This window comes from Cotesia glomerata, linkage group LG9, assembly GCF_020080835.1.
Source record: "Cotesia glomerata isolate CgM1 linkage group LG9, MPM_Cglom_v2.3, whole genome shotgun sequence".
In the NCBI taxonomy this organism is placed as follows: domain Eukaryota; kingdom Metazoa; phylum Arthropoda; class Insecta; order Hymenoptera; family Braconidae; genus Cotesia; species Cotesia glomerata.
Window position 1 is genome coordinate 11,372,944 of NC_058166.1, and position 144,179 is coordinate 11,517,122.

Consider the following 144,179-nt stretch of genomic DNA (forward strand, 5'->3'; position numbering starts at 1 on the left):
ATGTAAATTCCTAGGACTAACTCAATGTAGTGCTCCAAATAAACTTTGTCCATCAAATCTTCTAAGAGTGGAAGTGAATAAAAAAGAAAGAAACTTTTCCATTCACTAGCTTTCCAATGGTTACTGTGTGCTGTTAAATCTCGAGGCATTCGTTTAATGAAGCTAGGTGGTTGTATTTTCTTCAACCGTTCATCAATAATATCTCGATGTGCGTATAGCGACCAAGGTTTATATCTATAAGCACTATCAAACCATAATTTTGCCAAAAGCTTAACTACTCCCTGGTAAACGCAATGCATGACGTCAATTGAGGTACCGCGAATCATATCTGGCATCATTTTGCTCAATATTGATGTACATTTTAAGCTGTACACTGGTTTTTTTGGAGTAGACAATGTCACAAATGTATCATAGTCGTCGATTGTCCTTGGTATAAGCTGCCCCTCAAAAGGATATATATAAGTATTTCCATCAACACCTTCTTCTCTCACTGTATATCCTTTACAAAGGCATTTTGGGCATCCATAATCACCATTGAATCTTATGTGATTAAGAAAATCAGCTCTGGCTGGAGCATCGCAAGTTCCACAAAAAAGATAAGCTTTGACTGTTTGAAGGCCGTTTGATTCAGGAAGCTTGAAGTTTACACCGGTGCTTAAAAGTACCATTTGATTATATATCGGTCTTAAAAATGTATTAACTTTGGGATCAGATGGTCCAAACCAAAGTCCTGCCAAAATTATATTTGCCCTTAAAATCCTCTTCTCATACGGTAGTTCATTTATGATAAAGTAAAATGGCCACACACTGTAAGTCCGTGATTTGAACACAGGAGCACCATCGGTGTACCACATAAAGGTCAAATTGAAGATATCATGATCAGAATTAAATTCTGCGATGTGTTCCTTGTACAATAACTCATCATAGATATCTTCGATGCAATCATCATTAATTTTTTGACGTCTGTACGGATATGATAAGTCATTAATAAAACCAGGTCGTAGAAATAATTCTTTCAGTTGATGATACAGTGGTACTTCTATAAAATATAAAATTTCAGGCCTGTTTTCAACTTTATCACTTTCACAATTATTTTGAGGTTGAAGTACGCAGCTGCAATTCGACTCTATCGTTTTTAAGTTAGCTAAACATTGACTGCAGTAGTAGTGTTTGATTAATTGTGCCTTAGAACCGTTAAAATGTTTCATAAAAGTATGCACCGTTTTTTTATGTTTACTATTTGGTGGTAAGTGTAAAGATATTAATGACAACAAATCTGCTAATGCACAACCCGTTAAATTATGTCGAATAGAATACATAAAAATACTAAGCATACTTTCAGAGCATGTTATGGGAGATGATTCGTATAGTGGTAAGTTTTCTTCGTTTTCTTCAACATTTAATTGGAGATCGTCATCATCACTAGCCTCGCCATTAATTTCATCGTTGTCATCGAACTCGTTGTTACAATTATCACTATCATGATGATCATCATTATCATCCTCATCATCGCCAATCTCATCATCAATTTCGTTATTTTCATCATCATTGTTAAGAACCTCGTCATTTTCACGATCATAATCACCAACATCATCAATTTTATCATTTTCATTGTCGCTATCATTGACATCGTGACTGTTGCCATCGTAATCTTCGTTGACAGCATCGTTGTTATGAAAATCGTTTTGATCACCTTCTACAATGTCGAAATTTTCTTCTTCAGCTCCACTAGCTGTAGAACTTTGGTCACATTCTTATTCTAGAAATATATTATTAATTTTATCAAATTGTTAGTGAAGATGGAAATTTCCATCCACTTGAAATTAGATTTATACTAGCATGAAAATTACCGAATAGGTGATAACGGGTTAGAAGAATTATAATAAAATCAGGGTTGATAAAATTAATAAAAGTTTAAAATATAAAAGCGCCTAGAAAATGGAAACAGAAGTACTACAGTTTCTATCGTAGTATGGAGTTTAAAGGGAGGAGGTAGCGTAGTATTGACAACTACTGAGAGTTAAGTGTATACTGAGAGAAAGTAAGTGGAGAATGACCCGGTAGCTTAACTGGTAAAGCATCCTGACATGTAATCGGGGAGATCCAGGTTCGATCCCTGGCTTGGTTAATTTTTCATGGATTTTTTAAAGTTGCCCTTTATTCTCAGTAGCTTTCCATCGTTAATACTTAACATATAGTCGAACAGATACTAGCATTCACCAGCTAACTAGTGTTCAAGTTCGATGGTTGCCCATCGACCTAACTATCCGAAGACGAATTGTCTCAAATTGTTAGTGAAGATGGAAATTTTCATCCACTTGAAATTAGATTTATACTAGCATGAAAATGACCGAATAGGTGATAACGGGTTAGAAGAATTTGAATTATGGTATTCAAAAGTACCAGATGTTGGTGATCTAAAGGTTTTTGGATGTGAGGTGTACAGTCATATACCTAAAGAAAAAAGGAGAAAACTAGATGAAAAGGCCAGCAAGTTGATCTTTGTGGGTTACTCTAAGGAATCAAAAGCTTTTCGTCTCTTAGATAAGAATACGGACAAGATAATAATTAGTCGGGATGTCGTATTCTTAAGTGAAAAATTTGGTGATTTCAATGGTGAAATATCTAGTTTACCGGTGACAGACGTAAAAGGAAAAAACGACGAGAGAATAAGCGTGAAAGAAAAAAGTGTAAAGAAAAAGGATGCAGGACACATCGAAGTATATTTCAATGCAGCGAAAGACAAAGTGAATAGTGAGATACGCGAGATCGGTGGCCGTTCATCACATGAAGATCAAGAAGAAGTTCTGCAAGAAGGTCAAGAAGAAGTTCTACAAGGAGGTCAAGAAGAAGTACGCAGTTTCGAAGTGACGAATGAGAGTTCGTTGAACAACGGAGATAATAAGCAGCCAGTCAGACGATCTGAAAGACGTAACAAAGGTGTGCTACCAGATATGTTTATAGCGAGAGCAAAACTAGCTGCTGAAGAACCCAGAACTAGAGAGGAAGCTCTATCTGGACCAGATAAAGTTAAATGGCAAGAAGCGATGGACGAGGAAATAGATTCTTTATTAAAAAACAACACATGGGAGATAGTGCCAGCACCACAGGACAGAGACGTTGTTAGTAACAAATGGGTGTTTAAAATCAAGAGGGATGCTCAAGGCCAAGTGGAAAGATACAAAGCCAGATTAGTAGCACGTGGCTTCTCACAAAAATACGGTACGGATTACGATCAGGTATTCGCTCCGGTAGTACGACAAACGACCTTTCAAACAGTCGTAACTATTGCTGGACAATTAAATATGGCTGTAAAGCACTATGATGCTAAAACAGCATTTCTCAATGGAGAACTAAAGGAAATTGTCTTCATGCAACAACCAGAGGGATATACGGTGCCAGGTAAAGAAGTTATGGTTTGCAGACTTATAAAAAGTTTATACGGTTTAAAGCAAGCGGCAAGAGTATGGAACGATCATTTGAACGAAGTTCTTCAATTGTATGGATTCATCTAAAGCCTTGCAGATCCTTGCCTGTATATAAAACTTAATAAAAAAGGAACAGTCTATATCGTTGTTTACATTGATGATCTTCTTATCACCGGAAAAACAGTTAACCAAGTTGAATCAATCGTCGGAGAATTGAATAAGCATTTTTTGTTGAAAGATCTTGGTAACTTAAAACATTACCTCGGGATACAAATAGAAAGAGATGGAAAGATTTTTTCAATTTGTCAAGAAAATTATATAGAACAAGTTCTACGAGATACTGGGTTACAAGATGCAAAAATATCCAAGATACCACTCGATACAGAGTACGTAAAAACAAGGACATAAAACGGACTGATGCCGGACAGCGGCAGGTATCAAAAACTTATCGGGGCTCTCTTGTATATTGCTGTTAATACTCGCCCAGACATTGCAGCCTCAGTAACAATATTGAGTCAGTTTAATAAGCAACGACACAATGGATCAGCTAATTGCATACGCTGATGCCGATTGGGCTGAAAATAGATCAGACAGAAAATCAAACAGTGGATACATATTTCAATTATATAGAGGCGCTATCAGCTGGGGGTGCAGAAAACAAACCTGCGTCTCATTGTCTTCGACCGAAGCAGAGTATGTTGCATTGGCTGAGACATGTCAAGAAGGAGTTTGGATTATTCGTTTATTGAATGATCTAAATCATAAAAATTCATTGCATATTACAATTTTTGAAGATAATCAAAGTTGTTTGAAGATGATCCAGAACAGAAAATATAGCCACAGAACAAAACATATTGACACTAAATATTATTATGTCAATGACCTATATGAAAACAAGATCATGTCTTTTAACTATTGCCCAACGGAAGATATGTTAGCTGACCTGATGACAAAGCCACTGAAAGAAGTCAAACTCAAGATTATGATGAAGAGGTGTGGATTATTAGACTAATAATAATTTTCAATGGGGTATCATTGAGGAGGGGTGTTGGAATATAACTACGATACATACAGCATCGAAGATGCGTACAGAGTTACTTGGAATCTAGTAACTCGGTCAGTTTTATGACCTTTTTGTATCCTCAGTACATGGGTCTTACCAAAAGGGAAGGAACCACAGTTAGTGTCTTTCTGACATTCGTGCTGACCACTTGTGCGGATCATTGTTAACTTACATACTTGTAATTTGTATCTTTTTATCTTAATACTTTAAATAAAGCACTCGTGCCATTCTTTGACTTAAAAAATACTCTTATAAATTAAACTAAATCATCTTCATATTGTTAAGTTTCTCCTTCTGAATATCCTGATTCTAACAGTTTTAATTTAGTTATAAAAATCCAAAAAAATGACTGACGTCTATTAATTACAGTTCCCTGATAAAAAAAAGTATTGAGACAAAGAAAAAAGTATTGAAAAGTATTGGTTTTCTAATTAGTCCAATACTTTTCAATACTTTTTTCTTTATCTCAATACTTTTTTTTATTCAGGGTTTCATATAAATAAATAAATGAATAGAAAGTCAATATTCAAAAAATATAAGTAATTACTCAAGCGGCACAAAAATATTTTTATTGACATTTTGTTCAATTTCAGTTGAAAATTATCAATTTTTAACTTCTTCGTTAATAGAATCTACTAAAAGCTCAAGTATTTTTTTTTATGCTTGCTTAGTAAAAATTTTTTTGAGGTTACACTGAAAGGTCCTAAACTTAAACTTGAATGAATTTATTTTCTACAAATAGCATTTATCGTTTTCAGCAATTGCTATTTTCAATATATTGAACTATTTGTTATATTTTACCTGTTATTGTTGAACATCTGTGAATTCTTCAATCGTTTTCGTAAAGTGTATTGTCTACTTCGACAATAATTTTCAATATTTTTCGAAGTATTAAGTTTCGGCATTTTTATTAAATTATTTTATTATTTTTATTTTGAACAAATTTTCCAAAAATTACATTCTGTATAATTAGCACCATTATTGCACTTGTTATTTGGCGCCAAGAGCGTAGCATCACGAGTAAAGCGCCATCATATACTACTAAACTTGCAACCGCTTATGTGTAAGAGTGAGACAAACCTACAAACGACGCTCGTAACCAAGGCAACGAGCAACCGGCATGTTCATTCTTGCACTGTTCAACTCTTTGTGTCGCTTATAATCGAAAACTTGATAAATATTGAAGGTATGACTGTGATTCTGTGAATAATTTTATTTTCTTTAACCTATAATTTTTAACTATGATGCATGTGAATGTAGCAAACAAAAAAAATTTTTTTCATTTAAAATCACGCAATAGTTATAAAATTATAATAAACAACAATTTGCTTATTGATTTGTTAATGTTTATAATAAGTTCTTATTAATTTTTCATATATAAATATTTTATTTCATGTTTTTACAATTATGGAAACTAATCAATGTCTCACTGTAAAAAATTTTGGGTTATTGCGTCAAAAAACGGTGTTAAAAATTTTTGTATTAAATATTTAACACTTTTATGTGTAAATTTAACATTTATTCTGTTAAATCAACACAAAAAAGTGTTAAATATTTAACATAAAAATTCTTAACACAAAATTTTTTGATGCAATGACGCAAAATTTTTTACTGTGCTGCTAGTTTCAAATTCTTTAACTATTTTTCTTAAATAATTTATTGATAATTAGAATAAAATTTTTTTATTGATATTTTCAGGTAATTTCAATTATTTAGAAGATTCATTAACTGATGTCAAGGGTAAAGTTTAAAAAAAACTTATTCTGTTAGCATTATGACAGAAAAAAAAAAGTTATCTGATAACATAAAGAAAAATGCAAAGTTACAGGAAAAGAATGTTCAATCTATGAACGAATCAACCAAAGAACTTGTCAAGATTGGCAAGCCATTAAGCAATAATTCGCCACAGATAAATCTTCCCATCATAACTACTGATAATTATTTAATACAAGTTGATGATAGTACCAAATCCACAACTTCTAGTGAAACATCACAGACACAAAAAAATACTTGTGAAAACTGCAAAGATTGTATTTATAGACCATGGAGATCAAATCGTAAGTTTTAACAGTAATTAAATAAATTTCTATTAATATTATTTTTAAGGAAGTACGAGCGCTAGGCAGGGTGGGGATAGGTATCGACTCTAGCGCGGTAACGGGAGAGCAGTAACAATATGATTTTTCTCAATATATAGATATACATTTAACATTGGCTAATGGCGGCATTTATTTTTCTTTTAATTAATACACTTTAATTAGTCGGGCAAGTGTACATTTTTTTAAATTAAATTTATCACTAATATATTTACTTTCATTCATAAGCTTTTTAAAAATATTCACCGACAGTTTTACGAGAAAAATACAGAAATGTATCAATGTTTGGGGGTTACCCCATAAGACCAATGTTAAATTGCTCAACTTTAAAGTTAATTATTTATTTAAATGATCGGGCAATCTCCTTCAAATTTTCGGAATTTGTTTAGACATATTTAAACTTCATATTAAAAAAAAAATCAAGCCTTTTATCAAAAGTTGCCTTGGTGCTCGTACTTCCTTAAATGATCGAAGAAAATTTTGAAGAGCTAGTAGACACATGACTCTGTATCATCATCTGACTACTAGATTTGATTTAGTTGCTAGTGCTTTTTTTTATGTATTTTTTGAGACAATTCTTTGATACTGTGACTAAAAACTAAATCTTCATATTGATCATTTTAATATTCCTTAAATAAAATATTTTCTGTTCATTTAGTTACGCCAGAATATACAACTTTATTCGGATTGCAAGCAAATAACTTTAATAAATATATATCAAAGAAGAATTTAACTGTAAGTCAAAAGCTAAAGGTTAGTCGATTACTATTTAATTTTTATTTATAAATTATAAAAATTTTATTTCAGCTGTAAGGAAAAAATATAATATTATGAAAATTAAGAATATAAGCTGTTGAAACAATTATAAAAATATCATCAAACATAAATTTAATTATTATAATTACTAGATCCAGTTTTTGGATGACAGAAATCGAGAATTAATTATTATTAATTCGAATATTTAATGTTATTTAAGTTTAATAATATTTATTTAATAGAATTTATTAAAATAATCTAAAAATAAACTAAATTTCAGATTGAATTACATCCTAATACTGGAATTTTTATGTCTGAAAATGAGATAAATCTTGCCTTGAGTAAATCCAATTACAAATATCGAGAGCTGATTAGGCAATTGTTATCTCTCATAATAACTAATGAAGAATTAATTGGATTTAAAACCGCTGAAAATATGAATAAAAATAATCCTAACATACACAATGCAATAATTGGTAAGGAAAATTTTTTAATTAGTAAACTAAATAATTTATAAAACAAATTAAAAAATTTTTATTATTTTTCTTAATTCACAGGCTATTTGAAAAGTAAATGTGATGTCTCTTTAACGATTGTGGAATTCAATGACATAGTAAGACGCAAAATCGATCAAGCTGTAATAAATCAAAAACCACTTGATGAAATACAAAAAATAAAAAGTAAAAATATTGAAAGGGCTTTGACCAGTCGATCTAAATGAAAGCTACTATCAAAAGAAAATTCCAGCATTGTTTCAAAAAAAGTTAAAGGCTGGTTTAAATGTAATTTTCTATAGTTATAATGTTTATCTTCGTATTTACACTACTGTTGAGTTATTTTATAAATCTTTATATTAATTGCCTTGATAATTTTTGATTTATTCAATTTTTAAATATTTTTTATCATAGATTCTGATCATACGCCAGGAATAGAATCATTTCTTCACTCAGAGAGTAAAGATAGAGATGACACAAGCCAAAACAAGACAAGTCAAATTATTCATAAAGATTTATTACTAGTAAATACAAATGATAATCACGAGCAATCGACATAGTCATTTATTGGAAATGATAATACTTCAGCAAAGGACAAAGGTACAGATGTAATTAAAGAATCAGAAATTGGAAATCAACAGGACACAAATAAGATTGAGCAGACAGTAACCATTGAAAATCTTGAAGAGGACAAAACGAATGGCTTGGAAGAAAAAACAAATCACCAACAAAACAGACCAGTAAAGGAATCAGCAACAAATTTGGAACAACCAAAAAACTTTTCTGCCAATAATAACTGTCCAAATCCACCATTTTCTCAGCTTGAAAATAATACATAGACTTCATTAACTACTTACGACAATACTAACACTGGATATCACGGAAATACACCATTCATGAACCATTTTGATTTGCAATATCCTTATAATTATGGTTAAAGCTACCAGCCACCGAACCAAACTATGCAATACTACGGAAATGAGAGATACTTACCGCCCTCGAATTACAACAATTCTGTCAACAACTGGTATTACCCACAACAAGACTTTAATTATCATCCAACGACAAATAATCAGGCCCCATCGAGTAATAGCGGATTAAATGAACAAAATGACCAACTCCAATTCCAAAACCTTTGAAAAATCTAACTATGAAATTAATCGCACTTTAATTCATTTTTCAATCAATAAATAATCATCTTTTTTATGAATGAATAATTTCTTTACATAACTCTTTTTTATATAGCGTGCAGCAGTGTTGCGGCGGTGTTGCGGCAACGGTTTGTCATAAAATTAAGCAGCGTGCAGCTGTGTTGCGGCGACGATTTTAATACAATTAAGCAGCGTGCAGCTGTGTTGCGGCTATGCGAGTCGAGAATAAAAATTTCGTGTTGTGGCGATTTTGTCTTCCAAACGGCTGTGGTGTAGCGGTGTTGCGGCAGTGGATAAAAATTTTATTTTTTAAAAATCAATTTTAATTTTTACTCGGGAGTTTATCTCAGATAGCGTAGAGGGAGAGTCTCTGGCTACCGACTAAAAGAGTTCTGGGTTTGATTCCCGGACAAAAATTCCAAATAGTATTTTGGGTTAGTGCAAAGTTACCAATGAGTTCAACCTCCTACACGGAAAAAAAATTGAAGGAATTTTTACTCTTTCACTATCGTAATTTTTATTGAATAAAATAGTAGAGGTGGACTATACTTCTTATTTTGTAATTTTTACAATCTACTATTGTAAATTTTATCCAACAAACAAGACTAGCAAGAGACTTAAAAAGTCGAATACTATAGAGCAAATTATACAATATATGTTTGTGAACTTTACAATTCAACTATTGTAAAAATTCACAGTCGGTTTTTTTAAAATAAATTTTAGGGAGGGGGAGAGATAGGAGGTTAGGCTAATTGATACCTATACAGTAACCGAAAAAATAAATCGGAATTTCCGTCCTGTCCGGGATTCGAACCCAAAACTCTTTGTCGGCAGCCAGAGACTCTCCCTCTACGCTGTCCGAGGTAAACTAGTACTCGTGTCCTTTAACATTTATAAAAACTCGGAGTCTAGCGCTGTGCACGGCCATCGCTCACACTAATTGAGAAACATTCCAATTCAACTACTGTAAAATTTGTTATATTTCTATTGGAAAGATACAGAGGCATCACTGGAAATTTTAATTCTTACTTTTTACAATAGTAATATCGTATTTTTTATAATCATAAATTGTAAAATTTTATGAATAAATAGTAAATTTTCTTCTAAAATATTTGAAAATTAATAGTAATAAAAGTATAGTCCAGCTTTACAATAGTTGTATCGTAAATTTTCCCAAAAATTTTTTTCCGTGTACCTTCTCCCTCCCTAACATTTCTTTTAAAAAACCGACTGTCAATTTTTACAATACTTGAATAGTAAAGTTCTCTAACGCATCTTGTATAATTTGCTCTACAGTATCGGACTTTTTAAGTCTCTCGCTAATCTTGCTTGTTGAATAAAATTTACAATAGATCATAAGAATTATGAAATGAGAAGTATAGTCCACCGTTACTATTTTTTTTATTTAAAATTACGATAAAGCAATAGTAAAAATTCCTTTAATTTTCTTTCCGTGCACAAAGATCTAAAAACTTTATAAAAACTGAACTAAAATAACCATAACAACTGTACTAGCCGTTCAGAAAGCATTTTGTCTGAAAACTTAAAGATGCTCGACTAGTTCTAATGCTTAATAGCTATTATCTGGATGGCACGAGGTCAAAACTTTTCAGATTATGAAATGCGATTTTTATTATGAAACGCGGATTTCGTCTATTACGTTACGCCGGTGAAAAACGATATCTACTTTGACTTTCATCACCTTCTAGGCACCGGTCGATAAACAGCCATTTAGGGATCGCACTGCAGTCGTCATAGTGCGTAAAACAGGTACGCCTTGAATAAAGAATTTTAAAGTATATCAATAACCTTCAAACGATTTATGGTGTTTTTTTATTTACCTGAAATTATTGTTAGACATCTATTTTAAAAAATCATTAAATATAAATTAGTCGTTGATTTGATGTCCATCTTTATTGTTTATTAAACGAAACATAACATAATTGCTTCGCTCGCCTTCATTCTTTCAAAAATCCCGCCACTATCGCAGTCGACCAATCAACAACCGAATAAAATAGTCACAGAAGTGACATAAAACGATATGACATCCGGCCATCAACTTTTTAGAAGAGGATTCGAGAAATCTGTCATTTCTAACAATGTAATTAGCTATATAAAGTGCTTAAGCAATATTGTTACCAGTGCGGTTAAAAATAAACAAAAATAATTCTAATTATACCGCGTAAAAATAAAAAATAATTAATTCAAATGTTCGTCAATACTATATTTATGATGCATTTATATAAATAACATATAAATCAGAAAATTTTGTCAAACATTATTTATTGTGGTATCTACTTTGATAATATAAGTATTATAATTTTAAATTCCATAAAATGTTGTTATTCTTAAAGGCTGTATGTTAAAAATTTAATTTTTAATCAGTAACAACTTTTTAATAAAGTCGATGACCAATTTTCAATTTTTGAAGAAAAATGACTACACGGAAAGAAAATTATAGGAACTATTCCTATACCATTATGGGAATGGTTCCCATAATGTATAGGAATAATTCCTATACTATTATAGAAACTATTCCTATATCATTATGGGAACTAATCCCATAATATTATAGGAACTATTCCTATAATATTATGGAAATGGTTTCCATAATGCTATAGGAATCATTCCTGTACTATTATAGGAATGGTTTTCATAATTCATGGGAACCATTCCCATAATAGTATAGGAATGGTTCCCACAACATATAGGTTTAAATCCTACATGGAAAAAAAAATTGGGGCTACCGCATGATACATTCCTGTGGAAGATACATGACTTTCATATGACAGCAACATGATTTTCATGTGGCAGGCAATAATAGTTAAAACAACAATAATAATTAAATAATAATCATAATAATAATTTATATTATTAAGAGAGAGGTTAGCAATAGCCTAATCGGCTCGGTACCTGCATTTCGAAAGAGTGGGACCAGGGTTCGATTCCGGCGCGCACCAATATTTTTCAATGATTATAAACTAAGAATATGTGCGTTTCATTGCCAGCCTCTGTACCGGTCGGGTTTTCTGTGGTTTTCCCATATAGTTATGGAGGTAAAATGTCATTATAGAAGTACCTCCATACTATTTAAGACAGTAATGCAAATGCAGGTACTGATTATAACGCGTAAGTCGGCCACAGTCGCAGCACATGTGTGTCGGGCATGAAAGAAAAAATCCCGACATGCAGGGGGGTGGGGACGAAAAAGTGGTTGAGAGTTATGATGACGGGGTTGAGAGATTATATTGCGGAGAAAAAAGTGGAGAGACAATAATTCCCCACCCTCCCTTGTAAAACACTCTACAGTGATACAAGTAAAACCATCCTCAATTATATTATTAAGAGAATAAAAACAATTTTGTATCCTGGATAGTCACATGATGAAATCGATTTTTTAGTGAAATTTAGTGTCATTGCAAAGGACTTGACATGAATTTGTGCCTTTTCAAGGTTTCATATCATTCTCGTCGATAGTCAATTTATGATGATACTCAATTTATGATAGATATTTAGGTTGCATTCGAAAATGCTCTATCTCTAAACATATAATTGAGAAATGATCTTGTATCTTGTGAACTATTGACATTTTTAAATATATAAGCTCATCCCGACATTACACTCATCGAGACCTTTCATTTGAGTACCCACATCAATTTTTCATATATTTTATATCTAATATATAAAATTCTCGTGTCACAATGTTCGTTCCCATACTCCTCCGAAACGGCTTGACCGATACTCATGAAATTTTTTATGCATATTCAGTAAGTCTGAGAATCGGCTACTATCTATTTTTCTAACCTCTAAGTGATAAGGGGTGTTCACCCAAAAAATTTGTTTTTTATTTTTTTGATAAATTTTTTTTTTTTTTTATTTTTTTTATTATGTGGCATCAAAAAATACATACAACTCTAAATTTTCACTTTTTTATCACCAACCCTTGCTTTTTAATAGTCATTTTCATAATTTTATCATTTTCTATCCCGCTCGATAACATCAATTATTATCACTTGGTAAGTTATCCCCTCCATATGTCTACCGGTGTCATTTCTCACCCTGTAAACAGCACGGAGTAGGGATGTTACCTCTATAGTTTTCGGCTATTATTAGTGTTCATGCTTCAAGCGTAGTAGTTAAACATTTTTACTATCTCAGTGTAACTCTCATACCAAATATATTCTCGAGTAACTTTATTATTTATTTATTAATAACTAATATCATTGAATATAATTAATTATTAATAACTAATAAAATTATTAATTTTGAGTGTAAATCGCTTCGATCAGTTAATTAAGTGACTTACATAACCTTTAAAATACTCAACACGTATCACGAGTTCCCGCAAACAACGGCTATTGAGTTGTAAGTATAAATTATTTTTTACGTTTATTATAAAATCAAAAATTATTCTTTCTTATTTATAACGAAAATATTGTTGGGAATGGTGAAAAACGAATTCGGTGAAAGTTAGATTTTTATTACAATTGGGAAATTTTTTTTTGTGTTTACTTATAAGAGCTCTAACTTCGACAGAATTTTTTTTTTTTCACTATTTCTAACAATATGTATTTTTGATATAATTAAGAAACATACAATTTTTCGCTTTCGTGAAACTATCTAATTTTTACATGTATATTTAATGTAATCAAAGATAAAATAAATGATTAATATAATAATTAAATAATTCAATCAGTTCTATTCATGTGTATTTTGTATTGTACAGTGAACAATACCAACAAAACGCAAAGGGGCCAATTTGAGCCGTGATACAAATAAATCTAGAAGCATTCGAAATAGAAGAGCCCAAAGAACCGAAGAACAAGTTCAGGAAGAAAATACTGGAGCGCGTATGAGAATGGCGCAATTGCGTCAAGAACAATCAGACGATACACGAGCTGAACGCAATGAAGTCATGAGATTAGAACAACGACAATTACACCGTTTTACCGTCAATAGACACAGAGCGAATAAATGTTAAGACGTTGTCGATGAGTGATCGAGAGTGATCAATGAGTGATCGATGAGTGATCAAGTTTGTTTGTATTAGCTAAAGACGGGCTAACAAAAAATATTGTTCACGCTGCAGCATTAAGAGATTAATATTATGTAATTAATCAATTATATAAATAATTATTACTTTTAATAAATTAAAACAATTAATGTTTGGTGTTTTGTTATTTTTAAACAACATTCCCTCATCGTTCACAGCGCTCCAGGCCTTTTTCACTCATATTCCACATCCTTATACACTTCCAATAAGTTAGTAATTTTTTTCTACACTAGAAATTCTCTAGAAATTATTCACATGGCAAAACAACATTTTCCGGGTCAGCTAGTATTTATATATATTATATATATGTATGTATGAAAAATATATAAAAAATATATGTGGGTACTCAAATGAAAGCTCTTGATGAGTGTAACATCGGGATGAGCTTATATTTTCAAAAATGTCAATAGTTTACCAGATACAAGGTCATTTCTTCATTATGTATCTAGACACAGAGCATTTTCGAATGCAGCCTAAATTCTTATTATAATAAATTGACTATTAGTGAGAATGATATGAAACCTTGAAAAGGCACAACTCCAAGCAAAAACCCAATTTATCACATAAATACACTGGCCTCAGAATTTTCCTTATTCTCTTAATAATATAGATTATTACTATTATGATTATGATTATTATTATTATTATTTGATTATTATTGTTGTTTTAACTATTATTGCCTACAACATGAAAATCATGTGGCTGCCCAATTTTTTTTTTTTCCGTGTATATATTATAGGAATCATTTCGAACTCACTCCGCACGAAGATTTTATCTTTATTTTATTTTGAGAATGATTCCCATAATAGTATAGGAATGATTCCTATAATGTTCTAGGAATCCTTCCTATACCATTATGGGGATAGTTCCCATAATGATATAGGAACCATTACTATATCATTATGGGAATGGTTCCTATAATTGTATAGGAATCGCCAGTCCCATGGCTAAGCGGTATAATGCTTGTCATGCTTGCTTGGGACTGGTGAGGCGTGGGTTCGAATCCCGGTGTGAGCTGAAATTTAATTTTCAGTGAACATCGGTGCTCGTAACTCACGCCGGGCTGTACAGGTTTGGGTTTTTCGATGGTTTCCCCAAGCCCTGTGCTACCGGTGGGGCACAGGCAAATGCGTGCAGTTTCCCCAAAGTCGGCCCATCGCCGCATTACTCTCCAGGCTGAAAATGTATGTAATACCGCCAAAACTTATTCTGCCAAAACTTAATGTACCGATCAGCCTGGAGTCCCCTTCCGGTCTCGGCCGGACCCCCATCGAGACAGAAGTCTGAAAAGCGGGGTTAAAAAATAAAAAAATAATTGTATAGGAATCATTCCTATAATTATAGAAACCATTCCTATAGCATTATAGGAACCATTCCCATCATTATAGGAGATTTTCCCGTAATTCTGGGAAAATTTCCTATAATTATGGGAACAGTTCCCATAAAATTATGGGAAAAGTTCCCATATTTTTCTTTCTGTGTATACGATTAAACTTATCAAAACTAAAAAATAAAAATTTATACCTACACTGAAAAAAAAGATTTTTTCTACCAAGGAAATGTTTCTTTACGGATAAAAAATTGGTATTCTTATGATTAAAATACGAAAATTTTTGAACTATAAGAATACAGTTTTCTCACTGTCAAAAAACTAGCCTTATAATAAAACGTGGTATTTTAAGGTTAAGAATACCAGTTTCTTTAAATCAAGAAAACTAGAGTAAAAAATTTAGTGTTCTAGGAGGAAAAAATTTTTTTTTTCAGTGTACTATTGTCTTTTTCAGACATCCTTAAATAGTTTGTTGATTCGGTAAGTTTGTGTCCGTGATAATTTCCATAAAATTATTAGTAATTGATGCTGTCATAGCAAAAATATTTTAAAAATTCATTTGTAACAAGGTTAAATTAAAAATTTTAAAAATTTCAATCATAAAAAAAAATTTACCTTATAAGAATAGATTTATTATAAATTGAAAATTCAAAAGATTTCAAAAAAGTGAGTCGAATAAAAATTTATTTTCCTAAAAATTATCAATTATAACTACCAAAATTTTTAAAATTTTTACTACCTTTTAGTCTAGTCGAGAAGTGAGTTTTCTGCGAAAAATCGCCGGTCCAATCTTAAAAATATGGCGATTGATGCATTGGATTCAGAATTTAATTCTGCGAAATGGGTAATTTTTAATTTTTCCGCCATTAAAAATTTCATTTGTTATAAACAAAAAACGAAGAGACAAAAAGGGAGTCTCCGTTTTTAGCTATAACTTCAAAAATATTAAAGATATCTGAAATTTGAAAAAAGATTCTAAAAGAGGAGAAAATTTTAGTGAAAGAAGTCTCGACTCCCGGAGTTGTAGCTCCATTATTTATAATTTTAATTTAACGTTGAAAGTTAGGCTCCGCGCGGTCGTCTCGGTGCTTAGGCGTCCCCGCCAAGCAAAGTATGCAACACAAAATAATTTTTTTATAACATTTAATATTAATTTAAAAATCTGAATAAATTATAGTGTCATCTAGACACTTAAAGGAGTATAGCCCCGCCAAAAAGAAATTTTTAGCTTGATTTTTGTTTAAGTTATTCAATTGTTAATTAACTAATTTTTCGTAGACTTGAGTTTTCATAAAATCTCTTATAAATGTTTAAAAAATGTGTCTATAAATTTTTTTTCTTTTGGGAGCTCTTGTTATATAAATAATGAACAAGACCGCGTAGTAAAAGTTAATAAAAGTTTTTTCATTTGTTTATAATGATTTTTCAAAGTTATCAAAAATTGAAATATCCGGCTAATGTTATAAAAAAATTTTTTTTCCTAAATTTTTAATTTTGGTTGTTTTTGTATTAATATATTGCGTTTAGTAGCTTGGCTAAAAAATTTTTAACATTAATTGTTTAAAAATTTGTTATAAACAAATAGACAAATTGAATATTTTTGAAAATTTTTTTTTTGCCATATTATTGTCTTATAATAAAATAATGATTTTTAAAAAAAAATTTTTTCTTAAAAAAATTTTTTAATTGTTTATAATTGTTTTTTTCATTTATCCACCATTTAAATTATTTATTAAGAAATCATTTTTTTTTTAAATCATCATTTACAATTTTCAATATAATTATGGAAAATTTTTTTTTTTATTTAAATTGAAATGAAAATTAGTTGTCTATTTTAAAACAATTTGTTATAAACAAATTTTCATTTTCATTATATTTTTTTTCCGTAGCGCCAAAAAATTACAAATACAGCCAGTGTCCTAGAACAGGATATATTTTCACGCACTTTTAAGTAATTGTAATTTTAAAACTAAAAACTAAAAATTTTGACATAAATTATTGGCGTTAGGTAAGAAAATAAGGACAATAAAATCCAGAAAATGTACCCTTAACCGTGTAATACTTGGAATAAATAAAAAAAACTGATTAACAAATAGAATCAAAAATATAAAAAAATTATTTTTGGGTAGCCTAATAGTTACTCTATAAAATTGTCCGGAATCATAAAAGCCGTAACTTCAATAGTTTAAATGATATAATTATTTAAAAATTCAAGTAATGCGATTTTTTTATAAATAAATGTTTATAAAAATTGAACCATAATAGATATCGAGCATATGAAAAATTTTTTTTAAAAATCAATAAATTGTTTGAAAGATCGTCTTAAATGTCAAAGACCGTATCATCAATATTTCGGAAGTTATAACAATTTAAAAGTTGATGAAATAGTTGACCACTTCAACTTTGATAAGGTATAGTATATTACACACCTGTGGCAAGAAAATGAGAAATGTCTCAGAACACATATATGTTGCCCGAGGCGAAGCCGAGGTCGACATATATGTGGTCTGAGATATTTATTATTTTCCTGCCATAGGTTTGTATACTATTTTTCTGTCCGACAGAGGCGGAAAGCGGCAATTTCGTTTAGCGCAGCGGGCCGAAAGTTGCCACTTTCCGCCTGGAGGGCAGAAAAATTATTTTTCTGCCCTCCAGGCGGAAAGTGGCAACTTTCGGCCCGCTGCGCTAAACGAAATTGCCGCTTTCCGCCTCTGTCGGACAGAAAAATAGTATACAAACCTATGGCAGGAAAATAATAAATATCTCAGACCACATATATGTCGACCTCGGCTTCGCCTCGGGCAACATATATGTGTTCTGAGACATTTCTCATTTTCTTGCCACAGGTGTGTAATATACTATTTCTTACTACGCTGGTCGAAAGTACGGAGTTTCCGCTGCGATTTCACGGTAGAAAGCCTCAGTTTTATGGCGTGATCAAGTCGCGCATGCGCCCTACGACGGGGAGCCGAAATAATGTATTCATGCACTGACAACGAGACACGAGGCGGCAGAAAGTCCGAAAGTCGGTAGTCGCGCTCACTCTATTACTTATGTTTATAAGCCTAACCTTACTTGTGATTGTTATGAATGTATCTGTTTTGTTATGTGTCAATGATTTTAGGTTAAAATTAAGTTAGTTACAGAAAATGAATATTTATTTTAATGAAATGAGACTTGTTAAATATTTAAATTACAAAAAAAAAAAAAAACAAGAATATTTTTTATTCTAATAGATATTCTCAAATAAATAAATTCATTTTTATAATAAAACAGATTTTTACGATTATTATTTCATTTTTCTGTTTTTTTTTTTTTTTTTTTTTTTTTTTTTTTTTTTTTTTTATTCTTAAAATCAGAGTTAATTTATAATATATTTATAACTGTAAATTTAATTAATTAAATTAAGATCTTTTCTCAAAAGAAAGTAGTAATATGATAGATTATATATTAATATTATTATTGACAAATTTAATATTTAGCCATAATTCATAGCAAAATTTGTCATTAAAGATAAATTTGGGAACTGGGAAAATAATGGATAAAGGGACGAGGGGAGACCTTACTCAGTAGGAATTTTTCGGTAACCGAAAAAATAATTCAGACAGCTCAGACCGGGACTCGAACCCGGATCGTTTGGTTACTCGCCAAAGGCTCTACCAGTTAAGATATCCGAGACATTGTCCGTAACTACCATTCAGTCACCTAATAATTTTTTAAGAAAAAAATTTTTTTTTAAAAATCATTATTTTATTAAGACAATAATATGGCAAAAAAAAATTTTCAAAAATATTCAATTTGTCTATTTGTTTATAACAAATTTTTAATCAATTAATGTTAGAAATTTTTTAGCCAAGCTACTAGACGCAATATATCAATACAAAAACAACCAGAATTAAAAATTTAGGAAAAACAATTTTTTTTATAACATTAGCCGGATATTTCAATTTTTGATAACTTTGAAAAATCATTATAAACAAATGAAAAAACTTTTTTTGCCCTCCGGGCGGAAAGTGGCAACTTTCGTCCCGCTGCGCTAAACTAAGTTGCCGCTTTCCGCCTTCGTCGGACAAAAAAATAGTATACACTCCTCGGGAAGTAAATAAGAAAGCCTCAGATCACATGTTTGTTGACCTCGGCTTCGCCTCGGCCAACAATTACATGTGATCTGAGACATTTCTTACTTTACTTCCCTAGGTGTGTAATATACTATTTATTAACTTTTACTACGCGGTCTTGTTCATTATTTATATAACAAGAGCTCCAAAAAAAAAAAAAATTTATAGACACATTTTTTAAACATTTATAAGAGATTTTATGAAAACTCAAGTCTACGAAAAATTAGTTAATTAACAATTGAATAACTTAAACAAAAATCAAGCTAAAAATTTTTTTTTTGGCGGGGCCATACTCCTTCAAGTGTCTAGATGACACTATAATTTATTCAGATTTTTAAATTAATATTGAATGTTATAAAAAAATTATTTTGTGTTGCATACTTTGCTTGGCGGGGACGCCTAGGCACCGAAACGGCCGCACGGAGCCTAACTTTCAACGTTAAATTAAAATTATAAATAATGGAGCTACAACTCCGGGAGTCGAGATTTCTTTCACTAAAATTTTTTCCTCTTTTAGAATCTTTTTTCAAATTTCAGATATCTTCAATATTTTTGAAGTTATAGCTAAAAAACGGAGACTCCCTTTTTGTCTCTTCGTTTTTTGTTTATAACAAATGAAATTTTTAATGTAGGAAAAATTAAAAATTACCCATTTCGCAGAATTAAATTCTGAATCCAATGCATCAATCGCCATATTTTTAAGATTGGACCGGCGATTTTTCGCAGAAAACTCACTTCTCGACTAGACTATTTGTTAAGTTAAATTAATTAATTTCCTTAAACTTATAAGTATACTTTTTTCCAAACAAAATTTAAATTTGGATGATTAAAATAAACATATCATTAATAAGTGGTAATAGTAATAATAATAATAAAAATCATCACTTATAAGAACTAAGAGAAAAAATATGCATGAAGTCTACAAAAAGACTTGATTCTAAAAAAAATTCATAACAGTAAAAAAATTTTTAAAGTCACATCTCAGTGATGCAACAGAAAGAATTCAAGAAACCAAACAATGTCATTACAACCAGCGAGTGAATGATCATAAACTCCGATATAATCAGTTCCGGACACTGGCGTGGCAGATGATATGAGTACTAAAGACCGGATAAAAGACAACTTCAATTTAAATTTAAATAAAACTTTCCCGATGTATCAATCATCGAGATAAAAGCCGCATTTTATCGGTCATAAAAAATTTACTTTATTCGTTTTTTTGGTCAAGACAAAACCGAGTTCCAAAAAATTCAAAATGTTTATCGTCCAGACCTGCTTAAATAGGACAAATAGCTGTGACAGCTTAGATACTTTTAAGATTACTTGCTCGGTTAAAATTCCGGCCTAAGACTGAATTAAAAAATTTTTTTAAACATTGTATCGATCAAGTAATATAGGTCAAGTAATCTTAAACTTTTTAATTATGCTAATCGATAAAAATCAATTACAGTCAACAATAGTGTCCCACTTCCTTTCAAAAATAAAAAGAAGTAAAAAAAAATTAGCAAACAAAAGTGCAGAGTTGTCATAAAAATTGCGCATACGATAGACATTGTCTGGATGTGTTTGACAGGACAAAATTTCTCTGTTTAACGCGTGCTACATACCTTTCATCACAATATTATCTTTCAAATAATAATAATTGTTTTGCACAATGTATTATCGTCATTCCTTTTCTCTTTTCAACACTCGCTCGGCTTGCGTGTCTACGTCATTGAAAAAGAAAAAACCCGCGGGCTGGGTAAGCAGCGGACAAACACTTTCGGGTTACTTTCCATTTTAACAATTCCAACCGCGTATTATATTATACACATATGCAAATGATTGAACGTTTGGTGAAACGGAAACGAGTATCAGAGCTCTGGTTACTCGTTTTACGCCGAGAAATGCATTCCAATACGATGATTAAATGATTTAAAACGGTACTTGACAAAGGTACGTTTATTCAATGGAATACCTTGGTCGAATTTTTTTGAAAAAAAAATTATAAAAATTTTTACCAACAAATTATTTGAGATAGAAAAGATTTTTTTCAAAATCTAATTTTTTTTTACTATACTCACTATTGATTGTGTGAAAATAATAATTAAAAAATTTTTTCAGCCTCGAAAAAATTTGCAAATGTTCCTGAATTTTTTTCAAAATTTTGATCAATCGAACCGGAAAAATCGTTCACCAGATAGATCTACAACTTCAAATGGCTATTGAGGCTACATTGAGTTATTAAAGTTCTTACAATTGATTTACTAAGAAAAAAAAAAAAAAAAAAAAAGATTAACATCTTCGATACTTTTCAAATTAATGGTAAGAGTCGAAATGAAAACTTTTTTTGAAATTGTTGAAACTATCTTGTATAAAATCTTTTCTCGTTTCTGAAACTGTCTTTAAATGTTTGTTTTTTTGTTTTGAGTTTTCATACACTGAGAGAAAAAATTTATTTTGAAAAAAAATGAGCAATGTTGTAATAAGAAATTAATTTGTTGAAAATTTTCGACAATTTTAGTTCTTAGCTGAAGGAATGAAAATTTTCCTCAACTTTACTTCTGTGTTGAATAGTATCGGTTATAGTAGTCTCGGCGATAATTATTTGCAGCAGGGATATAAAGCCTCGGCCCTATCGGGCCTCAGCCTTATACTATTCCTGCTGAAAATATTTATCACCTCGACCGTATTGGCGCATGGCTCGCCCAAGGTACATAAATAACTATTCTAGACTTGGAAAAAAAACAATTTTGGATGAAAATTCGCAAGTTGTCTAACTAAAATTGTATTTTTTTCAAAATAAACAATCTATTTTTCAACAAGAAGATTATTATGAGAAAAATTTTTATTTATTCAGCTAAGAACTAAAATTGTTAAAAATTTTCAAAAAACTAATTTCTTATTATAACATTGCTCATTTTTTTCGAAAGAAATTTTTTCTCTTAGTGTACGAAATTTTTCCGCTGTGATACAACCTATCAAAAATCATCGAAAAAATTGGAAATTTTCATTTATTAATAAATAAATATAGCAACAGATAATGATAATAATGGATAGAAATAGAAGGTGGTTTTTGATCTCTCATTACGCTATTACATAACCGAGTTGCTTGACCGCAATTTACAGATACAAGTTAAGCGTTGAGTTCACTTCTCCTATTGGATTATAACTCCTGTCTCTGGGTCAAGGAGAACGCCTGCCGAGAATTTATATTATACCGGGGTGTTAAATTATTTCTATAAAATCTAAAACACAAATTTTTATTTATACATTTTTTAAATTCTTCTTATTCCAGTTCCGTTAATTATTAATAAAAAATTAAAAAATTTATTTTGGTAATCATTTTTTTAACAGAAAATTTGATAAATAGAAATTCACTAACTTCATAAGTCGTCGGGTATAAACATTTATGTTATATTATATATACTATCCTCGGTAAAAATTAATATAAGAAACGCAGATGAATAATCAGCCGTGTAATGTGTGTCCAGTAAAGTAGTTAATGCTTTTTGTGCCGGTCCATTCATTACAATCAATCTCTGGGTTACAATACAGATAGCATACACCTATACCTCGTATCTAACCAATCGATGTACTTACTTTTTTCTAAACAATGTTGTCGGAGATTGAGGACCATGAAACACCTGAATATTTATAAATAAATAACTCATTACTTTATTTCTTTTTATTAGTTTTTTCTTTAACTTTTTTAATAAGTAAAAAAATTTATTTTTTTATTTTTCATTCATAATTGTAGAGAATTTATGAATGAATTAATTTGAATTATCCAACATGGAGAGAATTCATTTAAAGAGTATTATGACATTCGATCATCTTATTAATGTCGTCCTTAAAATTTACGAAACGAAATAAACAATACTCCGCCTACTAAAAGTTTTATAAAATTAATCTAAAAAAAATTATTTTTAGCCAAAATTGAAAAGTTATTAATAATTTAAAATCTAGAAAAGCTTTAGGACATTTTAAAAATTACTGTGCTTAATACTTTGAAAAAAAAAAAATTTTATTGAAAATTCAATATTAATTTTTGAGAAACACTTTTTGACTTATAATAATTTTTAATTTTTTTAGTAATGTAGGCAGGCAAAATCTTGATAGAGATATATTAACATCTATTGATGATAATTATTGTTAAAGGAAAAAAAAATTTCTTTTCCATGAAAATTAATGAATTTTTTTTAATTATACTGATATTTTATAGATGGATTTTCGGTTTAAATTAAATCTTATAATTTTTTGAGCTAGTTTTTCTAACAAATAAATTTATTGAAAATTTGGACGCCTAAAAACAGTAAAATATAATTTTTCTATCCAAAATACGGGATTAATAATTTAAAAAGTAATTCCTAATGCGTTAGTTGAAATTCTAAATTTCATGTTATTATAATTACAATCCCTTTTACTGAATCAACAAGATAATTTTTATTTAATTATTGAACTAAATCAAAGTAAAAAAACAGTATCTATTATTTAAGAAGATCTCATAATATATTCAAATTATTTTTTTTTGAAAATTCGTACTAAAAATTTTCATAGATAGATTATTTAATAAAAATAGGATGAAAGTAATTAAAATTTTTAATATACATAAAAAACGTTTGCCATAAAAAAAAATAAAATTTCTTATGAGGCTAAACAAAACAACCCAATTTCCCTTGCGGTCAAAAAAAAATGTACCAAAATTCCCAACAAAGCCCAAAAGAAATTCCCAGTGTGACAAAAAAAAAACAACGAAATGCCTCCTACGGTTAAAAGAAAAAATAAAATTCCTAATATGACTCAGAAAATAAAAAAAATTCCCAATGGGACCTAAATAAAAAAGTAAGTTATCCCAATAGAGACGAAAGTCATTGGAGCATAAGTATATGGTTGTTCAATGAGAGCCAATGCAGCATCTACACTAAGTTAACACCAACTATTAATATTAGTATTAGAATTAGTATTGGTGATTTGGATTTGGATTTGTTTAAGAAATTAACGTGGAAAGTAGAAAGATAACGTGCGTACTGCGTAAGTAGATTTATCTCTCTTACTCTTTCTCTCTTAATCTTTCTGTTGTCTTCCATAGTAACGGCTGGTATTGGCCTGTTTGGTACAAGCATACCTATACCGATAGGTGTATTAGTCGTATTGTCGTACACGTGTATAATATTGTACAGGTAGATTGAAATGAGATGAGCCGAGACATTGACTAGGGGCTAGGGACCCAGAAGGTGGGAGACGCCCGTGCTCAACTATAAAATCTGAAGCCGGGAGGGCCAACGCACATTCAACGTCCAAATTTTCCGGAGACAGTTTGATCAGTGATCTCAATTTTAAATCGGCTAGTCGATTTACTTCCGTGAGTGCAAGTTGACACTTTATTAATCAGAAATCAAAATGAATACATTTGTGGTTTTGAGTCTTCTTGTGGCTTCGGCCCTCGCCATTCCAGCCCCCGAGTTCCAATCCGCGAATTTGGACTGCCTTGGATTAGACGAAAATATGTTGAGTTGTTTTGCGATCAAAGCAAACAGTGCTATCTCCAGGGCTGCTAGGTCCAGTTCCTTTGAACTCTTCCCTGGAGTCACTTTCAACCGTGACACGCCACGTAAGTAATTTTTATATTCAAGTTAATTATTTTTAGTGAAAAAATTTTATTTATTGTTTTGTTTATTTAATTCAACAGTTGAACGATCGGGCAAAGCTCTCGAATCGGAAACCGATCTGATGAACGCCCTGCCAAGAGAAAACGCAGACAGAGCATTGAAACTCGCTGCCATGATCTATGACTCAGCTGTATCTTTCTTCAAGAGCCACAGTCTCAAGATCAATGTCCCTGAACAGTCCATCTCACGTGCCTTGACTGAAGGTAATTTTATTAGTAAATTATATGGATCATTTAAGCAGACAGCTAATTTTATTTTATTTTTTTTTAACGATCAAAAAATAGTTTGCTTTTTGATTTTTTTCGATAATTTGAAACATGAATTTTTTAAAAGATAAACTTGCAAATATACTAGTAAATAATTTGAAGAACTATAAGTGCAAGTTTTCAAAAAATTTTAGTTTAAAAATAATAAAAAATTTTTATATGTCTGTTAGATCTAACATTTTGAAAAATAAGCTGATTAGTTATTTTGTAATGGCATTAATCGGCTTACTTTTACTTACATTGAAAGAGTTATGGTTTGAGATCAAGTGACTCATGCAATTCGTGATCGAGTGTAATAAATCTTACTTTCACTCGCTCGTCAATTTTGTGGAGAAAGTTATGGCTCGAAATTTAATCATGAATTTTAAAGTTTTGATTAAAAATTGAGGGGTTAATTATTAAAAAATTTTACTAAAGTTTAAAGACAATTTTTTTTTATGAAAGCAAAATTGTTTTCTGAAATTTAAACTATTTTTTTTAAAATATAGAGGTCTTGTTTTTTAACAAATTTTGGTAGGAAAAAATTGTTACAAAAAATAAGGTCAAATTTTTAGAGAGTAACCATGATAGTTTTTTGGGAAGAAATTCAAATTTAGTATCTTGGAAGATTGTAACGGTTAATTTTATTGCCTCAGATAGGTCTTAAATTTTCTACAAGAAAATAGTTGAAGCTTTAAGAGAATCTATCTTTAGATCGAAAAAATACCGCTAGATTTATTTCAAAGAATTATTTTGTAAGATTAAATTAACGTATACTTCATTTCGCAGTACAACAGATTCTTTTTTTTGATTAAATTTTTCCAAACATTTTTTTAATCACTATGAATTAAACAAAAATGATTAATAATTAAATTCTGTTAAAGGTCGTGCCAAAATCAAGAAATTTGCTCTTCCATTGATCGCTGCAGCTGGATTTAAAATCTTCGCATTGATCCCAATCTTACTTGGAGGACTCGGTCTCTTGGTGCTGAAGGCCTTGGTTGTTGGCAAGGTCGCCCTGTTGATCGCCGCAACTCTGGCATTCCAGAAACTCTTTGGAAGTGGCAGCATTGGATCGGGAGTTGGTAACATTTTCAGCAAAGCTACTTACCCCGCTCAACCACCAGCACCGTACTACGACGCTCCCGGGTCATCAAACTCATGGGCTCCAAATGTAGCCACTGGTAACAGTGGATACCAATACAAAAGAAGCTTTGACGACGAAAAGATTGCCCAGAAACTCGCTTTCTCGGCCCATGTCCCTGACAATGAATAAATTAGAGAGGCTGTTAAGCTATTAAGTGTCATATTCATATCTAAACATTCTCATACTTAAATTAATTTCATAGTTTACGGTAATATTTATTTTAATTATCAAAATTTTTATTTATTTGATAGTTATAAATAAGTATTTAATTTTTTATTTATTTATGACTGCTAGATCTCTATTATTTATTTATTTCAATAAATTTTTGTAATTTGAATTTTTTATGTAAATTATTATTCCAATAAAGTTAATTAATTTAAATGATTTTTTTTCCCTTAAAAGCAATAATAATAACAACAACAACAACAACAACAACAACAACAACAACAACAACAACAACAACAACAACAACAACAACAACAACAACAACAACAACAACAACAACAACAACAACAACAACAACAACAACAACAACAACAACAACAACAACAACAACAACAACAACAACAGCAACAACAACAACAACAACAACAACAACAACAGCAACAACAACAACAACAACAACAACAACAACAACAACAACAACAACAACAACAACAACAACAACAACAACAACAACAACAACAACAACAACAACAACAACAACAACAACAACAACAACAACAACAACAACAACAACAACAACAACAACAACAACAACAACAACAACAACAGCAACAACAACAACAACAGCAACAACAACAACAACAACAGCAACAACAACAACAGCAACAACAACAACAACAGCAACAGCAACAACAACAGCAACAGCAACAACAACAACAACAGCAGTAACAGCAACAACAACAGCAACAGCAACAGCAACAACAACAACAGCAACAACAACAGCAACAGCAACAACAACAACAACAACAACAACAACAACAACAACAACAACAACAACAACAACAACAACAACAACAACAACAGCAACAACAACAACAACAACAGCAACAACAACAACAGCAACAACAACAGCAACAGCAACAACAACAACAACAACAACAACAACAACAACAACAACAACAACAACAACAACAACAACAACAACAACAACAACAACAACAACAACAACAACAACAACAACAACAACAACAACAACAACAACAACAACAACAACAACAACAACAACAACAACAATAATAATAATAATTGTTTATTTAGCATTTTTTTGCTATTTGTTAATACAAGTAATAAAAGAAACAATTAAAAAATAGACATATATATTATTTATAAAACCGCTTACAATATTCTTTTAAATCTCTTTTAAAATATGGAAGTCTATCTTCATCTTTTATACATTTTGGTAATTTATTATATAATTCATAACCTTTATAATTTAAACATTTTTCTGCAGAGCGAGTGCGAGTATGATTAATGTTCAATAAAGATTTGTTTCTCGTATTATATTTATGTTTACTTTCCGCTTTGATTATTTGATCAAACAAGTATCGTGGTGCTTTGTTTTTTATAATTTTTTGTATGAAAATACAGCAGTTGTATACCATACGTTGTCTAATGCTTAGCCAGCCTAAAGTTGATAACATGCTATCTATACTTGTATACTTATTTACACTTAATATAAGTCTCATTAGGGTGTCCGTTATTTCCCAAGTTGATTTTTTTTTCGTGATCGCCCCCTTGATTTTTAGTTCTTGGCCTAAAAAAAAATATCTTACACAAATAAGCTCTCAATTACCAAATTGAACCGTGCCGAAGTCGAGTTACATTTCCCATTTAAATAACATGGGAATTTGGAACTTTTTGCAATTATTTTTTTTTCTTCAAAAAAAATGTCACCACAATTATGATTGGTGCATATTCTGATGAGAAATTGAATGCTCTACAAAAAAGTTCTCTTATAATTTTTCGATAAAATCATTCCTTTAGAAGTTATTTGTGGTTAAAGTTGTGTTTATAGTTATTATCATAGTTTTGCAGTCTTGCTATAAAGTTTTTTGTCTTATAATCATTTATTTTATCTATAAATGTTCCAAAAATTTTATCAAAATGATTAATAGTTACAGTAACGTTAACAATACGATGTATTGAATACATTTTTAATAATATTGCCGCTTATTTGTATTTTTTCTGTCTCTATTCACATTTATTTGTTAAGCAATTTTTAGTTGCATTATTAGAGTGCCAATGAAATCAAATTTTATAAACCAGTTGCATTTCACCATGCACGCTAGATGTCAAAAGCGATCTATTCACTGAAAATATATATTTTTCGGGACATTTTCGAGTTAGATCTTGAAACGCAACAAAATCTTTTGGATATTTGTTCATTCATAGTATTTATTTATGTATCATTTTGGTTTTTGGCACCTCTTGCAGCATCAGCTCTATACCAAGATATAAATTATATAAAGACTGTATCATTACAGGACGACCGTTAAGAAAATTTCTGAGGCAGTATTGCACAAATTCAAAAACCATCTGTGGTGTTTAACTGGTGAAAAAGCTGATTTGACTTTTTCCAAGAAAATTATGAAATTTTTTTTATCGAAAGATAAATATATTAACAATTCACTACCAAAATTTCAGATCGATTCACCACACCGTTTTTGAGAAATTAACTTTCGAAATTGCATCATTTATACGCAGAGGTATAGAGAGATGGTAAAGTTAGTATGAAATCTTCCATACCACTCGAGTGATGCAAATAATTTCATACTATAGTATATAACTTCATACTATAGTATATAACTTCACATATAAAAGTTATATAACTTCACCATCTTTCTATACCTTTGCGTGTAAATGTTGCAATTTCGAAAATTCATTGCTTAAAAACAATGTGGTGAATTGATCTGAAATTTTGGTGGTGAATCATTAATATAATTATCTTTCAATAAAAAAAATTTCATAATTTTCTTGAAATATGTCTTGCAGGATCCAACTACGTTGAATTATTAAAATGTGATGAAAATTTCGATTTTGATTCCCCCTGAACGCTATATAGTTAATGCAGATAATGAAATTATCAATTCAAAAAAAAAGATATTGATTTCTTTCTTAAATATGAGCCACCAATAATAATTGTTTGGAAGGATTAGACATTGTTAATAATCTACAATTGTTAACAATGTAGCCGAAAGAGAGCTTTGATGAACTCAAAAATACATCAACAATTTAACGCATAAAAAAGAACAAAAACAATATTTAGTGCAAATTATTCATGAAAACAAAAACAAACAAATTCATGAATACTTATCATAATGCGACTAAAAATTGCTTAACAAATAAATGTGAATAGAGACAGAAAAAATACAAATAAGCGGCAATATTATTAAAAATGTATTCAATACATCGTATTGTTAACGTTACTGTAACTATTAATCATTTTGATAAAATTTTTGGAACATTTATAGATAAAATAAATGATTATAAGACAAAAAACTTTATAGCAAGACTGCAAAACTATGATAATAACTATAAACACAACTTTAACCACAAATAACTTCTAAAGGAATGATTTTATCGAAAAATTATAAGAGAACTTTTTTGTAGAGCATTCAATTTCTCATCAGAATATGCACCGATCATAATCGTGGTGACATTTTTTTTGAAGAAAAACAGATAATTGCAAAAAGTTCCAAATTCCCATGTTATTTAAATGGGAAATGTAACTCGACTTCGGCACGGTTCAATTTGGTAATTAAGAGCTTATTTGGGTAAGATATTTTTTTTTAGGTCAAGATGTAAAAATCCAGGGGGCGATCGCGAAAAAAAAGTCAACTTGGGAAATAACGGACACCCTAAAGTCTCATAGCCCGATTTTGAACTTTCTGTAGTACATCAAGCTTACTTTTACTGAAGTTTAGCATCAATGAACTACAGTAGTCAAAATGTGGTGCTATTGCTGATTTATAAATTGTGTTTTTAGCATATGAAGATACTGTATTACCTAATCTGTAGATAATATTTAATTTTCTAGCAACTTTACCTGTAACAATATCAGCATGCTCTTTAAAATTCAAGTTATTGTCAATAATAACACCAAGATACTTAGTGCTCGTCACTTCTTTAATTCTAATACCATTTACTTGAATAACGATAAGATCTTTTACATAATGCCTTCGCTGATCATGTATCAACATATAGACCGTTTTTTTAAGATTAATCTTTAACTGTTTATCTTTAAGCCAGCTTAGTAAAATTTCTAAACCACTATTTAATTCACTATTCAACAATTCTACTCATTATTTTACTCGCAAAATACAAAACCATATCATCAGCAAAAAGTTTACAATCTATACCGACATTTTTAAATATATTAATTATTTCATTCACGTATATAATAAATAATAAAGGCCCAAGCTTAGAACCCTGCGGGACACCTGTATCAACATTAATTTCATCAGATAAACTATTTCCAAATTTAACTTTTTGTTTACGATTTTCTAAATATGAAATAAACCAATCCAATACAATATCTCTTAGTCCTAATTTTTGTAACAGCTCAATTAGTACATTTCGATCAATCGTTTCGAACGCCCTTGCAAAGTCAATAAATATCACTCCAATCCAAAAACCGTCATCTAGATTTTTTCTCCATTTAGTAAGTGAATCCTGTAAAGCTGATTCGCAGGAAAAATGTTTACGAAATCCAGATTGACCAAGATCTAATATATTATTATCTTCTATATGTTTTTCTAACTGTGTTTTTACAAGTTGTTCTAAAATTTGTTCTAGAATTAGAAGTGTATTTATTGGCCTAAAGTGTTCAACATTATTGCTATTTTTTATTTTTGGAATCGGTGTTACTATAGAGGTTTTGAGACAATTTGGAACTACTCCTAGCTTCAAAGAATATTTTAATATACTTAAAATTATATTATTATCATAATCCCAAATTCTCTTAATTATAATAGCATTCAAATCATTTTTCGCTCCTTTTATTACATCCAAATTATCAATAATGTCTTTAACTTCTGAGATCGATATTTCATTAAATTTTTTCCAAGTCTTTATCCCTAAATAGTTTTTATTTTCTAGCCGTTTATAATTATTATTGCAATTGGAGGTTACGTCATCGTTTTTAACATCCTTTATAATACTTTTAATACTGTTAATAATAATAATAATAATAATAATAATAATAATAATAAGCGGTGCTTGCTACGTGGCCTCCAAGCGGCGCATCGCGGGAAACGCAGACCATAACACCAGGTCTGTAGGCGAACGACGTAGCCGATGCAGTGGGCCAACTACCCACTGCATTGAAATACTGAGTTACAACAAGACGTAATCTCAGAAGTGCTCCCCACAACCGGTCCTTTTCGGATAAGGACCATTCATCAGGTGGGAGGAGCACGCCGGACCCGATGAACGATGACGACCCTGGCGCTTTAAGGACTTTCTTTAAGTGGACGGAGGAACTACGAGTCGACCTCTTGGTGTGCTACCAACGTAGCGAGCCGGGAATGAGCGGTTATATGGCCCGGATGCACACTCTTTGGAGTGATATGCATCCGGAGCTAGAGCATTTTACGCCTAAACACCTGCGTAATTATGCCGCTTATCTTCGGCGTAATAAAAGATCGCTTGTGCCGGATAGAAGGCAGTCTAATAGACTTTCCTTTCCGGCGCAATTACACCAAGAGCGACGCCGTTCCTCCTTGGATGACAACAATCCATTTATAGGACGGCAAGTAAGTATATCTAAAAAGATAACTTACTCCCAACAACAGCTAGAAGCGGTAAATGAAGATCTCCGTGCAAACATCCTGGAGGATTCCACCCTGCTCACTGTGAGCCAGGTTGTGTATGGTGCAGCAGTTTCGGCTTTTCCGAGAGAGAGACATTGTCTCTCGATCGAGGCAAGGTTGAGACAGCGCATCTCACAACTTGGACTCAAAATTGACAGATCCCGGAAACAGGTCTCCCGCATTCAGTGTGTGATTGAGTTTGAAACAACTCAAAGAGCATGCACGCCCCGAATTCGGCGCATTGCTGCTGAACTTCGGTGGCGTCATCACACACTGAATAAGAGTACTCTTCTTGTCATCAAGGAAGAGTCTCTCAATAAATTGCGGGCTCTAGTGACTGCCAAAAAGTCACTAGAGAAAAGGCTGAAGCGGTTGGTCGACAACTCGTTGTTTCGATCCAGCCCTTCACGCTTTCTGACACCAAAGACCGATGTTACCGGGAATTATCCAACACCGGAGCGGGTGGAAGCTTTTTGGACTGAGTTGTATGGAGATCAACCAAACGTGAACGCCAATACTCCAGCTCTGGACGACTTTAAAGCATTCTGTCGGGAACACCGTAGACAGAATGCTGATGAAGAGAGCCCTGCAGTCAGTGTGAATGAAGTTCGTTCAGCTCTAAATGGCAGCAAAAATTGGGCTGCCCCAGGACCAGATGGCATAAATGTCTTTTGGTGGAAGAAGTTTACTTCTACCCACCTCCATCTGGCCCGTATATTTACATCGTACATTAGAGCTGACGAACCGATTCCAGACTGGCTCGTGGAAGGGCGAACCGTACTGATACCAAAAAAAGGTGACTTGTCTGACCCAAAGAATTACAGGCCTATCACCTGCTTGAATGCGGTTTATAAAATTTTTACAAAAATTTTAAACAACCGTATTTTGCAGGAGATAGAACCTGTTTGGCAACAGATATATGAACAGCGTGGCAGCAAAAGAGGCCTGTCAGGTTGCAAAGAGAACTTGATAGTTGATCGATGTGTCACACAAGATGCGATCTACTATCAACGCAACCTGTCAATGGCCTGGATCGACTATCGCAAGGCATTTGACTCAACTTCTCATGAGTTGATTTTATATCTTCTCAAATGCCTGGGGGTCAATCCTGAAATAGTGGAATGCATTCGGCGTACAATGCAGCTCTGGCGAACGCGTTTTCACATTGGAAGTGGAAACGCATTGCACATAACCGGAGTTGTAGAGTACAAACGAGGGGTCTTCCAAGGTGATTCCTTAAGCCCTCTGCTGTTTTGCATCTCACTGCTGCCTATATCTGTTGCTCTCCGTAAAACTCGTGGGTACTCTGTGGGGCCCCCGGGTGATCGAAAATACTCGATTACCCATATGCTTTATATGGATGACCTGAAGCTGTATAGTGCTGATGAAGATCATCTACAGGCGGCTCTTAACATCGTAGCAGAGTACACGCGGGATGTCGGAATGTCTTTTGGGTTGGACAAGTGTGCGGTCGTACATCTGGCGAGGGGTAAGTGCTCTGTTACGGGTGATGATGTCGAGTTGGTAGATGGGAGCGTTTTAAGACAATTAGACGCCGGAGAGTTGTATAGATATCTAGGAATGGAAGAGCACCGCATGCATGCGGTCTCCGAAGTCCAAGCAACTCTCCGTAGCGAGTATGTTAGGAGACTCCGGAAAATTTGGTCCTCCGAACTTTCCGGTAAAAATAAAGTCTCTGCTACTAACACGCTCGCTGTCCCAGTCTTACTATACTCTTTCGGTGTCTTAAAATGGGCCCGAAAGGATCTGCGAGATCTCGACATCAGAACCCGTAAGACTATCAACATGAACCGGAGCATGCACCCCAATTCATCAGTCGCCAGATTATACCTCTCCCGGTCGATCGGTGGGAGAGGTTTGCAGAGCTTGGAGCGGCTTCACGATCGTTTAGTCCTGGGTTTAACACACGAAGTTGTCAATTTCACTGCAGATGAGGATGACTTTCTTATGCAAATTGTTCATAAACATGAGAATGCGCATAAGGGGTCGTTCTTATATAAGGCAGCAATATATGCGGCAAGAACCCTTGGTCTTGGAGAAATAAACGCTCTTATGGAACTCCGAAAGGAGGAATTCAAGAGCGTCATCAGGAACGCCGAGGAAAAACTACTCCAGGCAAACTGATGGACAAGTCTATGCACAGCGTGTTCTTCAAACACGTGCGTGATCATGGCTTGTCCACCCAGCTGACGTTTTCCTTCTTAAAGTCAGCTGGCCTGATGTCCGAGACTGAAGGGTTCATATTTGCTTGCCAAGATGGTGTCATTAACACTCTAGAGTACCGTAGCAAGGTGCTCCAGGTGCAGCTCCCGGACACGACCTGCAGGGCGTGTAAACTACATCCGGAGACGCTTATGCACATTTTGTCAGCATGTCCTGTGCTGGCGAGAGGTGCATACATCCAGCGTCACAATGCTGCCCTGAGAGTACTGTACTACTATCTTCGTCACCGCTACGGTATTGACGTGACACCGGTGCTGCCTTATCTGCCAGGAGATATTCCCCAGGTTGTTGAGAATGACAGTTGCAAAATTTATTGGAACATGCCGTTTGCAACAACTCGGCGGATAGATCACAACAAACCTGATATTGTGCTCTTCGACAAGGCTACTCGTGACATTTATGTCATTGAGTTCTCGGCCCCGACTGAATACAACATCTCAGCCAAAGAAGAGCACAAAAGACAGATATATCAGGATCTCCTGTTTGAAATTGGCAAACTTTACCCAGGTTACCGTGTCAAGCTCGTCGTCCTGATTGTTGGCGTCCTCGGAGGGATGAAACAGTCTTTTGTATCCTCACTTGCCAGAGTTCCAGCTTGCTCATCAAAAGCTGAATTCTTGGCGGTCAGGATGCAGAAGGCTGTCATACTAGGTTCCCTCCGTCTACTTAGGAAAATGACTTTGGCCTGCTGTGATCACTAACCGCCTTGTTGTGCGGAGTGGTACAGCAGTAATGGATGGAGCTCAGGCTGGGCCCTCGGAGAATCGGACTCCGGGGACAACCCCCCTGAGCATTTAATAACATAATAATAATAATAATAATAATAATAATAATAATAATAATAATAATAAATTACTTTATTCATTAGCAATTTGCTATTCTTTTTTACAAACATTTTTGACAACTTAATCTATTCAATGATTCAATTTGTACAATCAGTAATTCCTACCCATACAATCTAAAAATTTATTTTAATATAATTTTTTAGTTCGATTTTAAATATTTTCATCCTTTTTTCATTTTTAATGCCACTTGGAAGACAATTAAACCAATTAAAACCACGGTAAATCAAACTCCGCTCCGCGGAATGTGTTCGGGTGTGCTGAATTCTTAACAGCTCTCTTCTTCTCGTATTGTACTCATGTCTATCGCTAGCCGCTGATAATTTGCTCACTAAATACGCTGGTGCAAGTCCCAATAACATTTTTTGTATCAAGATAAAGCATTTATACACCATAAGTTATTTGACACTCATCCAGCCTAGTGCTTCTAACATTTTTTTTATATTTGTGTATTTATTTACACCTAAAACTACTCTCATCGCTCTATTTTGAATTTTTTGCAACACAGCCAATTGTTGATTATTATAATTTAACATTAAACTAGCACAATAATCAAAAATTTTTCGTCATAAATATCAATACATTTATCGTCAGCAAAAAGTTTGTAGACAACTCCCTGACTTTTCATTAAAATTATTACTTCATTAATGTATATAATAAATAAAAGTGGACCGAGCTTGGAGCCCTGAGGTACTCCATGTTCAACTACCAATTCATCTGATACACTACCATTAAATTTAACTACTTGCTTCCTATTTTTCAAGTAAGATTCAAACCACTTTAATACATTGCCTCCTAATCCCAGTGTATTTAAAATAAACAGTAACTTTATTCTATTTATCATCTCAAAAGCTCTCACGAAATCAATAAATACTACACCTACGTATAAGCCCTTATCTATATCATTTCTCCAGTCAATCAAGGAGCTCTGCATGGCAGTTTCACATGAGTAATCCTTTCTAAATCCTGATGGTTCCTCATTTAAAATATTATTTTTATCTATATATTTATTTAATTGTGATTTTACTATACTTTCTAATACTTGTTCTATCACTGGCAGTGTATTAATTGGTCTGAAATCAGATATTTTTATACTGTTTTTTATTTTTTGTACTGGAACTATCGTGGATATTTTTAAGCAATTCGGTACAACACCAGATATTAAAGATTTTTTCATAATATTCATTAAAATATTCTTATCAAATTTCCATAGATATTTTAGAACTACAGAATTTATATCGTTATTATATCCCTTTTTGTCATCCAAGCCTTTTATAATTTTACTCACTTCATTTTCATTTAACTCATCAAATTCATCCCACTTTAGATTATTACCATTATCAATTTCAACATCTTCTGGGACGTATCCTATGTCTTTTACAATTTTTCTGATACTATCAAAAAAATAATGGTTAAACTCATTAGAAACAGTCAAATTATCAGTTAAAATTTTACCATCAGTTTCAATACTATCAATAATAGTTTGGCCTTTTTTATTCCCTATCAGTTCCTTTATCTGTCTTCAGAGAGTTTTTCCATCATTTTTATTAACATCTATATTATTATCATTGTGCGCTCTCTTAAGTTTTCTTAGCTCATCTACAATGTCATTTCTCAATCTTTTATATTTATAAATATCAACCTCTAATCCGGAATTTTTGATACAAAAAGCAATCGATCTCTTTCTTTTATTTTTTGTAAAAAGTCCTTTGTTATCCATTTTTTATCCTTAAGTTTAGTTATATAAGTTTTCTCAGTTTTAGGTACTACCACATCAAGAGCACTTGTCACACTATCATTAAATTTATCTAGTAATATCTCTAATTCATCAATATCTTCTATATCGACATTCGTTTTGCATAAATCATATATATTATTAGCTTTGAAATTATCAATAAGAAATTTAAAAAATAAATCCTGATCAAAATCCTTGAAATTTCTTTTTTTTATTAACTTAACATTATTTTCACGTTTTATTTCAATATTTGTATTAATCAAAATGATATTGTGGTCTGATAATCTTGGTGTAGGTAATACTTCAGTTATGACATAAAAATTGGAAAATACAAGATCAATAATGGTATCTGAAGTCAGAGTTGATCTTGTTGGTACTTTAATTAATTGCTTTAAATCTAGTAAGGCACATTCATTCACAAATTTTCGAGCATAACGGTCTTTATCACAGCCAACATCAAGATTAAAATCACCGACTATTATTGAGTACCTTTTGTAAGTATAATTTTCTAATAATTTTTTCTCGCATATTCTATAAACTCACATTAAGATGATCCTCTCCACATTCCTTTCTCAATCCTTTCCTACCAATATCCTGTTACGTGAACGTGGAACGCTTCACGTAATAATTACCGTAACTCCTATTCTTTCCCGCTTCACAGCATTATTTATATTTATAAAAATGCTTACCGTAAGATGGACGGTGTGGCTTAATGTATATAGAATAAGCGAAAGGAAATTTAGTATAGACCGGATAGCTCAAATGATAAAGTAGCCGACATGTCTTCGGAAGATTCTGGGTTCGAATCCCAGTCCGAGCTATCTAATAATTTTTTCTCGCATATTCTATAAACTCACATTAAGATGATCCTCTCCACATTCCTTTCTCAATCCTTTCCTACCAATATCCTGTTACGTGAATGTGGAACGCTTCACGTAATAATTACTGTAACTCCTATTCTTTCCCGCTTCACAGCATTATTTATATTTGTAAAAATGCTTGCCGTAAGATGGACGATGTGGCTTAATGTATATAGAATAAGCGAAAGGAAATTTAATATAGACCGGATAGCTCAAATGGTAGAGTAACCGACATGTCTTCGGAAGGTTCTGGGTTCGAATCCCAGTCCGAGCTATCTAATAATTTTTTCTCGCATATTCTATAAATTCACATTAAGATGATCCTCTCCACATTCCTTTCTCAATCCTTTCCTACCAATATCCTGTTACGTGAATGTGGAACGCTTCACGTAATAATTACCGTAACTCCTATTCTTTCCTGCTTCACAGCATTATTTAGATTTGTAAAAATATATTTGTAGAACAATATTTTTTAAATTTTCAAATCGCACTAACTTTTAAATGAATCAGCCGATTTTTACGCGGTTGGCAGTATTTGACACAATTGTTTTGTTTCATGAAGAATTTACAAGTTTAAATTGATAAATCTAGGAAATTTGGAGTAATTCCAAAAAAAAAAAACACTTTTTTTGGTTTTCTTTCGTTCATGATATTTCTTCATAAATTTTCAAATTGCACTAACTTTTAAATGAATCAGCCGATTTTCACGCGGTTAGCAGTATTTGACACAATTGTTTTGTTTCATGAAGAATTTTCAAGTTTGAATTGATAAAACTAGAAAATTTGGAGTAATTAAAAAAAAAAACACTTTTTTTGATTTTCTTTTGTTCATGATATTTCTTGAACGAATTGACCGATTCTGACCGGCTTGACGGTAATCGACGTAATTTTTTCATGCTAATAGCTGATTAGTTTTTGAAATCGATCAGTGCAGCCGTTTAAAAGTTATTCAAAAAAATGTAGGAGTTATGTTAAAAAAACACTTGTTTCCAAATATTTCATCGAGGATATCTCTCGAACCAATTAACCGATTTTCACGTTTTTGGCGGCGATCGACGCGGTTTTTTAAGTTCTGAAATTATTCTGTGTCATCAAAAACGATCCAAAAAGAAATGACGAAGTTATGTCAAAAAAACACTTTTCTCGGTTTTCTTTCGTTCACGATATCTCTCGAACGAATGAACCGATTTTGACCGGATTAGCGACGATCGGCGTGGTTTTTCAAGCTTACGGGTGGATTAGTTTTTTAAGTTGATCGATAGAGGCGTTTAAATGATATTTCAAAAAAACCACTTTCAAAAATGATTTTTTTCTTATTTTTTTTGAGATTTTTCAAAATTTCTTAAAATCTATCAGTTCGAATCGGTTCAGATTCTTAGGAAATCTAAGTTTGAGGGAACTCTGTAGAACGCCGTTTAGTACGTTCCGATCGGTTCAGTCGTTCAAAAGTTATAAGCGAGTCACATAGTCACACACACACACACGCACGCACACACACACACACACACACACACACACACACACACACACACACACATCCCCGTAGCAGATGGGAGAACGCTCGCTGTCCTTGGATGACACTAGGTCTCTTAGTTGATGAGGTACAGAGGGTAGGAGCCAAATAAAATACGCTCCCGTGGACAAAACTCCCCTCCCCCCTTTAATGGGTTGGTCACACTAACCTAGCAAGACGATCGTTCTCTGCTGTAACTCACTGGGAGTGTTCGGAACCCGTGTCGATTATTTCTGACGATGCAGGCTACGGCTGATGTGAGCTTGCTCTGCCGAGGTGTAAGTTCCAGTAGTGGATCAGGAGCCAGCCACTTCGGGCCTTGATCAGGAAGTACGCAGTGAGTGTTAGAGATCGGAATCTTCACCGCCCCGAGCGAGTCTAGTCCGTCCGTGTATTCCAGGACTGGCTAAATGTCGGCTAGGCCTTAGGGAACTGGGGTAGGAGTACTATCTCCGAGGGTACACCCGTTCCTAGTTATGACAACCCGCTCCAGTCCGTACGATGCGCTGGTAAATCAAAAAGTATGAGTAATTTACAGGAAACAAACAAGAGTGGAAACAGGCTTCATGCCCAACAAGCAGCGATTGAAGCAAGCGCTGAAATGAAGAGAACGCAAGCGCTGAAGCGCCTTGAAAAGCTGAACATTGAGCTGCAAGAGCTTGTCCAAACTAAGGTCATTATCCACAAGGAGATAAAGACCAAGACAACTGGTGTAGTTAATGCTCTTGGAAGATTCAAGAAACTGGACGAGGCAGTCATCACGAAGACGCATTCAAACTAAAGTTGAGACGGAAGAAGCAATGGACACTGGAGCCGACGGTGACGGCGAATCTGATGCTGAGGACAAGGGTGAAACTGACACAAGGCCTGGAAAGAGAAAGGACCAAAATTCGCCAGAGCCAACTGACAAAGTCACAAAGAAAAAGGACTTGAAAAAAAATCCTCCCCAACGACTAGCAGGGCAGGGCGACGAGCCTAAGAAGGCGACTGATTGGGAAAAAGTACAGTTTAAGAAGGAGAAGAGGAAGCTAGCTAGAGAGCAACTCTCAAAGCAGCCGCCGAAGGAGCCCAGGCCAGAGCCTAAGCGGAAAAAACCACGCAAATGGATCAGACCCGACACACTGATCATCCGCCCGGCCAAGAAAACAAAGTATGCCGAGATTCTGCGTCGCATAAAGCAGGACGTCCCAGATGAGCAGGTTCGTTCAACGGTAGATAAGATCAACAAGGCCAGAAGTGGTGACTTGTTGATTACGATTTCGAGGAAGAGCACTGACAAAGGCCAAGCCCTCCAAAAGACGATCGCAGACATCCTTAAGGAGGAGGCCAAAGTGATCTGCAAAGGACCACAGAAGACCATCGAGATCCGAGATGTCGATGACGACACGACAAAAGAGCATATTCAGACCGCTCTAAAGAGGGAAGCTGGAGAAAGTTGTGAAATCCCACGAGAGGCAATCAAAATCCGTAAAGCCTTTAGGGGTACGCAGACAGCCACAGTGTCACTACCAGCAGCTGCAGCACAAAAGTGACTGGAAGGAAACTGCAAAATAAGGATCGGCTGGGTCAATTGCCGAATGAGAGCAACGAAGAGACTCATACAATGCTTCAAATGCTGGCACTTTGGGCACTTCGGATCTCAGTGCAAAAGCGAAGTCGACCGGTCTAAGCACTGCATAAGGTGCGGAAAAGAAGGACACAAAATTGCTGATTGTAAAAATTCAGCTAAATGTACACTGTGCGTTGAACGGCACGGCGTAGAAAAGGCGGCTCACCATACAGGCACGAACAAATGCCCCGTCTTCCAAGAAGCGCTCCAGAAGATGACAAAGCCAAGAACATGAAGATATTGCAGGTCAACCTCAATCATTGTGAGGCTGCGCATGACCTGCTCATGCAAACTGTGCGCGAATTAGAGGCAAACGTAGCACTTATAAGTAAGCCTTATAGACACCTGAGTAACCAAACCTGGGAATCCGACAGCACTAACAAAGCCGTCATCTAGTCCTGCGGTAAATGTCCTTTTCAGTGAACAGTCAACAATAAAGAAGCCGGCTTGAAGACTTCCTTGATCGGCTAACTAAGGACGCAAGAAAACACTTTCTCGTGGCAATAGCTGGTGACTTCAATTCCTGGGCAGCAGACTGGGGCAGCAAGTTCACTAATACACGTGGAAAAGCACTTCTCGAGGCAATGGCCACACTGGACGTGATCCTTCTTAACACCGGTGACACGCCAACGTATACTAAGGGAGAGGCAAACTCAATTGTCGACCTTACATTTGTCAGCAGTTGCTTAGCTCGAAGAGGTTTTTCTTGGAAAGTATTGAACATATACACAGCCAGTGACCATAATGCGATACTATGGAAAATATCAACTGGCCAGAATCTAACAAGAGTCAACAGGAACGCCAGCGCGATTGGGTGGAAAGTTAAATCTCTCGACCTCACTGCTTTAGTAGTAGCCCTAGAGTGCGATCCGATCATCGTAGAAACTGCTGAAGAGAAGACCAAGGACCTAATGAGAAGAGTCACCCAGGCTTACGACACCAGTATGTCTCGGAAACGTAGCATAAATACAAGACCTCCGGTGCACTAGTGGAACGATCATATTAGCATTCTACGTTCAAAGTATCTCGAAAAAAGAAGAAAGTCTCAGCGTGGCTACAGACGACCTAACTCCGCAGATCTGTTGGCAGTGTATAAAAAGGCCCGTCGAGAACTAAACAGAGCCATTAAAGTAAGCAAAAGACGCTGCTGGAAGGAACTGGTCGCAGAAGTAGAGAAAGATCCATAGGGCAGACCGTATAAGGTGGTTATGACCCACCTGAAATGCCAGCCAATGCCATCACCTACGTGTCCACAGCTCCTAGAGAAGACTGTAACTGCACTGTTTCCCCAACAGCCGGTATTCACCTAGAAGTTGGAGCAGCTCAACCCTGAAGACATCCCAACTATTACGTTGGACGAGTTGATAGAGGCAGGCAATCGAGTAGGGAATAATAAGGCGCCGGGATTGGACGGAATCCCTAATATTGCTCTGAAATCAATCCTTAGGGCAGCACTGGCATTATTCCTGGACGTTTACGATACATGCCTGAAGGAAGGGACTTTTCCCCAGAAGTGGAAACAGCAACGGCTAGTGCTACTTCCGAAGGGGAAAAAGCCGCCGGAAGAACCGTCATCCTACCGACCACTCTGCATGTTAGACACGGCCGGCAAGATATTCAAGCGCATAATTCATCAGAGAATAGAGGCTGTAGTCGATCCACTCCTGGCAGAGAACCAGTTTGGTTTCCGAAAAGGACGGTCAACTCTGGATGCGATCAAATTGGTTGTTGATACAGCCAAGGATGCAATCGCCGGAACGAGATGGAAGGGTGGAAAGAAGAAATACTGCTTGGTAGCTGCTTTGGACATCAAGAATACCTTCAACTCCGCTAACTAGTTTGATATTACATTCAGACGAGTCAATTTATGGATGGACATGGTAAACTTGCAACTAACCAAGCATAAAACCGAGGCAGTGCTCATCACCAGTAGAAAAACGGTAGTAACTATCAAGTTGAGAGTCGGAGAACAAGAAATCACATCACAACCATTTATCCGTTATCTGGGAGTGATGCTGGATGCCCGACTCAATTTCAAGCAGCAGGTGGAACACGTCAGTGTCAAAACGTCAGTAGTGAGGGCTAGTCTCGCACGGCTGATGCCTAATATCGGAGGCCCAATGCAGAGCAGGAGGCTACTATTGTTATCAGTAGTCACATCAGTGCTCACTTACGGAATATCCATTTGGGCTGATGCACTGGAAACCCAAGAATCATGGAGAAAAGCTGGACCAATATATCGACTGAGTGCCCTACGAGTAGCTAGTGCCTTCCGCACTATATCAGAAGAATCAGTGTGCGTCATTGCCGGAACCCTACCTCTTAGAGTTCTAGCAGAGGAAAGACGGGCCCTTTATCAACCAAAAAGGTCAACTGCACTGAGCCCTGAAGAACTAAGAATTGAAGAACGGCAGAACAGCATAGGCCGATGGCAACTACAATGGGATGCTGCAGAGAAGGGTAGGTGGACGCACCGCCTCATACCTCGGATCGACATTTGGCTTAACCGGAATCACGGCGAGGTCAATTACTATCTTACGCAAATGTTGTCGGGATACGAGTGTTTCCGAGAGTATCTACACCGCTTTAAGCACGATGACTCTTCGGAGTGCCCGTCCTGCCTAGGAGTTGCTGAAGATGCGGAGCACGTTTTCTTTATATGTCCTCGTTTCGATCCACAGCGTGAAGAGTTGGAGAGGATCCTGAACCAGAGAATGCAACCAGATTCACTAGTTGAAGCAATGTTGTCTGTTGGAGGAACTAGCATTAGCTAATTCCTCCCCTCACGAAGTAATGCCTGACGGTGGTGCCCATGAGGGGTTAGAGGAAAGAAGAAAAGGGGTTTAGGGTTTAGTGAGTAGGGTCGTTAGCGTCGAGTTTTAGTATGACGCTGCGTCGAGTCTTCACATATCCAGGCAAAACAGCTATGCCTGGAATCCGCAAAAAGGATTCCCCCCCCCCTGAAAAAAAAAACACACACACACACACACACACACACACACAGAGGCAGGCAGATACCATCGGGGAAATATTAAAAGAGGCTTCCTAGGACAACTATATACAATCGCGTGCATTAATTCGGGTAGGTTTCTATGATTACAGTTTTTTTGCCATTTCTAAATTTGGCCGTTTCCAAACTCTAAACTTTTAAATCTGTAAATTTAGCCGTTTGTAAATTTAGCGGAACGTAAAAATAGAGCCGTTTGTAAAATCAGCGAGTTAAAAACTTGGAATTATTAAAATAACGCTAGCTTTAAAAAAGCCAAATTAAAAAAAAAAGAATTATTAAAATTCTTTCAAATTAAAATGGAAACAATTGAAAAAAAGAAATATTTAAAAAAATGAAATTAAAAAGTTGGAAAATAATAAATTCAGCCGATTGAAAACCTCGCCATTTGAATTAAGCCGGTTCTAAACTTGGAAATGAATAAAATTAGCCGTTTGTAAACCTCAGGATTAAAAAAACTAGCGGTTTCTAAACCTTGCGATCATAAAAATTATATCATTTATAAACCTCTATGCTATAAGATTGAAATTTGGCGAAATTATTACTTAAATGTTTTATAATTGGTTTCTTAGCTGACCTCTACTCGACAGAAGGAATATTAAGGAAATAATCGACAAAAGGAATACTAAGGAAATTTACAGATTTCAAAGTTTAGAGTTTAGAAACGGCCAAATTTAAAAGTGGCAAAAAAACTGTAAACATTAAAATCTACCCGAATTAATGCACGCGATTGTACATTTGGTACAAGTAAATACGTGAGTTGACTCAAATTATTTTATTATTCGTCAGAAATATATCATTTATTTGTGGTAAAGATGCTAAATTTCTCGAAAACAACGACATCTTTGGTATTAAAACTCTCAACTACTGCTCTCATAACGTCACTTGAATGTTGAAAGCAAAACTTGAAAGTTTTAATTACAATTTAAAGCTACAGCTACGTTTCAAAAAATAGTACACACACAGACACTTATACTCGACGTTTCAATTACATCGGTTAATTCGGGCCAGTAGATTTTGAGTAATCTCAAGAATAAAAAATTGTTTTTCTGAAACAACTTTTAATCTGCTGAATCAGTTGATACCAAAAACTAATCAGATCTTAAACTAAAAAAACTGCATTAATCGCCGTCAACGCAATCAAAATCGGTTAATTCGTTCGTGAGATATCGTGAACGAAAATTTTGGGAAAAAGTGTTTTTCTTACATATAACTCCGACATTTTTTCATGGATTGTTTTTGATTTCAGAAGATAATTTTTAGAGCTTAAAAATCACGTCGATCACCACCGATTCAGTCAAAATTGATTCTTTTGTTCATGAGATATCGTTGTCGAAAAAAACGGAAAAAAATGTTTTTTTTCAGAATTTCTATGAAATTTTTAGTCTGATCAGTTCGCGTTCTAAGCTTTTTTGAAGATCTCAAAAACATCTGTTAAAATTGTTAAATTTAAAAATATAAACAAATCCTTCCATCAGTGCACGTTGCACGAGATGTTAACACGATTGTTTCTACAGTTCTTGACGGATCTAGATGAAATTTGTTGCACATATTCTTTAGATAATAACCTTGAATGAGTTTGAAGATGAGCGAAATCCATCAATAAGTTTAGAAATGCCAGCTCTTCAAAATTATCAAAATAGTGAAAATCACATTTTCGGTGACTTCATTGATGTATAACTTTTGATTGAAATGAGATAGCTAAAAAAATCTGTTAATTTATTCAAAAGTTATTGCGGTTTGAAAATTCAAAAAATTGTGTTGTATGAAGCTTCTATCAGACGTTTGAGCTCGAAGAGCTCAAAAGCTTAGAACAGCTATAAGTACAATTTTAATCACTCAGGTATATAATTAGCGGAAAATTGCAGGGATTGCCTTTAGGGTCAACAGTTTCCCTAATTTTTTCTTCATAAAACATGTTATTTAACGTACACATTTCAAGGAAAAAATTAAAAATTAAAAAATTGCATCAAATTATTTTTTTGTTTTCATAAATAGCCTGATAGGATCACACATAACTAGATCTGATAATGAGAAGTCATATATGGCTACATCAGGAAATTTTTCATTGAAATCATTAAAGAGGAAAATCTTTAAAAAACTTAGAAAATTTGTTTTTTTCAATGTAGTCTCAAACATTCAAATCATGAAAAAATCTTTAATAAGTTGAAAATTATTAAATTTATGATAAAATTCTAGCAAATACTTTTTTATTTGCTCAACTGGCCATGTGTTCAATAAAATCATATCGACAGCTTACACAGTGAAAAAAAGCACGTTTATACTGGAGTTTGACGCTGTTTACTTTCATCATTTTATCAGAAATATAGGCCAATGAGAAATATAGGTCAATGTTTGATTGAGATAAAGAGGTTGATAAAATTAAAGTAAATCCAAAAACTCAAATGAAGGACCGTAATAGTATTTGAGTCAATCTTACTTCCACATCTCAGTAAGAGCATCTGCCGTGGTGAGTAACTTAGTGGTGTTGATGAAAAAAAATTGTTCTAATTGTTTGGATAAAAGGATTTGTTATACAAATTTTACCAATCAAGATGTTAACAGATGGAGCATAGATCGTTTCAGCGACCAATGAACTATCAGAGTTTTCTTTATTTTTGGGATTTTTTATTTCAGTACTTGTGTTGTGGTACATCTACATTAGAGTTTCGCATCGTCGCATGCTGAAACTTGTTGGAAATATACCTGGTCCTGCTGGGTATCCCCTGATTGGAAACGCATTGGAGTTTACTGAAAACTTTGATGGTAATTTTGAGAATCATTATTTAAACATAAATATCCAAAATAATTTACTTCTCGTAAGAATACTGTTTTCATATGGTCTGATTTGTCGATATACAATATTTAATATTTTTTCTGCGATGCTTTCATATACAACTGAATATGAAATTCAGCCATTTCAAACTATATCTGAACATATATAGTTTGATATGGCTTCATAAGTTCTGACATGACTTGAAATACCAATATCAGACTTGAAATAGTCATATATGCCAATATATGTATTGTTTTCAAATTCAGTATGAAATCTTTATACTGTTTTTAATCTACAATTTTAACTCTAAATGTTCAAAGGCCAAAAGTCGACTAAGATGGCGACTTATAATTTTTTCGAGTCTTAAGTATCTTATTCAAAATTATTATAAGTCACATTGATTTGAAAAAGTAAATTAATTTATAATATATTCATGCGCTCTTTTGTTTAAACTTATCGTTGATCATAACCTTACATCGGTCATATTTATTTGTCATCGCTTAACATTTCATGGATAATAAAAGTATAAAAGTTTTATATAGAGTATTTAATATGGTTCTACGCAATTCTGTGTACCCAATTAAAATGCAAAAAAAAATATATAGTTATAATTTTACGGCTATCACACCAGCGGTCACCAATCTAACTATTAACCCTGCTCAATGCTGCTTAACTTTGGTGATTTCTGTGCGTCTTGAAGTTTCTGTCTGCTGTGCTGCTGTCTTAGCTAATAATGATTCTATGATCTACATAATGTATCATATGAGTTTATCATGAATATAATATAAAAATTGATTTTATAATATATTTGGATAGTCATAATTCATAATTTATTTATTTTACCGAATCTCATTATAATATAACACTTATTTAAATAATAAAATAAATAATGATTTTACTATTAGGTAGCAGCAGAGTAGACAAAAACATCTCATAAGAAATGTAACAAATTTTGTATTTCAGAATTATTTAAACGTAATTATAAACATCATTTTACACTTTTTGTAATTACCAAAAAAAAATATTTTTTCAAAGAAAAAATTTTTATATATGTTAATTATATATAAACATATATAATTATATATATACACGGAGAAAAATTAATAATAGTATTTACTATACGAAAATATTAACTCCTACTATTTGAAATGGTAATAAAATTAATTAGTCACAAAATAATAGGTGTTATCATTGACAATTGTACTAGTTACTATTAATAATGGTAACGATTACTATCGAAAATGATAATTGTAATTATTAAAAATTATAACTGCTATAATCGAAAATGGTAACTGTAACCATCTCAGATTGTAAAAATTCTGAAAGAAAAAATAATATAGATTTATTCAATTTAATTCTTTATTTGCATCCATATTTTAGTGATGAGCATTTTTTCCTTTAAAATATTAAAACAAATAATAACACAATCGTTTAAATCCATATATGATAAAAATTTCCAAATATTAGAGCTGTTATTGATTATTTTGAATGATTGACTATGATTATCAAAATAGCAATCATCCAAGATTTGGGTTACTAAAAAAGTCTTATTATTATCAATTATTAATATTTTTTCACAAGATAAAATTATGAAACATCATTTGATGGTTCCATTATAATTGAATTAATTGTAATCCTATCATCTATATTATTAAGAGAATATCATTAAGAGAAAATACTCTATCTCTAGATTCATAATTAATAAATGACCTTATATCTTGTGAATTATTGACATTTTTACAGATATAAGCTCACTCCGACATTATACTCATCGAGACCTTTCATTTGAGTACCCACATCAATTTTTCATATATTTATATATTATATATATATTAGGGTGGCGCAAAAAAACCGACTATTTTTTTTTTTTTTTAAGTCTCGAGTGAAAAAATGTTAGTTTTTGATGTTTTAAGAGCTCTCTCCAAAGGACAGCTTAAAAAAAAATTTTTAACATGTCGCTCCAAATTTTTTTAAAATTCAAAAATCGTCAAAAATCGAATTTTTTTTTTTAATTTTTTTTTCTCATTACGGTATAATTTTATAGACTAAAAAAAAATAAGTTTCTGAAAATTTCAGTTCAAAATTTGAATTTTGAAAGGTCGCTCATAATTTTTTTCAATTTATTAGTGCATTAGTTTAGATTTTTTCGAGCGATCTTTTACTATTCAAATTAAAGTTCCATGCATTTTTTTTTTTTATTTAGTACAATAATCGATAAAAATACATCACGAGATGAACTAAAAATCAATCACAACATTGAAAATATAATTTTTTTTTTATTTTAATAATTTTATTTAATCAACTGCCAAGCGTGGGTTCGAGTCCCAAGCTGGTCTTAGAAACCAGCTTGGTAGAGATTTGACCAGAAACCAAAAAGACCCCAACGTACCACTCCCAACACTTAAAGTCGGCGATATGACTAATTAAAGAAAAGTCTTGGTCTTGCATATTCAGTCTTGGTCTTGGTCTTGGTCTCGGTCTTGCATATTCAGTCTTGGTCTTGGGCTTGCTCAAATAGTCTGCTATTAATTACTTACTTCGTTTTGGAAATTCGTCAAGTCTTCTTATGGGTATAAATTATAAATGATCAACAATAACTATCTATAATTAATTAAGCTTTATTTTACACTATTCAAAAGATTTTACTTTATTCTATTAGTTTTGATGCATACTTATATATTATTATAATATAATATACATTACTTATACGCATATATTTATTATTTTTTATTTGATGACCAAGAATTAATGCACAATAGCCATTGAGCTGACTCGTTATTCAATCTATTGCGATGCTTTCGTATCACAAGAGATGCTTTCGAAAACAACCTCTCCGCTGGGACTGATGTAGCCGAAATTGACAAAAAATCTCGAGCCATTTTTGCCAAAATGGGATATTGAAGCTCATGACGTTTCCACCAAATCAGTATATCTTCGTTGCTCAAAAGCTCTAGGCTGACTAAAGTACTGTTCTAACTCTTTTCTCGAGAGTTGAGAAGCTGACGAAGAAGATGGAGCTGCATATAATTTATTGAAATCTATAGCGTCTTCATCTTCCTCACACTCTTCACTTATGTCCATTGATGGTTCTCCTACTGGCTCTTGAAATCGATATTCTTCAAACAACTTTTCAAACCGTTTTTTGCTTTCACTTTTAATCTCCGATCCCCAAGGTGTTAAATCGAATGTTTCGACTTTATGTCTAGGATCTAAAATTAGCGTTGTACAATAAACCCAATTAGTTTTTTTGTAATGCTTGAGCATTTTATCTCTTGCAGCTTGAAAACCCAGGATGAGCTGCTCATCTATTGCAGTGCGTTTATGTTTAGAATCTAATTGATTTGTCAAAAATTCTATTCTATCGAGAAGTAGATTGAATGAAACTATAACAAAGGGAAGCGTTACGTACTTATCGCCACCAAGTCGAGTCGTCAAATTTTTGAAATTAATTAGAAATTTATGAATTTTCTCCAAGACTGTCCATTCTTTTTCCCAAATTTTGAAATGGTTCAATTCAAGCACACAATTACATAATGTGATAATACCTTGCTTTAATTTTAAAGCTACCCCAATCATGTCATGTGTTGAGTTCCATCTCGTTGGGCAGTCTAAAATTGGGTTCAAATTAGTCGTTAGACTAACTGTTTCACATGCGGAATGAAATGTTTTTTTAATTTTCTCGCTTCTTCTAATTTTATGAAAAATGGAGCGTATTTTCGTAATTGATGTACTCAAATCTTCATTGTCGTGATTGCCATCTCTTCTATACTCAATTTGAATGTTCATTTCTTCATCACTAGCTCTTTCTTCGTCACTATCACTTTCTTCTTCATTATAGTCGTCAGAGTTATTAAAATTTTCTTCGTCACTATTATTTCCATTTTCATTATAAGTGTTTAGTGACAGGGTTTTCATCAAGTCCTGCACACCTAAATTCAAAACATGCGCCATACAGCGAAAGTGTTGGTTTTCTGCATCGAAATTAGGAAGTAAATTTTGCAACTCTATCATAAATTTTGTATTTGCAGAAGCATTATCAACGGTTATGCCTTGGATTTTACCTTCTAATTCGAATTCTTTTATACATTTATAGAATACTTGGGCGATATCTTGACCAGTATGCTTTCCGTGGGATGCAACGAAATCGAGTACCATTGATTGGTAATTCCAGTCATTATCAATAAAATGAATTGTTATACCATAAAACGATCGGTTGGCTATCGATGTCCAACCATCAATGGTAAATGATATTTTTGATGTACATTTTTTTAATTGACTTTTTATACACGTTCGAAGCTCGTCAAACCGTTTTTGTACTTCTCGGCGAATAGTGAATCTGCTTGGAAATTGCAGGTTGGGATTTATCAATTGGAAATAGTCTTGAGTATCTTTGTCTTCAAAAAATGAAAAAGGAAGATATTTTTTTGAGATCCAATCCACTGTTGTGGTTATAAAACTTTTATTTTTATAAGAGACCTGAAATTAAAAAAAAATTCTCAATAATTAGCTTTGAAATAAGCTTATTTACATGATTTTTCGAGTAATTACTAATTCAATTAAAGCAACACAATAAATTTTAATTCGGCTCTCAAAATCTAAATTTTATGTCAAATATTCCGTCAGTTCTGCATAAAGCACTTTTTAAAAAAATGATTGCTATATAGGTATACCCGTAAATATATAAAAGAATTTTATCTGTAGTCAATTATATCGTATTTCTTCATTTTATATGTATTCATTTAATTATTTTAGTTACTTGCAAAGACCGTAGAAAAACATAGTAATAAATGTTAAGGGAGATAGCCACTGTGATAAATCGAAAAAAAAACTTTTTTCGCTTTAAATCAAAGTTTATACATTCAAAAATATTTGTATAAAATTTTAGATCAAAATTTCTAAAATCTTCGGAGTTATTGTCACTTTAGTGAGAACAAGTAGACCGACCGTTTTCCTAATGAAAATTTAGGATATTAATCTTCAATGTACATTTAATAGAACAAAAGAACCTGATCCCGAAATTTTTTTTTTCCCGGTCAAAAAAATCAGCCATTTTTTCGGCTGTTACGGTGTCTATCGCCCTTAAAATAATTTTTGAAGGGATTAAAACTTTTTAGAATTTATTTTTTAATATATAAAAAAAACATCAAACACGATAACGTTGTACACAACAAAGCCGAAACACAAGTATGTATCGATACGTAATCTTCAGGTAAACGTTTTTTCTATACAAGCGAGATCAAAAATAGTAACAAAAGACATATTTATGACAGTGTCACATATTTATCACACTGTCGGTAATTTTCATTAACTGTTTTCAGGGTTATTTAGTAACAGTCGGAAATATTTAGGGCAACTATGAATTATACATATTATGAGAGTAGTTATAGTCAAAAAAATATTTAGAAACCATATTATCTTCATTTAATAATAAGATTATTACTTTTATATACAATTGGTCAACTACTGGTGCATTTATTCTAACTTTAAATTTTGATATTTAAAAATTAAAAGTCATGCATTAAATCAATTCAATATATATTTAAAAATACTTACTATGCCTGTTTCAGTCGATTTAAAAAAGTTGGCAATATTTGCTGTTGTCTGCTCTTGAGGGAATAGTTTTAGAAATTCCTTTTTATGTACTGCAGACAAATGTTTTTTAAGACCGGAAGTATTCCTATTTTTCATTTTTATTTTTAAAATTTTTTTACTTTTTTCACAGAGTTTACATAATCCATATAAATTGTCTTTTGAGTCAATAAGATCAAAGAACCTTCTAAATTTACTCTTATTTGACTGTTCAAGTTTCTTAGATCTTACTAATTCCTGCTCAGAAGTATTAATTTTCTCTCTATTCGCACACACTACACTATTGTTATCACTTTCTTGAGATTGCTCTAATAACATTTTTTCTTGGTTACTCATTTTTTACAAAAAAAAAGTTTATTTTAAGCTTCAAAATTGGTCTCAAAATATATAGTACTAAAATGCTCAAATTTTCTGAGATGTTTACGATCTTCACGTATCGTCCTAAGAAAATGGTATGAATAGTTGTGAGAGTTACGAAAACTCGAAAACTTACCCTTCCAATTTTTGAACACATAAATTGACCTTTTACTATAGAAAATAAAAGTATCAAGTACTCGAAGAATGTTAAAATATAAAAAAAAATTAGTTTAGCTCTACATCGACCATGTGTTAACCAGACATTGGAAAAGAATAGTTACTTCAAGAATATTCTTGTAGATCCTTCTTTTCAGACAATGGCAAGGTTTACCGATGCTTTTTTTTATATTTGGTGTTTATATTTAGTAAAAAATTAGTTTAGCTCTACATCGACCATGTGTTAACCAGACATTGGAAAAGAATAGTTACTTCAAGAATATTCTTGTAGATCCTTCTTTTCAGACAATGGCAAGGTTTACCGATGCTTTTTTTTATATTTGGTGTTTATATTTAGTAAAATAAATTGAAAATCTTAAACACACAAAAAACAGAACTACAAAAGAACATTTGTAGAAGTTGTGACAAACATTCTCATATATCTTATTTACAACGGAAGTTATATTTCTTTTTTTAATTTGGTCTTGCACTTTGGTCTTGGTCTTGCATTGTCGGTCTTGGTTTCGGTCTTGTTCTTGTTTATTCGGTCTTGGTCTTGGTCTTGCTAGTGTATGAATGATCTTGGTCTTGGTCTTGGTCTTGCAAAATCGCAAGACCAAGACCAAGACTGCAAGACCAAGACAGATTTTGCTCATCACTATCAAAAACCGACTGAAAATTATGGAACGTTTTAGTCTGTTTTTGATCTTGATGCAATCAAAACCAGCTAAATGATTGTGACAAAAAAATCTGATTTTGGTCTAGAAACAATCGGAAACAATTCATTTATAATGATAAAAATGGTCTTAAATTGGTTTGAATTGGGAATAGTACGGGCTAAAACAGATTGAATTCTTATATAAAACAGATAATCCCTTAAAAGAAATCAGTGGAATTTCACTGGTTGACCAGTGGAATTCTATCAATTTCAACTAGTGAATGCAGTTTCACTGGTGAGTGGATTTCACTGATTCAACAAGTGGCCTTATCAGCGCGCATGCGCTTAAATATTTTGTTCACTAATTCAATCAGTGGATTTCACTGATTTACCAGTGAAATTGCATTCACTGGTTGAGATCAGTGGAATTCCACTGATTTCTTTTAAAAGAGTACACATAATTAAGTTAAATTGAATGAAAAATATTGAAAATTTTAATTTAGGTATCCTAAAAACAGATCAAATTTTTTGACGCGGGACATATTTCGAGTAAAAGTATAAAACAAAAAAATATTTTTTACAAGTTCACTAACCACTAAGGTATCTTTTGATGTTTTAGGAATACTTCGCAATATTATGAATCGCTCGAATGAATTCAATCAAATAATGAAATTTTGGATCGGTCCAAAACTATTGATTTTTATCCTAGATCCTCGGGATGTTGAAATTATTCTTTCCAGCTATGCTTATATAAATAAATCAAATGAATACTGCTTTTTCAAACCATGGCTGGGAAATGGTATTTTAATTTCAGAAGGTTAGTGAATTTATTTTTTCATGCCCAAATGATGATTTATTATATATTGGAAAATAAAAACCTAATTTAAGGTCGAAAATGGAAGTTGCATCGAAAATTGATAGCTCCAACATTCCACTTGAATGTACTTAAAAGTTTTATTGATAAGTTCAATGCTAATTCTCAGGCAGTTGTGAAAAAAATGCGTAGTGAAGGTGACAAAGAATTTAATTGCCACGACTATTTGGGTGAAACAGTTTTTCACTCCCTTTTAGAGACTGTTATGGGTGTCTCGAAATCTAGTCAAGGTCCCAGCGGATACGACTATGTACTGGCTGTATTAAGGTAATTACAAAATTTTTCAACACGTTACTTGTATCTTTAGATCATTAAACAATAAATTTTCTTAGAATGTGCGATATTCTCCACTTGCGTCACACCCGCTTTTGGTTAAGATCTGACTTGATCTTCAACTTCACCAAGCACGGAAAAAATCAAGCTAAAATGTTAAATCTCATTCACAGTCTCTCTAAAAATGTTATCCATCGTAAAAAAATGGACTATGATGCTGGAAAACGGAACTTTATCGAGACCACAGACAACAAAGACGCTAAAGTGAGCCCGAGTAAAAATAAAAATTGATTTTTAAAAAATAAAATTTTTATCCACTGCCGCAACACCGCTGCACTACAGCCGTTTAGAAGACAAAATCTCCGCAACACGAAATCTTTATTCTCGATTCGCATAACCGCAACACCGCCGCAATTCAGCTGCACGCTGCTTAATTTTAATCTAAACCATCGCTGCAATACCGCCGCAACACAGCTGCACGCTGCTCGATATTATTCAAATCGTCGCCGCAACATCGCCGCAATACCGCTGCAACACTGCTGTACCCCAATGCTAAAGCATAGCTACAATTTCACAAAAAATGGCATCATAATTAATTTACTACGCAATAATTAATTAATAAATAACTTGAACATAAATTTTAATTTAAGACCTATTGTTTAATCTCCTTTTATTCAAATGCCTAATATTCAAACGAAAAAAAATTTTTAAATCAGGCCAAAGTACCGCGAAATTATTGATTCTTTTTAGTCGTATTATTGAAGTATATTTTTAATTCTGTCTCCTGCGTTGAACAGAAGCGGTACGCCTATCGAAATACCCTGGAAAAATTTTATATAATGATTAAACTGCGATGGGATTCGAACCTGGGTCGTCTGCATGAAAGTCTCGAACATTACCAACTGCGCTGCAAGTCGTAGTTAACTAAAAGAATTTAGTTTAGCTATTTGAATAATGAACAAATATTTTATTTCAATGTATACCACCAAACGAAGGTAGTGCAGCGGTGTTACGGCGGTGTTACGGCGGTGTTGCGGCGGTGGTGCAGCGGTGTTGCGGCGGTCGATCGAAATTTATTATTTTTTAGTAGAAAATAATAATTTAATTTTTACTCGGGACAGTGCAGCCGGGTTGCGGTGATGTTGCGGGTGTGTTGCGGCAATCACAATTTTATTATTTCTTCACAGATTTGTTGCAGCTGTGTTTCGGTGGTGTTGCGGGATTTAAGAAGTATTTTAGAAATATTTATTACAGTGCAGCTGTGTTGCGGTAGTGTTGCGGGAATTATAATTTTTTTATTTTATCACAGATTTGTTGCGGCTGTGATGCGGCGCTGTTGCGGGCACTTAGACTCCGTACGGCGCTGTTGCGGCTATTTTATGTTTTTACTCGGGAGATTTTAAATGCATGATCATTTCGCTAAGTTGTTGTTGTTTACATCAATTGCATAAACTATTTACAGGTGACTAGTGTAAATGGCTTGTCATTCGGACAATCTGCTGGATTGAGAGATGATCTGGATGTCGATGATAATGATATTGCCGAAAAAAAGAGATTACCGTTTCTGGATCGGCTGATGGAAGCAAGTCAAAAAGAAAATATTCTAACTGAACAAGAAATCAGTGATCAAGTGAATACTATCATGTTTGAGGTGTGTTAAAAATAGATTCACATTTCGTATCAATGATTTTAAATTCATAACTCTCATTTTCTAGGGGCACGATACAATTGTTGTTGCATCTAGTTTCTTCTTGTCAATGATGGGCTGCCATCCGGACGTTCAAGAAAATGTCATTCGAGAATTGGACGAAATCTTTGGTGATAATGATAGGCCTTGTTCCTTCCAAGACACTTTGGAGATGAAATATCTCGAGCAATGCTTGATGGAGACGTTGCGTCTATACCCACCAGTTCCATTTATTGGGCGTAATGTTAACACTGACTTGAAATTAGCATCTGGAGACTACACTGTTCCTGCTGGTAGTTCAATTATTGTGGACACAATTATGATTCACCGCTCACCTAAACTTTACCCGAATCCAACTACATTCGACCCGGATAATTTCTTGCCGGAAAAGACAAGAAATCGTCATTATTATGCTTTTATACCATTTTCAGCCGGACCGCGATCGTGTGTTGGTCGAAAGTATGCAATATTGAAGCTGAAAATTCTTTTGTCAACGATTATGAGAAACTTTCGGGTAAGATCGAATATTAAAGAGTGTGACTTTAAGCTCCAAGGTGATATAATTCTCAAGAGAACTGAAGGTTTCAAAGTGATCCTTGAGTCAAGAAAATGAATGAAATTTTCTTTCTCAAATTACATTTTTTCAAAGATCAATTCAAAAAATGCAGATATGAAAAGTCATATTTGTTCAATTTTTTTTTTCTCATTGTTAATATTCAAATGCTCTATAAATATGTGGGTGTTTTATCTGAAAACAATAAAATTTTATCATTATTTATGGATTTAAGACAGCTGAAAGTTTTAACCCAAAATCTGAATTTGTGAATAAAAATTTCAAGTGTTTTATAAAAATATATTGGTATTCTATAATAAAAATCATTCAATCACGATCAAAATAAAAAAATAAAATTTTTTTCGAAAATCGTCAATGAAATAAACTAAATTCTCGTTTACATAAATTGACTCTCCTTCTCTTTAACATAATCACTCAATTTACCATATCACTTGTTCCAAATATACATTCTCGAGACTCGCCCATATATTGTCCATTTATTGAAGCCTAAAGATTTAGGACATCGTTTTGCATAGTATACTGTGTCACGACAGACATGGAAAACTAATCCGTTCCTGAAAGTTACCTCCTTATATTTATACACACACACGCATACATATACAAAATAATTATTTTAATGTAACAAAATTAGCTCAATTAAAAATAATAATTTTCATCTTTGACATCAAACATAAAACATTCCTTCATTCATTGTATACTTGATTCTTTTCATTATAAAATTATAGTATATTTGCAAGGAAAAATTTTTTTAAAACTAACAATAATAATAGTAATAATAACAATCTATTTGGCCAGTAGACAATTAAAAATAGATTGAAAGCGTGTGTGACAAAATGAAAAAATTTTGTCGGTCAGCAACAAAGAGACCTATCACGTTTTAAATTTGCTTCGTGCATTGTAATGCATCACACATGGCTCATAGAGGTGTATGTAGACATAGTCCGTATGAAATGAAATATATAAAGAATAAAATTTAAATTCTTGACAAGAACATTGCGTTTTCTTTGCCAAATGGTCCACCCCCACCATCTGACGTCAACTTAATATAAAAGAAAAAATGTCTCTGGGCTAAAACAGTCAAAAAAGTACTTCAGCTCTAAATAGTCGAGCTTGGTCCTACTACTGAAAATGAGAAAAAAATTGTTAGTTTTGTTCTGCGTGGTCGTGATCGCGAGGGGTGAAACTCGCCCCGATGACGTAGGAACCTTGGAGATCCAGATGGTCCACAAGATGGACGAACTCAAAAAGTTACACAGTATTAAGTTGTTCGGGGACATTGTGACGCTGGATAAGCTGGATGACCAAGAAAGTGAAGGTGTTCATGAACGATCGAAGAGGATCGACGATCCTTTGGTCGCGAGGGTTGACGAGTTTTTCAACACTAGGAAGATTAAAATTGCGCTGCCTAGTGATGGTTCCGCGGCAGATTTATTTGGCAGGGCATTGGGAAAAAAGAGTATTGACATTGAATTGAGGAAATTCACTACCGATGCTTCGGAAGGTTGGTTTAATTTATTACGTGCATTAAAAACGTGTGAAAAGTGTAATTGGTGTAAATTATTTTTTTTTTAATTTTCACTCATTTTTTTGTGATATTATCCAGAAATTTTTTAGTTAGTGCAAGATCGTTGGCATTAATTTATCGATTTTAATACAAATTTTACATAATATTCAAGTGCGAACTTTTGCTAATTTTTATAGCACAGCAAATTTTTTTTTCAAGTACAAAATATGTTATACATGCTCAGAAATTTATGATACACTGATGGAAGGATTTCTTAGCATTTAAGAAGATTTCTTTGTGTTTAAGAAATCATTTCTTAAACATCATTTCTTAGTATTTAGTAAATATTTCTTAGTATTTAAGAAATATTTCTTTAATACTAAGAAATATATATTTCTTTAATATTAAGAAATATTTCTTAAATACTAAGAAATATTTTTTAAATACTAAGAAATGATGTTTAAGAAATAATTTCTTAAATATTAAGAAATCCTTCTATCAGTGTAATAGTTACTATTGTTCATGATCAATGATTACCATCTTGGATAAAAATTAAATAATTATTTACATCGACGTTATTTCATACTGAAAAAATACGTCCGCGAGCAAAAAAAAAAAACGCTACATATACGTCATATAGTTTTTTTCTACCTGCGTAGGGGAAAGACGGGCAAAAAAGATATGTTAATTTAAAAATGAAATAACAAATATATATTTTATAATCATGTCTATTTTTAACTTTGGCTGATAATTTTTTGGTTGATTGAAGTTTACAATTGAAGTAAAATAAAAATTAAAACAAAAAAATTCTTCGAAATTAAAAAAAAAAAAAGTCAACATTATCCGTTTTGCCCTACCAGGTCGGGCAAAACGAATACTCAGGTCGCGCAAAACGAATATTGATTGGAAAATACATTTTAATTAAAACAATCGTCGCAAAAATATGAACCGCGTGCCGAATATGAAGAAAAAAATCAAATCTGCATCGTCCTTAACAACATTAAAATAATCACTGTATACTTACGGATGAAAATTTTAATTTTTTTCCTAAATTTCAATATTTATAAAAAAAAAAATCTCACAAGTATGCAAAACCAATGCTTTATCGATAACAGTAAGTGTATAAGTTACATAATAGATTGATATATTGCAGTCTAAAATGTTTCTATCGACTGACCACCGATTTAAAACGATTATTCATTTTATCTGCCCTCTCTGTCTTACCCGCCCGTCCTCTATGTATTCACTATTTTCTAGTATGTCAACCACTTACATAAAATATAACAACTGTTATGATTACCAAAGACTATTTTTACCATCCCGAGCTTCTAATGGTTTTCATCTTGTATTTAAAAATACTACTATAGTTACTAATTATTTTTTTTTTAAAGAATCTTTATTTTCCATGTCTCCAAAATTTTTTAATCAAGCCTATTATCCACCCCTACGAAAAAATATGTATGAAAACATATTCGCAAACATATATGAAAACATATAAGCAAATATATCAAAAATTTATTTCTCATGTATATCTAATTTATATGAATTTTCGCCGAAAACGTATATAAACAATTTTTTGTATGTTGGATGTTTCCGTTCATACATAAAAAAAACTTTTAAATTTTCCGAAAATCAGTAAGAGGTAATTGGTTTATTTAAGTCGTTAACTTGCCAATTTTAGTCTGTTTTCAATAGCAATAACTTATATTTGTTTTATACATGAATGGATATATGAAAACACATGAAAATATATAGGCGAATATATAAGCAAATATATAAAAAACTAGCTGTTACCCGCCCGCTTTGCTGGGCGATTTATAGAATTGCATTTTTAGATCTAGATTTGAAATTTAATTGGAGTATTGTTTTGATTTGCACAGATTTCAAATGAGCATTAAAAGTTTTAGTTAAAGTCATTGCAAGTCTCATAAGTGAAGTTGAAATCTATCGAGCTTCAAGTGCGACGAATTTTTCTGTTAGTTAAAATTTTCTCAGTGACATCAATTTTTTATAGAAAATAAATTTAACATGTTTTTTACGAATTCTATTTAAATAAGTAGCCAAATTTATTTTTCACACATCAATTGTTTGGAAAATGCATTCATTTTAATCTGTTACAATCCCGCGATCCCACAATAAGAACAATATATCGGTTATGTGCTCTGATTAAAAAATCTAATTTGAAATGATTTAAAATAATTTGAAATAATTTAAAAGCATCTGATTCGAATACTATATAAATATACAAAAGTTTGGAAAATCCAAAAGTGTACGCCTCATAACGCTCATTCATTTTTTAAGAAAAAATAAATTGTGTAACTGATAAAAAAAAAGAAAATTATAATTAAGTAATTTCTTACAGAGTATTTTTTTTTTTTTAATATCAGTGCCCTTTTTTCTTGTTATATGCGCACGCAGTCTAAAAAAATCTAGCTTTATCAAGTGGCGCCATAGTTTTCACGTGACAAATAAGAAAAATTCGTTTGTCTTTGTACGGTTATATCGTAATAAATTTTAATAAAAATTCAATTTAAAAAAAAATACGTAAACTAGGCTACTGATATGAAATGCGGACCCAGTTCATCGCATTCGTAAACTAATAAAAAAGGTCCGGTCTTGAAATATCAATTTGTTCGGGAGTAATCATTGGTACATCCAAAATGGGGTGATATCCGGACGTCCACGTAAAATTTTTTTCAAAACGTTTTTTTTTTTCAAAATAGCTACATGAAATGATTTTAGAAAGTAAAAGATGGTTTAATTTAAATGTTTTCTCCGTGTACATCTACTTATATTATTGTATAAGTGTAATATGGTTGTGATAGAAACATTTAAAGATCACAAAATTGCTTGACCTTGACGAGTCGAGTATAAAGCACAACCTCACGCGCTTCGCGCTATGAGGCGTGCAATTAACATAAAGGTAATCATTTCAAATCATCTTTCTGAGTCAGGGTGATCAGCAAAAATAACACGTATGTAAAATTCTTAGTCCGTTGACTGAATAACTACATGTAATGTTAAGTTTTGGAAACCTTACAATGACTTTTTTCCCGCTGCTAGAGATAGATAGATAGATAGATATTTATTATTATGCCAAGGCTATAATGGCCGAATGGCAAATACAAAATTACATATTTGATAATATACAGTACAAATAACGATAAACATTATTTATTTAACTACTTATTTTAATATTGATTGATTAATTTTCAATCTATTTATATTTTGTGTATAATATTTAGATTTTGATTTAACTGAGAAAATAACTAAAAATCATGTTTTTGCTCACATACAAAATTCAATTAGCAATTTGTTGTTATGTCCTACTTTGTTGTTAACAATTTATATTTTTGGTTTATTTCATACAATTTTCAAACAATATTAGATCTTAAATGACGAACAATTATCATATATCTTACAATGACTTTCTTGATATTAGGATACAATAATTTAAATATCTAAATTAAACAAGTAATCAAATAATCTATTCTTAAATGCTTCAAGACTAGTTGCGTTTATTATTTACAAGAGAGACGTTTGTTGTAAGAAATTTTTAGTAAATGTTATTAAAACTCAATAGACATGGCCTAAATGTTATGTTTCAAAAAGTCCTAGTTTATAAACAACAACATTTTTAGTAGATTTCATAGAAATCTAACAATTTTGTTTTATGAAACCAATTATCATAACCAAACACTCGATGAGCATATAAATATAAATTTTCAAGACTTAGTTTACCAGACATAATTAGCTTCTTTCTTAAAATATTTTTAATTGACGTTAAATCAACCAAATATTAAAGTTATGTAATAAAAAAAAAAGAAAATCGTATTAAAGAGAAATGAATAAAAAATGAGAATTATTTGTTTTTATTAGCGGGAAAAAATGTGTATAAAAGTAAATCGTAAAAAAATGAGAAAGGGTTGATAAAATCCAAAAAATAAGTAGCCTTTTAAGAGAACCTTTTAAAATTGGAATTTTTAGTTCCGCTTTTAACAGCAGCTGTGTTTGGGCATTTCCTGAGATATTTCCGGTTGAGAGAATTCATTTGAATATTTATAGGATTTTTAACAGGAGATTTAATTGGGCACTTCCGGCCAAATTTTGAATTTTCACCGGAAATACCCAAACTAAGCTTCTGTTAAAAAATTCTATGAAAATCAAATACATTGTCTCACACCAAAATATATCAGGAAATGCCCAAATGCAGCCCCTGTTAAAAGCGGAACTAAAAATTCCAATTTTAAAAGGTTCTCCACGAGAGTTACATTTTGGCACACCCTAGTATATATATATATATATATATATATATATATATATATATATATATATATATATATATATATATATATATTTATATATTATATACAGGGTGTCCCAAAAGTCACGGACGCCATTGTAGCATCTGATGAAAAAAATAATTCTGAGACGAAAAGTCCTTAGCCATTTTTCAATTAACCGTATAGATAATTAATTATTAATTAAAAATAACGTCTCTTTATTAGTTAGAGAGAGAGAGAGCGCCAGTGTCCAGTAAAGTATGTGCCAAACAAAGACACAACTAACTGTATGACTAACTAGTTTCTATAGCTAACGTAGTCACACATATTTACTTACACATTCACACGTGCAAGCGTCTTCGTTGGAACGCACTTGACTTGACACTAGTGCTTTCTCTCTAACGCATAAAAGGACGTTATTTTAATTAATAATTAATTATCTATGCATCTGATTAAAAAATGGCTAAGGAGTTTTCGTCTCAGAATTATTTTGTTTATCAGATGCTACAATGGCGTCCGTTACTTCTGGTACACTCTGTATATATATATATATATATACATATATATATATATATATGCATATATATATATATATATATATATATATATATAGATTTCCACCCACGCATCCGCCTACGCATCCACCCACGCGTCCGCCCATGCATCCACCCACGCGTCCGCCCACACGTGGGTAGATGGAACTAAATTCTCAAAAAAGAAACGTAATACAAATTATTTCCTTCTATGCCGACAAAAAAACAAATGAATTAAAGAAAAATGTTCGTCTTTTGTTTTTATCAGCGGGAAAAAATGTTTATTAAAGTTAAATAGAAATAAAATGGTGAAGGGTTGGTGGAATTCAAAAAATAAGTAGCCTATAACCATCTACAATTCATTTCGCGTCGAATGGTCCTAGTCCCATGTCAATACGTTCAGTAGTTTTTGCGTGATTGACGGTCTACGAAACCTACTTTCATTATATATGTATAGATTTCTCATATGCGTTTTCGGCGAAAATTTACAAAAAATTTGAAAATTTTGATAATTGGTGGAAGTATAGGGTTTTAATTATTACTATTTATATTAGTTAAAAAACATGGAATCTAAAAATTTTTCAAAATATTTTTCTGTCAGTATTATAAAAAGTTTCAAATTTTAAAGAGAATACTTCCAATACGAGACGATAATGACTGTCATTTATTGATAGTTATAATCACTAGCATCATTTTCAATCCGCGATGGTAACTATTATCATCTTGTGATACGAAGATTAATATCTAATATTATAAGTATTAAAATAATGATAATATTACTTACCATAATGATAGTATTCTGGATTCTACCATAATTTGATGATAATTATTATCATAAATTTCTCATCGTGAGATTTTTTCACTTACGGAAGGTTGAAGTTAGAAAAGATCGAAGGTTCAAATTTTGGTAAAAAAAAACTCAATTATTTAAAAATTATACCCGGAAAAGACACATTTTATACGGGAATGTTACTGATAAGTAATTTTTTAACTTCAGAATTTTATCATTCGACAAGGAATCACACTATCAGCATAAAATTCTTACAAAAATTTATAAAATAAAATATTTTATTGTTCAAATTAATTGTATTTGATTCAGAAACATTTTTGCTTTTTATAGAAGGCCAATAAAGCTCAAATTATCCATTTAAATTAGTTTTTTGCTTTAATTGATAGGTAAGTGTTAGGTCCTAAAAGGAAGGGAATACAAAAATGTATTGCTATAGAAATTTTTATGTAATCGAAGCTTTACTGTATCTAGAGGCTGTAGAAAATACAGAAGGTTCTTGGTCGTTTTTTCGTAGACGTTAAAAAAAGAAAAATGTTCTTTTAGGCTCATCAAATTTCATGGTAATTTTTTCTCACATTTCTACGGTAGCTGTAACAAGATACTTAACGAGACAAATCAATATTTTACAGCTCAGGTTATTTTTTAGCTCTCTTAGAATAATAAAACTTTGAAAATACATATCTTTTTTAGCAGTGTAATTATTGCCGGTCAGAACAAATTTTTCTAATTTAATTTAGCCTTAAGTAAATTTTAAATAATTAAATTTATCTTCAGTCAAAGTATTTTTTCGTTAGACTAAAATTCGATTTTTTAATTCTATAAAATGTTTTGTCAAAATGTTTGGATTTAGCTGAAATGTAAATGACTTTATTTAATTATTTGACATAAAAAATGACTAATTTTAATTAATAAAATGAAACAAATTGGTTTAAAGAAATAAAAAACAAGATTTAATAACAAGTTACACTTAAAATAAAAAATTATAAATATCTATAAAAAAAATACAACAATTTCATCAAATACCTCCACTAATTTTGCAGAAAATAATTGTTTCTATTAATCACTCTGTTCTATTAAACTCACTAAAGTGAATTAATTTGAATTTGGCTTGTTATAAAATCTTGTTTTCAGTCCATTTATAAAATTATCTGAGTGCGGTAAATAATGCAACTAATATTATTGAAAAGTAAGTAAAATTCGCTTGCCTATTTTGACTAAGAAAAAATATCTTAAGAAATTGCTCATAATTCATAGTAATAAAAAAAAAAAATTATCAATTAAAAAAAAAATTATGATTAGCACCAAGTCTATAAGATGAAAATTTTTTTAAGTATTTCAATATTCATTGGACTGAATATTAAATTTTAATTCCGAAAAAAAATAAAAAATCTTTTTTTTTTGTACATTCTATTTTTTATAAAATTTTTTCTACTCTCTTGTAATTTCTTATGTAGTGCTTTAAAAAAAAATTAATCAAAATAAAATTAGAAAAAATTTATCCTGCCAGTAGACAAAATTTCGAGAATATTCTGACTTAAAAAAATGAACATAGTAGTTTTATTATTATTTTAAATAGTAAGTTTAAATACATTTTAAATTATTACTTATATTTATATATATTCGTAAATTTATATTTAAATATATGAATCATTTATTTATAATAAATTTTTTTATCATTTAATAAAGAAAAAATTTCAAGATTTTAAAAGGTCATTTAATATAAAACTCGATCGAGAAAATTAATCTTAAAAATAAGCCCCGCGTGTTACCAAGTTACAAAATAATTAATTTAAAAAATCAATGAGATTATTAGATAAAAAAGTAAAAAATTCTAAAATGACAAGTATTAGAAAAATAATTTGGGCTTAAAAGATAAAAATCATTCGGTTTTACGATCTTGATCTCCAGCAGAGTTAGCAATCGAATGACAGCTACCTCTGGAGGTGGCAGACTCTTATATAGTATTCAAGATCTCACGAGTTCTACCAATTGCGGAAAAGTAGGGCATTGACTTCTTCAGGAGATTGGTCGATTAGTAGGTCGATAGATTCTTCATTACATCAAGCACCTGGTTCGAAAATAAGTGGAATTCTTTGATCATTAAAAAACGTTATGCGTCATCCATAAATTACGAATTTATTACTATTATTATCATATTAAATTTTTTTTTTAAATCAAAATTTTTAAACTAATTTTTAAAGATTCTATAATATCTGAAAACAAAATTTCGTATGAAAATAGTACATGTCTATAAATATATGCATTGAATGTAATATAGCATATAGTAAGAGAGAAAATGTTAGAGCTAGGCTGAATCACGCATCAAATTGTAGTTTGTAGGACGAAGAAAACGGTAAAAAATTATACAGTCAATGCTCTCTGTATTTGACTCGCCCGTACAGGACCATTCTCTGTATTTGACTCGTCCTTGTCCATAAGAGCTTGTCCATAAGAGCTGTCCATAAGAGCTGTGTAAAATCGTCAAATACAGAGGAAGAATGTGGTCAAATACAGAGAGCGGTCAAATATAGAGAGGTCCAATACAGAGAGCGTTGACTGTATATGCATAAAAGTAGTATGTGTTGATTGTGGGAAGAAAGGAAGAATAATGATAATAGGGTCACTGTCAATGAGAGTGTCGTATGTACTGAAGAATGTATGTTGTATTTAGTGTACTATTATTGTGTTGGTACTTATGTCGATAGATATCACATTTATTAAAAAATTTATTATATTAATAGTAATGGTAATAATAAAATAAAACTTTGATAATAAATAAAAAACAATAAAAAATTTGAAATCAAGTAAAAATTACTTGAACTGAGAAAAATTTATAACACCAAGAATTTTTTCCCTTGATTTAAGATGATCGAACTCTTTAAAATGATGTTATCAATTCAAATAATTTTTTGTTAGTGTAGTTTTTTTCTCTGAGGGTTGTTTTGATAAGAAATTCAGATTTAAACGTCGTACGATATTTAATTGTTTTTCCGCATATTTATTGAAATTCAATCGATTAAATTTTTAATTAAATCATTTTTCGTATTACTTTTGCAATCGTAACTTATTATAATAAATCATTAAAACCTGTAAAAATATTCTTTATGGCCTAAGATAATTTAATCTGGGCATAGATAGCTATATGTGATAATAAAATATAAATTTTTATATTGTATTAAACAGAAGTTGACCAATCAAATCAAGAACTAATTGTAGATAATCTTTCAAAAGGGTAAACAAATGTTTTTAAGCTTTTAATATTCTTTTATTTATATCGTTAAATACATACAAAAAATTATTTTTGTAATTAAAATATACAATAATTAGAATAGTTAATTTCTTATTTTGTGGAATTAAATCAGTCTAAACTATCGACATATTTATTGTTAGAACTCATAATTTTAATTTTTTCAATAAAAATTGTTTAGGAAAATTTTTTTTCATAACCTTAAATTAATCATCGTTCTTGGTCTAGTGGAAATAACCAGTTTAGTTTTAAAAGTTATTTATTAATCATTCGATTGTAATACATCGAGCACTTTTACGAAAATTTTTGAAGTTTGGGTAAGCAACACTAACAAAATTATGCAAAAGCTGATTGTTTACCGTATTCAATGCGGTTATTATCATTATTTTTTGTTACCATTTTTATATTTATCATCATTATACTGTTTCTATAAAATATACGCCGAAAAACGTTATACATAAAATTCACTGAGCTTATTAAGTTTAAATTATTCAATAGTTTATTTTTGTATCACATCAAATTTTTTTGGTTATTTTTATAGTTCGATTTGTGTTACAATTTATAATTTGTTCAATTATTTAGATACGTCGTAAAATCTAATTGACTTAAAAGGGGTTATACGCAGTTGCAACGCTCAAAAAAAACTTTTTTTTTAATGAATTTTTTGGACACAGTTTTTATTTTTCTATATATTTTTATATTTAAGATTTGAGAAAATTATTTCTATTTTTCTTTTTAACAATTTGGAGTGAAAATTTCAGTCAAAAACGAAAAATTTTTTACAGATCAACGCCATTTTGTCAAAAATCAAAATTTTTCTTATTCCTTCGTCGAATACCTGTATTAATCTGACTTTCAAAAGAATTCACTATATTTTTTGATTTCACATAATCCAAACTGCCGAAATGGAGATCACCGCCAAGCGCCTTTTTTTTAGAGGTCGTTTGGAACATCTTCTACAGGAGCGGTGCACATTAGTATTTTTACATGATTGACGTGCTATTGTATTCTTGAAAGTAGGCTTTATTTGAATAACCATCACTTGTAATTAATAAATAAAAACTGTGTCAATAAAAAATTCATAAAAAAAGTTTTTTTTTACCCTTGCAACTGCGTATAACCCCTTAAAAAATATTAAAGCTTACAACAAATTAAAAAAATTATTAAATTATTTTTAAAATCTAAATTTATTTATTTATATAGAAATAATAATAAATTTGATTTTGTTCCAGCCCGAACAAAACTAAAGAGAATGATGTTACCCGTATTACTCGCCCTGAAGCTCAAGGCCCTGATAGTCTTGCCAATAGTGATAACTTTGATCGGTCTTGTGGGTATTAAAGGGCTCGGTGTGGGCCTAGCAGCTCTTCTTCTCTCTGGCGCAGTGGCCCTCAAGGCCCTTTTAACGCCCCCACCATCTTACCCGGCCCGCGTCAGCTACGGAATCGTCAAGCCTGAAGTCTACCACGAACACTGGCACCGATCTCAGGAGGAAGTCAACCAACCCTACAGGGGATGGGCGCCCGAGTTGCCGCTCGAGCCCTACCCTTACCATGAGCTACCTTGAAGTCTTTATTGTAAATTTTAAGTTTTATTTATGTATAAAATATTTATGGTAATTATAAATTACAAATAAAAGACAATAAAAAATTTTTTATAATTTTCTAGAAACTTAATTTTTTTCATCCACGAACAAATTTTTATTTAACATGTCTAAAATTTTTTGATTAGAATTAAAATTATTTATTGAGTCTAAAATTTCAAAAATTTTGAGAAATCTATTTCCAGTCGAAGTTATGGCCCTATGTTAATATCAAAACAAATCTTCATTCCTACTTTTGCCCTACACTGAGAGAAAATATAGCTCTCTGAAGTAGGAAAATCTAATTAAATAGCATCACCATGCACTATTTAATTGAAGTTTATTAACCTAAAATTATTTATTACATTAAACCCGAATACATAGTAACTTAAGCTATTTTTAGTTGAATATAGGTTTCATAGTCCTTGATTGACCTTAACTCGGAAAACAGAAATAATAAGTTGAATAGCCCGTACCGGGGATTGAACCTGAATCTTTTGGTTACGCACCAAGGGCTCTTCTAGTTGCTTCCTGAGACATAGTCCGTAACAACCTTTCAAGTATTTGATAATTTATTGTTTAACTCGATAACAGCAAAATGATTATTAAAACATAGTCTATACAACTATCTATCAATAGTTACTTAAACTAATGCATAGTTCGAATAACTACAAAAAAAAAAAAATTAGGAAAACGGTTGACCCTGAAGGCCATCCCTGCAACTTCCCGCTAATTCCATACCTAGGCGTTTAAAATTGCACTTATGACGTTTTTGAGCTCTTCGAGCTCAAAAATCTTATCAAAGTTCGATGAAAGACGATTTTTAAAATTTTCAAACTGCTATAACTTTTGAATGAATCAACCGATTTTCACGCGGTTGGCGGCGATCGATGTAGTTTTTTGAGCTCTATAAATAATTTAGAACAAAAAAATTGATCTAATGGAACATTTCGGAGTTATTAAAAAAAAACACTTTTTTTTGCAATCTCTCGAAATCTGCCGGTTCGAATTGGTTCCAACTTACAGGAAATCTAAGTTTGACGAAGACCTTTTGAATGACACCAACTGCGATCAAATCATTCAGAAGTTATAAGAGGTTTACACACACACACACACACCCTCGCGGGAATAGTCAAAGAAGCTGCCTAGGACCTTAAAACGTCGAGATCTGATGAAAACTCGATTTTTGCAAAACGAGGTAAAACCAATAACTTCCCGATTTTTCGAAAATCATTGATTTTCTTAGTGGGAAGTTAAAAATTCAGAAAATTATATCTTTATACTTGTGACGATGTAATTCAGCTCACTATGCACTTTCCTCTCCTATAAGATAATGAAGTGAGCCTCGTACACTGAAAAAAATAAACTTGATTCAAAATAAAAAACTCTTGAATCAAAAAAATGATTATGAAGAATTTCATCGTCTTGACTAAAGCAGAAAAAGTATTGAACTAAGGGATTTTACTTACCTTAAGTAAATTTTACTCGAATCAAAATTTTTTCGTCTTGATTCAGGATAAAATGAAACTCAAAAATGCTTTTCAAAGTTCAGGAGTATTTCTCTTGATCCAAGTACACGGAAAGAAAATTGTACGAAAAATTACGATGAAAACATCGTAATTTTTAGTATCGGACATTGCAGTGCCGGACCAGAACTCAAACATCGTAATTTATACAGTCGACGCTCTCTGTATTGGACCTCTCTGTATTTGACCGCTCTCTGTATTTGACCACATTCTTCCTCTGTATTTGACGATTTTACACAGCTCTTATGGACAAGGACGAGTCAAATACAGAGAATGGTCCTGTACGGGCGAGTCAAATACAAAGAGCGTTGACTGTACGATGCAACATCGTAAATTTCTATCACCCAAATTAAAAAGAAGTTTAGGTCACCGAAATAGTATATTACACACCTAGGGAAGTAAAGTAAGAAATGTCTCAGATCACATGTAATTGTTGGCCGAGGCGAAGCCGAGGTCAACAAACATGTGATCTGAGGCTTTCTTATTTACTTCCCGAGGAGTGTATACTATTTTTTTGTCCGACGAAGGCGGAAAGCGGCAACTTAGTTTAGCGCAGCGGGACGAAAGTTGTCACTTTCCGCCCAGAGGGCAAAAAAAATAATTCTGTATCACCCAGGAATCGAACCCGGTGTCCTCTCCGCCACAAAGTCCAAGGTTTATCCCCTAACGCTATCGGAGGTAATATCTAAATCTTCTGTTCAGTCACATAATAAGACCCTCGATACAGTAGTTGGTCATCTTTCGGTGGTGGCGTCGCAAACTACTAGACCTTGTTTCTCTTTTATTAAAACGTATACAGTCGACGCTCTCTGTATTGGACCTCTCTGTATTTGACCGCTCTCTGTATTTGACCACATTCTTCCTCTGTACTTGACGATTTTACACAGCTCTTATGGACAAGGACGAGTCAAATACAGAGAATGGTCCTGTACGGGCGAGTCAAATACAGAGAGCGTTGACTGTAGTATGCGTTATTATTCACTTGCTCTTACGGAAAAAAAATTTACTAAATAACATCGTAATTTTCAATCATTCAAATTGTATTCTGTAGACGCCAGCATCGTAAAAATCAAGATACTGAAAGTCTAGTCCTGGATTACGATGTTACTATTGTAATTTTTCATAGGATTTTTTTTCCGTGTATATTCTTTTTCATTATATTGTCCTGATGAATATAATTCTTTTTCTTTTGATCCTACCTCTTAATTTACACAAATAAGAAAATTTTTCCAAAGAATTAAGTTGTCTTCGAGAAAGAAAAATTTTTTTCGAGACAAAAAAATTAGTTCTTCTGTAAAAAATTTTTTTTTATCTATGAACCTAATCTTGTCCTCTATAATGTAGAAAACTATAATATTGTCCTGTTTTGATACCAAATGGGTCTTTCTGATAAAAAAAATAAATGCATCTTTTTTACTTCCATGGGATTAAAAATTTATTTCTATAATTTTTGTTCAATTATGGTGCCTACGTAAGTTCGAATTTCTTCGTAAATGTGTTATGAAATTTTAATTTTTTAACAACTTTACTACTCAAAACTCTTTTAAGTCTTTAAAATAAACAAAATTTTCATTTTAATTGATATTAATATAACACATTATCGTGAAAAATGACTTTATTATGGTTTTGACACCCACTATTTTATTACACTCAGTACTTCACGCTTTTAATGCAAGAAACAATTTCAGAAAATTTTCTTAAACCTTTAGAGTTGTCAAAGAAAAATTATTAAGGAAAGTTGATCCTCTAGGATATTTTTGTCACTTATTACCATTAATAATTTTAGGATCAAATTATTATCCAAGAGCTATAAATTTAATAATGATAAATGATTTTTCTTTAATTTCGATAGAATTTACAAAAATTATTATTTTTTTAAATCAAGTTGTTTGTTTTAAATAATAACAATCAGTTAAATTAAATCAACTTCATTATAAATTAAAAGAAAATCATATTGCTGGCTCACGTCCTTGTAATTTTATATACTTTACAATTGCTAATTATTTCATAAGCATGATTAATAAATGTATCAATTTTAAACAAATGTCTCGTTCATTCGTGATTTCTTATTAATATTTTGACAGTGCGTTAAGCGTCAATAATCATACAAATTATATGTAGATCAATAATAGCCAATTTTCTAATGAAATGTAATTTAATTATAATTTAACAAAATAATAATTCTATAAAGGTCTTATTGTGTCAATCGTAAAAGTTTTCACAAATTCATTAACTTATTAAAACTTAACATCCCATAAAAACGTCTGTAATAAAAATAAAATAAAAATAAAATAAAAAATGCATGAGAAAGGCGGTTGACCTAAATACCGTTGCTCCGCGTTCTAGGTGGGAGAGAACGTGAATGGATAAAAAAAACTCTGTTAGGAAGAGAGTAAGGAAGTGAGAAGTGGGCCAGTGGGCCAGAAAAAAACCGGGAGAGAGCCTTGACTTAATGCGACTGGCCTTCTTCTGTAGCCTCGAGCAAAACAACATCTCTCTTCCTCTTTCCCTCGTGCTGTCTCTCTTTATCCTGGTTTTCCTTCTCCTTCTTCTCCTAACTTAAGCACGAGTCACCCACACATACCCATACATACGAACAATATATTACTATAGTCATCAGTACTTGTACAAGTCATCGTCCCCTACTACTTGTACTATATACTGCATACTGGCGAGTTTATTATCAAGGTTAGTGTGCCATTGCCTTGGCCCTGAACTCGTATTCCACCATCAAGTATATGGCCATGGCCGTCAATCGTGACACTGTGGCTTGGAGCCGCGAGGCCAAGGTGGGGGCCATTTGACGTCATTTATACTCCTACTATATTCTAGAGAGACTTTACCTTCACTTTGTATTCCACTCCTTATTCGTGTATTTTAATTTTTATTTATCATTATTGTTATTAATTTTTTAATGTGGTAGTGGTTATGTAGAGCAAAGTAGGGATTAAAGAAAGATAGGAGAGATACGAATAGATTATAATGATGACAATAATAATAGTAATGAAAAAAGTAGAACCTGTGGAGATTGTGATGGTAAGTAGTAAGTAGTATAGCAAGTTACGTACTGATACGAGTATATAAACGCGAGTTGGTATCACGGAAGTCAACATAACACATAACGCCGTCATGCTGCCAAGGCAAGCGAGAAATCGCTAGTCACATGTGCCGCAAGATAATATACCGTTCGGTACATTGAACTATGAGTCAAGCCTACTACATATTATAAACAATATTCCTTATACCTCCTACTTTTTTATGTTTAATTACTTCACGACTATTTTTATTGGTATTCTAATGACTAATTTTTAATTGTTTAAAATAGAAATTTTTTATGACCTTTTCATTCATTGCTAATTTATTCATTTATGAAATTTTTATGGAATAAAATTCTTTAGTATCTTTAATAATTAGCAAAAATTAGAGTTTTAAAAATTAACTGTACTTACAATAATGTCACTTATATTTAATAATCAATCATGTGTAATCGGTATTTAAGAGAGTTATTTTTTTATTTAATTGATAAAAAAAAATAATTGGTTTCATCAAAACATTCCCCGAGTATTAAAATATGTGATGATGCAATTTCAGTAATTACGAATAGTTTTTTTTAATACGAAAATTAATCATTTCTTCTATTTAAAAACTTTCAACTTTTTTAAATATTGTAATTTTTTTTTTTTTTTTTTTTTTTTTTTTTAATAAATAATAGGATGAAATGAAATAGTATTTTAATTTACGTTCGCAATTAAATTATTCATTCGGTTGATTAGAGAATAAATTAAGTGAATGCATGTGCAATTATATTGAAATAGCGGAAAATATTGCAATTTAATGCTGACCATATAACGTATCCACAGATTCGGTAGAATCTGGTGCCAAGTTCCGTTCAAATCTGCTGTAAACGGAGCGCCAGACTACCGACTGTGTTTACTGTAAGCAGAACGGTATTTTGAGGTTGCAAAATTTTATTTAATTCTACGGTACTTTTTATTCCTAAATTGTATATTATAACAGTAATTCATAATTTATTTGACTGCTATTAATTAATTATATTCACTTATAACAATTAATCTACTTGAAATTATTAAATTTAATCCGCACAAACTATAGCAACGCAAAAATTTCGATCCTGACTTTTTTTCGATGAGCAAAGTGATCTGCCACAGACTAAATAATTCGAGAATGCATAGTAATCCTTCATTAGATGGGAAACTACAGTTAAAAAAAGATATTTCACAGCTTGCATCTACACCCGCCAGGGTGCGCTGGAATTATTTTTACATAAACTGTAGTTTCAAGGGGATAGTTTGCTATAAAAAATGCAACCAACGCGAGATTTAAGTTGGTACCAATTGTAAATTTTTATTATAATTACAAAAAATACTAAAATCCGAACAAAAACAGTTTCACTGTAAAAAAATCGCGCCAAGTCCCACGTTCATAAGACTATTAAGAAAAAAAAATTTATTTTTTTCTTTACAAAAATATATAAAATAAAAAAATTAAAAAGTCCAAGTAACCGATATGATTGTTTATGATTTTGGGAAGTTAAAAAAAATTGTGTTGTAAATTTAAAAATTAGGAAAAAAATTTTGGAACGTACTTGGTGTGCGTCATTGTGTATTTCAATTTTTTTAAAGTCCTAATAAATAGATTTTACGAATTTTATTAAAAGTAAAATATTTTGCAACCGCGCACACTAAATACGTTCCAAATTTTTTTTTTTAATTTTTAAATTTGTAACAAAATTTTTTTTAATTTCCGAAAATCATAAACAATCATATCGGTTACTTGGATTTTTTAATTTTTTTATTTTATATATTTTTGTAAAGAAAAAAAGCAAATTTTTTTTTTCTTAATAGTCTTATGAACGTGGACGGCGCGATTTTTTTACAGTGAAACTGCTTTTGTTCGGATTATAAAAAACTACGATTACACATGTATAAATGCTTGCTTCTAGCTTAGAAAGGAGTCTTATGCGCTTCTATACACTGGTCAAAGACAGAACGCGTCAATTTAGAATCACCGTTGACATCTGTTGGTGCATGTGTATACCACCTTCTAATTAACGGAACAACAAGCATGCCTCACTGTAATAATTTATATGTTCGAATTTATTATGTACCTTGCAGTTATCCTGATATCTTATTGAGTATGATAGAAAAATTTAATTTTGAAATTATAATTAATTAATTAATTACTACAACAAAATTTTATTCTGGTAATTAATAATTGATGGTCTTACAATGGAAAATAATTTTTACTTAAATTAATAAAAAAAAATTTTATTTAATTACTACAAAGAAAATTAAAGTTTTTTTCATTAAAAAAAGTTGAATAAGTCTTTAATAATTAAAAATTTAATGATTTAATTTTTTTTTAATTTTCTGAAAAATTTTATTTTTTATTTATTTATTTTTTTTAAGTACAAACTCTGAGTATACTAAACGCGCGAAGTGAATAGTTTTGTTATGTCCAATAGATGGCGAATGATAGTACAACGTTTTCACTGTTGAAGCCTTAAATCGAGTGATTATCTATACAGTTTAGAATTTATAATTAAGATTTTCTTTGCTATATCTTGATACGTTTTTATCATGACAAAATTATTTTCGGTATCAAATGACAATTCAAAGTTATTGATAAAAAACTTATTAAAATTAATAAATAATGTATATCCATGATCTGGCTATCAAAATGATAAAAATATTTTAAATCTACTCTCTTAAAATAAATCAGTGAAATTTCACCGATTTAACCAGTAAATCCAGCTACGACAATAATTCACTGATTCAACCAGTGAATTCCACTGGTTAAATCAGTACAATAGAAAAACATCCACTATCATTTCGAAATCATTGTTAAAACTAGTGAGTTTCACTGGTAAATCAGGGAAATTTTACTGGTTCACCAGTGAAATACTCTGGGTTAGTAAAGAGATTGAAATTAAAAATTATACGTTAATATAAATAAGTTTTATTTCATCTACTATGAAAATATGCAAACGTTATTGCAGTTTTTTAATTTTTAGTTTTAATAACTATTGTTATACAAAATAACAATAATCCGAGCAGGCAGAATATTAAATTATGTTGAAACAATCACATATCACAAAATAAAGTAACATAAATAAAGTATTATTATAAAAATAAAATAAGTTAATAATTATACGCGATTTAAGTAGATGGGTCATTCCATATCAAATCGAAAAATAGTTGGAATCGACTTCTTTCGATTTGGACAAATTTTGGTCAGAAGTTTTCTTTTATCATAAAACGAAGTTCTGCCAACAGAAAAAAAATAAAAAAATTTTTTTCAAAAGATATGCAAATTCAAAATTACGCAATTTTCCAGTTTTTAAATTTTATTTTTGTAATATCTCAAACGCTATTATAAATACAGAAATGGCCTTTCGTTTGTTTGAAAGGGGACACTTAGGGCTATTGAAAAAAAAAATATTTTGGAGAAAAATTTTGAAAAATGCCAAATTTGTCAAATTTTGAATTTTTTTAAATCGTTAAAAATGATGTTCGAAGTTAAAATTTTGGCTCAATTTTTTTTGTTAAATACCTTGTACTGATCTTAGAAGATCCTGAAACTTTTAAAAGGGTGTTTTTTTTTTTTCAAAAATATGAATTTTTGAATTTCCAAAAAAAAATTGTTTTTCATTTTTTGCAATTTTTAATTAAGGTAAAGTTATGCAGATACATAGTATTGTAATTTTGAGCATTGAGAAATTAAATGCATGACGTGAAAATATTACATAATAAATTAATTTCAACTTTTTTCTATTTTTTAGACATAATCTTAAAGTCAGGCTTAACACATGATATAATTTCTTATTTTTTTAAAGTATGCCATATTTTGTCCGTTTCAATTATGGTTTTTAATGCCAAATAACTCAAACAAATATTAATTTTGAATAAAAATTAGAAATAATGAGATGAGAATATCATTTTTTTTTCTTTCTTTCGAATACTTGTTTACATACAAATTTCTGCGCATTAATATTTCTCAATCTCAAATTTAAAATTATTTCCATGTTGATAGAACGATAAGCGGTGTCAACAACTTGAATTAAAGTAAAATAATTAGGAAAACGGTTGACCCTGAAGGCCATCCCTGCAACTTTTCGCTAATTCCATACTTGGGCGCTTAAAATTGCATTTACGACGTTTTTGAGCTTTTCGAGCTCAGAAATACAATTTATACATTGTTTTGAGCTCTCTGAGCTCAAAAAGATAATTTTTCTATGCTTTTGAGCTCTTCAAGCTCAAAAGTTTGATAGAAGGTTGATAAAACACTATTTCTTGAGTTTTCAAACCGCAATAACTTTTGAATGAACGAACCGATTTTCACGCGGTTGGCGGCATTCGACGTAGTTTTTTAAGCCTTATAAAAAATCTTTAAGTTTGAATTGATAAAACTAGAAATTTCGGAGTAATTCCGAAAAAACACTTTTTTGGGTTTTCTTTTCTGCACGATATCTCTCGAACGAATCAACCGATTTTGACCGGATTAGCGGCGATCGACGTGGTTTTTTAAGCTTAAGAGCTGATTAGTTCTTGGAGATGATCGATAAAGCCGTTCGAAAGTTATTCCAAAAAAACCACTTTAATTTTTTTTACAGTTTTTTTTTAGATTTTTCGAAATCTATCGGTCCGAATCGGTTCAAATTGTATCCAAAATCTAAGTTTGGACAAGCCCTTTCGAATGGCGCCAACCGCGATCGAATCGGTGGAGCCATTCAATAATTATGAGAGGTTTACATACTTACATACACACCCACACCCACACAGAGGAAAAGAGCGAAAGACAGAATCTAGAAGAAAGAAATAACATCTTAGCCATCAGAAGGAAGAGCGGCAGGTAATTCCTCTCTCCGCGAAGAAATGCCTTACGGCGGTACCATGGGGGATCAGAGGATAGAAGAGAAAGGGGTTTAGGGTTTAGTGGGTAGGGGCGTCAGCGTCGAGTTTTAGTATGACGCTGCGTCGAGTCGCCACACATCCAGGCCAAACAGCTATGCCTAAAATCCGTAAAAAGGATTTCCCCCCCCCTAAGGGAAAAAAAAAAAAAAAAAAAAAAAAAAAAACCCACACCCACCCACACACACACACACACATACAGACGTAGTGACACGCTCGCGGGGATAGTCAGGGAAGCTTCCGATGACTTTCAAACGTCGAGATCTGATGAAATCTCGATTTTTGGAAAACGGGGTAAAACCAATAACTTCTCGATTTTTGAAAATCTGAGATTTTCTTAGCGGAAGTTAAAAAAGACAAATAACGAATTATTTCATGCATTTTAAGGATAACTTTAAGATCATGTCCAAAAAAATAAAGAAAAAAAAGTTGAAATTAATTTATTATTCAATATTTCCACGTCATGCATTTAATTTTTTAATGCTCAAAATTACAATACTACACGGAAACAAAATTGTACGAAAAATTACTATGATAACATCATAATTTTTAGTATAGGACATTAGGGTGTCCGTTATTTACCAAGTTGGCTATTTCCACTTAGGTATCGTCAAAATTATTTCTGTTTGACCTAAAATCAATTCTAGAAACAAAAAAAAATTTTTACGATGCCGCTTAACTTTGCCTAAATAACGATACTTTTCCCATTTAATTAACATGGGATTTTTGCACTTTTTAGCAACTAATTTTTATTTCACTCATTATACTTTTTAACTTACCAACAATGCTCGATTCTGCTTCTGTTATGATCTCTTTAGATGGAGAAATTTCCATATCGGCCCAAAAAATTCATCACAAAACCTTTTGTAAGGTCAAAATTTATTTTTATCGATTTTTCTCGTTATTTTGCTTAAACTACTTACTAATTAATTTTTATTTTGTATTTCATTTAAAGTTTCTTATTTTTTTCTTCCAAAAAAATAATTTTAATTAATAAATTATCTGAAGTCACACAGTGATTCTATGAAGGAATTAAGTACGGATTACACAGTGATTCTGTGAAGGAATTAAGTACGGTAATACGGTTATTACCAACACAAATTTAATAAAACAACTAGATATATTGTCGTATACGGTCGTTAAAGTAAATAAAAACGATAAATTAATTTTTAACTCACTGTCTATTCTCGTTGTTGTGGTTCTTTTAACGACAATATTTCATTTTTGGATAGTAAACGGAACAATCCTTAATTTATGTTATAATATTAAATTTTTAATTGTAAGGTTGAAGTGATTAGTGCAATGAATTGAAAGTGGAAAAATTGATCGGTATCCAACTAAAAAATATCTTTCTAACCGCGAGAGCTCCAATCTATTGAAAATCAAGAACTTTCATCATGAGTTTAGAAAAAAATTTACGAAAACCGATGTTTTTATTGGAAAACCTTACGGATGATATAAATAGTAATAAATTAGCTACTGATGAACAAGCTTTAAGGTTACTATTTTATTATACTAAAAACGTGAAAATAACAGTGTGCGATGGATGTAAAATAACTATTGAAAAAGTTAAAAAGTTTTGGATATTTGCTCGTATTTTTATTTTAGATGACAAACGATGTATTTAAAAATTGTAAAAATTGCACGATGAATACAGAAATCTGCATAAAAATGCAGGTGTGTCCTCAAACCAACAAAAAGAGCAAGAGTTTTCAATTAAATTATAAAGTTTATTTGACATAGCTCACGGCAGAGTTTTTGAAATGGTCAGCAATGATATAAAAACTTTTTAATCGATCAACGATCAGAAAGATAATTCCATCTGAATTTTTCGGACAATCAACGAGGAAATGTAATTGATTTATCTGGTAATATCAATAAAATATTAGTCAATTAATAAATGAAACGTTCATAAAATACTTGAAAATATTTTTTCATGTGACTTAAAATTCAATATATATTGTATTTCAGAGAAACAAGATCATGATCGCCCTAATGAAGTATAAACTTCTGATAATCCACTTGTTGTAAATGATAATCGGTCCATCGAAGTGTTAACCTCTAAAAACATTAAAGCAGCATCTTGTTATATAGAACACCAGTTGAACGATTCTGAATTATCAAGAGAAAATTCAGGTATTAGACTTGAACTCAATCATTACGTTGAATTATCTATTAAGTGCATTTATTTAACAATAAAACATAATTGATTTTCTTTCAGAAAACTATTTGCCATTGCGTTTGACAAGCGCGGGTGGATCAATGTCTAGTGGGGAAGCATTAACTTTTTCTTGATGATGATTATATAAAAGGATAAGAGATTGCTATCAAGATTAAAGTTGTTAATGATGTAGCGGAGAGAGAGAGAGCTGTACAATTGGCTCAAGAATGTATAAATATGGTAGCTAAAGATGAGAATCAAAAACAATATCTTCTCCAGGTGATAAAAAAGTATAAGAATGAATTTTCAAATGCTACTAAGGAATGCCTGACAACAAAAATAAAAGTTCAATAATTAACATATGTATTAAAATAAAATCAATAATGATTTGAATGTTAAAATTTATATTTATAACCTGTATGATTATTGACAGTTTCAAATAAAAGATCTTACACAAAATTCAAAATAAAAATTAATTAGTAAGTAGTTTAAGTAAAATAACCAGAAAAGTCTATAAAAATAAATTTTGGCCTTTTCAAAGGTTATGATATAAATTTTTGGCGCCAATTTAAAAATTTCTCCATCTAAAAGGATCATAATAGAAACAGAATCGAGTATTGTTGGTAAGTTAGGGAGTATAATGAGCGAAATAAAAATTATTTGCTGAAAAGTGCAATAATCCCATGTTAATTAAATGGAAAAAGTATCGTTATTTAGGCAGGATTAAACGGCATCGTAAAAATTTTTTTTTGTTTCTAAAATTTTTTTTAGGTCAAGCAGAAATAATTTTGACGGTACCCAAGTGGAAATAGCCAACTTGGTAAATAACGGACACCCTAATAGGACATTGCAGTGCCGGACCAGAACTCAAATATCGTAATTAATACGATGCAACATCGTAAATTTCTATCACTCAAATTAAAAAGAAGTTTAGGTCACCGAAAAAATAATCCTGTATCATCCAGGAATCGAAGACGGTGTCCTCTCCGCCTCAAGTCCAAGGTTTATCCCCTCACGCTATCGGAGGGAATATCTAGTTTCTGTTCAGTCACATAATAAGACCCTCGATACAGTAGTTGGTCATCTTTCGGTGGTGGCGTCGCAAACTACTAGACTCTGTCTCTTTTTTATTAAAACATATAGTATGCGTCCTTATTCACTTGCTCTTACGGAAAAAAAATTTACTAAATAACACCGTAATTTTCAATAATTCAAATTGTATTCTGTAGACGGCAGCATCGTAAAAATCGAGATACTGAAAGTCTAGTCCTGGATTACGATGTTACTATAGTAATTTTCCATAGGATTTTTTTCCGTGTATGTGCATAACTTTACCTTAATTAAAAGTTGCAAAAAACAAAAAAAATTTTTTTTTGGAAATTCAAAAATTCTTGAAAAAAAAACACCCTTCTAAAAATTTCACGATCTTTTAAGATCAGTACAAGGTATTTAACAAAAAAAATTGAGCCAAAATTTTAACTTCGAACATCATTTTTAACGATTTTAAAAAACTCAAAACTTGACAAATTTGGCATTTTTCAAAATTTTTCTCCAAAATATTTTTTTTTTCAATAGCCCTAAGTGTCCCTTTTTCAACAAACGAAATGCCATTCCTGTATCTATAATAGCGTTCAAGATATTACAAAAACAAAATTGAAAAACTGGAAAAATTGCGAAAATTTGAATTTGCATATCTTTTGATAAAAATTTTTTTATTTTTTTTTCCTTTGGCAGATGTTCTTTATATGATAAAAGAAAACTTCTGACCAAAATTTGTCCAAATCAAAAGGGATCGATTCCAACTATTTGTCGATTTGACATGGAATGACCCAGATATTTTAGTCTTCCCTTTACTCTTCCCGGGGAAAAAGGTTTAGATCTGACTAGATATAATTATATCTGGTCAGATCTAATTATATGTGGTCAGATCTATCTATATCTGATCAGATATGGGATTGGAGACATAATCAGATCTAGTCATATCTGATCAGATCTAACCAGATATAACTATATCTCAGTTGAAAAATACATCAGACATGAACAGATCTAGTCATATCTGATCAGATCTAAACAGATATAACTCTATCTGGGTTGAAAAATACATCTGACAGAAAGATTTTATTATATCTGGCCAGATATAGAGGAGGGGGGGGGGATGGGGTAGGGGTGGCAAAATGGGGTACCCCCAAAATTTCGTAAGAAAATTTTTTTTTTCCAAAAAGCTCTTTCAGCTTCCTAAAATATATTTTAACGTCATTTCCTACAATTTAAAAGAAAAAAAAAATTTTTAATTAAAAAAACAAAAAAAGTTTTTTTTTTCTAACTTTTCTTACAGTAATTTTTATCGTCATTGTGCATCGTAATAAATTTTTTTTCACATCTACGATTACTTTTTCTAAATTTTTAAGTTCTCGCTCTACAAATGAATGATTAAAAAAAAAAAAATCGGGGAGTCATTGGTTTCATGCCAGTTTTCGAAAATCAAGTTCTAATCTGATCTTCACATTTTTAAGGTCCTAGGAACTAGTTCTTAATATTCCTACGAGGATATCTGTCGGCATGTGTGTATGTGAGTGTAAACCTCTAATGTGTCGAAGAAAAATCTTACACAGAAAGAAAAATTTCTTGACTGGAGAACAATATTCTTGGCTCAAGAAAATTTTCAAGTGCCTGAAGGAAGACTGAAGTTGTGTTGCCCAAAATAAAAATTTTTCTTGAAATTCTATTCTTGGTGGAAGTAATTTTTTCTTAATTCAAATTATCATAAATAAGGTAAAAGCCCCAATAGATGATCATGTACCAGTATATGATCACTCCATGTATTTGTATACCTATATTAGTGAATATAAATATACAAATATTCAAGTGAAAGATAATGAAAGAAAATTTGAATGAGAGTAAAGATAAACTTTGAAAAATAAATGGGGCTGGTTGCCAAGCCAGGAATCGAACCTGGATCTCCCTGATAACATGTCAGGAGCTCTACCAGTTAAGCTACCGGACCCCTACCACCATCATCCTTCTCAGTCTATTCTTATACTCTCGATCCTTACTTACTTTTTTTCCCCCTCTTTTCTACTCAAACTATGTACTACGATGCCATAGGCAAGAAAATAAACTTTAATCATTAATATATACGACGGTCAAAGAAAAAATACCTTTTTTGCTCGACGGGCAGAAAGCGTCAACTTTCGGCCCGCTACGCTAAACGAAAGTGCCGCTTTCTGCCTTCGTCGAGCAAAAAAATAGTATACACTCCACGGGAAGTAAATAAGAAAGCCTCAGATCACATGTTTGTCAACCTCGGCTTTGCCTCGGCCGACAATTGCATGTGATCTGAGACATTTCTTACTTTACTTCCCTAGGTGTGTAATATACTATTCATAATTTTGTATGTTGGTTCCTTCCTACACATACAAAACATTTATATAATCGTTTATTATTTGTTTCGTCTAAAAAATATAAATGAATATATACAGCAAAAATATTCAATAATTCAAACTTTCAGAAATTATGTGTAGCAAAGAATGATTAGGAAATGTAGTTACATTTTTTACTTCATCTTTTGATGAGTTTGATATACATCAAGTTGATACTGAAAATATTTTGATACTTCACTTATAAAGGTTAAGTAGCAATTTAACTTCTTAAGGTAGTTCTTTCCCAACCTATAGTTTATGCTACTGCTGTCTTCGTCATGCGCTAGTGTTGCCTCTCTTACGGGATATTGCTCACTTACTTCTACGCATGACTTTATTTGTTTACTTTACTAGTTTATCAATGATTTCTCATAAACTATGTGGTAGGGAATTCCAGAATTTTGTACACAGAAAAAAAGATTTCTTGACTGGAGAATAAAATTCTTGGCTCAAGTAAATTTTTGGGTGCCCGAAGGAAGACCGAAGTTGTCTTGGCCGAAGTAAAAATTTTTCTTGAAATTCTATTCTTGGTGGAAGTAATTTTTCGTAATTCAAATTATCATAAATACTTGATACAATAAATTTTTATATTGGATCAAGATTTTTAGATACTTTAGGGAAGCAGCGCCACCTACTTCAGCTGAGAAAAAAATTTTCTCACCTTGAGAAAATTTTTCTCTTGAATATTTGATACTCATTTTAGATTATTTTAGTACGCAATTATACATATTAAATGAAAGAAAATAGTTCAATATTATTTGATCTTCCCATTTGACATATTCGTCAATAAAAATATTAATGAAAATTTATTATCGAGATATTTAATTTTTTAGAGCAAGAGAAAAATTTTCTCAAAACAAGAAAATTTTATTGATTTAAATAAATTGTCTTGGATCAAGATACATATTTCTTGAAGCAAGAGAATTAAGTTTGTTGGAAGAAGTGAAATTTCTTGTGTCAAAAAAAAATTTTTTTTCGCCCAAGGAAATAATTAGCAAAAAAAATATTTTCTTGGTTTAAGTGAACCATTCTTTCTGTGTAGGGTAATTATACATGTATTAATCTAAGTAATGTTAGTTTTTCGTGAAATTCTTAAAATTTCTTCAATACAAAAATAATAAAACTCGCGGTTTTCTCTCTCAGCAGTAAACTAACTATATTAGTAAGGTAAAAGCCCCAATAGATGATCACGTACCAGTATATGATCACTCCATGTATTTGTATATCTATATTCACAATTATAGGTATACAAATACATGGAGTGATCATATACTGGTACATGATTATCTATTGGGGCTTTTACCTTACTGTTTGATTTGAGCAAGGCTTTTGATTATGTTGATCCCAAAAATATATTGATTGCGTTATTCGAACTTGGTTTTTCAATAGAGACAATAAACTGGTTCTTTTCTTATTTAACAGGTCGATCTCAATCAATATTAAGCGACCTTGGCACTCCAATTCAACTAATCAAAACGTCATCTGGTGTTCCTCAGGGATCTGTTTTGGGTCCAATTCTTTTTCTAATAGTAATGAATTCTGTGGCTCAATGGTTGGTACACTGCAAGCATGGATTGTTTGCCGATGACAAATATATTTACTATCACTTCTTTCTCTATCAACTGCATGATGCGGTTTGGAGGGTCAACCAAGATGCACAATCGGTCGCTGATTGGGCAAAAGACCATGGGTTGGAAATCAACCTATCTAAAACAAAGGCTATGATCTTGGGTTCAAATAGTAAACTGAAAAAGCTTGAGGATTTGGATCTGCCACCAATAGTAGTAAATGGTGTCATTTTACCCTACGTTAACTGTACTAAGTGTTTAGGTATTCAAATAGGTAGAAATCTTTCATGGAATTATCATGTCACTCAAATAGTTAGTAAAGTAAACTCAGCTCTGCATTGTCTCAAAGTTAGGAAAAACATCTTCTCAACTCCTTTAAGAAAATTGTTAGTATCAGCAACCATCCTACCACTTGTTGACTATTGTTCCGTTGTGTTGGTAGACTCAACTTCTGTTAACAATCTAAAACTACAGCGTGCGATAAACTGCTCTATCAGATTTATTTTCAATCTCAAAAAAGATGAGCACATTACACTTTTCAGACGTGAGCTGGGATGGTTGTCTGTGAAGTATCGCCGAATGTACTACATGAGCTGTTATTTCTACAAGTTACTTCAAGTTGAAAAACCCAAGTACTTAAGAGATCAATTCACAGAAGATACTGATGTTAGACGCTCTAATAGGATAGCAGCTAAAAAACATTCTACCTTCAAATTACCTCATTTTGCTACTACCTACATGGAGCATTCATTTATGGTAACTGGGATACGCCTGTGTCTCTAAATTTTAAAAGCCTGTGTATTATGTATTTAACCACTTCTATACGGAGTTTGGGAGATTTCTTGAATTTTTGCTTTTTGGGCCTAACTACCTTAATTATATTTTTAGCACCTTGAAAAATAATTTTTCATAGTATTGTTAAGGATGTTTCTTTAATTATTCGGTAGAAATTTTTTATTTTACTTATCGATTTAATACCTTTGTTATTTAATATATGTCCTCACAACATTTAACATTTATTTCACAGAACATAACCAATAAACTATACCTAGGCGCATGCGCGCACAGCTGATCGAGGTCCACTGGTTGAATTAGTGAATTCGGAATTCACTGGTTGAATCAGTGAAGAACTTGAAAGTTCACTGATTTACCAGTAAACTTTCTACTCATTGATTGAATCAGTGAAAATCCACTGATTTATTTTAAGAGAGTACAATTTTGGATTTTCCAAACTTTTTAAAAATGGAATGACCGGAATATATTTAACAAATTACATCAACAGTGTACATTATGGTGTTTTTGAGGTAATTAATTGTAGAATTGATCAATTTTGGTTAATACATATTACTGTTTGTTATAGAACGCCTAAAAAACTGTCAATAAAGACACGAAACGTCACAAAATAATAAACATTCTTGGTCATTATTTTTCTGATCCTATATCTTCTCAATTTTAATACAACTGTTTATTTTTAAGAATTCTACAATTATATGAAATAGAAAATTTTTGCATAATTAGTTAAAAGATATAATTTTTAACTGGATTTTTTGTGTAATTATTTTGCATATGTTAAGTAGGATACAATAATGAAAACCCATCTGATGGACATTAAATTGTATTTCAATTTATAAATGTTTGACTGAAATAAATAGTTAAAGTAAGCACGTACTAAACGGCAATAAATTTAAAACGGTATTATTACTTTCTTGAAAGCAAACAGATTAATACTTGTTTTTTCAGTCCTAGTAAATAACACGCTATTGATTAGATGATAACATGTAATAAGCATTATATGATACGTTAAAGTGAAAATGTTTATTGATTATAGTGTTTCGCTGATTACAGTGGATTGCCGTCCTGCACATTATTTACGACTTTCACACGTAGAACTGACAATTCTAAATGTTTTTTTTTTCTTGTATCTTTTAATGATTTTGTCAATCCATGAACAAGAAATTGAGATGGTTATCCTATGAGACGACCTATTTTTTAAAACTTTTTTTTTCCAAATTTTTCTGTTTTCACAAATATTTCCGACTTCAATTTCCATAACAATGAGTATTACTCCCCTCTGAAGATGCCGATGTAAAAAAAAAGGTCTGCCTGATTTTAATTTTGTTAAATTAAAAAATTTTAATATTTTAGAATGATTCTAGTCCCAGCTTTAACAAATTTAAATGCCTTTTGGTTTCTTTGATTTCAGATAAATTAATAAGCCAGAATCATGGATAGAAAGAATTATTAGTGAAAATTACTGAAAGGGTTATGCAAAAATTAAACAGCTATCTTATGTTATAATTTGCTGTTAAATTTTCCGTGGCACGTCATTTCACCCGCGACATTTTGGGGCCGCTGTGTCCGGGATATTTCTAATTTTTTTTTATAAATATTTTTTTTCATATCAATTTTGAATTAATTTAAAAAAATCATGAAATTGTTGCGGGTGAAATGTCGTGCGGGTGATTTGTTACGTAGCCAAATTTTCAGGTATGAAAACGTAAAAACTACACTGTTAAATAATAAAATGTTTACAAAAAGCGGCATGATGGCCGAGCGGGTTAAGTCATTATCCCGTTAGTTCGCTCGCACATCATGCCGTGAGGCGAGGGTTCGAGCCCCGACGGTTGTTCGAATAGTTCCAACACCAACCGTCGGGGGTCGCTCCGGTAGCCGAACTGTACTGGCATGGGTTTTCTCTGTGGTTTCCCCATCGCCACTATTCCAACAACCGATAGAAAGGGGTGAGGAATAGGGTAAATACAGTACAGAAAGCACAAGTCGGTCCACAGCCGCGTGATAATAATAAAGAGTTGAGTATACAAATGTGCGAAAAATAAGGTTCATTATGTAGTGAAAATACAGGAGTGAAAAGAGGATGTACTGAGGTCCAAAAAAGCGTTGAATAAACAAGGACAGTATAAAAATACAGGACGGTGGCGAACTTGCGGAATGCGACAGCTACCATCTACCCAGCCTTGTAAAAACCAAGAACGGTATACAAGTAAAAATTGAAATAAATAAATAAAATAATAAAATGTTTACAAAAATAAACTATCAAATTTACAAAAATGGATCTGTAAAAATAACATATTCGGGAAAAAAATTTTATATTATTGTATGAAACTATATATAGATGTTTTCATAAAATTTGATAAGAGAATTTTAGCTAGATATATTTTTTTACTGTTTTATCTAGTGCATTTTTTCAATCTGAAATTTCCAAATTTTCTAATTCTAAATTTATATTTGTACCTTGTTAATTTAACATTGTAGCATTGTAGAATTTTAATTTTTTCTATATGGAATTGATATTTTCAGGTTAACAGTTTTCAGAATGTGAAAATTTTATATCTAAAAATCTAAATTTGCCAGATGTCTTGTAAGAAATAAAACTATAAATTGAACAGGCTTTTCCGTAATTTTGACAGGATTTTTTCTCCATGTAAAAACCGCTTTTTTGGACATCGGTATTTTTGTACTTATCTGACACTTACTGTGATGAAGATTTTACTTGAAAAATTTTTCAGCTTACTTTTAAAAAATCAATAAATACATGATGAAAAATTTGAACTTCTATTCGCTTATAGTGCGTCAAAAAAAAAAAAAAAAAAATCCAAAAAAATTTTTTTAAAAATTACACTGCTCTGACTAACCAACTTACTATATAAAATCTCGCCTGTAAACAAATTGAAAAACGCAATCATAAAACAAGTTCTTCATCGCAGTAATTTTTCCCAGCAAAATATCGTCCATTAAAAAAATTCCAGCGCAAAAAATAAATGTCTCATAAAATAGACATAAATAAATCAAATAACTTTTACCCTACTAAAAATATAGTAGCTTACGAATCAAACAATTTCCATTTTTAGTTTTTACGAAAGCGTATACAAAATATAAACATATTTAAACTCAACAGAAGTGAGCCAACGTAGTGTCTTACTCAAACACATCTCCGAGTTTTTCACACAAATTCACAATAGTTTTTTATTCTCCGCTCTATTTGACATAGCGAATAACCCAAAGGCAAAACAGTCTGGCTCTTTTATCTCTGTTTCGTCTCATCTCTTTTAGCCGGTGAGAAAAAGACCATACACCTTGCATACAAACAAAAGTTATAATAATAACTTATGAAAAGGCGGGTCCAATAGTGCGCTCTGCTCTAGCTTGAAGGAGAATGTAATATGAATTGTCGAAAGGAAAAAGTACTTGTCCTGGTGCTCTAGGTTACATCTAGGTATATATAGTCCATCTATCTGCAGATTCTGGTCAGTGTGCAATCACCTCTTTCGTAGTAAAAATCGGTTCAAATTTTATCTCGAAAACCGTGGAATTTAAATTAAAGCTATGAAAACAATTTTGTCAGTGATGTTGATCATAACAGTCGATTACGTTTGTGGTGAAATCGACCCTTGGAACTCACACCAGTTAATCGGGGATGCTCCCAATAATGCGAAAATCAAAGACTTTAAGGACAAAGAAACGCTAATAAGCAAAGATTGCGTTAAATCATACAGCATGACGTGTTTAAAGCTGGACGTCGTGTCTTTTGTAGACAAGCTTTCAGAAGCCCAAAGCTTGGGACTCTTCCCCGGAATTTCGGTGGTCAAGGAAAATAACTCGGATAGTATGTCTACTTCTGAGGTGATCGCTAACCTGGCGAGAGACTTTCCAAATGACATTGAAAAAAGGCTAGATGTATTTTTAATGCACAAAATTGGGATGTATTTGAATAACCACGCAATTTCTATCAAGCTGTTTGACGCTAAGACTTTGGAAGCTGCGAGGAGCTTCAATAAAGAGATCGCTGATTTTGGGACAGACTCAGAGAGTGGTAAGTTTTTAGCAAAAAATTATGTAATTTGGCAAATGCGTAGAGATTTTATGATATAAATTTTTGTCTGGTTTATTAAACAGGTCGTGGAAAAAAGGACAAAGGGATGGGAACATTAACAGCAGGATTGATGATGATGAAGGGGACACTGGGAGCCCTAGGATTCGGAGCCCTCGCGATGTTAGCCGGCAAAGCCCTAATGACAGGTCTGATGGCGCTGATGTTGTCGGCGATTGTGGGCCTTAAATCACTGACCGGCGGTTCAGAGAAAAAGACTACTTATGAGGTGATTGCAAAACCGGTGTACTCGAATTCGCACTCTCACAGCAGCGAAGAACATCATGCAGGACACGGGTATGGGCACTCGGGCTACGGAAGGTCCATTGACTTAACAGAATCTGTGGTCAAGGAAAGTATTCAGAAGTATGGAAACGTTCGGAATCGACGTAGTTTTTAGTCAAGACTTAGAAAAAAAAAAAATAAATAAATAAATATACATCCAAATTTTCAAACCAGTCTGTCATAGAACTTTAATGCTAACTTAAGAGTATTTTATTGTAGATACTTTACTTCGTAAGTTTAATTTGTTATTTATTTTGTATTTAATTTTTTTTCTAGATATTTTAAAATAATAAATTCATTATTTGTACCTGTATTACTTACGTTTGAATTGTTTATAATCGTATGTCATCACGAATCAGTCAAATATTTTTTTATCTTATTGGTCAAAGTATTATATATAGACACGTATTTCCATATGTGGACATATATGCTTCAGACATGAGAATAAATGTTGATGTATGGACATGAACGCTTATGCTCATATTTGCCTCACATGTGAGCATAATCGTTCATATGTGGATCCATGCGCTATATTATATAAACATATATTCGTATGTTGACACATGTGCTTCACATATAAGAATTGTGTTGATGTATGGATATATATACTCTAAATATGAGTATACAGGCTCAGGTACTTCACATTTCTTTATTTTTATTCTTTTGCTCTGACTCTCCCAAATGTAATTGGTTGTTAAAATTAATTTTAATAAATCATGTGAACAAAAAATTATAAAATACAATTCCTCTGTAATCAGAAATTCAGTAATTTTCTGATAGCTGTATCTAGTTTTCTGATCATAGTATTAATAATCATACGTTGTTGGGGAATTTTCGAAAGCTCAAAGAGTCGGCTTTGAGGATATATTATGATTATTTGTAAAAAAAATTGATTTAATCATTAGAAATTTCAATTTTAACAAAAAAAAATTGATTTTTGTGTTAATTAAATGAATAGAAAATTAAATAGAAACATTTGAGAATTTAAGAGCAAATGAATAAGCAAAAAGATAATTTTTTTTTTTTAATTTTTCTATAATTATATATATTAGACTGCTTCAGAATAAAAAAACTTTTTTTTTTTTGAGTAAATACATCTAAAAAGTTTCTTTGTTAGACCAAAAAAACCCTCCTAAAAGATGAGCTTGATATCTTGAAAATTGAGCTGGTGCATGGGGGGTCCCCTTTCCCATTTATAATACATTGAAAAAAAACTTTTTTCTGTATTTTCATTGTAAATCGTCAAGAAATTTTTTTTCAAACTTCTCTTTTCGATATCTTGTAGGAAATTAAATTCTCTACAAAGAAGGTCTCTTTCATTTTTTCGCTAAACTGCATAGGAAAAAAGTTACAGGGCTTTAAAAAACGAAAATTATAAAAAGTCAAAAATAACTTTTTTTTTTTGTTTTTCGACAACAAATTATTTTATTTCGTAAAATTCTTTACTTAATTTATCTATATTCAGTCTGTCAATTATATCAAAATTTGATCTATATATAGAAGAAAAAAAAAAATATTTATTTATATTATATTTTTATAGTATATATGGGGCATTCCATGCCAAATCGACCACTTTTGAACTCGACCCTTTTCGATTTTTCTGAAATTTTGTATCTTTCTCTACCCTATTGAAAACAATAGAATTTTTTATTGTTTATAGAATTTTTAGATACGAAAATAATAAAATACGAAAAAATAATTCAATGTTTCTTTTAATTTTTTATCTAACTTTATTGGAAATTAATCAAATGTTATCGATGATTGTCACTTTATCTTTTGTTTTTATTTTTTTTTCTCAGATTTTAAAGTTTTTAAAATCTGTTAGAAAATTTTCAGAGTGGTATCACAAAAAACAAACAATTAAGAAAAATTTTTTTTTTCATTTCTAAAAAAAAAAATAGAAAGAAAAAAATACCACTTTGAAAATATCAGGAAATTCGCAGAAAATACTGAAGTTTTTTATAAAAAAAAAAAATCGAAAATCAAAAATGTCAATCATCCAGAAGTTTTCGTTTTTTTCGAAAATTTTCAAAAAAAAAAAGCTGAATATGAATGCGAATTATTATTTTTATTCTTTTTGTAAAAAGTACATTTAAAAACAAAAATTTTAATAAAAAATGATCCCAATACGTTAATTTTCAAAAAAGTTATGGTTATTTAACAAAAAAAAACTGTCTTTTTTAAATAACTCGTAACTTTTTTTTGGTTGAGTAAAAAAATTTGAAAAAATTCTGAAAATTGTTTTCAATAGGTTAGAGAAAGATACCAAAATTTCAGAAAAATCGAAAAGGGTCGGTTTCAAAAGTGGTCGATTTGGCATGGAATGCCGCATAAATAATATAAAAATATAATATGAATAAATATAATTTTTTTTTTCTTTTATATATAGATCAAATTCAGATATAATTGACAGACTGAATATAGATAAATTGAGTAAAGAATTTTATGAAATAAAATAATTTGTTGTCAAAAACAAAAAAAAAAGTTATTTTTGACTTTTTATAATTTTCGTTTTTTAAAGCCCTGTAACTTTTTTCCAATGCATTTTAGCGAAAAAATGAAAGAGACCTTTTTTGTAGAGAATTTCATTTCCTACAAGATAACAAAAAGAGGAATTTGAAAAAAAAAATTTTTTTGACGATTTATAATGAAAATACAGAAAAAAAATTTTTGTCAATTTGCCAAATTTTGTCAATGCCAAATTTTGAATTTTCACTGGAAACGCCCAAACTAAGCTTCTGTTAAAAAATTCTATGAAAATCAAATACATCGTCTCCCCCCAAAATATCTTAGGAAATGCCCAAACACAGCCCCTGTCAAAAGTGGAACTCAAAATTCCAATTTTAAAAAGTTCTCCACGGGAGTTACATTTTGGCACACCCTAATATATATATATATATATATATATATATATATATATATATATATATATATATATATATGAATAAAAATAAAATGCCGCATGTATGTCCACGCATCACTTGAGAACCTCTGGACCGGTTGGGCTAATTTTTTTTTTGTTGTCTTCAGAATTTTCAGGAGAAGGTTTGTATGTAAAAAATTTTCAAAAAATCCTCTCCCAAAGAGGATTGCGGGGGCGTTAACAATGAATAATTCCCGTTTTTAAACTATGGATCCTATAGACCCTAAATTTAGTAGGAATCTTCTGTAAGGGATATAGAAATAATCTATGGACGAATTTCACGATAGCTCACTCCACAGGGGGTTGCGGGGGCAGATATTAACAATGAAAATTTTTAATTTTCAAACTATAGATCCTACAGACGGCAAATTTAGTTGGAGTCTTCCACATGTGGTGCGGAAATGTTTTAAGAGCAAATTTTACAGCAACCCACCCCTAATAAAGATTGCGGGGAAGGGTGTTAGAATGTTAAATTTCTATCTCCAAACTTTAACTTTCTACAGACTCTAAATTTGGTAGGAATCTTCGTGTATAATTTTAAGTTCAGCTAAGAATGGATTTTATCAAATTCTAACCCCAAAAGGGATTGCGGGGACGTCAGCAATGAAAAACTATAATTTCCAAACAATAGTTTCTATAGACTCGAAGTTTTGTAAGAATCTTTTATTTATAATGTAGAAATCATCTCGAATAGGATTTTATGAAATTTCTCCCCTACATAAGAGTGTGAGGGTATTAATTGTCAAAAAATTCATATTCTTCAAATATCAGTTCCTACAGATATAAAATTTGATAAAATCTCAAGAAAAACAGGAAATTTTGGAAGTTCAGGGAAGGTTTAAACGGAAAGTGAAAAACACAAATAATAAACAACAGAAAATACTAAAAACGACAATTTAGTTTCCCAATACACAATGTTCTGAGCTGAGTAATGAGGTCCGATCTCTTTGGGTCCGTTCCTAGCAGTGAAGTGAGGTCCGATCTTTTTGGTCTGTTTTGTTTTCAGAAATAAAAAAAAGTGTCAGTTAGTTGTTAAAAGAAATAAATTAATTTAAAGCCAATTAATAAAATCTATCATCAATTTGTCAGTGCGCAAGAAATTTTTTATTGTTATTGTTTCAAAATACCAAGGAGAAGACGACCTGACTTAGGTTGTCGAAGTTAATCAAATGTGGGAATCAAATCGGAGTTTCCGTGTTTCGTGCATGGGAAATTATACGTCGCGTGTTCGTGAGTCGGAAAACCACCATCTTTATATATTTACGCACCGCAAGAAAAGATAAAAAATGTAGTCCATCAGAAAGCTTTAAATTAATTAAGTGTATAAATATGTTGCATTTAATGTAAATAAAAATTTTGTATTAAGTTTTGACTATACTTTTCACAAATATATCTAGATGATACGAAGTTCACCGGGTCGTCTAGTATATATATATATATATATATATATCTATATGTATATATATATATATATATATATATATATATATATATATATATATATATATATATATATTAGAGTGTTTCAAAAAAACAAACTATTTTTTTTTTTTTTCGAAGAACTTTGAAAATTCTTCAGAGTATCCCTAATCAAAGACATTGTGAAAATCTCAGCCCTTAATATTAATGTATAGAGGTGGCTGTAATTAATTTTTTATTTCCATTTAAATAACATAGAAAAAAACTTTTTTTTACTTTTGAATTTTGCTAGTCGACAACGAAGCATTTTATAGCTATGATCGATACATATTCTTGTAGGAAATTTAACGATCTACAAAAATTGTCTGAATGAATATATGCGTACGGAGAACCATTTCGGAGTTATCAGGCCTCAAACATCGAACTGTTTAAAAAAATAATAATATTTATTTATAAATACGAAAAATCGACTTAAATCACTTAAATAAACAATATTATATATCAAAAAATTAAAATGATAAATTTATGATAAAATTTCATGAATTACGAAGTTATAATTTTTTATTATTTTTAAAAAATTTTTTGCTTTTTTAAAAATAAATTATAAAGATGAAAAAGAAAATTATTTATTAATTGATAAAATTTATGAATTATCATATTTTTTAAATTGTCATGTACTGTTATTAACGAAGTAGTTTTAAAAATTCTAGGTTATATAATTTAACTCAGTGCTATATAGTTACATAGTACTTCAATTGAACAATCAATTTTTATTGAATTGTTAGTATGATTTTTATAGAAATGATAGTACATTTATTATTTCCGCTTTCTACCGTCACAAACCTGTTTTCTCTCAGAGCTTTTTTACCTTACATTACTTTGTAGTAAAACAACGTAATTTTCAATGTTTTAAACTAAAATTAGTTTAATATTGCATTTAATTTATTTATAATTATTTGCAATTGTGTTTATAAAATCTCATTGTTAAGCTTAAGATGGAGAAGCAAATTTATTTAATTGGTTATCAAATTACAAAATTTGTAGGAAGCAAACTGCCGAGCTTAATAGAGGTTATGACTCTTTTCTTTCATTATCATTGTTCTCAAAGCTTGACTATTAAGAAAAGTGCATTAATTACGGTTGAGAATGTATTCGATTTATGGTCTGAAGGTGGAATTCCGACTTGTGCGAAAAATGCTGCAGTAAGAAAACTCATTCACCATCACACTGTTTGGAAAACTTTGCTAAAAAATAAAAATCAAAATCTGTCATCTACTCAAAAAAAAAAAGTTTCTATTTTTTGTGCCGATATTGAGAAATTATTCGACATAGCACATCACTAAGTAATGAAACTCATTAATGAAAATCAAAAGTTATTTTTGCAAGGCCAAAGACAGTCAAATCGACGAGGTTTTCTCCATATTAATCCTCCAGTAAAAACGATAGCTAAAAATATTGATGAAGATAGAATTGGTGAGTGGTTTTTATTTTTAATTGTAACGTAGAGTAAATAGCACAAAAATCCTCAAAAAATAGTCATTTATAAACCTAGCATTATTTCATTTCCACAAAATTTTTTAAAGATAATTTTATTATCAGCAAAAAAATGACGTATCTTCTTACTGATTTTTTATGCACGAAGTTTTTATTGAATTCTAGCAATTGAATAAAATTATGTTTTTAAACGTTTTTTTTTCAGTATTACCTTTTCTTAAATTGGTCAGTAATTATTTTGAATATTTCTAGTTATTCTTGAAAACAAGTTAAATAATTAACATTTTTCTTTTTTATTTTTATAAAATTAATTAGAAATCCTGACTAACTTGAATGTCTCACACTTATTTTCTGTGCGTAACTTATACTGTATCTGATATATTTTAAAATTTTTGGTTTTCTTTCAATCTCCGAGGATTCAAAAGTTAAACTTTTTATATTTTGCAGACGAAATTCAATGTGATAAGAATAATACTGGATTATTATTAAGTCAAAAAACAGATTCAAGTTTAAGTCGAACTTCAAACGCAGCATCTGATTTCGAAGATGATATAGAGGTTTCACGGCAGCGAAAAAAAACTTGACATAATCACGCCTAAACTTGTCAGTGCATTGGATCGTGCAAATGTAAGTAGCAGAAATGCTATTTACATTGTAGCTGCTACTTTAATCAGCGCGGGACTAGATATAAGTCAATATAATTTGAGTCACTCAACCATCCATCGTCAGCGTGAATTAGCCAGAAAAAGTACAATGGCAAATTTACAACAAAATTTAAAAGTTGATAAATGCGTTTTACACTGGGATGGGAAGATAATGCCTGACATTGAAAAGCGCCAAGACGTGGACAGATTACCAATCGTATTATCAGCTTCGGGACAAGAAATACTACTTGCTGCTCCCAAAATTGACTCTGGAACTTGGGAAAATCAAGCCTCAGCATTTATTTCTGTCCTGACTGAATAGTCTATCACTGACAGTATTACAGCATTATGTTTTGATACTGCGGCTGTAAATACAGGTTTTTATCAAATTATAATATATCTCTATTCACGAAAAATCGAAGTCGAACAAATTCTATGCTATAAATTTAGATATATCTGAAACTTTTTTTCCTCTACTTTATTTGCTTAAGTGGGTCCCAAAAAAATGCACAAAAATCAGGGCTTCAAACCAGAATACCCCCTTAACTCAAATAATAATTTTTTTTTGGTTTTCATTGTTTCAGCTAATTTATTGGTTATTTATTTTGTTATTTATCAGTACTTACATTTAAATTTGTAATTCATGGTTTTTTTTTTAAGGAATTCGCAGTGGTGCATGTGTTATTGTTGAACAAGCACTAAGAAGAGAGTTGACTTATTTACCATACCGTCATCACATTATTGAGCTAGTTTTAAGATCCGCATTTGAAACTTATTGGCCTACATCTTCAGGTTCAAATGTTTCGATTTTTACTCGGTTCAAAAACAAATGGAGTGATATTGATCAACAAAAATATACTACTGAGATTTCAGACAGAGAAGTTCAAGAAGCCCTTGCAGATATAAAAGATAAAATCCTAATACTTATTGCTAATTATTTACAAGTAATGTTGATTATGGTTCTTAATTATCTTCAACTGCGTTTCGTATGTGTAATAATATAAATAATCATTATTATTGTTGTTGTAGATTTCTCAACCAAGAGGAGATTACACGGAGCTTCTGGACAGCTCTGATTTTTTTGGGAGCTTCGCCATCTGACGGAGTAGTTTTTAAATATTCTGGAGCTGTTCATCATGCAAGGTGGATGGCAAAAGCGATTTATAATTTAAAAATATTCATGTTTAGAAATCAGTCAGAGCTAACAAAGACCGAAATTGTAGGAGTCCGTCAAATTCATATTTTTATAATAAAATTTCACATAAAAGCGTGGTTTTCAGCAACGTCAGCGATAACAGCGCCAAGTAATGATTTAATGCTGATAAAAAATTTGCTTCTCGACAAAAAAATTAATTCAGCTGTTTCAAAAAAGACATCTGAGAAAATGGCTAATCATCTGTGGTACCTTTCTAAAGAATTAGCAGCTTTGGCTTTATTTGATTCGAGTGTTTCACCCACTGATAGAAGGATTTCTTAACATTTAAGAAGATTTCTTTGTATTTAAGAAATAATTTCTTAAACATCATTTCTTAGTATTTAAAAAATATTTCTTTGTATTTAAGAAATATTTCTTAAATACTAAGAAATATATATATTTTTTAAATACTACGAAATATTTCTTAAATATTAAGAAATATTTTTTAAATACTAAAAAATGATGTTTAAGAAATGATTTCTTAAATACAAAGAAATCTTCTTAAATACTAAGAAATCCTTCTATCAGTGCCGGAAATAAAAATTAGAATGGTAACTGCTATAAAGTCCCGAGATAGTAGTATATTAAATAAAAAGCGCTTCATAATCAATAAGAATAAGTTGAATACGTTATTAACAAAAGATCTAAGTCATTTCGTTTCTAAAAATCATTGGTGTTATTTGAACGATTTGGATTGTCTACTGGGATTTGAATATAATATACAATAACCTTGATTCATTCTTTGCTAGACGCATCGTCAGCGAGCTGGATGCTCTATTGAATGAGCATAATGAATTGTTGAAAATATTCAAATCCCACATGCACAAATTAGAAAGCGATAATCACGCTATTGTTATTAATCCTGATAAAACACCAGCTGGAGAACACATTCGTAGATTCAATGCACCTGTTGCTGATGACGTTGCTGGAATCATGGTCAGCTAATATATATATATATATTAGAGTGGTCCAAAAAAAAAAAGTTTTTTGCCTATCATCTTAAAAGCTTCTCTAAGGTATAAAAAAAATTCCCTTCAAAGCGCAGCTTGATATCTCAATTCTTCATGAAGCTCAATGAATTTTTATTTTCCCATTTAAATAACACGTAAAAAAATTTTATTTACGTTTTTATCCGGCAATAATACGAAAAAAAATTTTTTTGTATTTTTCGTCAATTATTCTTGTAGGAAATTTAATTCTCTACAAAAAAATACTGAGGTAGTTTCTTCGTAATCTTAACGAGTAAAAAGTTATTGAGTTTTAAATACTTGCACAAAAAAAATTTGAACGAAGATAGTTTCAAAGCAACTTTTCGAAAACTTTTCGGTAACTGCATGTATTTATTTCAAAATTTATCAAACTAGACTGTTTCTAATATAATTAACACCTGTCTTTTGGTGAAGTATTAACTGTGAATGATGAATAATTTCTCTCATTACAATTTGGATATTTTTTCCTATGAGCAGTGATTTATTAAAATTGAACTTGAATTTCATTACGGAATCTGAATCAAGAGCAAGCTAGTACTTCCGGATGTATACCGAATTTAATTTTTTTATTTAAGAAGATGCAGGACAGGTAGAACAGGTGAATATTTAAATTTTGAACATGATGCTGGGACGCTTTTTGACCGAATGAAAAATCACGAAACTTTGCAGGAGTACGTAAATAGAAGTCCTTCGTGAATTGATTCTTTTATTTTTAAATTTAATCATTGAAAAAAAAAATGATAAATAAACAAGTAGAGTTAGTGCGGAAAACTGCCTTATCTCAGGAGTCATCACATATTTAAGTAAATAAGCTTGACTATAAAAATTGCTAATAAACATACAACCAATATAATCTTTGAGACTGATTTAATTTTTGGTTATTTCTTATTTTAGTTTATATGACTTATAAGACATAATTATTAAAATGCAGCTAGGTTGAAGTAAAAACAATTGTCAACAAAAATTTAATTTACTATATATCTTCATGTAGGCCGCAAGAGAGTGCTAAAAGTAAATTATCTAGTTTAATTTTTTTAAGCAGTGGTTAGAGTATTTACAAAGTCTGGTAATCTCCTTCAGTGCATTTAACATGTGGTTCAAATAAACAAACCGATATATTGAATTGTCATTTGTTATCACTGGTCCAGACTGAATGACCGATATCAGACTGTATACTATGTTTTTAAGAAAAAAATATAAATTACTTAATCAAATACTTTGAAACAGAAAATGTGATACAACATGGATTCTAAAATCATATCTGATTAAATTTTCTTTTATTGCGAGTATTTAAAGCTTAATAACTTTTTACTTGTTAGGATTACGAAAAAACTACCTTAGTACTTTTTTATAGAGAATTGAATTTCCTACAAGAATAATTGATGAAAAATACAAAAAAAAATTTTTTTCGTAGTTTTACCGGATGAAAACGTAAATAAAATTTTTTGATGTGTTATTTAAATGGGAAAATAAAAATTCATTGAGCTTCATGAACAATTGAGATATCAAGCTGCGCTTTGGAGAGAATTTTTTTTATACCTTAGAGAAGTTTTTGAAACAGCAGCACTTGAAAAAAAAAATAAAAATGTTTTTTTTGGACCATTCTAATATATATATATGTATACTAGCTGACCCGGCAAACGTTGTTTTGCCATGTGAATAATTTCTAGAGAATTTCTAGTATCGAAAAAAAATTACTAACTTATTGGAAGTGTATAAGGATGTGGAATATGAGTGAAAAAGGCCTGGAGCGCTGTGAACGATGAGGGAATGTTGTTTAAAAATAACAAAACATCAAACATTAATTGTTTTAATTTATTAAAAGTAATAATTATTTATATAATTAATTAATTACATAATATTAATCTCTTAATGCTGCAGCGTGAACAATATTTTTTGTTAGCACGTCTATTCTCATGACTTCATTGCGTTCAGCTCGTGTATCGTCTGATTGTTCTTGACGCAATTGCGCCATTCTCACACGCACTCTAGTATTTTCTTCCTGAACTTGTTCTTCGGTTCTTTGGGCTCTTCTATTTCGAATGCTACTAGGTTTATTTGTATCACGGCTCAAATTGGCCCCTTTGCGTTTTGTTGGCATTGTTCACTGTACAATACAAAACACACATGAATAGAACTGATTGAATTATTTAATTATTATATTAATCATTTATTTTATCTTTGATTACATTAAATATACATGTAAAAATTAGATAGTTTCACGAAAGCGAAAAATTTTATGTTTCTTAATTATATCGAAAATACATATTGTTAGAAATAGTGAAAAAAAAATTCTGTCGAAGTTAGAGCTCTTATAAGTAAACACAAAAAAAATTTTCCAATCGTAATAAAAATCTAACTTTCACCGAATTCGTTTTTCACCATTCCCAACAATATTTTCGTTATAAATAAGAAAGAATAATTTTTGATTTTATAATAAAAGTAAAAAATAATTTATACTTACAACTCAATAGCCGTTGTTTGCGGGAACTCGTGACACGTGTTAAGTATTTTAGAGGTTATGTAAGTCACTTAATTAACTGATCGTGCTATTTACACTCAAAATTAATAATTTTATTATTTATTAATAATTAATTATATTCAATAATATCAGTTATTAATAAATAAATAATAAAGTTACTCGAGAATATATTTGATATGAGAGTTACACTGAGATAGTAAAAATGTTTAACTACTACGCTTGAAGCATAAACACTAATAATAGCCGAAAACTGTAGAGGTAACATCCCTACTCCGTGCTGTTTACAGGGTGAGAAATGACACCGGTAGACATATGGAGGGGATAACTTACCAAGTGATAATAATTGATGTTATCGAGCGGGATAGAAAATGATAAAATTATGAAAATGATTATTAAAAAGCAAGGGTTGGTGATAAAAAAGTGCAAATTTAGAGTTGTATGTATTTTTTGATGCCACATAATAAAAAAATTAAAAAAAAAAATTTTTATCAAAAAAATAAAAAAAAAATTTTTGGGGTGAACACCCCTTATCACTTAGAGGTTAGAAAAATAGATAGTAGCCGATTCTCAGGCTTACTGAATATGCATAAAAAATTTCATGAGAATCGGTCAAGCCGTTTCGGAGGAGTATGGGAACGAACATTGTGACACGAGAATTTTATATATTATATATATATATATATATATACAGAGTGTCCCAGAATTAGCGGACGCCATCGTAGCATCTGATAAACAAAATAATTCTAAGATGAAAAGTCCTTAGTCACTTTTTAATCAGACGCATAGATAATTAATTATTAATTAAAATAACGTCATTTTATGCGTTAGAGAGAGAGCACTAGTGACAAGTCAAGTGCGTTCCAACGAAGACGCTTGCACGTGTGAATGTGTAAGTAAATATGTGTGACTACGTTAGCTATAGAAACTAGTTAGTCATACAGTTAGTTGTGTCTTTGTTTGGCACATATTTTACTGGACACTGGCGCTCTCTCTCTAACAAATAAAGAGACGTTATTTTTAATTAATAATTAATTATCTATGCGGTTAATTGAAAAATGGCTAAGGACTTTTCGTCTCAGAATTATTTTTTTCATCAGATGCTACAATGGCGTCCGTTTCAACAATTTTCACTCGGCCGGACACTGGGTTCGGGACTGTCACATTTATATTTTCATTGTATTAGTATACATAAAAGCATGGTATTGTGCGCCTTCAGCAATCTAAGCTCCTCGACAGAATTTAGAATTTATGAAAGATTTACTGAATTATAAAAAATAAATAAAAATATTTCAGAAGTAGCTTCAAAAAAATTCAGCAATCACTTGTGGTATTTATCTGAACAACTTATTTGTTTGTCATTATTTGATAATAATGTTAGCGCAGAAATCAAATTAAAATTAATTGAATCGATTCAGAAAAAAAAAAGTCAAATTAAAAACTTTAAACGATTTAATGTAAAAAATGTTAATATTAATTCCTTACTAAACAAAGAATTGTATGAATTTGCATCAGAAGAGTCGATGATTATTTTTAAAAGGTTGGAACTCCCAACTGATTTTTTAAATTTACATCCTGATCAGTGGATATCTGACAAAAGTTACAATACGTGTCTCAAAATTTTAAAAAATTTACACGTTGCTAATGATACTGCGGAACGGGCGATCCAATTGATGTAAGCCTACAATAAAAGCTTAACTGCTGATGAAGAGCAGAAACAGTACTTATTGCAAGTTGTAGCTATGCACAGAAAAAAATTTCTAAATGCTAACAAGCAGATGTTAATGTTACCAATTTTAGATAAATGAAAAAATGAAATTTTTCGTAATTATAACGATTAATTAATAATAATTTTACTTAGATTATTATATTGAAACGAGTCAATACTTTAATTAAAAATTTTAATGCTTAAAAATGTACAATAAAATTAAATTATTCATGTAAAAGTAATAAATTGAAAATTAAATGGAATTTAATGTATATTTTTTTAAATGTTACCGTTTAACGGGCTATAACTTCGAAAATAGTGGTTCTACAGTTTTCGTCCGAAGAGATATTTTTGTAGAGAATTTAATTTCCTACAAAAGCCATAAGAAGGTTTTTCGAAAAAAAATTTTTTTAATAACGAAAAGTCCACTTGAAACAAAAAAAAATTTTTCCTGTGATATTTAAATGGGAAATCGAATTTTTTGATGAGCTAAGCCGCTATTGGACTTAAAACCTTTAGCTCAGCGGCATAATTTTTTATTTTTTATATACTACCAGATTTTCTGGTATAGCAGTAAAAAAAAAATATCACCTAAATATGACACACCCTAATATATATATATATATATATATATATATATATATATATATGTATATATATATATATATATATATATACTAGCTGTTACCCGCCCGCTTCGCTGGGCGCTTTATAGAATTGCATTTTTAGATCTAGACTTGAAATTTAATAAGAGTATTGTTTTGATTTGCACAGATTCCAAATGAGTATTGAAAGTTTAGTTAAAGTCATTGCAAGTCTCATAAGTAAAGTTGAAATATGTCTAGCTTCAATTGCGAAGAATTTTTTTGTTATTTAAAATTTTCTCAGTGACATCAATATTTTATAGAAAATAAATTTAATATGTTTTTTACGAATTCTATTTAAATAAGTAGCCAAATTTATTTTTCACATACCCAGTGTTTGGAAAATGCATTCATTTTAATCAGATACATTCCCGCGATCCCGCAATAAAAACAATTTATAAGTTATGTAATCAGCAAAAATAACATGTATATAAAATTCTTAATCCGTTGACCGAATTACTACATTTAATGTTAAGTTTTGGAAACCTAGCAATTACTTTTTCTCCCCTCCGGGCGGAAAGCGTCAATTTTCCGCCCGCTGCGCTAAATGAAAATGCCGCTTTCCGCCTCCGTCGAGGAGAAAAATAGTTTTCCCGCTGCTAAAGAGACGTTTGCTGTAAGGAAATTTTTAGTAAATGTTATTAAATCTCAATAGATATGGTTGAAGTTTCATGTTTCAAAAAGTTCTAGTTTATAAACAACAACATTTTCAGTAGATTTCATAGATATCTAACTATTTTATTCCATGAAACTAATTAATTTTCAGATAATTATCATAACCAAACATACGATCAGCATATAAACATAAATTTTCGACACTTAGTTCACCAAAAATAATTAGCTTCTTTTTCTTAAACTTTTTATAAATGACGTTAAATCAATCAAATATCAAGGTTATGTAATAAAAACAAAAGAAAATCGTATTAAAAACAAATGAATAAAAAATGAGAGTCTTTTGTTTTTCTTAGCGAGAAAAAATGTATGTAAAAGTAAATCGTAAAAAAAATGAGAAATGGTTGATAAAATCCAAAAAATAAGTAGCCCATAACCATCTACGGAAAATTCTGCGTCGAATGGTAGCAGTCCCATCCCGATAGCTTCAGTAGTTTTGACGTCAACTTTAGTCAAAGAAACCCTATTTCACTCATATATATTACACTCACGCATCCGCCCACGCATATGCCCACGCGTCCGCGCACGCGTTGGTAGATGGACCTAAATTCTCAACAAAAAAAAAAAAAAAAAACGTAAACCCTTCATGCCTAAATGAAATAATTAGTGAAATTTTCCACCAACGCATCCGCCCATGCATCTGCCCACGCATCCACCCACGCATCCGCCCACGCGATGGTAGATGGAACTAAATTCTCAAAAAAAAAGAAAAAAAACGTAATACCCTTCATGCCGATAAAAAAAAACAAACGAATTGAAGAAAAATGCTCGTCTTTTGTTTTTATCGGTGGGAAAAAATGTTTATCAAACTTAAATAGAAATAAAATGGTGAAGGATTGATCAAATCCAAAAAATAAGTAGCCCATAACCATCTACGGAAAATTCTGCGTCGAATGGTAGCAGTCCCATCCCGATAGCTTCAGTAGTTTTGACGTCAACTTTAGTCAAAGAAACCCTATTTCACTCATATATATTACACTCACGCATCCGCCCACGCATATGCCCACGCGTCCGCGCACGCGTTGGTAGATGGACCTAAATTCTCAACAAAAAAAAAAAAAAAAAACGTAAACCCTTCATGCCTAAATGAAATAATTAGTGAAATTTTCCACCAACGCATCCGCCCATGCATCTGCCCACGCATCCACCCACGCATCCGCCCACGCGATGGTAGATGGAACTAAATTCTCAAAAAAAAAGAAAAAAAACGTAATACCCTTCATGCCGATAAAAAAAAACAAACGAATTGAAGAAAAATGCTCGTCTTTTGTTTTTATCGGTGGGAAAAAATGTTTATCAAACTTAAATAGAAATAAAATGGTGAAGGATTGATCAAATTCGAAAAATAAGTAGCCTATAACCATCTATAATTCATTCCGCGTCGAATGGTCCTAGTCCCATGTCAATACGTTCAGTAGTTTTTGCGTGATTGACGGTCTACGAAACCCACTTTCCCTATATATATATATATATATATATATATATATATATATATATATATATATATATCTATATATCTATATATCTATATATATATATTAGGGTGTGCCAAAATGTAACTTCCGTGAAGAACCTTTTAAAATTAGAATTTTAAGTTCCGCTTTTAAAAGCAGCTGTGTTTAGGCCTTTCCTAAGATATTTTGGAGTGAGACGATAAATTTGATTTTCATAGAATTTTTTAACAGGAGCTTAGTTTGGGCACTTCCGCTGAAAATTCAAAATTTGGCCGGAAGTGCCCAATTAAATCTCTTGCTAAAAAATTCTATGAATCTCAAAAGAATCCGACTTGAGATAATCATGAGGGTAAAGTATATACTAAAAATGTTATCCTTCATTATAGTAAAATAAAAATCAACCCTTCCATGTTAAATCTTTAAATTATTACTTTACATAAAAAATTTATCGATCCTAAGTTATTTAATTTGTTTTCAAAACAACTATAGGTTTTTCGATCATATGCTACATCAACTTTTTTTTTTGTTATGAAATTTAGATTATTAATAGAACAAAAAATTTTAAAATCAATTAAATAAAGTTCATCAGAGTGTGTGCGAGATTTGGACCAGTCTGCAACGTACAAGATTGATAACTAGAAGGGACGGTGTTCGAATCCAACAGACAACTAGGATTTTATCATCGGACAATTAGTTCTCAAGGACTATATTTATATAGATTTATATTTTATTTTATGCAGAAGAACAATCATAGTATGTTATACCCCTTGGGAAGGAAAATAAGTAAAGTCTCAGATCACATGTAATTGTTGGCCGAGGCGTCGCCTCGGCCAACAATTACATGTGATCTGAGGTTTTCTTTTTTACTTTACAAGGGCTGTATACAATTTTTTTGTCCGACGAAGGCGGAAAGCGGCAACTTTGTTTAGCGCAGCGGGACGAAAGCAGCCACTTTCTGCCGGAGGGCAAAAAAAATTATAATGATGAATTTTCGTATTCAAATTTTTAATTTTAATAAAAAAAAAAAATTAGATTCTATTAAGACTTACGAGGTACAATCTGAACGACCTTGACTAAAAAAAAAAAAAAAAAAAAATTTATAAAATTAAAAAAAAAAAATATTTACATCATTATATTAAATAATATGTAATTATATAAGACTATAAATGTCTAAAATTCTAATATAATTTTATATGACCATTTATGTATAATTTTATATGATTATGAAAAAAATTTTTGTCCCGGACCCTATTGCGGACACATGTATTTTCTTTCAGTATGAGCCTAAATATTGATATCTTACCGATGATCTCTATGATCCGTGCCAGAAAACGATTTGTCACCTTATAAAAAAAAAAATTTGATTTAATATGAATCACAGCTAATGATATATCATTCACATATGCATCCTACATGTAGTTTTAAAATATACGTGAAGATATGTATTATTTCTGAAATGTCTAAATTGAAAAGCAAAAGATATTTAAGATTATATTAAATAATTAATGATATTTGTGTTACATTGAAGCTAAATAATAATTAATATGCAAATATCAAGGTTAAGAAGATTGGGTAGTATTAAGTAGACAACATTTTAGTGGTAACTCCCCATAGCATAGAATAGAAATACACACAATTACTCCTTTAGAAATGAATACATTTCTTGGGCGTAATGTGACGATATTATACTAGTACTTTACTGTAAATTGATGAAAATCGTGACAAGAATTTGAAGCCTCCAATAGAAATATAAAATTAATAAAAACCACAAGCGACATAATTTTTCTAGTATATAAACCGCGAGTTTTAAGATTATTTAAAGGCAGTCGTTTATTTGCATCCAGTTGATACTAAGCGACTGTCTTACAATGAAGTATCTTTACCTAATCGCCTCGCGAAGTAAAAAATTTTGTTTAAAACTGTTAATTTTCGGGTGTTTGATTAGTTCCAATTTCGCGCTGCCCAATTACAATGAATCTCGCGATTTTCAAGGAAAAGTGCTCGGACAGAACAATTCTAGTGGAATCCAAGAAAATTTTGAGTCTGCAAATTATTTGGAGACCGTAGATTACAATGGATTAATTCCGACGCGCAATCCGAAGCAAGACAGCAGCTTTGGAAATGAAAAACCGGAAGGCAAGCACATATTTGACTACGAAAAAAATGGAATGAGATTGGACGTTAACGTAGTGCCAGTAGTTAATGAGACAGTTGGTGAAGAAGATGATCACTTTCCAATGGTTCCAATCAGAGATTTGGGAAAATGTATCTTGGATTTATCGATTACATGTGTTAGAGACCGCGTAGCACGGTATATTGATGCAATTGGACGGCTCAAGTATGTGAATTTGATCGGTAACTATGTTAAGTTCATTAAAGTGAGGAACACCAAGGTGAGGAGTTTCATCGATCCCAGGGCTATTGGCACGAACACCCAGATTGATCGGAGTATTGATGATTTTTTTGATAAATTTATCCTGAGGATCACCGTCCCTAAATGGAATCTTAAGAAAAAGGAACAGAATCAGATTGACCTGACTTTTGGTGACACTGGTGTTGTTGAAGGTAATTTTCTGTTGAAATAATTTTGAAGAAGATTATTTAGTGCCTAAAATTGTTAGAAAATTTTGACAAGTATATCATTATATTAGTTCTTAGAACATATTAATTGAAACAACAATTTAAAACGGGAATGATCCAAAAATTCCGGATTTGATGATTTGAATTTAGTGGAATCAAAGTTTGATCATTATTTTAATCAAATTATCAGTCTGGTGATATTTTAGACTTATCGTGACAGATGTTTATCAAAAAGTTCTTGAACCAGGTTCTGGCGTATTTGATTCCCTTTAAAGCATCAATTTTTGGCATTATAAATTTAGTATTGATATAAGCACAAAATAATAATAAACTATTTTTGACAGCTTCATGATTCAAATCTTAATGCTATCTTTAATAATTTTGTAGTGGCAAACTTAAAAAATAATTAGTATTTGGTAATAATTTAAAATGTAGCTGAGCTTCAAAATTTGACATTATAGGTCGCAGTTTGAAATTTTGAACGACATTATGCATTTCAGTCTAGATTAAGTCACTGATTTTTCTATTCAGCATAATTATAATTGAGATTTTCCACAACTGATCTGTAAATTATGATCAATTGACAACACAGAAAAAAAATGTACTTGAATCAAGTAAATAAATTTGAAAAATTTAATCTTTTCGATTTGAGTAAAAAAATTCTTAAAATAAAAAATTTTTTTTCATTTAAAAGTAACTTTACTTGATTCAAAAATTTTTCATCTTAATTCAAGACAAGAAAACTCTTTACAATCATTTTCTTGGTTCACGAATTTTTCTCTTGATTCAAATTAATTTCTTTCTCTGTGTACAGCTCTTGATTTTAAGTTAAACTATAATAATATGAACATTACATTCTTTTAAACTTTCCACTTTGAAAAGTAATAATTTCTGAAAACCGAAAATTCTTCATTTCAGTCTGATTTTGGGAATTCAATTATTCATCAGATTTCTACTTTATAAAATGCTAGAATTTTTTCCAACGTGCCGTTCAAACTTTTAATCAGCCGACCTAAAACCTTGCATACAATTTTTTTTTTGCTTAAAAAACTGCGCCGCAAATGTCGCCAATAAAGTTAAAATTAAACAACGCGTGCACGAAATATTGTAGTATGAAAATTAAAAAAAAAAATTAGGAAAACGGTTGACCCCAAAGGCCATCCCTGCAACTTCCCGCTAATTCCGTTAATACCTGGGCGCTTAAAATTGCACCTACGAAGTTTTTGAGCTCTTCGAGCTCAAAAATACAATCTATGTATTGTTTTGAGCCCTCCAAGCTCAAAAAGATACCTTTTCTATGCTTTTGAGCTCTTTGGGCTCAAAATTCTGATAAAAGTTTCATAGAACACTATTCTTTGAATTTTCAAATCGCAATAACTTTTGAATGAATGAACCGATTTGTACGCGGTTGGCGGCATTATACGCAGTTTTTTAAGCTTCATGAAGAATTTTTAAGTTTCAATTGGTCAAACTATAAATTTCGGAGTAATTCCGAAAAAACACTTTTTTGGGTTTTCTTTCCTGCACGATATCTCTCGAACGAATCAATCGATTTTGACCGGATTAACGGCAATCGACGTGGTTTTTTAATTTTAAGAGCTGATTAATTTTTGGAGTTGATTGATAAAGCCGTTTAAAAGTTATTCCAAAAAAACCACTTTTGAAAAAATTTTTTTTTACAGTTTTTTTTAGATTTTTCGAAATCCATCGGTCCGAATCAGTCCAAATTGTATTAAATATCTAAGTTTGGTCAAGCCCTTTCGAATGGCACCAACCGCGATGAAATCGGTTTAACCGTTCAAAAGTTATGAGAGGTTTACATACTCACACACACTCACACACACACACACACACACACACACACACACACACACACACACACACACACACACACACACACACACACACACACACACACACACACACACACACACACACACACACACACACACACACACATAGTGATACCCTCGCGGGAATAGTCAGGGAAGCTTCCTAGGACCTCAAAACGTCGAGATCTGATGAAAATTCGATTTTCGAAAAACGGGGTAAAACCAATAACTTCCCGATTTTTGAAAATTTTCAATTTTCTTAGCGGGAAGTTAAAAAAGTATTCATAAATAATCCTCAGATTTTTAGCTTGAAGAGTTAAAACATAAAGTAATTTACATATTTTCCAGTGATTTGAGTTCGGAAGTAGCGGGGAGTTCCAAAGAATAAATGACGTACATTTATGATTTCAGGAAGAGGCGGCAAAGGTGGTGGCGGTGGTGGTAAAGGTGGTAAAGGCGGTGGCAAAGGATGTAAGCAAATGATGATGTGCATGATGATGGCTTTAAAAATGAAGATGGTGGTGATGATGGGATTAATGATGATGAAAGGACTCATGATGGCGGGTTGGTCGATGATGATGACCAAAGCGATGTTGGTCATGAAAATGATGAGCTACTGGCCATCTGGTGGCGGTCATGGTGGAGGCGGTGGCGGAGGTCACGGAGGCGGCGGAGGAGGAGGTAATTATGATCATCGATGAATAGTAACATTTATTATTAGTGTTAAAATAGTTTTAAGACAGTTAGATTAATCATTATCGTCTCTCCTAAAGCACCCTTGAAGGAGATCGTCCTGTTGACTAAATCATCCGGTGGTGGTGGAGGAGGAGGAGGCGGAGGTTATGGTGGTGGCGGAGGTCACGGTGGTGGCGGAGGTCACGGAGGTCACGGAGGTGGCGGAAGTCTTTCACCACCACCAACTAGTTACGGTCCTCCATCAAGTGGCGGCGGAGGTGGCGGCGGTTATGATTATAGTGGTGGTGGTGGTGGGGGTGGTTGGGGCCGTAGCTTCAACAATCGGCTGTCAATGACCGATCTGATGGACCAACACTCAGATTTTTCCAATGACCAACAGATTGACCAAGATAGCGCTTCTGTTATCAACGTGTATCCTGATAATGAAGACAAGGTCAACAACAGCGATCGGTCATTCAATTTCGGGATTGATAGTGGTCAAGAACATGTTGGTGAAGTAATTCAATTGAGTGATTCACTGGATGATAACAATGTTTATGCTAATAATTGGAAAAATTATGAACAAGCTGCTCAAATATGGGATCAGAAAAATTCGATTATTGCTACGCGTATTAAGAAAAATCAATGATCGTAATTAAGAAGAACTTTTTTTGAATGTATCTATAGACTTTAATAATGAAATGTATTTATTTAATGTATCTAAAAGTTAATAAATTATGTTATAATTTTATACAAATCATTTGGGAACTGTTTCTCGTACAACTATATTTTATTATAACGTACATTTTTCAAATATCCATTCTTAGATTCTAGTATCTGATTCTACTTCTAGATGACGAATAAATAATCATTTTTTCCACCACTAGAAAAAAAATTTTGCAGCATTTAAGCTTTTCCATACAAAATTATTTTCATAACATATAAGTGATCTTATTGAGACATATTTTAACTTTTTAACAATTATCCTATTTATTAATAAGTAAGTTGTAATCTTGACAATCGATTTCATTTTAAACTATAAGGTGCAAAATTGTAAATGGAATATAATATTTCGAAAATGTATGTATAAATCGGGTTTCTGTAGCTTTCCGGGAAAAAATGATCAGACCTGACCATGCCTGTTCATGTATGTATTAGGCCTTAAATTAGACCTGATCATGCCTGTTCATGTATGATCAGGCCTGAAATGAGACATGGTCATGCCTGTCCATGTCTGAAGTATTAAATATGCTCAGGCCTGATCATACCTGTCCATACCTGTTCATGTCTGTCCATGTCTGTTCAAGCCTGTTCATGCCTCGAGCGTTAAATATGCATATTTAGATGCATCGATGGATGCAGATCTATAGATCTGATCAGACTTGCATAGTCAGAGATGTGATAAAAATTTTTTCTTTGACGAAAAAAATTTTTTTGGTCATCACAAAATGTGCAAAATTATTTTTATCATTACGTTTAAATAATTTTGAAATAGAAATTTGTTACATTTCCTATGGGATGTTTTGGTCTGCTCTCCTCCTGCCTAATATTGAAATCATTACTTATTTTATTATTTAAATAAATGTGATGTTATAATAAGATTCGGTTAAATAAATAAATTAGGACTATTAAAATATATTATAAAGTCAATTTTTATATTATATTTATGATAAACTTATTTGATACGTTATGTACTCCATAGAATTGTTACCATATAAGATAGCAGCACAGCAGGCGGGAACTTCAAAGGGCACGGATATCACCAAAGACCGCTGGTGTTACAGCCGTACAATTATATCTAATAATTTTTTTTTTTTATTTTAATTCATTATAGAGAATTGCGTATGATTCTATCAAGTACTATATCCATAAAATTAATCAAAATAATTAATTAAAAGTAACAATGGGCTTTCAGACCTGACCATGTCTGATCAGGTCAATTCATTCCTGATCAGGCATGGTAATTTTTTATGTCTGATCAGGGGCCTGAAAACTCATGCCTGTTCATGTATGATCAGATCTGATCATTTTTTCCCGGGTTGCAATTGGATTTTCTGTGAGTTTGAATTAATTCGGCTCAGTAAATTTTAAAAAATCTCAAAAATAAAATTTAAAAAGAAAAGTTTTTTTTTGGAATAACTTTAAAGTACATCGATCAATTCCAAAAATTTATCAGCTCTTAACCTCAAAAAACAACATTAATTGTCGGAAACTGCATCAAAATCAGTTCATTTGTTCAAAAGAAGTCGTCGAAAAATTAGGAAAAAAGTGTTTTTTTTGTTTAAATTCAAAATTTCTTTCTCGATCGCTTAGTGAGTAGAAGAAAATTTTTTTTGTACTAAAAAAAACTGCGTCGATTGTTGGAAACAGCATCGAAGTCGGTCAATTTGTTGAAGAGATATTTAATTTTAAAAAATTCCAAAAAAAGGGTTTTTTTTAACATAACTTTGAAATTTTACGTTGAATCGTTTAGTAGGTAAGAAATAATCTGACTTTGCTTGAAAAATTGCGTCGAATGCTGCAAACCTCATCATAAATGATTGATTCGATTGAAAGATATCGCAATTAAAAATTTTCAAAAAAGTATCTTTTTACAACCACTAGATTTTCGAATTCGAAAAAAATACACGTTATATTTTTGAGCTTGACAAGCTCACAACTTTGGAATAGATAATTTCTCGAGCGTTTCGAACTTGTTCACAGCGGGAAGTTCCAGAGATGGCCTGCAGGTTCTGCACCTTTTTCAATATTTAATTTTTCTAGTTGTAAATTTTTTATTTGTGCGTTATAAAAATATGAATAAATAAATGATGAGTAACTTGATCGAAAAAAATGTTTTCTGCTTTTTAACTTCCCGCTAAGAAAATTGAAAATTTTCAAAAATTGGAAAGTTATTGGTTTTACCCCGTTTTTCGAAAATCGAGTTCTCATCAGATCTTGACGTTTTAAGGTCCTAGGAAGCTTCCCTGAATGTTCTCGTGATGATGTTTGTATGTATGTGTATGTGTGTATGTATGTATGTATGTGACCCTCTTATAACTTTTAAACGGCTTGACCGATTTCATCGCGGTTGACGCCATTCGAAAAGGCTTGACCACACAGACTTTGAACACCATTTGGACCGATTCAAACCAGTAGATTTTGAGAAATCGCGAAAAAACTACCAAAAAAAATTTTTTGAAATGTGGTTTTTTTGGAATTACTTTTAAATGGCTTCACCGATTATTTCCAAAATCTAATCAGCTCTCAAGATCAAAAACCCCAGTTTTTCGAAAATCGAGTTTTCATCAGATCTCGCCGTTTTGAGGTCTTAGAAAGCTTCCCTGACTACTCCCGCGAGGTTATCACTATGTCTGTATGTATGTATGTATGTATGTATGTATGTATGTATGTATGTATGTATGTATGTATGTATGTATGTGTGTGTGTGTGTGTGTGTGTGTGTGTGTGTGTGCGCACGCGCGCGCGCGTGTGTGTATGTGTGTGTGTGTGTGTGTGTGTGTGTGTGTGTGTGTGTGTGTGTGTGTGTGTGTGTGTGAAAGTATGTGAACCGCTTATAACTTTTGAACGGCTGATTTGATTTTATCGCGGTTGGTGCAATTTGAAAGGGCTTGGCCAAACTTAGATTTTGAGTACAATTTGGTCCGATTCGGATCAGTAGATTTTGAGAAATCTTAAAAAAACTAAGAAAAAAAATTTTTTCAAATGTGGTTTTTTTAGATAACTTTTAAACGGCTCCACCGATCGATTCGAAAAACTTATCAGCTCTAGACAATAAAAAACTACGTCGATCGCCACCAAGCTGGTCGAAATCGGTTGATTCGTTCGAGAGATATCGTGAACGAAAGAAAACCGAAAAAAGTGTTTTTTCGGGATTATTTCTAAATTTTTGGTTCGATCAATTGAAACCTGAAAATAAATTATGAGGATGATAAAACTGCGTCGAATGCCACCAACCGCGTGAAAATCAGTTGCTCCATTCAAAAGTTATTGCGGTTCGAAAATCCCAAAAATAGTGTTCTATGAAACTTCTATCAGACTTTTGAGCTGGGAGAGCTTAAATGCATAAAAATATTATCTTTTTGAACTCAGCGAGCTTAAAATATCACATAAATTATATTTTGAGCTCAAAAATCTCAAAAATGTCATAAGTACAATTTTAAGCGCCCAGGTATGGAATTAGCGGGAAGTTGCAGGGATGGCCTTTAGGGTGAACCGTTTTTCTAATTTTTTTTATTCAGCTTTAAAAAATGTCCCAAATATAGGGTAGAAGTACCGGTTTTGGCCACCTTAGCGCCGTTTTTGGTCAGTTAACATTTGAATTAATTTATAAAAAATAATAATATCATAACCATATTCTTGTTGAGTTTTGAAAAATTCATATCAAAACAAATTGAGTTTGTAATGGTTTATTAGTATAAATTTATTTCTATCGTTTATTTAAACAATAAATGGCCATAACGGTACAGTGGCCACAAACGGTACTTCTACCCTATGCCTTTAGTCTAAAATACTCCTTTTTAATTAAATAAAGGTACAAGGCGTTGGTTTAAACCAATATAGCCAGTTAATTAATTAATTCTTTTTTTATCACTACGCGCCATCTATGAAGACCCACTATAACTTCATTAGTATTATCCGTCGAATGTTGCTTGTACCCTAATAGCCTCACCTTTTGAGCAAAAAACATGCAGTTGATATATTTTAGTGAGGTTATCGCGAAATTTACGAAAAGTCAATTAATTGACTTTTTTAATTAAAGACAATTAATTGAAAATTTATATCCGGAATTTGAATACAAGTTGACATCAAGCTTATAATGAACCCTTTCATTACAATTTTACTGAATAAACTTAAATATTAAATCTTGACGTCAAATTGAAGAGCAACTTACGGTCAACTTAACTGAAACTTTTGCTTCTTCAACTTCTTACTTTAATACAATTAACGATTCCGGAAGTAGATCAACGGCAACTTTCAGTTAGCATGGCTATCAGGGTACTTGCATTATCACCAAAAATTTACCCCAATAACCAAAGTTGCTATCTAACTTTTGCAGTCATTCTGCAACTAATCTCCGTAGATTAACACCAAGCTACATCGACAGATAAATGTCAGTTTCCTACTACGTGGTTATTGGGATACATTATCATCAGGAATTTATATTAGCAACCCTGATAGCCAAGTTGGTCGCAACTTTCCGTCGATTTACTGCCGCAACTTGTCACTAAGTTGGCAGCAAGTATTGGAAATGCACTCAGTTGGCGTCAACTTGTTCACCAAGTTGTCAGAAAAAACTGCTTCTGAAACTTTTTCACATCAAGTTGACGACAAGTTTCTCAAGAAATTAAGCGAAAAATTGCGGCAGTAAATTGGTCTTCTTTTTCTCAGAAACTTGTCGCTAAATTGACGCCAGCAGTTACAAATTCGGAAATTGACCGTAAGTTGTCGTTAAGTTGATGGCAACTATCTGACACTAACTTTGTTGGTCTGAAACTCTGGCTATCACCCTGATAGCCACCTTACCTATAACTTACTGTCAATCTACGTCCGAAATTTGAAGCAAACTTGACGGAAAGAGTTGGCAAAGCAAGCGATTACCTATTAGTTACCTATAACTTACTCTGCAAACAGACGTCAAAACTTGTTGTATAAGTATTTCTGTCAAATTGTAATAAAGTTGAAAGGAAATTTATCTACAAGTTTGATTATTAATTTGTATTCAAGTTGCGGCGTAGATTTCCGTCAATTTGCTTACAACTGTTGTTGAGTGAAGAATTATCGCCAACTTGATGTTAAGTTAACCGTAACTGCTAGAAATCAACTACTTACTGAGAAAGCGCTGGCTATCAGGGCAAGGAATAATTTTAGTAACTAAACCTCACTTTTACCATCTGTAAATCTTTCAGATACTCTCTACTATCGACTCTCGCTACAAAACTCCCTTCCTTACATACTGAAGCTCCAGATCTAATTTTGACCTCATTCTAACAAAGTACAATCTTTTACCGCCACTAGATAAACTATCGCTACAAATGATCGGCATCCCGATAAGTACTGAAAGAAATAACGAAAATAACTGGTTAGAAAGAGAAGAATAAAGTCAGCCCAGCTATGAGATGTATAAGGTAGAAGGCGTAATAAAACCAAACGAATTCTTCGTAAAACTAACGGTCTGCCCACGACGTTTGTTCACTACGTGAGCACATGTTATATATATATATATATACTTGCCGGGTTATATTTTTATTTTTATTTGTTCTTCTTAGTGTTTAGTACTCACTTCTTGCATTATTTTTCACTCGCGTTTGCTCCATATTACTTCCCGTTGCGTAGGAAGACGAGATCTTCAACATTCAATGTTATACTTATGGATAAATTTGTTTACAAAAAATGCATATTAAAATGATAATAATTATTATTATTAATAATGTTGCTCTATGATATTATATTATTCCAAAGTTGTTAAATATTTAATTTAAAAATTTTGCATTTTTTATTTGAATTAAAATTAATCATTATAATTTAGTAAATTTTTTAAATTGAAAGTTTAATTTATCTTAATTTTTATTTTTTTGAAAAATGCATAGTTTAATTTTTTTCTTTCATTATAATAAAGTTGTATCTTTTTTTATGCAATAAACTACTATTTGCAACTTAAATTAGGAATTTTATGAGAAATTGACATTTTTAATTAAATAATTCTTCCATTTATCAAAAAATTACTAATTGATAGAATTTAATTGTTGCATATTTAGAAAAATAAATCAACATTACAAAAATTCGACTAAGGCGTTTTTCATGAAATTAAGAACTGTCAAAAATGAAATATTAAAAAAATACATTTTTTGTATCTTTGAATACTAAAAAAAGAAATATTCTTCTATTATGAATTTAGATTTATGGCACAAGAACGTAAATTCTTGAAAATTTCCGAAGCTGTACTTTTTTGTATAAAGAATTGATTGCATCGATAAAAATGATTTTCATTTAACTTAAGTGAAGCTGTCTATTTTTTTGCTTCTAATAATGGCAACAAATATTGACATTGTTATAATGTATATAAATCCATTAACTTATCAAATTTTATTTAGTCATTAAAATGTTGTGATTTACCCTGTACAATGTATGAATCGTTGATTATAAATTCTTGTTGTAAAAAATAATGCGTAAACTTATTTATTTTATATATATATATATATATATATATATATATATATATATATATATATATATATATATATATATATATATATATATATATATATATATTTTACTTGATAAAATATGTACTTTTGCTATTCGGCCTTTGCCTTGACATTGAAATCAAATAAACAATAAATATTCTGTCTAAAAACTGATACATTAAATTGATCATATTAACAAATTCATGAGTCAAGAAATCGTCTGGATATAACACTTATTTTTTTCTTCAGTGTATTGTACAGATGATGCTAGACTTCTTGACATGTAGTTTATTTTTATGTCACTTGACTGTTAAGGTGTCCAGATGTCTTACATATTTTATATTATAGACATACAACAGTTACTGCAGTTATGCGTAGATCGTTAATTAAAATATTTAATGAGTCTGATGCTCATATTTATATACCAGAATTTAATTTCTGCTGAATGATATTCTACATATAATTTTATTAAGTAAACCGGCAGTCATATTTGGCCTTGCGGTCACCGATTTTTCCAGTTCCGGCACCTTTTCAAAAGCCAATATACTCTTTTATGTCACTATATATACAGGTGTATATATATATATATATATATATATATATATATATATATATATACATATGCGTGCTTTCATTCTCAATCGTCGCTGACCGTTAGTCAACCCAATAATGGATTTATTTATTTCAGATATTTAATTATCAATTAAAACAATTATTTGACTTATGAATTACCTCATCATTTTATAATGAATTTCATTTTATTTTTTACTGTTAGAAAAAATTTATCAGCTAATTATCTAGTTACTCTTGATAATTAATATAATTAAAATTTATTTATAGAAGTTAGAGATATTTTTTAGTTAAAAAAAATTAAAAAGAAAAAAATAATTAATGACTGATAACATTGTATGAAAGTAATGATCTAATTGACTAGATAATTAAAGTGGTAATGATTAGTGATTGCTTATCATCATCATGTTATAGTAATTCACTTTCTTGAAAAAAAGGAGAAATAAGTCCACCGGAAACGTGATGTTCTTCATGCCTCAGTGGTTTTTATTATTTACTCATCATCATCAGGTTTTGGCTGTGTAAATGTGCAGATGTGTGTATTGGAATTTGCGAATAGAAGATGCTAACGAAAGTGATTTATCGTGATTTCGTAACCTTAGGAACCATTAAATATTGAGTTAAGTCATGTTTGCAAACTTGTTTGATAGAGATTTTAAGTGAACTTGTTTTGAGATAGTAGAGAAGTTTTTATTTGAAAGTTAGTGAGTTTTATTTTGACCAGCGGAACCTATCAAGACGTAAATCTTTTTAATTTTGAGAGTCCGAAAACTGCCAGTTATATTCAATTAGAATTTGAAAAATTGCTGTTTCTTATTTTTCGGTGCGTGTATAGCTCTTTTGAGCCCAGGAAAGTGCGTGTATAGCTCTTTTGAGCCCAGGAAACGGCCTCTTCGGAGGTAGGCGAAAGCCTCACCATATATTCTTCTTATTTTTCATCAATTACCGAATATTTTATTAATGATTCAAAAATTTTTTTGTTTAAATATTATCTGTATAATTATATATTAGGTGCTCAGTAGCCTATCGGATCCGGCCCTTGCTTACCAAAAAGCATTGGACCGGGTTCGAGCCCGGCGTACACCGATGAATATTTTCAATATTTAAGTGTGTTATACTGCTCAGCCTAAAAAAGTGAAACGAGTTCAACCTCAAAAAGTTTACCCCCTATCGTAGCTGCTCATTATCTTAGTAGTTTATGCGACTTTAAAAAACGAATAAAAAAAAAAAAATTATATATTAATTTTTTTTGTCAGGTATGTCGAATGGAACGACGTCAGTGACTTTAGTCCGTTGTTGAGATTACAATTGTCAGAATAAATTATTATTCAATCGACAGAACTTTACTGTAGTTTCTTAAAATCTTATTTACCTCGCCTGTATTTATTTTTTAAAAATTCTAAACAAGATTTTTTAAATTATTTGTATACACGTAGACGTATAGTATATGGATAGAACCTAAATGTTTGTATAACGATACAGATTTTTCATTCATTTTTACGATAAATCAACTGACTAAAAATGACCACAAATAACAATTTTTGAGTGTCACTTTGATTGAACTTAATGTTTACTCTTAAACGTTAAATGTTTAAGGAAAAAAAAAGTGTGTGTGTACTTATGTACGCACGTTAGAAGTTATACTTCTTTGACGTAACAAGATAAAAATCTTTCTAAATATTTTATCTATCGCGTTATCCTACGTTTGTAGAAAAAACGACACTAATGATAGAAAAAAAGGTATTTAATACATTGAAAGTTTTATTATAACGCATTGTCTAGTTAAATAAAGTTTATTTAAATATCATAAAAAAATTATTTCTACATAATCAAAAAAATTTGGAAATCGGTTGACCGTGCAGGCCAACCCTAGAACTTCCTGCTAAGTTTGCATTTCAAGCACCTTAAAATGTATTTTTTGATTTATATTTGAGCTTTTCAACCTCAAAGCGCAGTTTTTCACATTTTGAGCTCCTCCTCGAGCTCCAAATGTATTTATTAAACAACTGTAACTTTTGAATGCGTCGTTCGATTTTGTTTTTTGAAAAAGCATTCGGTGTAGTTTTTAAAGCACAAAAAGAAAATGTACAAGTTTTTATTGATCGGTTGAAGAAACTGGAAAATATCTTAAAAAAATACCGAAAAAAAAAATTTTTATGAATTTCTAAACAACTATAACTTTTAAATGCGTCGTTCGATTTTCATTTTAAAAAAAGCATTGGACGCAGTTCTTAAGCAAAAAAATTTATACATAGTTTCATTATGATTTTTTTGTACGCTTTAAAGTTATTTTTAAAAAACATAAAAATTCAAATTTTTTTTTTTAATTTCTTCGGAATGGCTTTATTTATTTATTTATTTATTTCTTTATTAACAAAACCTGACAGCATGTATGGCCAGTTATGAGGTTACAAAAAGATACATTAATATATGTTGTAAAGTGTTACACATGTTGCAATAAGTAAATAAAAAAAAAAGAAAAATATTAAGAAAATATAAGTTATAGATGACAGGTGTTTGACTCTGACGTACATAATACTATTCGTAATACTATATTTATTATTAAATTACTATAGATTAGATAAACTCAATATAATATGGATGATTATTTAGGAGCTGGAGCATGATCATATGCTTTAGCTAGTTAAATTGTATACTATTTAATACACCTGTTTTGAACCAGGTTTCAGAAAAAGCATAAAAATCATACTCAGCCATACAAGTTTTGTAGAATATACTATCTAATTTAGTATTAAGTCCCCTGACATTCTGATAATATAATGTCAGGCAAGATGAGGTGGAGTTTAAGAAGCTGAGTTTTTGGGAGTCGAGGCTAAAATATTCCGATGATCCTTGATTATCATCGGTTGACGAGCACGAATGACAATCCTCAAATTCCGTTCCCCTGCTGCTGTCCGTTCCTGGAGTTGTTGACGTAGTTTCTTTTGTTCGCTCCTTTGGAGATCTGTTCTGTCGTGAACAATCGAAAGATTCTCCACAGACAAGAGAGAGTTTTTGGCTTTCTTTGCTCTTATCAATCCATTTATAATCTGATCAACAGAAGCAGGGTTAACAAAAGTAACCTTTATTGGCCTAGGGTGGAGTAAGTTTGATGAATATTTACCCAGTCTTGAGCAGGAGGAAAATGAGACGTTATTTGCAAAAGTATCACAAATACTCTGAACTCTGGAAAGGTCATCTGCTTGACGCTCATTAGGAGTAGATATTTGAGATTCACTAATGCCTAAAAACAAGGCATTGTTTCTTCTGGCCATACGATCGTCTACTTCACGCAGAATAACACTGCTATCAGCCTGTGTTTGTATGTCAGTTACTTTATTATGGAGCTCCGTAATTCTCTGAACATTAGAGACTATATTGTTAGCATTGGCCGTTATGCGTACTTCACTGTTCAAGAGTTTTTCCTCTACAGCACAGATTATGTTTTGAAATTGCTCTGTAAATTGTTTTACCTGAGATTTGAGTCCATTTACACTGGAGATAACAGTTTCTAATTCATTTTTGATGTCATTACGCAGTGATGTGACATCATTTTTGACGTCATTTTTGAGGTCATTACGCAGTGATGTGACATCATTTTTGAGGTCATTACGCAGTGATGTGACATCGCTTTTAAGGCTGTTACGCAGAGCGAGTATTTCTTGCTTAAGAATATCACGAATATCATCTGTGGAGGAAGACCCACGTCGGCCACAACAACTTTGAATAAATCCACTAGGCTGAGATCCAGCCTGTTTAGCGCAGCTCGGGGGGAAGTAGGCTTGACAGCCAGTGCACTGTACATACTCCTTTGCGATGCCTTGAGAGAAGAATGACTGAAGTCACGTCCCGGTGAAATACCGCCAATAAATGGATATACAACAATATATATGTATGCACAATTAATGATTAAATTAAAGAATACTTTAATAATCATAATAGGCAAAAAAAGAAATATTGCAATGAAAGTGCAATTGTTACACAGTATCGAACTATTAATTAATTTTCACTGATAATGCCACGTGCACAGCGGCTAATTTAACGGCTTACACGCTGTGATCTATTTTAATTGATTGCTATTTTTACATTAAAAAAAATTAGGAAAACGGTTGACCCTGAAGGCCATCCCTGCAACTTCCCGCTAATTCCATACTTAGGCGCTTAAAATTGCACCAATGACGTTTTTAAGCTCTTCGAGCTCAAAGAGATTGCTTTCTTATGCTTTAAAGCTCTTCGAGCTCAAAAGTCTGATAGAGATTTGATGACACTATTTTTTGAATTTTTAAACCGCAATAACTTTTAAATGAATAAACCGATTTTCACGCGGTTGGCAGCATTCGACGCAGTTTTTCAAGCCTCACAAAGAATCTCAAATTTTGAATTGATCGCGCTAGGAGTTATTCCGAAAAAACACTTTTTTCGGTTTTCTTTCGTTCACGATATCTCTCGAACGAATCAACCGATTTTGACCGGACTGGTGGCGATCGACGTGGTTTTTTGAGGTTAAGAGCTGATTAGTTTTTGGAATTGAATCTTTAAGCCGTTTAAAAGTTATTCCAAAAAAACCACATTTGAAAAAAATTTTTTTTTCAGTTTTTTTAAGATTTCTCAAAATCTATTGATCTGAATCGGTCCAAATAGTTTTCAAAATCTAAGTTTAGTCAAGCCCTTTCGAATGGCACCAACCGCGATGAAATTGGTCAAGCCGTTCAAAAGTTATAAGCGGTTCACATACTTTCACACACATACACACACACACACACACACACACACACACACACACACACAGAGGCAGAGAACGGACAGCTGAGCAACATTCCTTCAAAAAGTGGAGGACCTTTTGCTCCTGCCACTAATCAAACCCACCGAGGAAGAATGAACTCTCTACCGACCGTCACCGGCCAACAGTCACCAATGGAGAGGCTCGGCAACAAGATTGATGAGTTAGCCGACTTCATAAAAGACAAAAAGAATCTCCACCATGAGATCAGAAAATTGGTTTCGTCTATTAGTACGGTATATAGGCTGGCCAACAAATCACCAACGAAGTCGGCGTCAACGACTCAAACATCTCCGAGTCTGAACAAAAAATCACAGCCACCTCTGACCACTCCTAAGAAATTACCACAGCAAGGAGATGGCAACAAGAAGAGGCCGCTGTCCACGCCCAGCCCTTCCTCAGATATTGACAAGCCAGCACAGAAAAAGACAGCCCGGGATGATACCTGGACCAAAGTGACTCGGCAAAACAAGAAAAAGAAAGAACAGGAGCCAGTGACTCAAACTGCTACAGCCCAAGACCAGCCAAACAGCGGTGGCTCCAAGAAACCAAGGAGAAAGAAGACAAGAACTAAAGCTGTCCTAGTCCAACCAGCTGAAGGGCGAACATACGCCGATCTCCTGAAGGAAATCAAGGCCAAGGTAAGCCCTGTCGAGACGGGCGTAGACATAAGGTCTATTAAAAAGACGAAACACGGAGGCGTTCTCCTTGAAATGGCTCGAAAGACCGAAGACAGCAAGGCATTCACCGATGCAGTAAGGGCAGCCACTGCAAACATCGGCACAGTCAAGACACTAACACCAACAACAACGATCGAGATCCTCGACTTAGATGAAATCTCTACCGAGAGCGAAGTCCGTGAAGCACTCAAACGTGAATTCACTGACAACCTGGAGGTCAAACGGGTAAATTTGACAAAACCCACACCACGAGGTAATCGGGCAGCCTTCTGCGAACTAGACGAGCCCAGTGCGATTAAGGCCCTTGACAAGGCCCGTATACGGATCGGTTTGGTGAACTGTCGTATACGCCCAGTAGTAAAAGTAACACGTTGTTTTAAATGTCTTGGTTATGGACACCAAACACGTCAGTGTGCGGGACCAGACAGAAGCAGGTGCTGCTACAAATGTGGCGGAGAGAACTACAAGGCCGTAAACTGCACGGAGAAGTTAAAATGCTTCCTTTGTGCTTCGGACAAAGATGCCCAGGATAGTCTATGCCATATTTCTGGCACTGGAGCGTGTAAGGCATTCCGCAAAGCACTTGCAGAAGCCATGAAAGGTCAGAAATGACACGCATACTACAAGGCAACCTGAATAGGTGCGCCTTGGCGCAAAACCTGCTGCGCCAGCGTGTTTTCGAAGATAAAATTGACGTCTGCTTTATCTGCGAGCAATATCTAAACATCGAAGGTAAAACATGGTTCGCAGACGAAACGGGCACGGCAGCAATTTGGATTGTGAACACAAAGAACGTTACCGTCAACAACAGCGGAGGTGGAGCAGGTTTTGTCTGGATTCAAACCCCCACAACCTACTTCATGAGCGTCTATCTCTCACCTAACGAAGGGATTAGTGTGTTCCGACAGAAACTCGCAAATATAGAAGATGCGGTCACTAAGTTCGACGGCGAAGTTATCGTAGCCGGAGACTTCAACGCTAAATCGGCTGAGTGGGGCGCTGCTTTCTCCGACACCAGAGGAAACGAGGTCGCTGACGTCGTGGCTAGACTCGACCTCATAGTGCTGAACACCGGGAGCACCACGACCTTTAGAAGACCAGGGTACCAAGAATCCATCCTCGACATCTCATTGGCGACTCCAAGGACTGCCAACATGATTGAAGACTGGACAGTATCCGAAGAATACAGTGGCAGTGATCACCAGTTTGTGACATTCAGCGTTGGATTGGCATTTGCTCCGGTTTCACAACGCGACGTTTCTAAGCGGAAGTGGAATGCCAAAAGGCTTGATCCAGAGGCATTGCAAGCTTCACTCGCACGAAGCTGGTCTATCCTCCAGAACAACCCGACACCGGATACCTGCAGCGAGACGGAAAAGGCAGTGCTAAACACGATGAAAGAAATTACTGCCGCATGTGACGCCTCTATGCCGCGGCTGAAAAACCAGAGCTTCCACAGGCCGGCGTACTGGTGGTCAGCGGACATAGCAGAACTTCGCAAAATATGCCATCAGCTACGTCGCCGAGCAACGAGAGCTACGAAACGCTCCCCAAGCCAGGACTTGTATTCAAAAGAGTACAAGCAGGCCAAAAAGACGCTAAACCGAGCCATTAAAGCAAGTAAAGCGAAACTGTGGAAAGAGATCTGCAACGATCTCGACAATGACCTCTGGGGTAAAGCCTACCAAATTGTCGCCAAACGACTTGGAAAGGCTTCACCAGAGGCGCCGAAATCTCCTGCCTTGATGGAGAGCATTGTAACGGAGCTTTTCCCCAAACACCCACCGCGGGAGAAGAAACACTACACTAAGAACAGTGAAGTAACACCCTTCACAACTAAGGAATTACAAGACGCGGCCAAGTCACTCAAAACAGGAAAGACACCTGAACCTGATGGCATCCCGGCATCGGTGATCAAAACTGTAGCCCTGGAATACCCAGACATACTCCTGAACACCTACAACGCATGCTTGGCAACTGGCACGTTTCCCGTGGTCTGGAAACGGCAGAGATTGGTTCTCTTAGACAAAGGTAAGGGAACCCCCATAACACCTTCGTCGTTTAGACCACTCTGTATGCTGGACATTGCTGGAAAACTGCTCGAGAAGCTCATACAAGGGAGACTTTGCAACGACATAGACCGTGCTGGAGGTTTTGCCGCAAACCAACACGGCTTCCGGAAAGGACGTTCGACAGTCGGAGCGATCAAGAAAGTCATAAAGACAGCGAGAGAAGCATGGACTGGTAGCCTCAAAGCTCGTAAAGTATGTCTTCTCCTCACGCTAGATGTCAAAAACGCATTTAACAGCGCAAATTGGGGAGACATTTTAGACGCTCTGGAGCACAAGTTTGACGCGGAGCCAGAAAATCTGGCACTAGTCGACAACTACCTTGACGATAGAAAGCTAATAGTGGAAACTACTGAAGGCCCACAAGAATACGCCATAACGGCTGGCGTGCCGCAAGGCTCAATAATGGGGCCTGATCTATGGAACGCAGACTACGACGAGCTTCTTGAAATCCCGTTGCCAGAGCAAGTAGAGCTAACAGGCTTTGCAGACGACGTTGCAGCTACTATAGTGGCGGACAGCGTGGAAGAGGCCGAACTGCTAGTTCGGGAAACCATCGACACCGTCGAGACTTGGCTCGATAAGCATCACCTGAAACTCGCCAAACAGAAAACCGAGATGGTCGTTTTGACCCGTCAAAAATGGTTTCCAAAACCATTCGCTATGGACATGGGAGGAACAACGCTGACGTCAACAAGGGCCCTGCGGTATCTAGGGGTAATGATAGACGAGAAACTATCTTTCCGTGAACACCTCGACAGTGCATGCAAGAAAGCCAGCAAGACTGTGTCTAGCCTAGCACGAATTATGACCAACATCATGGGACCAAGAACAAAAAAGAGAAGAGTTCTTCTAAAAGCAGTCCACTCGGTACTGCTTTATGGAGCGGAGATATGGGCAGACATATTAAAGCAGAAGACCTACCGGCGAAAGATCGCAGCAGTACAGCGGCGAGGCGCTCTCAGGGTTGCCTGCGCCTACCGCACAGTTTCTGAAGCGGCTGTATTGGTCATTGCAGGAGCCGCGCCCATCGACCTATTAGCGTTCGAAAGAGCAAAACTCTATGACGCTAAAGACAGTGATGATAACATGAAGGACGCAAGAACAAGGATAAAGGCGGAAACGCAGCAAGAGTGGCAGGACCGATGGACATCGGGAGAGACGGGCAGATGGACGGCGCGCCTGATCCCAAACATCAACGTCTGGCTCTCTCGGAAGCACGGGGATACGGACTTCTTCCTGACCCAGCTATTGACGGGACATGGGCAGTTCAATGCCTATCTTTTCAAGATGGGTTTGCACAGCACACCAACGTGCAAATACTGCCCGGATAAAATCGACGACGCCGAACACACATTCTTCGAGTGTGCTCGATGGAAGGACTACAGAAGAAGCACCGAAGAGATCATAGGCACCAGGCTCTCCCCCTCAAGCCTGGTGACCTATATGATCAAACAAGAGGAAAACTGGTCAGCTGTTGCAGTTTATGCACAGCACCTCCTGAAAGACAAAATCGCAGAAAGGGACCAGTAGCCAGGAGTAGGCGTCGTGAGACGCAGCACGACTGGATTGAAGTAATGCTAACGCGGTTCCAATCCAGTCCTCCCCGTACCATCTAGGGGAGAGGGGAAGAGGAATGTTTTTTTTAGTGGGTAAAAATCTCCACACTACCGACTATCGATATCTGCCGGAAGATGGGCGGCAGAGTTAACGATACCGGTGTCTTTTGAAGATCTTTTTTCGTACCTCTTTACAAAAAAAAAAAAAAAAAAAAAAACACACACACACACACACACACACACAGACACCGTGACAACCTCGCGGGGATAGTCAGGGAAGCTTCCTGTGACCTTCAAACGTCGAGATCTGATGAAAACTCGATTTTTGCAAAACGGGGTGAAAACAATAACTTCCCGATTTTTGAAAATCTTCGATTTTCTTAGCGGGAAGTTAAAAATGGTTTGAGTAGCTTACGGTGTACATTTTTCTAGTCATTATGGGAGGGTTAATACAACAAATTTGGAAAAAATCAATCTATTTTAGAATCTCCTCTTCTGCCTTGTGGGGAGTTATTGAATGAAAACTGCTGCTTAATATAGTTTTGTATGATTATAGTTAATTTTTTTCGGCTAAGAGTTGGAAAAATTCACTGTCAGTCATTCATAAAGATTGATTTGTAAAAATTACTTGAAGACATGCGGTTATAGACAGCTGATACACCATGCTGACCGCTGGTAATACAATCTTTAATTGGTTCTTTTTCAATGACTCATGCATTGGAACGAAAGAGGGAAGTAAATCGTACAAAAAAATACTATCCGCAGAAAAATTCAAACATGCTTATAAACTAAACTGTAACTGGAATTACTTTTTTGTAATTTATTAGTCACTAGCAGTCCGCCCGGCTTTGCACCGGATATTTAACAAAAATTTCCAAATTATTCATAATATAAGATAGCCTATGTCACCCGGGGATAGTGTAGCTTCCCAACAGTGAAAGAATTTTTCAAATTGGTACAGTAGTTTCGGAGTTTATTCAATGCAAATAAACAAACAATCAAATCTTTTCTCTTTATAATATTAGTATAGATTAACTCATTATTAAAACTATTTTCTACATTTATTTTTATAGTGTACAGTAGATAATTGCTTCTTATTCTTTTAATCTTAGATATAAAATTATCTAAAAATTAAAAATAGTACTGAGGTTATTGGTATAAAAACTTTTACGTTTAGAAATTACTTTGATCAATTTACGTACAACATGAGTGCTTAAGGCATGCACTTTTGGAATCAACAACTTGTTTCTCATACCTGAGTACCATGATTGAAAATTTATTAAAAATAGCCTTGAATTTGAATCTGAATATTCTATACACATTTTGAAAAATTTCTTATCAATTAATATTGTAATAAATTACTTACAAAAAATTAAGAATCAAAAACTTTACTCATATATATAATTCAGTAAATACCATCATTTTTTACTAATAGCTAATTATAATAATTAACAATAAATTTAATTTTGTCACTAAAAGTGTTATTCAATTATTTACCCAAATCCTGCATAACAGTTATTAAACTCACCGATAAAAAACTGCGTTACATTTAAACTTTCCAAAACTGGAAACAACTTTAATTAATTACATAAGTATTATAGGTTAACTGATGCATAAAATTATACTGCATCAAAGATTAACAGAATAATTGGCCACAAAAAATCTCGGTCACTATTTTCGAGAGAATTCCTGCTTAAAAATACTGCAGATAAATAATGTTTATTGAAAATATTCAAGCAAATAATTTAAACTATACACTCAGTACTATTCATTCGGTTATCAAGCCAATTCCAATTTGTAGGCCAATGAAATTCAGCTGTGTGTCGACCCGTTGGCCCGCTCAACCTGTTCTACAGTAGAACGCGACCAGCCACGAATCTCAAAAGATTTTTTTTTTATTTTTTTCCAGGATTCTCAATATTTAATGTAGTGGTAAAAGTTTCTAAAGGTTAACTAAAGATTAAATTATTGTCATTATTATTCTAAAAAAAAAAAAAAAATAAAAATGTGCTTACAATACGGAATAGGTTATGGCTTGGTCTTGCAAATGTGTACCTTTCAACAGGCTGTCAATCATTCTAGCTTGTCAGTTATCAACACATGCTGGATTTTAAAGAATTTCTAATAATTTATTTTTACGATGCGCCATATTATTGTATTGTCTTTTCAAATTTTTACTTGCTACTTCGTATTTTTTCTCGTTAATTTGATAATAAATTTTTATGCTTTATGTTTATGAACGGTTTGCGGATGCATTGATTTATTATGATTGCTAGTACAAATCCATACTTAGTGCATGATCTTAATTTTATTAAGTATGTAAAAAATGAAAAAAAATTGTTTCGTGCATTTCATCAAATTATAATATGAATTTTTTTATGAATCTGAAATTGATAGACATTAGAATTTATTTTTTAGAATTTTATAGCAAGAAAATTATTATGAAAAAAAATTTAAGAAGTGTCCTGATTTATCAGGACTTTTTTGAGTGTGAATAGACATGTCCAAAAATTTAATTAAAAAATTCCACATGTGAAAATAAAAAACAATTATTAGTGGAAATTTTTAAAAGCATTTTCATTATTGTGATCGACTTATTATGAGAATTTAAAAAATTGATAATTGTCAGATAACTTCAGCGTCATATCATTTAATTATTTTTTTTTATAAAAAATTAAAATTTTTAATTCTTCCATAGATATTAAAAATTGTTCATGAAATTGAAAATTAAGTGGGTAAAAAAAAAATTTTAGTCAGGAATTTTATTATAATTAAATACGACCATGAAATAATAAAGGTCAAAATTCATTGAATTTTTTTAATGAGGAAGTAACCAGTTATTAAAAAAACAATATTTTAAAGATGCAAGATTGTTGACCGAGTAGTCTCCAAATCTTATGAGATGCTGATGGAGTGATTTGATTGCCCCAAGACATTTAAATCGGTTGATTCGTTTCGGGGATACTATACGACACAATTTTTTTCACCTACACACCTACATTTAAAAGTAAACTAGCAAGTAGGTGTTTATTTAGTTTTTTCATACACTGACTCCTTCAGATTATAATAAATGACAGTTAAAACTCTTTGAGATTTGTAATTTTTAACAAAGTAGCAAATAGTATATTGCTGAATTATAAAGTAAAATGGAGAGAAGAAAAGTTATCCTCGATAATTAATAAGAAAAAAATAGTAAAATAAAAATATGTCATTCTAATTGTAAAAACTAGCTTTTGAATAAATAAACAAATAGTAACGTAATTTCAATTTCAGATATTTCGCGTCTTCCTTGCTCAGATCATAAAAATGAGGTGTATGTGATAAAGCTATGACTCAGCTGATTTATAATGACCAAGCAGCCTGAGAGTAAATATTATTTGTTAACAAATATAGACATATAAAAGATCACATGATTTTTTTTTTATTGATTATTTAATTAAACAATACTGAATTGGATAGGCATTTCCAATAGACTTCTACGGGGGGTCATTCTGAAGCTAATGAAAAAAAAAAAACAAAAATGCAAACACATTGAATATTTTAATGGACAGAGTGTTTACAAGCGGAAGGGGACACATGTACAGATTAATTGACATCCTTTATAATTTTTTTATAATAAACTATCCAATATGCACTGTAAAAATTTTTTGGACTCGGTGTAGTGTAAATGAATCGATGTAACAGTTTTCGTGTGAAAATTACACCAAATACAGTGTTAAATTTAGGGGGTGTGAATTTAATATTTTTACACCATCAACCGTGTAAATGTATAATTCACGATAATTTTGCGTTCAGAAATTAAATACTGACTCTTCACGCTGAAAAATTTATGATTATCTCCAATTATCAAATTTTATGGGCGCAGCCATTTGTATTTGTAATCACGTGCTTCACTCTTCTGAGATTCCTAAGAAGAAATAATTAAACTGGAAAATTTACACCGAGAGAATTCTATACACTGATAGAAGGATTTATTTGTATTAAATAATATTTGTTAATAGCTAACAAATCATTTATTAGAGACCATTTTTTAATATTAAATAAATATTTCTTAGTATTTAAAATGATTTGTTTGTATTAAATAAATCTGATATTCATTTATTAAATATTAATAAATCTTTTTAAATACTAAGAAATATTTGTTAAGGACTAACAAATGGCTTCAAATAAATGATTTGTTAAATATTAACAAATCTTTTTAACTATAAACAAATCCTTCTATCAGTGTACTTTTATTTCATATTATACGGTCATGTAAAATGCTCCGCGTTCATTTTGATACCGAAATTTTTGATAGTGTGTTTATGTTTCGTAAAAAAATGTTTTGATATGGTCTAATCAGTCCTTATATATTTTATGACACTAGAAACACATTATGCGCGCTTCATTCTTTCCGAAATCCCGTCATTATTTCAGCTGACTAATCACCCACCTGATAAAAAGATTACACAAGTGACGTAAAACGACTAAATATCCGCAATCAACTTTTTAGAAAAGGATGAACTGGTATGAAAATTGGCTATGTTAAGCTATATATGGTTATATTTATTTATTTATTTGAAAAACGCCACTCGGCAATTATACAAAGTATTTACATATAATAGTGTAAAGTGATATAAAGAACTAATATCTACATAAAAGAATTCGGAATCCACTTAAATAAATTAAAAAAAAAAGAAAGAAAAAGAAATTAAAAAAAAAAAAAAAAAAAAAAGAAAAAGAAAACTAAAGGAATATTTCAACATAGTTACTATTGTCACTAAAAATATCATTTAAGAATAGCCCGTTTGGCTTCTCTTTTTATCCTTCCCATGGTTACACCAAAGAGATCCACATCTGCAACAAGTTCATTCATCACCTTTGATATTCTATATGTCGGAGTATGTGTAGAGTAACGTGATTTTACTGATGGCATGTCTAACACCCTGTTAGTGCGTAGACTTTTATTTGGTATAACCAAATTAAGTCGCTTCAGTAGGTCCGGAGCATCCAAATGTCCGTTAAGAATATTGGCTCCGCAACAGAGCGTCAGGTATTTTCTTCTATCAGCGAGAGAAGAATTTCCGGTATATTCATATGCCTGACGACAGTCGATGAAGACATTTTTTCTACCATTTCGATATTTAATATGATTTATAAATTTTCTTTGTACCAATTCCAACTTCTTAATCTGATAAATGTAGATCGGGTCCCAAATTACGCACCCATACTCCAAGATCGGTCTCACCAGAGTGTTAAATAATAAAACTAGTGTTTTATCATCCTCGAAGTCTTTACTTGACCTCAGTATGCTACCAAGTGTACGGTTAGCTCTGGCCACTATATTATTCAGATGCACCTCAAATGTAAGCTAAGAATATATCACAAATACTATCAATAATATTAATATATCACAATACATTTTTCAAAGAACTCAAAAAACTGCGCTAAATGCCGTAAACCGCGAGAAAATCAGTTAATTAATTCAAAAGTTATTGCGGTTTGAAAATTCAAAAAATAGTGTTCTATAAAACTTCCATTAGCTTTTTTAACTCGAAGAGCTCAAGAGCACAGAACAGCGATTTATTTGAGCTCGCAGAGCTCAAAATTACACAAAAATTATATTTTTAAGCTCAAAGAGCTTAAAAAATAAGTGAATTGTTGAGCACTTAGGTATGGAGGTAGCGGGAAGTTGCAGGGATGGCCTTTAGGGTCAACCGTTTTCCTAATTTTTTTTTTACATTGTGATAAATTTGTGGTAAAATAAATCAAAAAAAATTTAATTGAACTGAAAAATTTTACAAAAAATTGAATCATACAGGGGAGAGTGGTACACGACAGTCCCTGGCATAACGGCCCCTCTCATAAATTAGGTAAAATTTTTTTTTTCCATTTTCCGTCAAGTTATGACCTTTATGATGTTTTTATGATATTTCGGGCCAATCTGTGATACGTGGGGCATAATGGATCACTAAAAAAAAAAATGACAAATTTAAAGAATTCATTATTTTAAGCTTTTTCAGGTCAATGAATCAGAATGAATTTAATTAAACTGAAAAATTTGATGAAAAGTTGAATTATATAGCTTATAAAAAACTAAAAACATAGTTTTTTGAAATTAAAACAGTAATAATTATATTATTAATTATTGATCGCGGTATCCTCTGCACCAGACAGAAACCTAATCTCAAAAATTTATTTGAATTCCTCCAAGGATGTCTTACTTTACCCAATTCATATTTCTAATTTTGACTTGATAAAAATATAAAAAAAATGTCTGGTTCAAGATATTACGGATTTTAAAAGCTCAACCTGAAAACTCAACCTGTGATTTCAATCAATGTAAACTAATGTAACCAATTCATTGCTAAATAACATCTATATTTTTTCTTGTACGTAGGTTTAAAACCTCTGAGTGCAATAAAAGAAATTAATTATATTATTTATTATTATCTATTTAAAATTAATTAACAGCTTAACAATAAAATTTATAATCATTTTTAACTTCCCGCTAAGAAAATCTCAGATTTTCAAAAATCGGGAAGTTATTAGTTTAACCCCGTTTTACAAAAATCGAGTTTTCATCAGATCTCGACGTTCAAGGATCACAGGAAGCTTCCCTGACTATCCCTGCGAGGGTGTCACTATGTCTGTGTGTGTGTGTGTGTGTGTGTGTGTGTGTGTGTGTGTGTGTGTGTGTGTGTGTGTGTGTGTGTGTGTGTGTGTGTGTGTGTGTGTGTGTGTGTGTGTGTGTGTATGTAAGTATGTAAACCTCTCATAACTTTTAAATGGCTCGACCGATTCGATCGCGGTTGGCACCATTCGAAAAGGCTTGTCCAAACTTAGATTTTGGATACAATTTGGATCGATTCGGACCGATAGATTTCGAAAAATCTAAAAAAAAACTAAACAAAAATTTTTTCAAAAGTGGTTTTTTTGGAATAACTTTCGAACGGCTTCATCGATCAACTCCAAAAACTAATCAGCTCTTAACCTTAAAAAACCACGCCGATTGCTGCTAATCCGGTCAAAATCGGTTGACTTGTTTGAGAGATATCGTGCAAGAAAGAAAACCCAAAAAAGTGTTTTCGGAATTACTTTGAAATTTCTAGTTTGATCAATTCAAACTTAAAAATTTTTCATAAGGCTTAAAAAACTGCGTCGAATGCCACCAACCGCGTGAAAATCAGTTCATTCATTCAAAAGTTATTGCGGTTTGGAAACTCAAAAAATATTGTTTTATCAACCTTCTATCAAACTTTTGAGCTTGAAAAGCTCAAAAGCATATGAAAGTTATCTTTTTAAGCTCGGAGAGCTCAAAACAACATATAAATTTAAGCGCCCAGGTATGGAATTAGCCGGAAGTTGCAGGGATGGCCTTCAGGGTCAACCGTTTTCCTAATTTTTTTATTAAATGTTAACAAAAATTAAACTTTGAATAAAACATGAAATATAAATGTTCGATGATTAGGAAATCACATCGAGATATTTTAATGAATATACGATTATTCGTAATAATCACAGACATATTCGTCAGAATAATCTTCGCCAATACCTGCGCAAGAATCATAAGACCATTTATTACAATTTTTACATTGAATCCATGTTTCTGAGGAAAGTCTATAGCAATAAAGACAATGGCAATCATCATTTTTATATTTTAAATGTTTTTTTTTTTCAAATTTTTTGATTTTAATTTTGTTTTTTTTTTTTTTTTTTGTATAATTGAGGTCTTTTTTTTTGCTTCATGTTGATTTTTTTTTCTGAGAGTTCTCGGCGATACTCAAGACTCGTAAGAATCGTGGTTTTCCCTCGACGCCGTTCTCTGGGAGGAGAATCTCTAGATTTTGATGGTAATAGCTTTAGTAAAAAAAAATTTTTTTTTATATGATTTTTTGGGGAGGGGGCCGTCGTGCCTTAGAAAAAAAAAATTTTTTTTTCGATTTTTTTGCAAAATTTCGACTGATTCGTTCGAAATAGATGGAAAATAAATGAATTTGATGGTTAAAAGCCACAAAAAGAAAAAATCGGGTTAAGGGGGCCGTCGTGCCCCAGTCTCCCCTATAGTCATATCATGATATATTTTTACGGATTGTCTTTGATGAGTAAATGATGAGTTTATCTTTGATAAGTTATGTTGCTGCTTCGAAATAGTAATTTATATCATATGGCCGCAAAGTGTCAATTTTCTGACAACGACGATGTTGTGATATGAGCTTAAGGTTTGTGGCGGGAATGTACGAAAACGGGCGTAAGTTTAACTCCGAGGCAAATCCGAAAATAAAAATTTTTTGTCATACTTGCTTCGAAAGTTCAACTTTCGAGCGCTGGGTGGCGTCCAAAAAGATACTCATTTCTAGAGACTACCATACCGCGTTTTTCCGCGGCCTAGGCCGCAAATTTTAACTTCCTCTTTTTTTTCCGTACTGTCTTTGTACAATCGGATGAAATTAAGAACGAAATAAATCAAATTCTAGTGTACCAACCGCAGATTTTTAGTAAATTTAATTTTTAGTTACTATTTAGTAGTGCTGATTATTTCTCGGTTGACAGTTCATTGCCAGGAGAACCTAATGTTAATAAAATAACAACAACGCAAAATTTAATAAAATGTAGACGTGACTATTTGCCGCTTACCCTTCGAAAGTTTAAATTACGAAGCAATAATGACAAACAATAATGTAAGTTATTTGGTCACTAAGTGGTGATTTTGACAACGACGATTTTACGATATTCGCTTGAAAGTTTGTGACGCGAAGGTATGAAAACGAGCGTAAATTTCGGTCCTCGGCTTCGTCTCGGACGTTAAAATTGCGCCCGTTTTCGTACATTCCCGCTACGAACCTTAAGCTCATATCGCAACATCGTCATTGTCAGAAAATCATTACTTCGCAGCCATATAACATAAATTACTATTACGTAGACGTCTTGATGTCAGTACTCTGATTTTGTATGCATCAACAATAACTCCCAAAACAATTTCTACATCGAGATCGAGCTTTTTTTTATTAGTTCCATAATTCAATGAACTAGTGCCGTATTTCATATCAGTGGTCTAGTTTCCGTAGTTTTTTTCTAAATTAATTTTTATTAAAATTCACTATGATGCATACGTACAAAAACGAAATAACTTCCCGTACTGAAAAAAAATATATGCCGCATATACGGGGGCAAAAAAAAAGTATGTGGCGTATATATTTTATATGTGCGACGTATATGTATCAAATGAAATCAAGCAATCATATTACTAGATTTTTTTAAACTGATGCTCATATGTTCAGATAAATGGGCGTCAATAATTAAAAAAATAACTTTGAAATACTCTGTAAGAAATTACTTAATTGTTCTTTCTTTTAAAAATTAATTATACAATTTTATTGTTTTTTTTTTTTTTTTTTTTTTTTTTATTTAATAAATGAGTATTATGAGGCGTGCAATTTTGAATTTTCCAAGCTTTTTTGATGTTTGATAAAGTCATCTTAGATAATTCTTATTCAATACAATTTTCTCCTTCCCTTTGATAAAATTCCAAGCTTTTTTCAAACATTGCATTCTCACAAGAAGTGTTAGCAAGTCAATAAACTCGTTTCGTTTAATTTTCAATAACTCACTTAAAAAAACCGAAGCGTAACAAACTATTTCATAATTACATTTGTCAGTAAATACTTCATACATAATTCACTGGAGGAAAAAACCAACAACAGCAAAAAGAACAACAGCTATAATCAGAGTCTGTTCACTTGCCGTCTCATTACTCATTACATATCAATAAAATGTAAGTTAATGTCACTAGCACGATCATCGGAGCATTAGAAAGAAAGAAAAATGAAAAATGAGCTGCTTCATCACCGATAACCAGTTTCGCGTGACTTAAGCTTTCTTTCCTCGATTACGAGATCCCCATAATAATCAAACCCATCCATTAAAATCTATCTTATATATAATACTGTAATATAATAGAGTATAATACTACTCTCAATTATAAAATCACGTCGCTCAACACCAAGCTACATTTACTCCAGATTACTCGGGTGTAAATAATCCTGCGTAATGATATGCCCACTTTTTTTTATTATCCAAGGTAATAATAAAAATAATAACAAGCCAAACTATAATAATCGTAATAGCAATCGTCATTGCAAAAATATTAAACACAAACTATAAAATCCATTGAATATTTTATAAATCTAGTTGAAACTAAGTAAAGCCTCAATTCATGTGCGCTCGTATGTTACAACGGTCCAAGAAGCGGAGCATAAAGATACGGCTTTGCTCTTACTGATGAAATTCTTACATTGAATTTGCACAAACAACCAACTTGTATTAAAACTGATAAGTTAATATATACTGAACAGACTTCTTAACAGACGAATAACTTCTAACGGCTGTTAGCTAGAGAATTAAATTATTATCAGATTAATGATCAGTTTTTAGCTGCACGGATATTGTTATGTTTCATTGTTACGCTGTTATATAAATTTTTTAATTTATATATAAATACATCTATTGTATTTAAAATATTTTTTGATTGTTTTGAATTTTTCACCTATAATTTTATTCAACAAAAGAAGCTTCCTTGAACTTTTAAATTTTTCTTTCAAAACGGAAATAATGAATTTCTGAAAAATAGTGTTGAATATTCAAAAACAAAAATTTGTTATAGTGAAAAATAAATACAATTTATAAACTAATGTAGCGTAATAAACAAATATATATCTAGATAAAATACATTTCTATAATGATTATGATATGATGAACTAATACACTATTAAGGAAATTAATTTTTGAATATATCACAAATACTATCAATAATATTAATATATCACAATACATTTTTCAAAGAACTTAAAAAACTGCGCTAAATGCCGTAAACCGCGAGAAAATCGGTTAATTCATTCAAAAGTTATTGCGGTTTGAAAATTCAAAAAATAGTGTTCTATAAAACTTCCATTAGCCTTTTGAACTCGAAGAGCTCAAAAGCACAGAACAGCGATTTATTTGAGCTCGCAGAGCTCAAAATTACACAAAAATTATATTTTTAAGCTCAAAGAGCTTAAAAAATAAGTGAATTGTCGAGCACTTAGGTATGGAGGTAGCGGGAAGTTGCAGGGATGGCCTTTAGGGTCAACCGTTTTCCTAATTTTTTATTTCAATTTTTACATTCAAAGAGAAAATTTTATTTATAAAAAATGAAAAGGCTTTTCTTATTTTTGTCCATAAAAAAATTCACATTTTTCTCTTTGTCAATTGTTTTTTACTGTTTTTTTTTTTTGTTTTTTAATCTTAAAGTAGTAATTAAAAAAAAATTCATGACCGAATTGATGTAAAAAATTTTAACGAAAAACGAATCAAATAAAATTTTTTTTTTAGTACCAAAAAAATCTAACAATAAAAATTTTAAGACTCAAACTTCGACAATCATAAGTTAGTCATAAAAAATTTTTTTCTGGTCACGTTTCAATCATTTATCAGTCATTAGACAATCATCATTAGAATAATTAATCCTCAGTCTATGAACCATGATCTCGATTGTAAAAGTATGACTCTTATGTCACCAAACTTCAGCCTTTTAAAAGATTATAAACAAAAAAAAAAATTAATTTCCAAAGTAAAGAGTCTCAGCCTCATTTAGCGCAGAGTTGACAATTTTAGTATCCTCGGATGATAATGACCTTCTAGGTATATACATATATATATATATATATATATATATATATATATATATATATATATATATATACTTGACTATAGAGTATCAACCTTTCGGGACACCGTTTTACACTCAGTGTCTGGTAGTCTGTAGTGAGTATAATAATCATCAAAAGAAGAGGGAGTACTTTTGACACACATTTTAGACCGCGTGAATCGAATCCACGAGAGACCAGCCGAGCGGATAGTGGATTGGATAGTCAGGTCTCGATGTTAGTTTTAAAGGAGAGATCCAAGTGAACGCAACTCTGTCTGTTTTTTAAGTCCTAACAGTATCGACCAACTGTGACATCCATCCTAAAAAGTAAAACTTTATTCGGTGGTGGTTTTTTAAACACACACCCGGTTTTGGAGGAGATGCTCAAAAGAACAAACTTCTTCAAGTGGCACAGGCGCATCAGGCACTGTTCGCCACTAAAACAGTGAACTATAATGAGACATTTTAAAAATTAAGTTACGTATTTTCAAAATTTTAAGTGTAAATTAGTGATTTAATTCTGGTCCAAACTGTTGTTTTTATAAAAACCAAAAAATGTTTAAGATACTCGGGATTTTACTGCTGGCGGCCTTGAGTGTCAACGCGTTTAGTTTTGTAAATATAATTAGCTACGCTAAATACTTGTACCCGCGTAACTTGACGTACCTGAACGCCGGAGTAGGCGGCAACGAGCTGTGGCGAGGAATTTTGAAGGACTGCAGCAAGAAATTAACATTTTCGTGCTTGCAAAAGAACGCGTACAGTTACTTGGACAACACATTGGGAGAAATAGACAATGTGACCATTTTTGACGGAATTTTGATGACTAAAAATAAACTGGACTATGGAACATGTGAGAAAAATTGTGAAGAAGACACTTCTGAAGAAGATAATTTGGTGGAAGATCGCAGCTACAAGGAAAACTTCAAAGCTTTTGAAGAACCGAAAACTCCCTTGGAAGAAGTTACTTCTGCGTTGAGGCATAAAACGGTCAAATTTTTGGCAACACGTGACTATGAAATCCAGCTTCCGGAGTTTGTTTTCGAGAAGGCCAAAATCAAAATTAGTCCTCGAGAAATTGACTCAAATGGAGCGCTAGTACGAATTGATTTTGGGTCTGCTTTGGAGCAGCAAGGCCGCTTATTTAAAAAAATTCGTGAGTTTTCTGGTAGCTACTATTTGGTTGGGGATTAATAAAAGGATTAAATAGGGTGATTTACTTTTTACAGGCAAGTTCATCCAAAACCGGTTGCTGCTGAGCTTCCTGGCACTGATACTCATTATTAAATTGATCAAGGTCAAGTTCATGTTCGTGATACCTTTCTTGTTTGGAGTGACCACTGCCAAGAAAGTATTTTTGAAGCTGTTGCTGTTTTTGATTCCACCCTTCGCCCACGTGTTTAAACTATGCTCCAGTTATTACAATTCGCACACAAAGTTTCATCATCACCATCACCATCAGGTATTTTTAATTTAGTCATGAAAATTATTATTAATGGTGTCTTTTTTAATAGGATTGGAGGATTTTGGGTTACCTGAAAACGTGAAAAGAGATGATTTAAAATTAATGTTTCTTTTTTTTTTCTCATAATAATTTTTATGGGAACAGGAAAAATTACTTAAATTTCATGATTGAAATTACTGACAGAGAAACGGTAAAAAAACCACATGAAGAAGAGATTATGGTAATGTTTACGACGCAGATGCGGTAACAATGGATGAATCATTAGATTATAATTAATGCGTGGATTTAAAAAATTATTTTTTATCGGTAATTTTTACTATTTTTGGGAAAAGTGAGTCATATGGCAAGGTATGATCACACATATGATTATATATAAATTTTTGGTATTATCTGAATATATAAGGTCAAATATGGATCTTTATGAGTAAAAAAATTTTCTACTATACTTTGACATAGTCTGATGAATCCATATATGATCTCATTTGAAAACTGGCCATACCAAGCCATTTATAAGATTTTCAAGCCATATCTAGACTCATCTAATTTTACATAGCTCGATCCACCGTAATATGACTTGATATGCTCAAATCAGACCTCATATGGTCATATACGCCCATTTATAATTCTCTGACCAAATGTCGTGTTAAGAATATCCGACAGAGGGCGCATTATTGCAGAATCTTCTCCTAGTAAGAGAATTATTTAAAAAATCTTGTTCTGATTTAAAAATAATTTTTTCGACTCTTCTTTAAAGCTTATCTGACGTTGACGATTTAATCAGCTACTAGACCAATTTTAGTACAATACTTGAAATTTCAATAGCGTGCTACGCGCGCACCTTAATTTCAACCAATAATGAATCGTGGCCCGTTTTTTACGAGTTTCGACCTATGACTAACTTTAATACTTTCATGTATTTTAATTTAGAGGAATATAACATCTTAATTGACAAATGCATTTCTAGAAAAAATAAATTATGTTTTTATTTTTCTACATACTCAAACACGATCTGATCAAGACATGTATGACCATACATAAAAATTTTTTTCTCAGACATTTTTGGAATAAACAAAATATTAAAAAGCTGTAAAAAATTTTTTGGACCGGATCATGCCAGATATAAAAAATATATGGCTGTTCATATATGGCTATAAAAAATTTTTTTACGGGTATGATCATTTATAAACACTAAAAAATTTTAGAACACTGTGACAACAGAAATTTATTTGAATCCAAAAAAAAATTCTTACTTTAAAAACTCTTATATTAATTCAATATGATTTTCTCGATTTCAGAGTTTTTTTCCTGAATTAAGAACATTTTTTTTGCCTGTATTCCTTTTATAGAATAATCATTATTGGGATTGAATTTAAAATATATTTTATTAAGTTATCGTTTCTGAAGGAATACAATGCAAACTAAAGTTGATAAAATTTATTAATAAAATTTTTAAAGAAAAATGAAACGTAAGTTTTAAAAATTAAGAAATATGAAATAAAAGTTAATAATTTGTAATAAAAGTTAGCTAAAACTTTTTTTTTAAATAGTTTTTTTTTTTAATTAGAATATAACTGAATAAAAATAACTAAGAGTATACTTTCAAATAACATCGGTAGGGTGTTCTTTTAAATAAACACTAAGTAATTTATTTTTTCCTTTCATCAATTAAAGTATTTTCTTCAGATAATTATTTTTAATAAATCTCTCTTTTAAATGAGCTGTGAGAACAGTTATCCGATTTCGATACATTAAACCATTATTGCTCCATTACGCTTCGATCTTTGTATTCTTTTATCCGAACCTCGAATAATATAAAATTTTTTTTTCTTTAAATTCAATTAAAATTTGTTTCCTGTCTTTTGTTTCAAATCAATGAGTTTTTTATCTCAGCAAATAATTCTAAAAGTTTTTGTGAATAAATTATATCACTATCACACAACTTATACGGTGTATATATAACACAAGGATGAATGAGCAAGAACTCAAGAAAAAAATTTGATAAAAAGTCATCTAGACTTATTTTGGGAGAAAAAGTAATTTTTATATTATAACTTAATACTACAAATTAAAATTTTTTGTTAGAAGACAGTTCGGAAATAATGCGCCCTCTTTCAGAGTTTTTTTAACACTATAAAAAATTATACATCGACATATCAGCACATATTAGAAAATTTTTTGACGGATTGTTGTGTTTTAATGATTCGAAAAAAAAGAATGTCCTTCCAAATAGTTGTAAAAAATTACCTTTACATTGAAAACAAATTAAGGTTATAAAATTTCTTAAGATAAATTCATACCAAATTTCTGAAAACTTAAAAACTAAATTCTTAAAGTTTTATATTGCATATAGTCTTATTCGAATTCCCTTGAATCATCTTTCAATTATTGTTAAAAATAGTACCCGGGTAAAAAAATTTATATATAATTGGGTATAATTATATATGATTATATATGAAAAATGGCCCGGCATAATTATGTATAATCATGTATAATTATATATAATTATATGCGATTATATATAATTATATTAATTTTTTTAAAAAATGGATAAAAAAATTGTTTTTTTTTTTTTTTTAATTATATTGAAACCAATGCGATTCGGAGTATGATGTAGTAATCAGAAACTATTTTATCTGATGAAAAATTCCGGGCGTCCGCTGGGTTTGAACTCGACTCC

General features: G+C 31.9%; 7 protein-coding genes and 2 long non-coding RNA genes across 12 annotated transcripts in view; 8 read left to right on the forward strand and 1 right to left on the reverse strand.

Moving 5' to 3' along the window:
- The first annotated feature begins 24,750 nt into the window (after window positions 1-24,750).
- Window positions 24,751-26,813, forward strand: LOC123271891. Its single transcript, XM_044738433.1, has 3 exons — window positions 24,751-25,082; window positions 25,161-25,343; window positions 26,270-26,813. The coding sequence occupies exons 1-3, from the start codon at window positions 24,872-24,874 to the stop codon at window positions 26,659-26,661; spliced, it is 786 nt and encodes a 261-aa protein (XP_044594368.1). The 5' UTR covers window positions 24,751-24,871; the 3' UTR covers window positions 26,662-26,813.
- Window positions 26,814-27,031: 218 nt separating this feature from the next.
- On the forward strand, window positions 27,032-27,289 carry LOC123271929 (GATA zinc finger domain-containing protein 4-like; the record flags this gene model as incomplete). Its single annotated transcript, XM_044738489.1, has 1 exon — window positions 27,032-27,289. A coding segment is annotated over one exon (258 nt), but the record flags the coding sequence as incomplete, so codon positions are not given.
- Window positions 27,290-49,838: 22,549 nt separating this feature from the next.
- On the reverse strand, window positions 49,839-51,089 carry LOC123272240. Its single transcript, XM_044738938.1, has one exon. The coding sequence runs from the start codon at window positions 51,087-51,089 to the stop codon at window positions 49,839-49,841; it is 1,251 nt and encodes a 416-aa protein (XP_044594873.1).
- A 3,414-nt stretch (window positions 51,090-54,503) lies between these two features.
- LOC123271869 (cytochrome P450 4g15-like) lies at window positions 54,504-57,141 on the forward strand. The gene is made up of 4 exons (XM_044738394.1): window positions 54,504-54,835; window positions 54,901-55,105; window positions 56,304-56,492; window positions 56,557-57,141. The coding sequence occupies exons 1-4, from the start codon at window positions 54,693-54,695 to the stop codon at window positions 57,139-57,141; spliced, it is 1,122 nt and encodes a 373-aa protein (XP_044594329.1). The 5' UTR covers window positions 54,504-54,692.
- Window positions 57,142-58,154: 1,013 nt separating this feature from the next.
- LOC123271900 lies at window positions 58,155-69,052 on the forward strand. Its single transcript, XM_044738447.1, has 2 exons — window positions 58,155-58,603; window positions 68,692-69,052. Exons 1-2 carry the CDS (start codon window positions 58,231-58,233, stop codon window positions 69,024-69,026), a joined length of 708 nt encoding a protein of 235 aa, XP_044594382.1. The 5' UTR covers window positions 58,155-58,230; the 3' UTR covers window positions 69,027-69,052.
- Window positions 69,053-79,429: 10,377 nt separating this feature from the next.
- Window positions 79,430-81,017, forward strand: LOC123271941. Its single transcript, XR_006510973.1, has 3 exons — window positions 79,430-80,366; window positions 80,472-80,634; window positions 80,720-81,017. It is a non-coding gene; the product is annotated as an uncharacterized LOC123271941 (long non-coding RNA).
- An 8,513-nt stretch (window positions 81,018-89,530) lies between these two features.
- LOC123271885 lies at window positions 89,531-91,003 on the forward strand. Its single transcript, XM_044738418.1, has 2 exons — window positions 89,531-90,477; window positions 90,561-91,003. The coding sequence occupies exons 1-2, from the start codon at window positions 89,991-89,993 to the stop codon at window positions 90,932-90,934; spliced, it is 861 nt and encodes a 286-aa protein (XP_044594353.1). The 5' UTR covers window positions 89,531-89,990; the 3' UTR covers window positions 90,935-91,003.
- Window positions 91,004-117,916: 26,913 nt separating this feature from the next.
- On the forward strand, window positions 117,917-120,411 carry LOC123271963. Its single transcript, XR_006510995.1, has 2 exons — window positions 117,917-117,959; window positions 120,296-120,411. It is a non-coding gene; the product is annotated as an uncharacterized LOC123271963 (long non-coding RNA).
- A 19,826-nt stretch (window positions 120,412-140,237) lies between these two features.
- LOC123271843 overlaps window positions 140,238-144,179 on the forward strand; it is an 11,191-nt gene continuing 7,249 nt past the window's right edge. For all 4 annotated transcript variants that reach the window (XM_044738335.1, XM_044738336.1, XM_044738337.1 and 1 more), the window contains exons 1-2: window positions 140,238-141,193; window positions 141,267-141,499. In XM_044738335.1, the coding sequence (XP_044594270.1) occupies window positions 140,593-141,193; window positions 141,267-141,499 (834 nt within the window). In that variant the 5' untranslated portion in view covers window positions 140,238-140,592. The remainder of the gene's footprint in view (window positions 141,194-141,266; window positions 141,500-144,179) is intronic.

Coding starts and splice junctions, on each gene's coding strand:
- LOC123271885 (XM_044738418.1), top strand. CDS start 89,991: ATGAAAACAATTTTGTCAGTGATGTTGATCATAACAGTCGATTACGTT. Junction 90,478..90,560: donor TGGGACAGACTCAGAGAGTG/GTAAGTTTTTAG, acceptor TTTATTAAACAG/GTCGTGGAAAAAAGGACAAA.
- LOC123271891 (XM_044738433.1), top strand. CDS start 24,872: ATGAATACATTTGTGGTTTTGAGTCTTCTTGTGGCTTCGGCCCTCGCC. Junction 25,083..25,160: donor TTTCAACCGTGACACGCCAC/GTAAGTAATTTT, acceptor TTAATTCAACAG/TTGAACGATCGGGCAAAGCT. Junction 25,344..26,269: donor CTCACGTGCCTTGACTGAAG/GTAATTTTATTA, acceptor ATTCTGTTAAAG/GTCGTGCCAAAATCAAGAAA.
- LOC123272240 (XM_044738938.1), bottom strand. CDS start 51,089: ATGGTACTCGATTTCGTTGCATCCCACGGAAAGCATACTGGTCAAGAT.
- LOC123271869 (XM_044738394.1), top strand. CDS start 54,693: ATGCGTAGTGAAGGTGACAAAGAATTTAATTGCCACGACTATTTGGGT. Junction 54,836..54,900: donor TATGTACTGGCTGTATTAAG/GTAATTACAAAA, acceptor AAATTTTCTTAG/AATGTGCGATATTCTCCACT. Junction 56,493..56,556: donor TGAATACTATCATGTTTGAG/GTGTGTTAAAAA, acceptor CTCATTTTCTAG/GGGCACGATACAATTGTTGT.
- LOC123271900 (XM_044738447.1), top strand. CDS start 58,231: ATGAGAAAAAAATTGTTAGTTTTGTTCTGCGTGGTCGTGATCGCGAGG. Junction 58,604..68,691: donor CACTACCGATGCTTCGGAAG/GTTGGTTTAATT, acceptor ATTTTGTTCCAG/CCCGAACAAAACTAAAGAGA.